The 129,088-nt window shown below is 38.9% G+C and overlaps 10 protein-coding genes and 1 long non-coding RNA gene across 19 annotated transcripts; 4 read left to right on the forward strand and 7 right to left on the reverse strand.

The window, feature by feature from the left end:
- The first annotated feature begins 846 nt into the window (after positions 1 to 846).
- Positions 847 to 19,153, forward strand: col23a1a (collagen type XXIII alpha 1 chain a). Its single transcript, XM_079479941.1, has 25 exons — positions 847 to 994; positions 2,595 to 2,621; positions 3,576 to 3,602; positions 6,346 to 6,417; positions 6,821 to 6,937; positions 10,420 to 10,446; positions 10,540 to 10,566; positions 10,953 to 11,006; positions 11,149 to 11,211; positions 12,197 to 12,241; positions 12,402 to 12,479; positions 13,444 to 13,488; positions 13,654 to 13,698; positions 14,216 to 14,296; positions 14,393 to 14,446; positions 14,538 to 14,603; positions 14,701 to 14,727; positions 14,866 to 14,925; positions 15,118 to 15,189; positions 15,299 to 15,325; positions 15,755 to 15,808; positions 15,987 to 16,073; positions 16,330 to 16,398; positions 17,165 to 17,203; positions 17,342 to 19,153. The coding sequence occupies exons 1-25, from the start codon at positions 893 to 895 to the stop codon at positions 17,342 to 17,344; spliced, it is 1,368 nt and encodes a 455-aa protein (XP_079336067.1). The 5' UTR covers positions 847 to 892; the 3' UTR covers positions 17,345 to 19,153.
- A 1,645-nt stretch (positions 19,154 to 20,798) lies between these two features.
- LOC306907661 lies at positions 20,799 to 21,829 on the reverse strand. The gene is made up of 3 exons (XR_013787923.1): positions 21,646 to 21,829; positions 21,001 to 21,096; positions 20,799 to 20,852 (listed from the first exon to the last, which is right to left on the reverse strand). It is a non-coding gene; the product is annotated as an uncharacterized lncRNA (long non-coding RNA).
- A 246-nt stretch (positions 21,830 to 22,075) lies between these two features.
- Positions 22,076 to 38,431, reverse strand: adam19b (ADAM metallopeptidase domain 19b). The gene is made up of 23 exons (XM_079479942.1): positions 38,176 to 38,431; positions 37,921 to 38,033; positions 37,476 to 37,546; positions 31,507 to 31,585; positions 31,196 to 31,272; positions 30,103 to 30,301; positions 29,371 to 29,436; positions 28,913 to 28,984; positions 28,659 to 28,825; positions 28,165 to 28,249; positions 27,934 to 28,073; positions 27,677 to 27,854; positions 27,504 to 27,593; positions 27,177 to 27,372; positions 26,678 to 26,786; positions 26,348 to 26,546; positions 25,696 to 25,773; positions 25,155 to 25,263; positions 24,906 to 25,047; positions 24,728 to 24,815; positions 23,994 to 24,203; positions 23,750 to 23,844; positions 22,076 to 23,533 (listed from the first exon to the last, which is right to left on the reverse strand). Exons 1-23 carry the CDS (start codon positions 38,291 to 38,293, stop codon positions 23,503 to 23,505), a joined length of 2,712 nt encoding a protein of 903 aa, XP_079336068.1. The 5' UTR covers positions 38,294 to 38,431; the 3' UTR covers positions 22,076 to 23,502.
- Positions 38,432 to 38,733: 302 nt separating this feature from the next.
- thg1l (tRNA-histidine guanylyltransferase 1-like) lies at positions 38,734 to 41,745 on the reverse strand. Its single transcript, XM_079479943.1, has 6 exons — positions 41,272 to 41,745; positions 40,997 to 41,173; positions 40,722 to 40,891; positions 40,510 to 40,598; positions 40,296 to 40,403; positions 38,734 to 40,202 (listed from the first exon to the last, which is right to left on the reverse strand). The coding sequence occupies exons 1-6, from the start codon at positions 41,454 to 41,456 to the stop codon at positions 40,047 to 40,049; spliced, it is 885 nt and encodes a 294-aa protein (XP_079336069.1). The 5' UTR covers positions 41,457 to 41,745; the 3' UTR covers positions 38,734 to 40,046.
- A 1,280-nt stretch (positions 41,746 to 43,025) lies between these two features.
- Positions 43,026 to 43,569, reverse strand: LOC306908055 (putative pancreatic secretory proteinase inhibitor; the record flags this gene model as incomplete). The annotated part of the gene is made up of 4 exons (XM_079480642.1): positions 43,026 to 43,071; positions 43,187 to 43,299; positions 43,399 to 43,430; positions 43,524 to 43,569. The coding sequence occupies 4 exons, from the start codon at positions 43,567 to 43,569 to the stop codon at positions 43,026 to 43,028; spliced, it is 237 nt and encodes a 78-aa protein (XP_079336768.1).
- Positions 43,570 to 44,269: 700 nt separating this feature from the next.
- On the forward strand, positions 44,270 to 47,599 carry nipsnap3a (nipsnap homolog 3A (C. elegans)). 2 transcript variants are annotated; one of them, XM_079480212.1, is made up of 6 exons: positions 44,270 to 44,496; positions 46,030 to 46,237; positions 46,328 to 46,489; positions 46,649 to 46,798; positions 46,877 to 46,963; positions 47,226 to 47,599. In XM_079480212.1, the coding sequence occupies exons 1-6, from the start codon at positions 44,401 to 44,403 to the stop codon at positions 47,300 to 47,302; spliced, it is 780 nt and encodes a 259-aa protein (XP_079336338.1). In that variant the 5' UTR covers positions 44,270 to 44,400; the 3' UTR covers positions 47,303 to 47,599. The 2 variants fall into 2 exon arrangements, with proteins under 2 accessions (XP_079336338.1, XP_079336337.1); XM_079480211.1 differs by having other exon boundaries at positions 44,372 to 44,496; positions 46,027 to 46,237.
- Positions 47,600 to 48,263: 664 nt separating this feature from the next.
- On the reverse strand, positions 48,264 to 76,241 carry abca1b (ATP-binding cassette, sub-family A (ABC1), member 1B). Its single transcript, XM_079480210.1, has 47 exons — positions 76,046 to 76,241; positions 74,588 to 74,688; positions 73,766 to 73,859; positions 71,406 to 71,547; positions 71,166 to 71,284; positions 67,309 to 67,430; positions 66,626 to 66,817; positions 64,777 to 64,866; positions 62,890 to 63,130; positions 62,599 to 62,738; positions 62,015 to 62,131; positions 61,720 to 61,914; positions 61,349 to 61,554; positions 61,062 to 61,238; positions 60,757 to 60,979; positions 59,712 to 59,933; positions 59,126 to 59,441; positions 58,077 to 58,251; positions 57,852 to 57,983; positions 57,611 to 57,750; positions 57,150 to 57,287; positions 56,851 to 57,071; positions 56,693 to 56,768; positions 56,359 to 56,597; positions 56,228 to 56,276; positions 56,011 to 56,130; positions 55,143 to 55,291; positions 54,919 to 55,043; positions 54,736 to 54,834; positions 54,360 to 54,644; positions 54,134 to 54,272; positions 53,971 to 54,051; positions 53,723 to 53,892; positions 53,461 to 53,638; positions 53,257 to 53,372; positions 53,017 to 53,161; positions 52,804 to 52,927; positions 52,595 to 52,724; positions 52,373 to 52,493; positions 51,739 to 51,801; positions 51,550 to 51,656; positions 51,292 to 51,433; positions 50,851 to 50,985; positions 50,368 to 50,471; positions 49,973 to 50,065; positions 49,552 to 49,795; positions 48,264 to 49,060 (listed from the first exon to the last, which is right to left on the reverse strand). The coding sequence occupies exons 2-47, from the start codon at positions 74,651 to 74,653 to the stop codon at positions 48,917 to 48,919; spliced, it is 6,846 nt and encodes a 2,281-aa protein (XP_079336336.1). The 5' UTR covers positions 74,654 to 74,688; positions 76,046 to 76,241; the 3' UTR covers positions 48,264 to 48,916.
- A 2,690-nt stretch (positions 76,242 to 78,931) lies between these two features.
- On the forward strand, positions 78,932 to 96,667 carry slc44a1b (solute carrier family 44 member 1b). 8 transcript variants are annotated; one of them, XM_079479324.1, is made up of 16 exons: positions 78,932 to 79,021; positions 80,669 to 80,758; positions 81,846 to 81,988; positions 85,095 to 85,231; positions 86,455 to 86,548; positions 86,647 to 86,816; positions 87,157 to 87,246; positions 88,709 to 88,875; positions 88,956 to 89,142; positions 89,680 to 89,848; positions 90,004 to 90,160; positions 90,897 to 90,980; positions 91,254 to 91,391; positions 91,475 to 91,711; positions 92,880 to 92,987; positions 93,724 to 96,660. In XM_079479324.1, the coding sequence occupies exons 1-16, from the start codon at positions 78,962 to 78,964 to the stop codon at positions 93,745 to 93,747; spliced, it is 2,055 nt and encodes a 684-aa protein (XP_079335450.1). In that variant the 5' UTR covers positions 78,932 to 78,961; the 3' UTR covers positions 93,748 to 96,660. The 8 variants fall into 8 exon arrangements, with proteins under 8 accessions (XP_079335450.1, XP_079335451.1, XP_079335448.1 ...); XM_079479325.1 differs by having other exon boundaries at positions 78,933 to 79,021; positions 92,880 to 92,957; positions 93,724 to 96,661; XM_079479327.1 differs by lacking the exon at positions 78,932 to 79,021 and adding an exon at positions 79,783 to 80,070 and having other exon boundaries at positions 92,880 to 92,957; positions 93,724 to 96,667.
- On the reverse strand, positions 96,659 to 107,918 carry tbc1d2 (TBC1 domain family, member 2). Its single transcript, XM_079479321.1, has 14 exons — positions 107,612 to 107,918; positions 106,143 to 106,580; positions 104,719 to 104,866; positions 102,362 to 102,485; positions 101,885 to 102,003; positions 101,563 to 101,798; positions 101,092 to 101,475; positions 100,528 to 100,638; positions 100,234 to 100,406; positions 99,102 to 99,602; positions 98,290 to 98,410; positions 97,989 to 98,174; positions 97,701 to 97,822; positions 96,659 to 97,558 (listed from the first exon to the last, which is right to left on the reverse strand). The coding sequence occupies exons 2-14, from the start codon at positions 106,578 to 106,580 to the stop codon at positions 97,363 to 97,365; spliced, it is 2,859 nt and encodes a 952-aa protein (XP_079335447.1). The 5' UTR covers positions 107,612 to 107,918; the 3' UTR covers positions 96,659 to 97,362.
- A 425-nt stretch (positions 107,919 to 108,343) lies between these two features.
- elp1 (elongator acetyltransferase complex subunit 1) lies at positions 108,344 to 117,743 on the forward strand. The gene is made up of 37 exons (XM_079480461.1): positions 108,344 to 108,498; positions 108,907 to 109,092; positions 109,288 to 109,440; positions 109,522 to 109,603; positions 109,690 to 109,770; positions 109,995 to 110,080; positions 110,165 to 110,264; positions 110,341 to 110,431; positions 110,542 to 110,665; positions 110,749 to 110,839; positions 111,031 to 111,261; positions 111,382 to 111,552; positions 111,644 to 111,725; positions 111,865 to 112,020; positions 112,127 to 112,233; positions 112,316 to 112,419; positions 112,517 to 112,570; positions 112,818 to 112,923; positions 113,009 to 113,124; positions 113,220 to 113,293; positions 113,425 to 113,503; positions 113,622 to 113,701; positions 113,774 to 113,911; positions 113,997 to 114,082; positions 114,227 to 114,375; positions 114,453 to 114,576; positions 114,670 to 114,767; positions 115,035 to 115,236; positions 115,603 to 115,664; positions 115,825 to 115,887; positions 115,995 to 116,055; positions 116,137 to 116,250; positions 116,409 to 116,520; positions 116,877 to 117,004; positions 117,089 to 117,240; positions 117,316 to 117,391; positions 117,473 to 117,743. The coding sequence occupies exons 2-37, from the start codon at positions 108,943 to 108,945 to the stop codon at positions 117,538 to 117,540; spliced, it is 3,951 nt and encodes a 1,316-aa protein (XP_079336587.1). The 5' UTR covers positions 108,344 to 108,498; positions 108,907 to 108,942; the 3' UTR covers positions 117,541 to 117,743.
- A 69-nt stretch (positions 117,744 to 117,812) lies between these two features.
- Positions 117,813 to 121,551, reverse strand: smu1a (SMU1 DNA replication regulator and spliceosomal factor a). The gene is made up of 12 exons (XM_079480004.1): positions 121,383 to 121,551; positions 120,820 to 121,030; positions 120,556 to 120,708; positions 120,316 to 120,426; positions 120,095 to 120,223; positions 119,883 to 120,002; positions 119,664 to 119,780; positions 119,463 to 119,590; positions 119,261 to 119,387; positions 118,919 to 119,086; positions 118,679 to 118,831; positions 117,813 to 118,540 (listed from the first exon to the last, which is right to left on the reverse strand). Exons 1-12 carry the CDS (start codon positions 121,406 to 121,408, stop codon positions 118,442 to 118,444), a joined length of 1,542 nt encoding a protein of 513 aa, XP_079336130.1. The 5' UTR covers positions 121,409 to 121,551; the 3' UTR covers positions 117,813 to 118,441.
- Positions 121,552 to 129,088: the final 7,537 nt, after the last annotated feature.

A 129,088-nucleotide genomic window follows, 5' to 3' on the forward strand; every position in this document is an offset into this window, starting at 1 on the left:
CATCATGCCCCGACAATCATTTTTCTTCATCATCTCTTGAATAATTCGCTAGCTTTCATTTTCACAGTCTATCTGCACTCAATTTATTCTAACAGGCTGTGTGCTGGACTCCTGGGGTTTAATCATCTGTTTTTGTCTTTTTCCACTGTGCAGGGTCCACTCGGCCTGGATGGCAAACCTGTGAGTAATTGCCAGCTTTTAAAGATTTGTGTAGTGAAGTATTTTGATAAAAAGTTTCTACTGATCTCTGCCACCCTAATTCTTTTAATAATGGCCTGCGATTGTGAGATGCTCTGGTAGGAAATGTCCTCCCCGGGGGAAAAAAGATCCTATCCCGTCTCAATATGTAACGTTCTGGAAATCTACCGTCGTGCAGAGTTTTAGCCCTTTAGTTAAACACACCTGAAGTAAGGTTTTCAAAATGACCTGACAATCGTGTGTTTAGGTAAAATTGGAACTAAACAGGTTGTATAACCCTGGTATAGACACTGAGGCATTATCATTGGGAATCAGTTTCATGTGGGTCTGTTTGGCCAGGCAAAAATATTAAGGAAATAATTTGCTAATGCTTTTCTGTTTGGCGAGGTCGGTGGTGTGGAAATGACTTGACCTTTACTATCTTACTTAAAATTGTGCCAAGGGAGGAGAGTTCTGAGTTTGTCTGCTTCTAGTGTGAGAGATCAAAGTATTCAAGTAGAACATTGCTAAAATAGAAAAAGGAAATAGATCAAAATACAAATTCAAAAATGTAGGCCTATTATCAGAAGCATAAATAGTCTGTTCTCCACTGTAAGCCATTTCAGCCATATCATATTTAATAGGCAATACTTGAGATATGTACGTTGAATCTGACTCCGAAGATACAAGTGACATTATTGTGGCAAAACATTTCATGACATCAGGGAAACATTCAAGACTATTGCTCTTATTTTTCGTACTGACTGATTTGTTTATTCTCTATTTACAGGGTCCTCCTGGACCTAAAGGAAGCCAGGTAAATACATCTCAAATCTGTTTTGCAAAAGGTTGTATATTTGGTGGCTGATCACATTACTTGTTTACCTTATATACAAGGCTGATTTCTTAGTAGTCAGAATTAATTTGGGTTTTATTCTTGCATGGAATTATGGGAAACTCCTGTACTTTTAGGATCTCTTGACTGAAATGTATTTTGTGATCTTAAAAATCATTTGACTATGAATGATAACTTTTCAACAGATATGCAAGTCTACTTTTGCAGGTCATTCATCACATTAGGTCACACCCCATAGAGCGCTATGAACCATTTATGTCAATTCATAAATGTGATGGAAATAATGGATTACACACTTAAAAAGCGAGTATTCATCATTGTTAACTTGTGTTCTTACAGACAGGCAAATGTTTTAGGGTCCTGTTATGCTCTTTAGCACTTTCAAGGGAAGCTCATTTGTCCAATGTAAAGTAAACCACTTCATCTTAAAGGACATCTGTAAGAAAGACCACCTCCAAGTCATTAATCTGTGGCTTCCTGTGAAATACGTTTGTCGTGTTGTTTTGACTGAAATCACTCAACCGAGTTCACTGATCTCATTCAGGTGTGATAACAGCCTGGTTTGGGGTTTTGCAAGCATATAACATTTTGTGAGTCTGCCTTGTTTAACAAAACTGATTCGGCCCGTCAGTTCATTTTTGCAGAGAGATCTGTGGCCTGTACGGGGTGTTCCCTGCTTAGGGACCAGGTTAAACAATACTTTTTCCAAGCTTTTAGTATCATTTTTTATATAGTGCAAAGCGTGTTGTATTATATTACAGTAATACTGAATGTTTAAATATAAATAATATTTTTAGTTGCTGCAATTTAAAAGTTTCTAAAAGTCATATTACAGCCACCTTCTTAAAGGTAAATGTACATTTTTGCTGCTCACTCTGTCATCCAAACAAATTGGGTCAAATAAAGCTCTTAAAAGGATAGTTCACCCCAAAATAAAAATTGTCATAATTTACTCTCCCTCTCGACAATTCAAACCTGTATGTCTTTCTTGCTTCTGCAGAACACAAAAGAAGATATTTTGAAAAATGTTGGTAAAAGAAAACCATTGACTTGCAATGGTGGAGTCCATACAATAGAAGTCAATGGGGAGCAATGGTTTTTGGTTAAAAATATCTTCTTTTTTGTTTTGCAGAAGAAAGAAAGTCCTACAGGTTTGGAATGACATAAGGGCGTTAATGTGACAGATTTTTCATTTTCTTTAATGCAATAGATCCCCCCAATTATGCAATTTACATCATTTTACCGTGTGTTTGGTCAGTGATAGTTCATCCCATTCACACACTTTTGATCATGTTATTTGCAAATGACAAAGATCACACACACGTAGAATGAGTTTAGTTGGAAGTTGGATGACTTTGGAACATCTCTGAAAAAAAGGTACATGTGAAAATAAGAAGGCTCGTGTGACCGGTCTAAGCGAATGAATCACTCGGTCACACGGTTTTCAGACCTGTTTCAATCTGCGCTCTGATCTTGTCGTTCTTTCCTGTAGACCTCTCTCATATACATTTTTCATTTTTGACAAACTGTCTAATCAACGCCCCCAACTCATTTGTTTCAGGGGCTGGCGGGACCGAAAGGAGATAAGGTACCTTAATGTCTTCAGTTAATATTTGACTCCACACGCACAGAGACCGCTTTCATTTCTTTGCTTCCCAGCAAGCAGATGTTTTCGGATTTTAAAAACAACTCGCAAACTTCGTTTGCATTGGCCTTCGTCTGTGAACACATGTTTTGGACGGGACGTAGAGCGTGTAAGGCTTTAAATTAGAGGAACTAGAAACCTGTGGTGAATGAAGCGCTGTTGGAGTTTCGGCTTGATTGCATTGAAACAAAAAACACGAAACGAAGCATCGAGCTTCAGGATCCTTCTCCCAGATGAACGTTATTCATTTAGTAGTTAGTAAACAGAATGACGTGCATTCTCCTTTTTGCATGTATTTATCTGCGTTCTATTTGTGTTAGGTACCATAATTGAGACCATTAGGAAATGTTGACCTGAGTTTAACAGGTTCAAGTTAAAACCGAGACTCTTTAAATGAGATTATTGATGTGATTAAAGGAAGGATTAAAGGAACATATCCAAAATGTTTTATTTTTTATTTTATTTACTTATTTATCCACATTTGCGTCACTCAAAACCCATGGCTTTTCTTTAATATTTAAAACCAAAATGCTGATTTTCTATTTGAATGAAGTGGTGTTTTAGTTTTTTGGTTACAACCTTAGTGAACAGTGACCACCCTTTGAAGCTTCAAAAGCATCAGAAAATAGCTCAGAAAAAGGCATTCGAATGGGTTTTGTTGCAGAAAATACACTATATTCCTTTATTTAATGAAGTTATTTGTTCTCGTGAGGCATGTCAGGATGCTTGTTTGTTGCCATTACAATTTTGGATGCACTACATATTACTCTGATAGAAAGAAAATACATATGTATATAGTGTGTTTACACAAACATTTAGTGAATGTGAAGGTCTAGTGTTTGTACTATAATTCTTATAGTGTTGTGGTCCTCATGTATTTTTTCTTTGTCTGTTTAGGGTGACCAGGGAGACACTGGGCCAAGGGTGAGTGATGTTTGCAGTAAGCCTAACACATTCTAACTAAAAAACATGTATCGGTTTATCATTTTTATGAACAAGAACACCCCAAATGTGCCCTTAAGAACATGTTTACATTTAGGGTAAAATAAGGGTGACAAATTGTTCCCCTGTGGATTGTTAACTAGCTACACACACACACACACACACACACTAACAGTTACACAGGTTCTTAAGCTTGTTCACAGTGATACCTAGAGGAGTGATGATGTTTCATAAATCATGAACGATGGACTGAGCTGTGTGTGACAGGAGGCTGGATTCTGGTTTAAGATGTTTGGAATATATCTTGCGTCTCTTTCTGAATTTGTCTCGCTCATATGAGCACATCCAAACAAAATTAGGATAAGATTAGAAATGATTTTGTATAAGGATGTGTTTTGTCAGATTGACAGTGATCGGGCTGTTTGCTGGGTCGCTTCTCTGTAATCTTTAACACGATGAATCATGGGGGATTTACTCGGATATCTGTGTGTGTTTAACTAAATCCGAAACATGTTTAGAGTGACAAATGTTACATGTAAAAAGTGTATTTATATAAATATCATTTGTTTAATTTAAGAACAATAGAAGTCAATGGGGTTTGCGTGCGTGCTATGTGTGTGTGTGTGTGATGCTGAGTAAAGCAGCAGTGTGGGAAACCTCAGTCATCCCTCAGTTCACCGCATCCCTGCTAACTAAAGCCTCATGCTCAAACTCCCATCCCTTTGTTGCATCTCACTCTCTCTTCTCGCTCAACCTTTTTGTCTTTCTCATAGCCCATCTCAGTCTTTTAAAGCTAACTTGATATTCTTAGCCATGAAATGTTTGAAATGTTACAGCATGGGCAAAGTTTTCCCACCACAGTTTATCTTACGCCAAAGTGATCGGGAGGTGTTTTACATTTCACATGGACATAAATGGGCAACAGCTTGGCACGTCCTGTCTGAAATGACAATCCTTCTACAGTCCTTACACCACCACATGTGTTTTCCATTTACCAGGATGCTGTATTTCAACTTGAGAAGTGATGTTCAGGGTTATACAAGTTATTGTAAAGTGTCTGTGACGTAACAAGGAGCATGTAACCAAATGTTTCAGAATTAACATGGCACAACTGTTGTTGATAGAGCTTCAGATGTAACAAACCTGAAGGTTTTCCTAAATCTCTTATGGCAGACGCTTCCCTCTCACAGACACTTGCCCTCTAAACACCTCTTAGTTGTCAGCACAGTTCAGCCCTCATGGTTTTTATGTTTTTAGAGACAAGCAAACATGAGTTTGTTTTCCTGACCAATGTGATTTCAAGACAGCAAAAATAAAACACTGTTTATGTCCAGAGTCATTTCAAGGTAGCATGACCAACAATTTTGGGAAATTTGGTCAGTTTGTATTTGGCACTCAGCTCAGGCCGGCCACATTGTCTTTTTTTGGGCTGCATTTAAAGCGTTAGCATTGTTTGTGGCGCAATCCTTGGACAGATCATAAAGCTGAGAAACGGTTTCAACTTTTTATCTTGACATTACTCATTTTGTTTTCCTTTTGGTCTTATTTACTAAATACAGACATGCTTTGTTTATAGTATTTATTTCATTTGATGCTAAAAATGATGGAATTGAATTACTTTTATTTATATTTGGATATGTGAATGTTGATGCCAGCATGACCATGTTAACACGTCACGTTTTCTAAATCCAACTCAAGCACATTCTGTCATTAAAGCGAAAGGGGACATACCAAATACATAGAAATATAAAACTCATATTAATTTATCACTTCAGCCATCTAAATTATTAAGAGACCATTCCCAATTTCTATTTAATCACCATTTCTAGATGAACTGTGGCCATTCCAGTCCAGTGCCTGTTGAATTTCAACAAGATCAAACCTCAGGAGTGACATAAAGTCATCCAAAAGCAATTTGAAAATTATGATAAAAATCCAGGTTATCCCATAAAACTTCTTTTTGTGTACAAATATTACTGTTGTATTATTTAAAAGTGAATATGAACTGGTTTTCTTTGCAGTATTTGAGGTCTGAAAAAATACAGAGCATTTTTTCTGTTATTTTCACATGTTTCTCCCATCTTCACTTTCTGCAAATAAATTCAAATAAACACAAATTTTACTGGGAGAAATGTTGTTAGTAGGTTAAAGAATAAAACAAAAAGACCAATTATAAATAGTAAATTTAGAAAAACTGAAAATAATCTCTTCATTTTTCACCAGTAAATAGTCTCTTAATTTTTTTCCGTGGCTGTTAAGTACACTAGCATCACTTTCTGCAGATCAGCGCCTAAAACAAAACATGACCAACATGACAGATCTTTTTAACAGGATCCTGTTTTCCTTTTTGTATTATAATCATTGCATATAGTAACGGCGGAGAAATGCAGTTTTAGTGCTCATGGATGACTCGTCTGTATCTCTGCTCCTCTCTTTAACCTGTCTTCTCACAGGGTCAAAGCAGTCACGCAGGCCTTCAAAGTAATCAGATTCTTATTAAGGTTTGTTAATGTCGTAGCCTTCATCTCAAAGCCGCTCCGTATGTCCGTGAAGGCCATCGTCCCTCTCGCTCCACTGAGATCTTTCTCCATCTTTCTTTGTCTAACACACAGTCCGAGGTGGTCAGTGCTCTTTTCAATGTTTCATCTCAACTTTCTCTTCTGCTCTTTCATCCCGCATCTGTTATGCTTGGTTCTTCCTGTCTTTGGGCGACTCGCGTGCGCAGATGGTCTTCCCCCGGTACGATCATGGTTACATCTCAGCCGATCAGCCCAGTTTCCAGCGCCGTATGCTGAAGGTAGCATGTGTGAGAGGCACGTGTCCCCCTTTACCTCTAACTAGACCTTCCTCTTCCTCGTTTTAACAGCCGTCATGTAGTGTGATTGATGGGGTGTTGTTTGTGTGACTCAATGTTTCCATTGTAACATGCTCATCCGTGTGTGAAGGATTTGAGCGTTGCATGCAAGTTGCATGGCATTTAAATGAATTCAGTTGATGAATAGTGTTTCTAAACATGTTTTTGGACAGAATTGTCTGGGTCCTTTTTTATGGACGGTATGATTTCTTTGCTTTGTAAAAGTAATCAACTTATACGACCCTATAACACATTATTTTACCTTCACAAAATGTTATTTGTGTGTCCTGACAGAATGTCTCTTTTTCCTAAGGCATTTCCTTCACATCACTTTATGTTTTATCAGGGTGATCAAGGACAGGCCGGGCCAGCTGGACCTCCGGGCCCTCCTGGAGCACCTGGACCAAGAGGCCCCCCAGGTAACACTGGGAAGGATGGCCCGCGTGGCCCACCAGGAGATCAAGTAAGACACTTTCTATCACTGCACTTGCTTCAGTCATGTGTCAAGTGTTTTCTCATCTATTAAGGTTGTATAAACGATGCAGAACTCGTTTATATTAAAGGTCCTGTGTATTAAATTTAGCGGCATTTAGCGGTGAGGTTGAGAATTGCAACCAACGACTCACTCCACCCCTCTCTTTTGAAGCACTACGGTGCCTGACACAGGGCTAAGATGTTGTCACGTTTTCTTTTCTTTGCCGAAGGAGATAACGTATTTATGAAAGGTGCTCTGTAGAGCAGTTTGTCCGTTTAGGGCTACTGTAGAAACAAAATGGTGAATTCCATGTAAGGGGACCCGCGTTGTATGTAGATAGAAATAGCTCATTCTAAGGCAATTAAAACATAACGCTTCACCATGTAAGGTCTGTAAAGTTATGTACATTATATTGCATTTCTGTCAATAGGTTCCCCAAAAATTACACACTGGACCTTAATATAATCACAATACTGCAAGGGGACTGTGTGACATCACAGTACCGTGAGAGTGATGTCACTTTCCGATCGGTCTTAGCGCTGCCACATAAATTCAAAAAAGCCTATTTTGGGAACGGTTGATGAGTTGAATCCGGTGTTTTATATAGGAATACATTCTGGGAGCATAGGGGACATGAGGACTGGAATTGAGAAACACTGCTTTAAATGAAAGTCAGATTGTTTTGCTACCTTGTCACAATATAATGCATACAATGCATAATGTTATGCACAAAGGCAGTTTTGAGATAAGGGACAATTGCAAAAACTATACTGATACCAAAAGCAAACCCACAACCTAGTGCTGTTACTCATTTTACAGTCACAAAAAAAGCCTTAAAAGTACGGCAACAGAAAACAGACATGTGTCAGAGAGGCGGCAGAGAATGACCATGTTAAACTGAATAAGGACATTTTTAGGAGAAACCTAAATTAATTCAGACACCTTCAACATTTCTGACAGTATATGTTTATTTGCCATTGTTTAGAAAAGGGTAATAAAATATAGAACTGTGTCAGAACAAATTCATCTTGATATTGTCAGATAACTTTGATAGAAAGAGATGCAATGGGGTTTGTTATTTTGTTATCCTCACTTACAAAAATGAAATACGGTAAAGAAATATCAAAAATTATATTTGGTGTCTGACAATTTTTTGGTTTGACTGTATAAACTCTTTGAGTTAAAGGAGATGCTTTTGATTTACTTTCCTCAAACTAGAAAACAGTTTTTTTTAAAGGGGTATACTTCACCCCAAAATAGAAATGCTGTCATCATTTATTCACCTTCCAGTTGTTCCAAATCTGTATAAATGTATTTTTTCTGATGAACACAAAAGAGAAATATATTTAGATAAATGCTTATAACTAAACTTGGACCCCATTGAAAAAAAATACTATATAATTAGTTTGTTCTGTTGAAGAATTTAGGAAAGCAAACGGTTGTGGGGCACTTTTGACTACTATTGTCATTTTCCCTACTATGGTTGTCAAAGGAGTCCAAGAATTGTTTGGTTTCAAGCATTCTTTCTCTTTCTCTGTGTTCAACCAAAGAAAGAAATGTATACAGATTTGTAACAACTGTTGAGTGAGTAATTCATGACAGAATTTTCATTTTTGGTGAACTATCCCTTTAAGAACCAACGATAGCAGATCCATTCAAGCAAATGAGAACCATTCCCATTTCTCCTGCTCTATATCACATTTAAGAAAATACCTGAGTCTAGTTTGACGTTTGGTTAACTTGCTCTTACGGATCTGCTGAGACCTGGGAGGTCTGCTCTTTGAAGTCATACAGGTGGAAATCAAGAACACGCAGTGGAATCATTTCTGAATCTGTTTTTTGTACCACAGCGGCCTGCGGTTTGCAACAGTTCCAGGTTGTATTTGAAAGGTTAAAGGCATTAATGGCGTTCTGCTCTCTGTCATCTGATGGTTGTGTTTTGTTCAGTCAGAGGTGATGGAGAGAGAGAGGTTAGAGGGGAAGGGGTAAATCCAGTTCATCAAGCCCCCAGCGGGGCGGTCGAAAACCACAGCCGATGCCAGCGCGCTGCGGCTTAACCAAATATAGATTTTAGGGCTCAACTCTCATCTGGTTTTAGTAAGGCACGGCCGCAGTGTTTTCTCGACGATCTCGGTTGTTCTTGAATGACCTATAAGAGATATGGAACCCGTCCAGATCTAGGAACAGTTTCCCCAAGTCCCCGAACGCACAACAATGTTTCTAACCCATGATGAGGTTAAACGTTTCTTATCACGAGGGCGGATAAATGTGGCGTAAATGTATGATCTGATGCCATGTTGGCATGAGCCTTGAGATCTGGAATGTACAGTAACCAATCTATAGTCATGCAAATCACATAGCACACACTGAGACGTTCACCAATGAAGCATGAGAAAGCATCCTGTGATGTGACATTCTCACATTTGAATACAAGTGAATTGTTTGTTACGTGTTCCCTAAACTGTATCTTGTTCATTTAAGAGATTTTAGAAACGTCAGAATCTATGAAATTCTGTGCCATGTTGCAGATGTGTCTGTGTTACCACCATTTTTGTGTTTATAGTTTGCAAAACCACCTTGTTAAGATGCACAGATCTGGGGGGAGTATGAAGTGACTGATGTCCCAATAGCACTACATCACAGGATTTTTGATTTTCCCAGTGATTCTTCTGGTTTCATTCATTTTTGACAGGGAACAGAATATTGTGTTTCTCTGTATTGTGGTTGAAACCCAGCCTTTATGTCTTCTTGATATACTGTACTGCATTTGACATGATGAGTGCATGCATCTGTGTGCATCCACATATGTATGATGTAAATGCAAAATGAGGACAAGCATATCTTTTTCATTAGAAACATTTCATATCGTATGGCATTTAGATAAGACTCTATTACCAGTTCAGGAAAGTGCAACTTAGCCAGATTTAACATCGTCTTACAAATGCTCTTTATGTCTATTAAGACACACCTTTAGTCAATGTACATTAATGTCAATGTACAAGCCCATGCTGTGCAATACTGACATCTGGTGGTGAAGTAATAAACAGCAGTTTCTGAACAGGGAATGTCAAAGTTCACCACAAATTTGAAAATACTCGAATAGTTTACTTTTTATCTATACATTTCATTTGTTTTATGTACCTTTAAGTTTCAGAAATATCATCCACGCATCATAAAAGTAATCCAAATGACTGCCGTGGGTTAGTAATAAATATCTTCTAAAGTGAAATGATAAGTTTGTGAGAGAATATTTTGAGCTTCTTTAGCCAAATTGAAATGAAAATGAGCACATCTGAGCACAAAAATACAGTGGCATGTATTAAACTTTCAAATCTTATTGGTTCTATCTGACAAACATATCAGCTAGTCATAAGACACACGAGAACCAATAATATTTCAAGTTATTGATAATGTGTATATGAAGTTGTTTTAACTTGTGCTTACACACAACATCTCTCTCTCTTCTTCAGGGTTCCCCTGGACGAGATGGAACGGAGGTGAATCTCCTGCACATTTCTTTATCTCATCTTTGTCTTGGAATATGTTGTTATTTGTTTTTGTCATTTAAATATGTTTTTCTATCTCTACAGGGGCCGAGAGGATTACCAGGAAAACCAGTAAGAAAACTCTTTGTGTGTGTTTTTGAGCCTGGAACTAACATGTTGTTTCCTTCATGGAGAAGAACATTGTCCAAAAAGTACAAAATGCTTTCCTCTTGGTATAAATGTGAACAGCATGTTGAGGTCTTTGGCCTTCATGATTGGTTAGCAATGTAAGTGCCTTCCGGCCTCAGTTGTCTTTAAACACAATGTGAATCATCCCGAAGGCCGTGCTGACATCTCAGCTGATGTCTTGATTCAGTCTGTCTGTGTTTCACTGACATCATTTTTAATGTGGGGTGAGGGGTGATTCAAGTGGGATGCTTGTGTAGTAAAACAGCAGAGTATGTTTCGGAGTATGTCTTTTGAACGCAAGGGTGTTCATTCACTTTTTTATTTTGCAGGGTGAAGTTGGTGAACAAGGTTACCTAGGACCACAGGGACCCTCGGGGTCAAAGGTCAGAGTTCTTTCTTTCATTCACGGAAATCATTTATTGAATTCGGACGTCACCTTTTACGTCTCACGATTCTGAATATCTGCATTTAAAGCATCGGTCTGTTCCATTCTTCAATCATTTTAAATCTCTTGTGTGTCTGCAGGGTGAGCAGGGAGAGACAGGTCCTCAGGGTGACAGAGGGACAGATGGTCTGCCAGGTTTGAAGGTGCTTGAAGCTTTTTTATTTCACACTTCATTTCAGACATACAGGCCCAGTTTCACAGACAAGGCTTAGCTTAAGCCAGGACTACGGCTTAGTTTAATTAGGATATTTAAGTCGCTTTTACTAAAATGCCTTCAATAAAAACATTTCTGGTATGCAGTTTGAGACTTAACAATGGCACTGATTTATTTCAATATATGGAAGGGCAATTTATTTTCAGTAAAGACAGCTCAAACTTTCATTTTTGTCTGGGATTAAAGTCCCCGTGAAGCGAAAGTTGCGTTACTTATTTACTTCCGTTTTTTGACGCATTTTCGAGTGAAATAGATTTTCGAATGAAAAAAGAGTGGGCGTTGCTTTCGTGTTTCCTTGTGATTTGATTGGATGTGAAATGGAACTGGCAGCAGACTGACAGTTGAAGGGGAGGAGTTAACGGATGCTGCGACCAAGCCGTCCAACATACACCATTTAAGATGGATATTCATTACAGAAAGAAACTGCATTTTCAGATTTTAAAGGTGCCAAAGAATTTATTGATACAATATGCTATATTGTTCTCTGATATCTACGTAGAAGGTATGTGGCTTTATTAAGCAAAAATAATTATCCAGAATCGGTTTTACATGTCCATTTACAGAATGTGAAGGTCTGTTATTACCTTATTTGAAGGGTCATGAATATTAAGACCTCTTATTATTCATCTATGCCTGGGTAAATACAGTTCCTATTCTATGGCACCTTTAACTAAAGAGTATGAGGGCACACACATTTTAAAAAGAGAATAACCCACATGGATAAACTATTTACAATAAACGCTGCAATATTACATGGAAAAATATGTATTGTCATTTTTTATTTCACTGGGACTTTAAGCCTTGTCTGTGAAACTGGGTAAAAGTTTATTTAAATGGTAAATGTAAATCTTTGGGGTTGGAACATCACAAGGGTGAGAGTTGTTTGGTTGTATTGATTTGTTTTGTGTTTGCAGGGAGACAAGGGAGATGTTGGAGAACAAGGACCCAAGGGCGAAATAGTAAGATAGACAATCATATACAGTACATTATACATTTAACATCTTAGAGAATGTGCACATTTGTGTAATTCTCGGACTGTATTAGAGAAATGTCTTATGTGTACGACAAGATTACGTGATCTTGTCGTATCTTTAAAATTGAGAATGCTGTTCTTTGTAGGGTCATCCTGGTGAGAAGGGCACATCAGCATCCAGTGACATCATAGACTTCAATGGCAAACTCTTAGATGCTTTTCAGGTGAGCTGTGAATGTATTGAATTACTAGTCGCTAGATTTGTGCAATTTGATTTTCTTTAAAAAAATGTATTTGATAAATTCATAGTTAAATTAAAAGCAAATGTCATTACATGTCTGGTTGATTTTCTCCGGCAGGCCATTAAAACCATCAGTGTCTCGGTAACAGTATTTGTAGCATGGGTTGCCATGTTTTTATTTACCTGCTGTAAACAAATACTCACTGTGTGTTTGTGTGTGCTTTGGATTCAAAACAGATGCGTTATTTGATAATTCAAGAATTTCCAAGTAATACATCAAACAAAGTTTCAATATACAAATATCTTGCATTTCTTCCGATGTAATTCTTCATCACGACATCATTATGCAAAATATGTTTTTTAACATTACTTTTAAAGCACACCACTTAAATCAGTGAAATATGCATGGCTGTCAAATGTGGTGTATGTTTTTAATACCTTACAAACGTTCTGTAAAGTCATTAGACTTGGTGCAGTGTTATGGGAATGTTTTCTGCAACACAGCAGGATGAAGTTACACATTTGGATGCGATTAGCATTCTGCATGTTTTTGATCTGAGAGTTTACATTTGCATAAATCCTGGTAGTTTAATGAATAGTTCTTGTGCATACATGTTAATGACTGTTTAAGTGTGCTGGAAGGCCTGGACATTGTCAAATGTGAGAGAATTATACAATATCAACAAGATAACTGCTCAGACATTCTTATTAAACCACAGGCCTTGGCAGCACATTTGACCAATGCATTGAAAAGTGTTATTGGCAAATAGAAAACGTTCAGTAGGTGTTTAAATCCCACTAGTCCCACAATAGGATTTATACAGGAACATGTTTTATAGCAGCTATTAAAAGGAATTTATCAGAGGTTTGTGGTTCCTAAAATCTAAATGTTTTTTTCAAAAATCAAAGACGTTTGATGTAAAATGAATTATTTCTTTTCCATACAGGGACCCCCTGGACCGCCAGGACCACCAGGAAAAGAAGGGCCAAAGGTTCATCTTATGCAACTTTTGATAAAAAATGTCCTCACTGTTTTGTTTATAATAAATGGGTTTGTTGTTTAAATAGTTAATGCATAGAGTTCTTATAAAAACCATGAAAGCCAATTGAACTGAATGAACAGGATCTAACTAACACAGTTTTCTTCATCCAAACAGGGTGAGCTTGGTTTGCCTGGGCCTGCTGGGATTGATGGTGAAAAGGTGAGAATCTCTTCATGACACAAATTCATTTTTAGTGGTGCTCGGTTGTAGGCTGTTTTCATTTGGAACTGTAATCAACCAACAAGAACATCCTAGCAACACCCTAGCAACCAACTAGTAACACCCTTAGTAACCACTAGTTTTGGGCATAGCACCCGACACACAGCTTCTCCAGGCTGTTGTCATCAAGGAGGAGACTGCTGAGTCTCCAGGCCAGGACAAGCTAAAGGACAGTTTCATTCACCAGGCCGTCGGGAAGCTAAACTCCCTCCCAGTTTGCCCTCCCTCCCCTCTTCTTGCCCCATGCACCACTGAACTTTGACCTCATCCGAAGGTCCTCCCCCCACAACATTCACTGACCTGCACTAGTTACTTTATGCTCACTACTCTATATACATGTGGCAGAATTGACAATAAAGCAGACTTTGACTTGACTTTTGCACTGATAAATCTAGTGTATAAATATGTTCTGAATAACCATTCAGAAGGTTCAATCTTTGCATTTATTTTTTATCAGGGAGATGAAGGAGATACCGGAGAGCCCGGTGCAATTGGAGAGAGGGGAGAGAAAGGAGAAATGGGTCTCTCTGGTCCTTCTGTAAGTATTAAAATATTTAAGTAGAATCAGTATCGCTTCACAGTCTCTTGTTCACACTGGATGTTTTATTTCTCACATATCTTTTCTTTGTTACAGGGAATGGACGGGCAGAAAGGAGAGAAAGGAGATTCTATACTAGAGGACAACCTGGTACATCTTTGAAGCATCTAATGAGACTAATAATATAATGTGATTTCATGAGCACAGTAAACTGTAATTGTTATGTCACAACCGATCACAGGTTCAGATGATTTCACAACCAGGACCACAAGGACCTCCTGGACCACCAGGACCTCCAGGATACATGGTGAGACACATTATAAAATCGTATAAAAACAAAAGTTGATTTATAAGATGAAAAGATGATGAATTGAAAGACTTTGACGGGATGAAATATTTTTCAGGGCCATCGTGGCATGCAAGGCCCCAAAGTAGGTGTTTTGTCCTTGGTGTATATTTGCAGTTTATATAGTCTGTTCAGTCATTGTCCTGACAGAAAAAACGTGTATGAATTAATGCTAATTTATGATGTATTGTATCTGTCTAAAGATGTGTTCAATATCTTATAGGGTGATCCGGGGGAAAATGTTAAAGGAGATAAGGGAGAAATGGGCACTCTAGGAATTCAAGTAAGAGCACGTCTTATCCCATAATGCATTCGATTATATTACAAAACAAAAGTCATATTCACATTATTATTTATTTACGGATATTATGTAAACTCTTGATCAATTTTATTATACTTATTATGGAGGATTATGTTGTCCTCAATTTATTAAAATATCTAATTATTTTTCTATTTTTTTAATTCTGTTTTATAGGGCCCCCCGGGGCCTCAGGGTCCTCCAGGGTCAACAGGATTAGTTGGCTTGCCTGGCACCAAAGGTGAAAAGGTAAATGTATATAAATACATAAATGTGCCAGACATGTAAAATGAATCCTTGTCATATGTATGATATCAGAAATATTTAAACAAATGATTTTGTTTAATTTCTTTGAAAGGGAAAACCGGGGGAACCTGGATTAGATGTAAGTAGTAATCCATGTTGTTTTAAAGGGATACTCCACCCAAAAAAATGTCTTCTGTCTTCATTTACTTACCCTCAAGATACATTTCTTAGTTTTGGTTGAACACAGAGAAAGATATTTGGACAAATGTTAGCAACATTTTTGGGCACCATTGACTGCAATAGTAGAAAAAGCAATTGTGGGCTTTTTTCAAGAGAAGATATTTTGAAGAATTAAGAAAAAAACCTTTTTGACTACTATGGCAAACATTCTTCCAAATATCTTTCTCTGTGTTTAACCAAACAAAGAAATGTATACAGATTTGGAACAACATGAGGTTGAGTAATTCATGACAGAATTGTCATTTTTGAGTGAACTGTCCCTTTAAGTCTGCTGGAGTATATTAATGAATTTAGCTTTACATTTTAGTTCTGTGTTTCTACACTGCAGGGTTTTCCTGGTATTAAAGGAGACAGGGGCGTGCGTGGGGAGAGAGGAGAAAAGGTATGGTATTATCTCTGTGAAGTTTGTGTAAAATTTAGATTTTAATTTAGATTCCTTTATTCATGGCACATCAAATGGCAATGACTCTCTCTGGAATACTGAATTCTGATTGGTCAATGGTGGCAGTTTGCGTGTGCAATTCCAATAAACAATGTGATTTTGTTGATCTGATTCACAGGGGGATCGTGGTCCCGTTGGAAAGAGGGGCCTGAAAGGAAAGAAGGGAGAACAGGGACCTCCAGGTCTGGACCAGCCCTGTCCTGTGGTGCGTGCTCTCCCATGTTTATATTTGTTGATGTCTTACAGATTCATTCTGCTGTAAACCAGGTGAATAAACATGGGGGTCATTCCAAACAAAGCGGATCCATTTGGGAACACAGACGTTTTCACAGACATTCTTCCTCTTTATTTCACATTTCTTCATCTTTTTCTCTATGTTTCCTAAAGCTGCTAGGTCTGGTTGATTGTGTGTTTTTAGTAATTATGAGTGAGCGTATTCTATATGTGTGCTTATCTGACAGGGATCTGAAGGATGTAAAAAAGAGCCAGTGGAAACAGGGCAGCTGGTCTCAGAGGACCCCTGTCCACTGGTACAGTATATCTGCCTGCTTCTATTTCCTCTATTATTCCACTAACGCCTGCACTTTTCTGACCCTTTCTGACCTTTCCCACTCTGTCACCTATACTGTATACTAATAACATACTATGAGGAGATTATTACAAATATAGACAAAAAAAGATTGTATTAATTTGTTTTAGTGGTGCTCGGCAATGGTAAGTACGACTATTGCGTTTGCTCTGGTAGATCTATGTGCTACCCGATGTAAAGGGATGATGATGTTAGAGATGATGATAGTTATTGGCTCCCTAGCCACTCCTAACAGTAACCCAAGCAACCACATCAGTACACCTTAGCAATCACTTTTGTACACCTTAGCAACCATATCAGTACACCTTAGCAACCACATCTGTACACCTTAGCAACCATATCAGTACACCTAAGCAACCACATCAGTACACCTTAGCAACCACATTAGTACACGTTAGCAACCACATCTGTACATATTAGCAACGACATCTGTACACCTTAACAACCACATCTGTACACCTTAGCAACTACATGGCAATGCCCTAGCATCAAAGTTTGTAAATTTTTGAAAACATAAAAAGTTTTTTGTATCTGTTCCTTTGCTGTGTTTGTGTTTGTAAATAACAATTTAATTTGTTAAAATGCACACTATAAACCTAAAAAAATATTACTATTTTGTCTGCAGACAGTAAATTGTAAATTACTTTTTTATATTCCTAAATTTCTTTATAATAATAGTATTACACCTATCGGTTTTGTGTTTTAAGGGTCCAGATGGACTTCCAATACAAGGCTGTTGGCACAAGGTCTGTAAAAGTTTTAATTTATTGGAGATGCTTTAATATACTTTAACCATGTCTGTTCTTTTTTGTGTGTGTGACCTTATAACTGCATATGACTTTGATTTTGCTTTTCCTAACATTGTTTGTTTGTTTTTCTTGCAGTGATGCGTGACCTGCAGCATGTCGTCTGTACATATTGATGTGATATATACTGCAATTTCATACAGCTTCCTTATTTTAATATTTTTAACATTTTTATAAAGACTGTGATGGACGTTCATCAGTATTACATTTGTATTAATATTTTTATACCCGACGTTTGACCCAAAGAATGGATGTTAGTTTTTGGCATCCATTGGAGTCAAACAATCCAAAGATGAAGATTTTTTCAAGGAGCTTTGCTTGTGTGAGTGTGCTGGAGGACTGTTGCATGCTGCACTGACTCCCTCAACCGGTGCTGCAATACTCTTCACATCACTCCGTTTGTTTTAAAGGAACAAGCGATGCTTCAGAAACTCAAGAGAAAGCATCTCTCCCAGACGAAAACCCAAAATCCAGAGGATTTAAGAATTACTTAAAAGTCCCTTAAGGGTCAGAATCTCAATAACATCAGTTAATATTGACTCTCCTCGGTGTGCAGGTCAAACAAGGGTTCAAACTCCCCTTAGTAAAGTCAGTATTTTTCTGGAGGAACATAAATGAGCTTTTAGAGATGATGGGAGATGAGGGATTGGCCTCATGGATGCGGCTGCTCTGTAGGACGGCTGCAGCGACACATGAGGTTGTGAGATGGAAAGGATAGAGAACAGCTCATTATTGTGAGAATATTATTGAACAGTAATTTATGATTGATTTCGTGTGTTACTGTTATGCTTGGTTTATTTCTTTGTTTTATTAATGTTTTGCAGTAATATAAGCAAGAACACAAAGAAAGCATCAGGTATCGAGTCTTCAAGACTAACTTTTGGATGGCAAGCATTTACACACTATTGCCAGGGAATATAATCATTGACAGTTAAAGGAAGTATTACAAATCATTACATCTATCGGTTTATTTTTTATTTCTTTAATACTACTGCATATAAATTTATATATTTTCTGTTTGCGGATAATATGTGTTGATATTTTTTATGAGATACATTATCTGTGACTACCTGAATTTTATTTGACGTCACATTTTTTAATACATATTCTATATTTTTGTTCATAGTAATTTATGGTTTGTACTCTTTCTTATTTGAAGATGGTCTGAACCGAAGGTGTTTTCGTGAACGCACGACTTTAAAAAGGGTCCGTTTTCAAAGCTGAGGAAGCTTAAGTGCTCTACGATCTTTCATAGCATGAAAGCAAAGAAAGATAACACTTTGTTTGACAATTTCATTTACTTTGATTACTTTGTTTGGTTTCAGAGATTTAACACAGACATTCAGATTAGATGTTACTTGCGATGTTTTAGCATGTTTAGCATACATTTCCAATTATTATGGCAAATCCTCTTTCAGGGTTTTTAACACCATTTTACATAAGCTCTTCTTAAATATTTATTGGTAATCATCAAATAGCCTGACATCAGTTTATATAACGGTTATTATATTCGTAACATATATGTTACTACACATAATACATTAGGATTTCTATGGCATTATTTGGAAGACAAATGTTTCACATTAAATTGAAATAAAAAGTCTTGATTGACCAATAGCATTGAGATGTTTTCAAAACAAAAAGAATGGGAGGAAATTCCAGAATGTGTTAATGTACAGTTTTTGTTTTTCTTTTAATTTCTTTACAGTGTTTATTCAACACAAAGAATGTTTTCCTTAAAAGATATTGAAAGATTTTATTTTGCTGCTGAGTTATTGTGTTTGATAGTTGATATGGGATATGGAATAAGGAACAATATCCTTACCCGACAGCCATCATTGCTCCCGAAGATGTGTTTTATAAAAAAGATATTAAAGTTTGTAACAAGTGCGTTGTTGTTGTTGTTTAAAAATATTGCAAATATCACAAACTTCCAAACAAACAATCAAATCAGTTTTCATTGTGCTTAAAAACAGCATTTTATTATAGATGAAATACTCAAATTGAGCAACACGAACAAGAACTATGTGACAGCAATACACCCTTCTGAAGTGTTTGGACTGTGATGCAAACGACATTTCTGTCTTACAAGAATGAATGGATAACTTCCAGCTCCACAGAAAACAAACTACAAGAGTTCAAGCTAAACAGGAAGTGGAAACTTTCAAAGGCAATGCAATTCCAATACAAACGTACAAAAAAAACAATAGAAAAAAATATTCAGCATACACAGAGAACCTTCTATATTTACAAAATAACACAAAGCTGAATGAAAAAACTCTTGTGTGTTTAAGTGTGAAACCCAGTGATAGAAATGAGGTGCTGCCAGCATGCCAAACAAACAATGCTGTAGCTTATCACAGGGAATACACCGGACACAAAATATGCAATCCAACTCATATCCATTAATAAAAGTAATAATTTAAAAATAAAAAGTTGCAAAAGTGGTACTTAAAGATGTTTCAACTATGTGAAATAATGAATACCGTGACCGTGTTTAGTCAAAACTCCCTGTTGGTTAAACATATTTTTGTGGATGGCAGAAATGTTTTTGTTTACCTAATTTGTAAGTCGCTTTGGATAAAAGCATCTGCTAAATGACTTAATGCTTTGCAATGTGATGGAATCGGTGAGTTTAATGGAAACAAAATACTGTTGAAACATGCTTATTATACACAATGAGCTTTTTAAAGTGGTCCACAAAAATCAGATTACTATCAGACAATGCACTCTTGAATGTTACAGCTATAAAAAAAAAACATTTCAGGAGAGTACTTGCATATTTTGATGACTGTATCTGCACTACGTTTTACATCTGCAAATTTTAGCTACAAGTAAATAAGATCAGTTTTCAGAGTACACAGCAATGAAAACACATTCGACATATTTAAATAGCAGTAAACGTGTGACAAGAGAGGGGGAAATAAAATAACTATCAATTTAGGGTGTTTGGCACTAATGTACGACTTTATTCCTTATAAGAAACCATACCGGTTCAAACTGCAAGTGACACAATTTGTGCAGTAATGTGCTTTTGTAGATTATATAAATGGCGAGGAAGCTAAAGAGAGTTAAAGACTTGTGGAGTTCAGAAGCCAGATGGTGTCAGAATGTTCATATCTCTGTGTCTGAGTCTGTGACATGTTTTCTTTCCCTCCTCGCTGCTCATCTCAATCTTGGGAGAGTTGAAATTGGCAGGATCTTCAACCATTAGGTTTACTTGGGTTTTCATGCCATCCATGGTATTAGACTTCTGAATTCCAAAGTACGACTGCAGCGAGAATTCCCCTGTTGTCATGGAATCGGCAAATAAATTTATCAGTTCTCCATAAATTCAATTTCGTATTTTCTCTTTTTATTCCGAAATATCAACATTTACATTAAGTTATTGTTAGCATAAAGCGGGTTCCTACCAGGTGTGTTCGTCTCTGATCCTGGGTCAGTGGGTGATTTCTGCACGATGGGCCGCACCCCGAAGAGGCTCCACCGTTCCCCTCCACGTCCGCCTCCTTCATTACCACCCATTGAAGCACCTGTGATGACAACGCTGGACTCAGACTAAAGGTGAGGACTCTGGATAAACCAGCTCCTATTGGAAACAACATCAGATAGACCTCAAATTACAAACTACAACAGAATAACATTTCACAACATCCACATTAGATTGCTCAATAACGTTTTGTATGGCGTTTCGTTATTAAAACATAGTTCACGTAAATAATGAGCTTTCTCTCCACCTGTGACTGATGTTCAGAGAGTGCGGGGATTCTGATGGATTCTGCTGCTGTTGAAATCTTGTCCTCTCTGAAGTCCTCACTTAACATTTTCAACTTCTATAAAATATATCCAAAACATGAAATAAAAACAAGAGAGGGGGGGGGAATCTTTCCCACTGCATTGCATCATAGCCTATAGTCTTATAAAACCAGAAAAACAACAACACATGCAAAACAATATGACGCATGTCTATGCGTTTAGTGTTAGTTAATATATAACTTAGTTATCCTATAATATATCATTCACAATAAGCGACTTGGATATCTAAAACATGTCTAAACGTATAGAGTTTGAAGTAAATTTGACACTCGACAAGCTAACATCACCATGCAACTTAAGTAGCACAAAAAACCTTCTTAACATGTAACGTTTTATAAACATAGAAAACAGAAACGTAAAAAGCAAAGACGAGATCCTGAAACAACACACTATCCATAAACAGCTGATAATAATGTCATATTTGTGTCATTCAGTGACGTTGATATTTACATCTTAAAGGTTATGGGTAAAATTCAACGTTCTTTAGTATTTAAATGGCTTCAGTCCAAAGACTACAAGCATCTGAGCTCTGATAAACAGGCCGTTGTTTACAACACCCAACTCACCTTTTACGCTCTATAGCTCGTTTAGTATCCGATCCAGCGGTATCTTCCATTAGCTCCATGTTTTTAAATTCAATATCTTTCGATGATATACTGATAAAGCGGTAAAACACCGATTAATCGTCGTTAATACACCGTTTAAAGCGAGCGCAGAGGTGTCAGCGGAAGAACAGGAACAACGCGTACTGGCTGAACGACGACGGACCGGTAGTAGATTAAGATAAAAGTCCCCGCAACCGACATAATAGTACTGTATGTGGGCGTTTACAGTAGACACACCTCCAGCGCAGCCCAATGAAAACACGGAGATTATTTCTGTTTATCTCTTTGGTGCCGTGTAGGGTTCAACAACCCTGTTTACATCAAGTCTATACAGACCCATCGTGAGATTAACAAAACTAGATTAAGCATAAATAAGCAACAAAAAAAACACACATTTGATAGCAGATTTATCAATTAAAAATGTATTGTGTCAAACACATATACTCTGCATTCTTTATTTTACAAATATGGGACGTGCCATGTGACACTCAACAACAAGCATGTTGAGAAACAGGGCATTTTATGACACACGAAGAACAAAATGTTTATCAGGTGACTATAAAAGTACATTCCATTCCAGTAAATAATGCAATGGGAAACATCAAGTTTTACTGATGGAAATGTATTTCCGATATGACATGGAAGGCACTATATAACAGCATATTTTGCATAGGAAGAAATTATTATTGTTAAGAGGTTTCAAACTGAAAAGATGTCTAAATAAAAACTATGCATTCTGCAGTATCGGCCAACTTCACACCCACATTAAGCCAACCTTTAATAATAAACATTATCACTAATAGCATTTATGTATAACATTGATGAGTTTCATTAAGGCATCTTTACACTATAAATAAATAACAGTTTGACTCTTTAAAAGGCAGAAATCCAGTATTGGTCACAGGCCCCTACAACAAACCATGAAGCTCGAGAGGTGCGATTATCATCATATGCTCCAAACAAACGCAAGTAAAAAATAAGTAAAAAACTTAGAAATTAACATAATTTGGTTTTTAAACCCAAAATACATTCCCTGGGTTAATGCCCTTGTTAAGAAGAACAATGGATCAAGCGATATTTCAAAAGGTCGTTCTCCCATAGGAGATTTTATAATCAAAGCACCAGGAGCAGCCTTATTAATTTATCTTCCACAATATCCAGCATCATTGCAAACACCGCATACAGGTGGTTTAACCTGTTACTGTACAGTAGCAATATATATTCACATTCACATTTACACAGAACTGAACATAAAAAGAACACACAGCCATACGTACATGTGTTGTTCATCTGAGAATTATTGCTATAAAAACCGCCTTTATGACTTTATCTTCATTATACTTTTAAGATAAGCTTCCTGAGTACAGATTAACACAGTACTCCACAAAAACGGCAGTGCGAAGTTAATGACAAACCTGTTACATACAAACCAGACAGACTGTAAATATCCTATTTTATGTTAATATAATATTCCATATTAGTTTGCTTCCATCTTACACTTTACTCTATTTATATGATACTTCGTGCAAAAAAACATTTATTCTTGCCGCAAGATATTCTTTCAAATGGCCCATGCTCTTATTAAATTAGAATGCCATACTTCATACCATTTTCTTCTGATGTCCAAGTAATAAATACACATAAAATAAGAAATTGAATATTGCACCGGAACAGAGGAGCTGTATTGGGGTACAGTCGGTTTGCAGGTTTCCACAATTCTGGACCGAGTCAATAAGGCGTTTGAGTGAGGCGTTCTGATTGGTCACTCTCAATGACATCTGAAAAGGTGCAGACCTGATTGGTGAGCATCGCTGAGACTCAACTCTTTCCAGAAATGTCCCTTTGGAACCTTCAACAGAACAAAAATGCCAAATAATTTTTTGTTATTAATTGTGACTCATACTTGAGTAAACCTTATACACTGAATGAAGTAAACAAAGAATTTCAGCTCATGTCTCCATGTCGTGGATTCCCAAGGAAAACAATAAAGTGTATATCTTGAATGCACTGTATGTTGCTTTGGATAGAAGCCTGTTCCAAAATGCATAAATCTAATCTTGATTACCTGACATTTTGCAAGTGTCCAGAAGGGGGCGTTAGATTGCATTTCCCTTTCTGTATTATGCCTGCTGATACAGGCAAGCCGTTCTTAGGAAGTGTCTAGAGGAGAGAAATATATTATTTATAATGTGGCACCACAATAACTTGAATGGCCCTAATGTTTTATTACAAGATTAAACTGCTTCCTCTTTTTGAGGTTTTGCTCTAGACAAAAGGAAAACATTGCACATTAATTAAAGGACACTCACCTCTGGGGTTCGGGAAGGCTTGGTCACAGGACAGGGCGGAGGGGGTCTGTTGGGAGGGGCTGGTCTTGTTTTGGGAGGAACCGATGGGGATGACCGGGTCTCTGAATGCAGATTTGGGATGTAGGCTGGGATTGGAGGAGGTTTCACAGCGGGACGGCCGACAACATTTCTGGGTCTGGATGAACTAGTAGGACTTGCCCGAGGACTGACCTTATGTGGGGACAAAAACAGTATCTTTGTTATCAATCTTTTATTGCAGTTTTTGAAAAGTTGGCAGCTACAAGGAATGATTGAAAGAATATACTATAGAGCTTTTCAATCGTCGTCACACCGTGTTGCATGCTGGGTGTCGCGGCCATATTTGTAGGTGGTAGCGCCCCTTTTCTGCAAGTGAGCTCAGGTCAAAGTTGTTCCGTTTGACTTGATTTATTCATATTTTCACCCCTGTAATTCTCTTCACACCACTGTACGCAAAAGCAAGGTGAGCGCCGTCGTAAAACAAAAGAATCGCCAGTAAACAACCTCAGAAGATGGCGGCGCGGCCCAAGCATGCAACACGCCGTGACGTCAATTGACAAGCTCCATTGCATTCAATACAGTGAATTCCGGGGAATCGAAGTTGATCATTCTTTTGATGTTCAAATTTGGGTAGTTTTCAAAAGACCACGATGCAAGAAACTGTGTTTTTGCAACGACATACTGCGAGCACATGCTGACACAAGACAACTTCACACCTGTTCCTCAGCGTGAGATTTCTTTGGCTGAAACACTGGGTTGGTGTGACCCGCCTTGCGACTTTTTGACTCGTGGGGATCTGAAAAACTTTCAAAAGAAATAACACATTTGCTCATGTCAGATATAAAGATAATTTCATTAATGTATTTACACTTTAAACATTTATGAATTGATTACTTGATGCATATTTGATTCTTTGGAGGGACGCTGCCTTTGTTGGGGTGGGACTTCTTTCTATAGCAGTACAAACCGACACCAAGAATAGCCAACCCCAAAATAGAAAACACAATGAGGAGGACCAGTCCAAGATAAAATCTGCCTGTACAACATAAGAGAAGAGCACATGAAAAACATCAATGGTAGGCTGAATGTGAAACAGAGAACAGTTTATGTTTAAAGGAATATTCTGGTTAGTGTTTGACATACTGTGTGTGATCACAGGTCCACTGTCCACGCTGCCTCCTGAACCCAATTTATCACAAAATGGTGGAGCCCATCCCAAGTAACAATGACAGTTATGGTTGTTATTGCAAAGCTGCGGGGACAGACGACAATTAACGTCAGACATTTTTTGCACATTTTTAGTAAATGAAAGGTACTAAGGTTTAGTAAAACAAAATTTCACTTTAAAGCCATTTATTCCTTTAGAACTTTGACACTATGTTAGAAGTTTCTTGGTAAAACGTGATGCATTTTAAGGTCAAACGTACGAGTGACCTGATTAAATTGTAATTGTTTACCATATATTGTACGTTTACTGAAAGTTTAGTGCCCTTCACCCACACAGATTAACACATTTGTTAGGAAGTGATATCATCCTGAGCTCATCGACATTGAGTGATCTAAAACAGACTACATCAAACCCACGCTGTGACAAAACATTTATAAATATTGTAGGTTTAAACCTGCAGGATTAGTTAGCTTTGCCAGATATGTGCATTGAAAAGCTTTAGGACTTCATGCTTACCCCATTACCATGACATTTGGCATTGCATTCGTCTGTTTGCAGGAAGGATGCATTGCGGCATTCACCTTCAAAACACATCTGTTCCGATCAAAGACATGAGAAACAAGCATTACATCAGATGATGTGCAACAATATTAGACTCTTTAGAGACGTTACTCAAGAAAAGTACACATCATGTAATTGTTTGATTTAAGCAATTTTACTTCCCAAGTCACATTTTCTATTGAAACAGGAAGTTGGGGCAGTACATATTGAAAGGCTTGTCCTTTAATTTTTGCTAATAGCTTCAAGCATACAGTAGTGGCCAAAACTGATGTACCGGGGGCATATACGTATGTAAAATATTGGCTTTTAATGTCCCCTCGGATAAGATTGAACCATTAAAATATGAGCTATATAGTACAAAATGGACAAAACACTGAGCTCTTCATGTATTTATTGGACAATTGTTTGTCAAAATGGCAAAATACAGCACGTCAATATACAGTATGACAATGAGTTTACTAGTGTTATTGATAGGAGAAATCAATCGAAAGGAGAATAACGAATTTAAGGGGATGGGATAGTTATTTGAAAAAAAAAATGTTGTTTTTTTTGGGGGGTCCTAACAAAAACAACAACAACAAATCATTGTTATGTGTTTAGTACCTACCGCATTGTCCCCACATTTAGTCCCGGTCAAAACCAAACCTGGGTCTAGAGTATCACCCTGCTGGTAAACATGTGTCCCTCTGCATAAGATCTTCTTTTCTTCTGCACCAGTGTGGATGCTGGTGTCAATGGCCACAGCGTTGGTTTCTAGAGGTTTGCTGGCAGAACTCAAGCACTGAATCTTCCCGCACTTATCATTTCTACACAGAGAACCAAAGCATGTGACTGATGCCGAATGTAAGTCGTGATTTATGCAGAACGGATAGTGCACATGTTTATACGAAATAAAAAGGTCTGACTTAATAACTCAACTTAAACTGAAGGTATTCACCTCTCTGTGCAGCTCCTGTATTTGCCCATCATATCTCTTCCACAGTTTCCAAACGAATCACCAGCTTCATTTACTTTAGTAAAGCAAAGATCAGGAGCAGGAAGGGCGTCTGAGATTAAGAGACAGACAATTTACTAAACAACCATCGTTAAATGATTCCTTGACTGAAAGTGTCAATGCACAAGCTATAGTAAATCTTAACCACAGAGAAAATACTGTACAGCATATCCCTTAAAAAAAAAAAAGCCAAAGCAATACAAATTATAATTGTTTCCATTCTAAATAACATTATTTTACACCAATAAGATTTGGTTTTCTTTATCCACCCTCCCACCAAAAGAGCCAACACTTTACACCTGAAGCAGCAGATGTCACGAAACCTCAGCAAACCCAGTTATTCATTTGATGTGATCTGGGGGATATAGTGCACGTGTTCCAAAAGATATGCCGCTGAGCATGTTAAAATATAAGACAGCATTGTTAGCCTGTGAAACGTTACCTTTGCCCCAGAGAGAGACGCACTGTTGCTTCAGGGTCAGACACATGCCCGTGTAACAGTAAGCCTTGCCTTCCGCACAACTGCTGCCATCCATCAGGTACAGGTTAGCCGGGCAGGACTCTGATTTCCCATCACAGTATTCAGGCAGGTCGCATGAACCTGATGGAGTTCGACACGTCACTCCTGGGCTTTTCAGCTGATTGGGTTGCAAGAGAACCAACCGTGACTATTACCATATGAGCACCTATGTTTAATACGTTTTCAGATGCTGACTTAATAAACCCCAGCACGAACTGGTTTATTCTTCATTGACAGAGACCTCAGTACCTTGCACTCATGACAGCAAACTCCATGCGCACACTCCGCTCCGATCTTCAGCGTGCAGTTGTTGGCATTACAACATGCACTCGCACACTCCTTCACGATAAAGGACAAGGCGAGTGTGAGAGATCAAAAGCGTGAGAAAAAGCAGACAGGATGCAATGAAACTCTTTCCTGACCTCCACTGCTCCACAGTCACACTCTTCTCCTTCCTCCAAGTATCCGTTTCCACAGCGCTGACCTCCGTACATCACTCTGGTGTTGGGAGGGTTGAACAAACACTTCCCTCCGCCCGAGTTCAGGTACCCGTTCAGCTCCCTTTGATTGCACGGGTTAAAGACACGAGGAAACGGATCCCTGAGGAAAACGATAATTTATTCATACGTTTCCTCAATAAAGAAGGCGTATCTGTAGAGCGGCTTGTTCTGGTCCTCACCCTGTGGCGGCAGCCATGATGCAGCCGCCGTCCACAGGCAGAGCGAGACAGCAGCCTGCAGGATCATGCCTCATGCCAAAGTTATGCCCCATCTCATGAGCCATGGTTGCAGCGATGCCAACTGCGCTGTCAGAGTGGTCCTGTATAGAGAGGTAGACGAAAAAGATTGACACCATGAGCGATGTGTTTGACACTGTAGGCACAATGGATATGTGTGGTAAGTTATTTTACCGAGTTGACTCCACCTGACTGGTATTCGGAACACATGGCATTAAGAGGTGCCAGACCAATGATGGTGCCTTGAAATGAAACACCCCTGCGAACACAAATTAAACAACTGCTTGTACCGCAATAAGATATGACAAAACCAAATCAAATCACCTACATTTTGTTCCAAAATGTTTGAAAGAAACATCGGCCTATTAATGTACTTTTTTTGTCACACCAAACTGGTTTAAGAACACATGGGAAATAACAACTCAAGTGCTTTTTGGGGGGAAATTTGGTTTAGGATCGGTGCATTGAGTAAATTTGGAACAATCTTCTGAGCATGAAGCCAATTAATGTGGACATTTGGTTGGAGACATTTCAGAAAATATCTTCTTTTGTGTCCCACTGAAGAAAAGAGATGAAATATGAACTATGGTTGAACTATCCCTATAAGACAGGCCCATTATCAATGATAACCGCTTCATAAATCAGATGTTAATGATGGTTAGACTGACGTTATAAGCTGAGCGTTGTCATTGGGCAGATTTGGGAGCTGTTTCCTCCTCCAGTTCAGAAATGCGCCCAGGGTGCTGTAGGGGTTATCAGTCACAATGATCTTGTCTTGATTGTTCCAGATCTCCAGCTGGATCAGTGCCACCCGGATGTTCAGTTTTTTGTAATACTGGAACATTAAATAACACACTGAAAAATGTTGAGGCTTTATTTGCTATTATATGTATGGAAAATGTGTTTATAATCACAATCTCACCTTATCCACAAAGTTAGCAGCTTCAAGCAGCTTCGTCTTGGTCCTTTCAAGGTCTCGACCAAGTTTGACAAACTGCAACAAGACTGAAATGATCTTTGTGCCTTACAGTAAGTTAAACTGAACATGATTATAACCATTTGATCGGAAGCTCCACATTCATCAAGTTATAACTGTTTCTTAGCTGATGCGTTTAACCAGAGGAACTTATTCCAGTGAAAAACAACCTAGTTCATATTCTTAACCACTACACCACCTCAAATGTAATGATATGGGCTAGTAAAAATATTTTGATGAGCTCATAGTGTCTTCCGTAGAAACACTGATATATCAGGATGCAATTTCTTGCAGTATACTATAATATACATTGATTTTATACTGCATTACATTCATCCGTTTGGCAGGCGTTCTTATTCACAGCAACTGACTGTAGAGTCAGGAAGAGAAAGCCTCCACTTTACCTCAGCGTGATCCGCCACCACCATCAGCTCTACGTATTTCATGTTGCTGCTGACATCTCTTCTGTCCTGCCGTGAGAAAACACAAGATAAAACAGATGAACTGATATACTTCAGAAGTTTTGTTGAGTCACTGCTTCTCTGACTTCATGGCTGAAAGGCTGTGAGACATGACCAACTTAGACTGCTGAACATCCTGTGTTTAGGACAGACTGTCCATTTATTGACACCAATGCAAAGAACAATGTATCTTAAGTTCAGTGGCATTTCTCAAGTGTTATCATATGGGACAAAAGGACCAGCAACTTTATAAAAAAAATCTAAAATGGAAGTGAATAAAACAACTAAGCTTCAAAACATATATATTCATTTCAGTAAGTCAACTTAAATATGATCTAAACGCAAAGTTATGCAAGTTTTAAACTCAACTCAACCATATTCAAAACATGTTTACATGTTGAACATAGGTTACTATAACATATACAAGGTCTAAAATCCAAGTGGAAAGTGTTGTAGTATTTAGGGTATACAATTAATATTATCTAGATTTTATAAGATTATTTTTACACTTAGTCTAGTCTAGTCTACTCTACTCTACTCACATGTGTTCCTTATAGTTATCACACCCATGATCCTTGGCATTGCTAATGTCATGCTCTACCATTTGAACATATAACCAAACCATTAAACCATCATACGGCAAATAAATTTTAGACAGTAGGCCCATGATCTCACCCTATGGCCATGATGCGCAATTCCATCCATCAGCTCTTGAAGGCTTTCTGTGTGATTCCCGTCTCCATGGTGATGTCCGCAGGTACCCACTGGTAGTTTCAGGGTCCGAGTGTTGTATACAGCATGTCCCTGAGAGCGTGTTTGGTTAGCCAGCGGTTCGATCATGTAGCTCACGCTATGGTTGACTGCTATCATGCCCCTGGAGAAAACATGTGAATCACAAGGACATGGGGTGTTAAAGTGGAAAAACAAGATCATGGACATTTAAACAGGATGGAACACTTTCAGCTGTGCACATTAATGATCTTTATCCCGGATGGGAGGTTGAAGAAAAGAGCGAACGAAACGGAATTGATGGCCAAAGTGTGTTTATACAGAACTGGGTTATTTAAGCTAAACTAGATTTTTGCTTCCTGGATATCCAAATATTCATTAAACACACGCACAAGACTTCACAGATGTGTGATGATAATGCCCAACGCCCATCAATGGAAATGCATGCATTGCAAAAATAAAATGAATTACAATGCAATACGCAAAAAAAAGCCAAATTTGTGGGGAATTGTGCAGTGCAGCTGTGAAAACCATCTGGTCTGATGTTTGTGTGTGTGTATGGACTGTGAAAACGCTCACATGGATAGATTTCAGATATTCCCTCTTCTCCAATGAAATTCCCACTCACTTAAGCTGTCTTAAAGACCTTTATTGCACTTTTTGGAGGACATCATAAATTCTTTGCTATCAGTAAATGCTCTCCTTCTCCTAACAGAATCTCCGACAGGAAACTGAGTCTCTCCAGGAGTGTGATCTCTGAACAGGACTCTATACATCTACACTCAGCCCACTCAGAGATCCAGCCAATACTGTTACAATGAACCCACTCAACTCCACTTCTAGGGTGCTGATGCAAGAACCACAAGCTGTTAAAGGCCTTTTTTGTCAGGATGTGATCATATCAGTAAAGATTGGGCTTTTAAGCGATTAGCCATAAATTACATGTCAAAATTATAATATGATCTGTTCATTTTTTTTAGAGCTGCATGGCTTTCAAAAAGAGATATGTTGAACATTCGTGAGATAAACCTGTCCTTACCTGAGTCCATCACAGGTACTGAGGACCACACTGGACCCCTGAAACCCTTTGACTGCCCCATGATAATAACAGTGGTCCTGTAACCAAGACAGCATAAGTTCAACAATTCACTTGATCAATATTACATTAAAATAATCTAATCTAGTGTTCTTGTCATAACATTAACATCACACATACTTTTAAACACAGATAAAAGTAAAAGCAAAACACTTTTCACTCTTTCTTAAGTTGTGGTTATTAGTTTACTGTGATAACTGTGAGATAACCATGACAGAATAATCTTTTCATCTGTTATCAAGAAGCACACTTACCCTGATGGATGGTCTGGAAAACTGACGGTTTCCATTTGGATCGTACCATATCTCTTGATACTCAGGTGAAAACAGCTCCCTTGAAGTAGAAAACAGACACGTTATAGCTATACATTTATTCTGTGTAAATCCACAGCTGGACAACTAGACAACGTCCATCAGGAACAATGTAAACAAATTCAACATGTTTTCATTCCTTCTCTGGAGTCACAAGTGAACCAGAATGTGACATGTGTTGGGTTTAGGTTATTTAGAGAACAGAAACCGGGAAATCTCTTTGATTTTCTCATGCGTTTCAAAGGATTTCTGCAAACATACAACCTGACATTAAAGTCTCTTTCCTGTAATGGCCTCATTAAACATTAATCTGAAAGTGTTTGAGTTTAAGCATCGGTGAGAGACACACAGCAACTGAAAACAGTCTATACCGTAAATTCTTTCAGTGTGCCTATATACTGCACTTCTTTCTCACAAAATCGTTGAAACAAGGTCACTTACTTTTAAACAAAATTCTATAGAGAACCGAGCTGTTTTAGGCCTTGCTTTGTCTCAAATTAAACAAATCATATCAATCAAAAGAGTTTAAAGGGGAAGTCCACCCAAAAATCTACATGACGTTAAAAATGTTTAGAGAACTTCCAATGTCTTCGGAGCGCAAATGAAGATATTTAGGTGACATCCGAAAGATTTCAAGGCCTCCTTATAGACATCATGAAAAGTACTACAGACAAGGTTAAATTGGTCCATAATTTGTCCGTGTATGGCGCATAGTGGCTCAGATGAATTTCTTTGAAGCGACGAGAATACTTCATGTGCGAAAAACAAACCGAAATACTGACTTTGATCAATATATTCTCCTCTGTCTTGTCCGTTTATGGCACTTCTTCGTCGTCTTCTTCTTGGACGAGAGCACTTTGACGCATACATATTAGGTTTGTGCGGCGGACGCCCCTATTGGACACCGGCGCTTTGACTCACAACGCGGAATCTGAGACGATGATGTCTATAAGGAGGCCTGGAAATATATTTTGAATGCCACCTAAATATCTTTATTTGTGCTCCGAAGACGATGGAAGTTCTCTAAGCATGTTTAACGTCATGTGGGTGAGTAAAAAATCACACCCTTTAACAACAACAAGTATTCGTTTTGCGGTAATAGACTCATTGTCAACTCCCGTCATCACTGTGGTCTCATTCTGTCTATCTCTTTCTTTCTCTCACAAAAATAAATCTTGAGCGTCTGTTCCTCTTTGTTTATATTTGTAGGCCTAATACCACTTGCTCTGGACGCCGTCCAGACCTACTGCGCTGTGACCTCCATCACCTCACACAGGAACACCCACTAGGCTACACAAGCCTGTACTGACCCTGCAGGGGCCGTCGATCTCTGCCAGAAGAAAACGTGTTATGGACGCTAGTGCAAAGAATCCCTCAGAGATTTATCTGTTCGTATTGTCCCTCGGATACATGCAATCTTTTAAAGGAGTTGTTCACCCTACAACAATAAAATTATTTTATTATTTATTCACCGTCATGTCATTCCAAACCTGTATGACTTTCTTTCCTCTGCAGAACACAAAAGAAGATATTTTGACAAACAACATTGACCCCCATTGACAGAATTTTTACTCTTTCTTTAAAGACATTAAAAACCAAACATTGCAAATGAATGCTACAAAGTAGTCACTACTAATCATTACTAGTTGAATCTTTCATTCATAATTATTTCATTTGGTAAAATAACATGTTTTTATATATAGGTGTACATTGTTTTTTATTATGGTTATGAAGTTATGAATATACTATATGTAAAAAATTAGCTATAACAATAAAGTATGCATTGTGTCAATGAATATGTGCATGAGTCAAGAGAGAGGGGATACACAGAAGCATATTTTGGGAACGAAAAGTAAACACTGTCCTATTAGATTCCATCTTAAAATACATGAATTTATGTGCTCCAACAAACAGCATGTCAAATCTATAACAAGACCCAGATAGTCTTGAACCCGAGCTGTGCCCTACAAACATGCTCCAACATTTATCGCACTATAATCAAATGTGTCCAAGTGCAAAATGCAAATGTCTAGAAAACAACATGAATAGGCTTCCTTTTTAAGAGAATGACTCATTTCCATCTTTATAGTGGAAGGGAATTAGAGACACAGCATCAACTGAGGGATTTCTTCTTGCCTGACTGAGTTTTATACAGGTAAATGAAGGAGGTGTATAATTTGGCATGTCAAAACACCAACACTGGCAAAATCATTTGAGAGCGTCTGGAAACGCTCAATGGACAGAAATGGGGGCAGCGGGCCAAGGGTAGTTCATGAGTACATTTGATACCCTACAGTAGCACCTCCTAAACAATGCACGCCTGTTGAGCCAACAGTCAGCTCCGCTCAGCCCACATGGCCCACGCCCGAGCTGTCACACCACACTGTGACCCAATATTACGATATTGAGCCGACCACAAACACCCAATGCCGTAAAGAGAAGATATTAATTAACAATAAATTCACACTCGGCCGGCATGATGTCATTGTCCCTTAGGCTCTGGAAAAATAAAGTTAGTGAGAAAGAGAGAGAGAGAGATGGGAAGTTTTTACTGATAAGGAGCCGCTGCTCCTACCAGGCGGACGATAAAGTGAATGTATAAGTGGGGCCTTGGCAGTTGTTTTAGCTAAACAATCTCCAGCACCTACAAAACGACAGCTATAAAACATACACGGTCAGAAATAGACAAACACGGTACTGGAGCCGACAGAAGATTTGACTGCCGTCCAACGAAAATAAGAATGGCATTCCCTTACTAACAATACCTGACTCTACTCACTGTCTTTCATATTTTCTTTTATACGGATTAATACATTCCCCCCGCTATGGAGAAGCAGAATTAATGGAATAATTTTCTCTCCCCCGAGCACTAAAAGGGTCGGCACGAGGCCAGACAGATGCAAGGATGAAGAGCTTTGTGTTCGAGACGCTGCCGTCTGGCAGCGACTGAAACAAAGAGCTCATTTGAGTACAGAGGAGCTCCGTCTCAAAGGGTCAGTGGGCCACATTTTCATATCAAATGACATCACTCTAGAAGGCGGGCGAGCGAGGGGGAGAGAGAGAGAGAAGGAAGAGGAGAGGATGACAGAGAGATCGAATATGGTGAGGATGAAATAGAGGGCGTTCGGTGTGGGGGGAGAATGATGTCATCGGGGAAATGTCAAAGTGGGACACATGATGGGTGGGCTTTTATTGCCCAGTGCAAGAGTGTCTCCATGTTTTACTAGTGTGTTTGAGCGGTCTGCACTCATTTTGACAGCCAGCGAGAACGTGAGAGGGGTCATTTGTAAGGCAAACATTAATATGTTAACATACTTTAAGCAATATGTGTACGTGTAAGTTTTTCTAGAAAAAGAAATAATATTTATGAATGTGTTCCAAATGGTATTTCACAGTGACTTCACGTGACTTATGAGCAACCTCCTGCTTATCACACAAGCCAACATCCTGACTGAAACCATTAGGTGTTGGACCGGAGACTAATGGCCCTTTTGAGATCTGTTGACACTCTGGAGAGAGAGCGTGAAGAAATAAAGGATATACAAAGTGAAATAAACTACACCAGAGGTCAGCAGACACTGAGACTATGATGGAACAATGCTAATGCATACGAGAGCAAATGAAAACAGGGAGTCACAAGGAGACACTGGTTTGTGTTGGGGTTCCCTCCCACACCAGAAAATCACAAGAGCCCTAAATAACTTCTCTGACCTCCCAGTCCCGCTACCCCGATCTCGCCACCTTCAGAAGACCCGAGTCAGCAGTGCCCCGCCTGGATATAAACCCAATTACCTCCTCCGGGTCCATGAGGCCAAACATTCATTAGAATAAAAGCTTGTGGGCTTTGCCAACACACATAAGTGCACACACACACAAGCTTTCTCCTCGAGACTGTGATGGATCTATCCTGGATGACAGCCACCGACTGGAGATTCACAGCTGCTTTTTAATATTCTACACATGAGGCTGTACTGCGACACGGAACAAGAAGTACAACAGAAAAGGCTTTATACCTTAAGTTAAAAAACTCTTAAAAAACAGATGATTATTTCCTTAGAAAATCAACCTTATTGTAACAACGTACTTGCTTACTAAAAGCTAAGAAATTTTTTTTGGGAGAATACAAATATGTATATATATTATTTTCTAGCAGTTTAATAAAATATTTTCCAAATGATTGCATCTCAAAAAGTGGACGGTTATATTTTAAAAACTCACAATTTTAAAGTGTTGTGAGACTGTTGCCCGGGCATTACGAGGTAGTTGCTTGCGTATTCTATTGCATTGGTTACTTGCTGTTCAGTTTAAAAGAGCCCGTACTCAAATCACTAGGATATTCTGGCTCCTCCCTCAATGTAAAATTGATGAAATGATTAATTGAGGACGGACAGAATTAGATGGAAAGTCAATCAGATATTTCAATTGGGAATGCAAAGGATTATGAATGAGAGGTTTCAGTGGACAGCAGCTGAAGTTTCTGGCACAGTTTCCATGTACTCACAATCATCTATGATGAAATGTTGTTAGCATGGATTGCTTTTCTCACTAAATGACCCTTGGGGATGAAAAGAGTGGTCAAAAGGTACAGAGAGGGAGAGAGAGCGTGTGTGGTCATTTTCAAAGAACATATTGATGAATAAAAACACTGCAGAGAAAAGGCAATAGAAAAAAGGGTTCAGAAATACTCAAAGCAGTGACTAAACCTGACTTTATTTAGTATTAAATCAAGCCATTGATAAACTAAACTGAAAGTATACATTTTTAAAGGTTTCAATATATTTATTGATGCTTCTCAAAAACAATGCTGTTAGTTATTATTAAAGGTTCACTAAAACAAAACAATTCTTTCTTCTGTGGAACAAAAAACGATATTATCAGAAATGTCCATACAATGAAAGTTAATGGGTGTCAGTGTTGTTTGGTTACCAACAATCTTCAAAATTTCTTAATTTGTGTTCTGTTAAAGAAAGACAATCATATATGTTTGCAATGAGAAGAGGGTGAGTAAATGATGAAAAAACTTTCATTTTTGGGTGAACTGTCCCTTTAAGCATAACATGATTGATGACTAGATTAGAATCCAACAACATGTCTTTCGATGTAAATCTTGCTTAACCTCATGTGTGCAATCGCATCCTTCCTAAAAACCAAACTGTCACAACATTGTGTTTAAGGAACATCTCCATAAATTGCAACAAGGATGCATAGATTGAATCATAGCTTTGCTGTATAGGGGCATCTCCCGGTGGCAAATGCCCACAGCAGGATGCATTCGCCTGGGGTTGTGTCACTCAGACACAACGGAGACGTGCTTTGGATAGATCCTTTGTTAGTTGCCTATGGCATTACCATCTGTTCTGATTTCCAGATAGGACCTTCACTAATGCAATACCACTTAGACCAGCAGAGACTATCCTGGCTTTCCTGTTGCAACCGAGACAGATTCCTTGAACAAAAGAAGCAGGGGGTCTTTGCCCCCCAAGGAACGTCTAGTAACTAGGCTTTTGATGTCGATGACAAACCTCAAAACCATCCCTTTCTTTTCTTCCCATCAACTTGTTACAAGAACATTAATTAACTTTTCTCTTTATAATGGTACGCACTCCGGGGGGGATACAAATATAAAACCACGTGACACACTTAGCTTCGGGAGCAGAGCGTTTCAGATGTCAGTCCCGTGTGGGTTAACACAAATGCAATGCAAGCGCTTTCCATCAGCACATGTACAGTTGCTTGCACCGGACTGAAAAGAGCAAGACATGTATTTTTGTTACAGTGCAATGAATGGCATTTCAATGCAAGTATATCATGATTCATGACACCTCCAGTTGGAAAGTGATACGTGGATACAGTGGAGCAAAGCTAGACGGCAGGGGCTTGAGCTGAATGGAGATGGTTATTTTAAGACTCACTCATTCCTCTGGAGTTGTAGAATCAGATCTTCTCCCGCTACGGTAATCTTGACCTCCGCCTCAGACGGATGCTGGGAATGTAAAACAAGCAGGTTATCTAAAATGACTCGAAAATTGTTGATAGCTTTACTGAAACGTAGCAGCTTTTTCAAAACATTATGATCTAATGACAAGTCGTTTAGGGGTGTTGGAAATCTGGGAATGTTTAAATTGAATGTTTAAATGGACGATGGATTTGTAGGTATTATTAAGGGAAAATAAGCATAATAAATGAAAACATGTAGGATTTAAACGTAAACAAATTAATAAATTAAGCTGTATGAAATACTTCCTTGCTTTCATTGAGGCACAACAGATCTTTCTCATCACATATTGCTGTAATAACACATAAGACCTCTCCACAATCAATGCACTGCCAAAAAAGGTCTCCATCCTCATATATTACCTTGTTTGCCACGTGAGATCTTTTGTGTCTGGCCGGACTGATCCACTGTGGATAAGTGATATAGTGCTCCAGGTTGTCATGGATGCGCGATGTGTCGCCATGCCAACGTCCATCTAATAGTACGATTAATCAATCAATCATTCACGATGCAATCAAATAATCGATCTAGTACAGTTCGAGCAATAAGTTTAAGCATATTTACGATTCAACGGATCGGTTCATCCGTATCACTTTCTTCAATAAAACGACACTCACCTAAATCTTCATGTGCAGTGCAAATTAAAGCCAAATGTAAACAACAGCCACAAACGAATAAAAACAAACGAAACTGCACTGCGCTTGTGCAGCAGTATAAACGTACGCCCGGCATCATAAATTAGACGTGTAAAAATCATACACAGCACGGAAAAAAACGAGCCGTGCACGAATAAAATGACAATAAGATGTAAAGAGCGTTCATGGTGAACAATAGCACTGGTGCGAGCTCGCGCTGTAGAGCTGTGTGCGAAGCGCATCTTTGCTTATTTATCTCCCATATATGACCATCACAAGCACCTCCCTACGGTGACCGCCCAGATCGGTTTGATCGCAAACATTCTTCCAAATATATTTTGTGTGTTCAGCAGAACAACGAAATGTTTCAAGTTTGAAACAACTTAAATAATGTTTTAATATTCATATATAAGAATAACCTGTATTTAATTGTATTCTGTGTAGTGTTATTTGTATGCACCATGGGTCTGAGAAGAATTTAATCCTCTATGTATGTACTGTAGGCATACATGTGGCAGAATTGACAATAAGGCAGACTTTGACTTGACCGAACTATCCCTAAGACTACTTCCTAGATTTTAGTTTATAGTTACACAAATTATGGTATTAAAATTGAAATGCAGGGTAATTGATAAATGTTTCTTTTAACAAAGGTGAGAGGATATACAAAAAATAAAAACTGGTAAAAAGTCTCACTTCATATTACATATGTTCAGGAGTATTTACAGTTACAGTTGTTACCGTTAAGGCACAGTTTTACAACAATCCCCGCTATAAATAAAGCACAGAATTAGGTCAGGGATACTCAAAATAACATTGGTAATAAAATACAACTTGGCACTACAAGAACATACGGTAGTGTAAATAGCTGATGTGACTCACATTTAGAGATTAACAAGATATTTAATGGTCAACAATTGTCATGCTGTGTGGACAAAAATACCGTCCTTTGTTATGAGTGAAATTTGCTAAAATGTTAGTCCATACTTGCGAACATGCTCAATATGACATATCTTTAAAAGCATGCACAGCTGTTGCAGTTACAGCGTACGGTCACAAATCTAAGCATAAAATTAGGTCAGTGATACCCAATACAATATTAGGTGTAATAAAAAAAACGCTTGCCACACATATAGCATACCCAGCACAATTGTGGAGGGAACATGTGTCCCTGTGGTGATTCATGGGACAAAGAGAGACATTCTATGATCATCTTTATGCAGTTATACTGTGGTGAAAAACATAACCAACAGAAAAGAAAGCCACACATTGGTCTTCATTTCAACACTTTGGTCTTCAAACCATAGTTTTCTAGTACAAATTTTAGTCACACTGGAATTGCAGTAACACTGAAATTAAGCCGAAACGTTGTCTACAGAGAAGAAAAAGTCTCTATACCGAGAGGAAGCAGTGGGGGTGGGTAACACAGATGCTCATCCCTGCAGGAAAGAAACAGATCCCTCCGTCATTCCTGGTTCCGTCTTATCTCCTACAGGAATCTGAAGAAAAATAGCATCAAGACAACAGCTTCCCCCCACTGAAATGTGTGAGATCAGACAAAACAGGGTCTATACTTATTCAGAAGCTAGGTTTTGGTATAACCTCCGCCATTTACTTTTTTTCTCAAATTTTAAAACATTTTCTTACCCTCAATCAAAACCTAATAGGGTTAACAAAATGTTCGTTTTTAAGTGAGCTATCAATTTATAAACTTTGACATGTTGCGCCTGTTTGTTTATTCATAATATGCCCTTGCAATAAATGCAACAAATATTAAACAATGAATTTTTTATTAAATATCAAAATTAAAAGCATATGGGTTTGATTCCGTCTTCATAACCATGTGTTCAACGCTAGTCTTTTTCCAGAACGTCTGCATGTTCTTCCCAGAACTGATCTGCAATAATGTCACAGTGATGAGCCGTAACTTTCTTTCTGGTCCGTGTCACAGCAACTTCTGTCTCTGCTTCATTTGGTCGCTTTATCTTTTTAGTTGAGGTTTCATTTACCTGCAAGAAAGAGTTTGCAAATAATAATTTTTGAGAATTTAGTTCAAGACATTAAAGACCATTTTTAAACAATATTTGGAAAAATATACTAACCATTTCCCATATTAACGTTGTGCCTTTTTTGTGCATTGGGGATTCATTATTGTAATTGATAATGAATTCAGAAAACAAGATCTCGTTTTTATCCGCAGCTTGGGTTCCCTAGAAAAGTGAAAGAACGAATGGAAATACTTTGGTTCTTGCATTACAGTTTGAACATTTTCGTTTGAGACAACAGAAGGTTAGCAAACACTTGTAGTAATCATACACTGAGTCTCTCTTCAGCCTGAGTTGTGGTCAGTCCCCCTTTCTGCACCAGGGTCCAAAATGTAGTGTTATACAAATTGTTGATATGACCTGAGAAATGAAAACATTGTCAAGATTTGTTATTATAGATTATACAACAGAAACAAATCCACGTTTCTTTCCTGTGAAGTTTCTTAAGTTTGTCTATCACCTACAACATATTCCTTCACTTACAATCCGCCTGTCTCCAGCTTAGGTAGTCTCTGAGGTTTTGATTGCTAGGATACAGCACCACCCTGCCATCAAAGCTTGGCGGGTACAGCAGTGGCTGCTCCTCAAAGTACTCCTTCCAGTAGAAAACAAAGCTAGAGGAAAACTGGGAAGTCACATGGGTCATCAGTTTACTGTAGAGAGAACGGACAACATTCATACGTGAGTATTCTAGACATCATCAAACTTCACAACATCTTCTAATTATGGATGCTATAGCAATGACATCAAAGTCATACCTGGCCCGTCTTTTGAACCAGTTGGACGATCTTTTGAACACAAAACTAAACTCATCGCTCTGTCCGTAGGCTATTGAGATGTCATCAAGCTCTTCCATGACTGAGAGTGCACTGCGACTCATCAGGCCCAGAGCTCTGTTGTCATTGGGTTTAATGAACTTGTGTTTATCTGAAAATCTAGAAGATAATATTACGTTGAATATTAAACTACTAAAGTGTGCATTCATATAATACAACATCATATGGCAAAGTAGTCATATACAGAAAAAACTTACTTGTGAAAGTTGCGTCCATCTAGACGAACCACAATGTAGCAGTTTTTCAAACACGTGTCGTCAATCTCAAAGTTTCTTACGTACTCAAACTTGCTTTTAGCCATGACAGAGGATGTGCTGAATTCAAGACGTGGGGACTTGTGTTGTGTAAATCCTCTTAAATTTACCGTTAATAGTCTCAGCATAGGGAAAACTATTTCTCAGATACTCAGAAACCCCTTCAGTTTATTTTTCTTGTGCAGAATACGATTGATGCATAACTGGATGGCAGGAATCTCGAATGCGAATCGTTGCGAATAAACATTTAATATTAACGTAACAAAACGATAGTCTTAATGACTTCAACATGCTTTATTTCGTTAAATGTTACATGGATTAAAAAAGTTGTTTATTGGTGAATCAGCAATGTGCTGTAAAAACTCACATGCGAAAGTTCTTTGTATTAGTACGTCACTTTAATCAGTCCCTCGAAACAGAGGTATAAATATTTAGTTCCGCCACAAACACAATCCACCTGACGTCAGCAGATAAAAATGATTGTAAATTACGTTCAAAGTGGAGCAATGTTGAAAGTACGTTTAACGATCACTCATGAAATAATTTATAAATAATAAAATAAATAAAAGAATAAACCCTGAATGCTTTCGCAACGTTTAGCCACAACTCACGTTAAAACACATAACTCAACAACACAGACAAAACATTAAATGAAGATTACCAGCCTGGGAGTTGTTTGTCTCAGTTAGTTAGTTAGTTAGTTAGTTAGTTAGTTAGTTAGTTTTATTTAAAGTTTGACAAGGCAGGATATTGAAGGACAAAACCCTGAAATGTGTCAAACAAAACACTCAAAAGCAACCTTATGTACCTAGTTAAAAATATAAAATAAATAAAACAGATGTACAGAAAACACTGAAATACACCAGGCATTGTTTTAAAAAAACCTGCAAGTTATTTATAAAACAATTTAAGAGCACGTGGAATAAAATAAAGTGAATGTCTTTTTTATTTATTCCTGGGCCCAACAAATACCCACGCTGCCGTGGTAGGTATGTGTTGGAGCTACATTGAGGAAACAATGCAGTGGTGATGAACTGTTCTTGAGTAGTTTGGAAAAGGTACAGTGGCCTCTCGCTCAGTGATGGGAGAGTAGAGGTTGAAACACCTATTATCCGACACCAATGTTTTTGGACACTCTCTAACTCATCAGAGAGACCTTTAGGTAATTCACCCCATACTGGGCTGGCCGTATAAATGTCAAGAATACTTTCATTAAAATATCACATGGGAGACCCGCGTTTTTAGCAACACAGAGATAGTGGATTCTAGGACGCACCTTCGAAATCATGTACTCAATGTTGGCATCCCACAACAGATCATAAGAAATTTGAACTCCAAGCAGTTTTAAGGTGGTTGGTTCATTTTAATAGAAAAATGTTGTAAAAATGATCCCTCGTTTGGGTTGAATATTAAGAATATTATAAATATATATAATATAAATTTAGTTGTAACTCACACTTCACTCTCAAAACGACTGCACACGATAATAATTGTAGTAAGATGAGTTTCAATAAATTCCAGCAAGACAGAACACTATTAATGTTAAACAAACTGACAACAAAACACACTTAATGTATATTAGATCTTTTAAATGGGAAAAAGCTCATGCATCCTGCAATTCAGGTCTAGATATGCATGGCAAACACACCAACATAGATAATAAAGCAGAAATTTATGATATCATGAGTTTGTCCATCTCAGCAGTGACCTTCTTTCACAATCAGAATGTCTGCATTGGTGTGCCTGCAAAACAAACATCCTTACAGTGATTAAACAGTCCAGCATCATGGCACATTACAGGACGAGTAAATAAATTCATAATAAGATCATTTAATTTATTTTGACAAATGGAACTTACATTCTCTGTACACACAGGGTGCATTCATTGACGTACGTGATGCCATCATTTCCGCAAACAGGAGAGTAGTTGAGGTGACATGCTTGATTGACACTCAAATCTCCACACGCAGGCTATCAGGAAGAAATCACACAATTATTTACACAAACTATAAACAACTGTAAATCAGTTCATGTTGGCTAGGTCTAGAATTTAGCCGAGAAATCTCTTACCCTGCTGTAGAGTCTTGATTCATCCTCTGCACCTGTAATATTAAGACAATACTCAGTTTTAGTATTCAGGGTAAACAAAATACCTGTTCAATCGAAGGCAGCATTCAATTGAAGACAAGACTCACCAACAGACAGGATGAAGATCAACATCACCACAGCTGTTCCGGTCATGATGATCAAACGTATGACAAAACTAAATGTGGATATGGATTGGAAGGTTCAGCAGGCAACCCTTACCGATAAACCTTGAGAGATGTTCTTGGGCTGGTGTTGGACTACCTGAAAACGTCCTAACACTTCTGTCTTTCTAGCGTGTATGTGTTTTTATGCCGATGGAAAGCAACAAGTAGTCTGAAAGTGAGGGGCAGGAGGAGAGGTTCTGGTATTTTGTTGCCTGTGCGCCCCACCTACCCAACGTCACCCGTCAACAACATTGAGAACAGAGCCCCACTATTGTCTTTCTCTTTATTAAGGGATAAACATTCCAGTCTGACCAAAAATTGCTGAGCACAATCCAAAACAGCCTGTATATCCTAAAACCAGGAGGTGTGTCCCTGCTTATTGGCCCCAATGTGAAATGAATGGAATTTTTTTATATGTATACCCTTAAGCGAAGAAAATATATTTTCCTATATATTAACACATTAAACAATTTAATACATATTTAAAACAGTAAGATACATTGGTAATAAACAATTCCACACATTGGTTTCAATGGAACTGTATTCTTTAATATATTGCATTGTTATTTCCAACTAGTACAATATTTTCATATATTTTTGCGTTCTTGCATTAACACATTTAAATAACACATATGCAAATAAATATATGCATAGAAATAAATGTAATACGATTTGCGCATTTAAAATGCGTTTTCAGCCACATCTCAGGTTCACACGCATGGCCATTTAAAAATACTATTCGGCTTCCGTAGCTAGTGAACTTCGTTCCGTGTTGCACGTTCGCGTTTGATGTTCGTCAAGCTTCAGTTGTTGATACATCATGACGCTCGCGATGAGCAGAATGATACATTTGCGTACCGCGTTGCAGAATGCGTCAATTTACGCAAAACACTGCCTCTTGAAAAGCCGGCCAGAGGTGAGTTATATTTCTTCATGACTTTTTAATTCCGTTTCAAATAACTACAACTAAACCTCCAATTGACAAAAACCTTCAAGTTTTATTGGTTTTGGAAAAAAAAGCAAGCGTCACTATTTCGGGGGGAGTGTGTCAGAGAACGCCCACCATTGTCAAACATATGATCACATAACACTGTCTGGACTTGGCAATGTTACAAAAGAATCACAAAAGCACGTAAGCATTACAAAACATCGAGTCTTAACGTTTATAAGTCAACATTTCGTTCAGTGTGTCGTGTTATGAATATGAACCTTCTAGAGTTAACGGTCACGTGTCCTGGATGACCTGTTATAACCTTCAAGTCTGAGACAACGACAGAAAATAGTTTTCTTGTTATGATCACAGTATGTATTGGGACGTATAGTTCACCCCAAATGAAAATGATTTCAACAATTACATCAATGTCATTACAAATCTTTATGAATGTCTTTCTTTTGGAATATATTTTAAAGAATGTTGGTAGCCAAACGACACGGACCCCCACTGACTTTAAATGCATGGGAACAAAGCCTCAATTTCTCCAAATATCTTGCTTTGTGTTCCACTTTGAACGGGATACTTCACCCGAGAATGAAAATTCTGTCATCATTTACTCGCCTTCGAGTTCTTCCAAATCTGTATAAATGTCTTCGTTCTGATGAACACAGAGAAAGATATTTGTAATAATGCTTATAACCAGACAGACTTTGCCCCCCATTGACTCCCATAGTAGGAGAAATACAATGGTCCAGAACTGTTTGCTGTCCTACATTCTTCAAAATGTCTTGTTTTGTGTTCAACAGAACGAAAAAAAATGATAAAGTAATTTTTCCTACTATGGGAGGCAAGATCTGTCTGGTTGCAAGCATTCTTCCAAATATCTTTCTCGGTGTACATCAGAACAAAGACATTTATACAGATTTGGAACAACTTGATGTTAAATAAATGATGACATGATTTTTAGAGTAGTTATTATTATTTGTTTTAGCCGAGAGTCGTTTGTAATGTTCTTTTTATCATTGTGTAATATAATGTTTAATTGAAACACCAAAAGATTTTAAAGTAAAGTGTATATCTCAAGAAGTGGGTTCTGATTCAGTTGGGGGGTTTGAAGACCCCTGGTATAAAGCTTAGAGCTATAATGTTTGAGCTTTGTACTCTCGGCAAGCCTTCTATCACAGAATGCAAACATATAAGGTTTATCTTTAACATGACGTTTCAAGGTTTTTTAGAATGTGGTGGCCAAACAACGATAATTTTGAATAGTGGGCTTTAATCCGACATTAAATGTGCACCATGAAATAGAAAATAAAAATCAACATTTAAACTTAATTTCGTGAAGCATAGCAGGCCAAACATTGATATCATTATGGTTAATTTCCAACAATGACCACATGGTGTCACTAGCGGATTACTTTCTTTGGCTCTTGCTGTGATATGGTATATGAGGCTTTTAGTTGACGTAAATGACCACAAGGTGTCACTAGCTGATTGTTTTATATTTTTAAGCAGCTCAGGGCATCAATCTCCACTGGGCCGAGGCAGCAGAATGGAACCTTCTATGAGTTCCGCACCTATTTCATCCAACCCCATCTCAATTCTGCTTTCCTCAAATTGACCAATGAGAAGATCACCCTTCGGACCGCCCATTCAGAACTCCTTGGCTACTGGGCTGTGGAATATGGGGGTCTCAATCAGGTTTTCCACATCTGGAAGTATGGTGAGAACAATACTTCTGGTGAATTGTTAAACTCTGCAACTCCCTTCAGAGCCTAATGAGGGCAACCCCTATTGCTATAATGTTGTTTAGACAGCTATGCCCAGCGGGCGTCTGTGCGGGCAGCCCTGGCTCAGGACTCCAGCTGGATAGATCAGTACATAAGTAAAGCTATGCCCATGTTGACCTCTCAGGATAATGAAGTGACATACCTCGTACCTTGGAGTCAAATTCAGAAGCCACCCAAAGAGGGAGGTGAGAACTTGTGTGTCTAAATGTTTGTGTTTGTCCTTATGTTCGTATTTGAAATAGTTGATTGTTTGTAAGAGACTGTGTTTCTTAGTTGGACTGTTTTTGAAACCTCATGAACCTGTTTGACTGAACTGATGTTTTTTAATGTTTCATTTACCGAAGGTGTTTATGAGCTAGCTACTTTTCAGTTGAAGCCAGGGGGCCCGGCGGTGTGGGGTCAGGCGTTTCAGAAAGCAGTAGGTACCCGCATAGGATCAGGGTACTCCCACTCAGTGGGTGTTTTTCACTCTGAATTTGGGGGACTTAATCAAGGTACGTATAGACGATTAGGAAAGCGAATATACTGTATTTAATATAATAAAAATACTCAGATCTGTCTTGTGTGCACAGTGCATGTTTTATGGTGGTACGAGAGCACTGACCAGCGAGCAGCGATACGACGGCACTCTCATGAAGACGCCAGAGTGGTGGCAGCAGGTACAGCTTTAGTTTGGCTTATTGCACCAAATGGTCCGTGATTATAAGTTAAATTGCCTTTAGGTTGGGTGTGGGGGGAAAAAATCTACAAAAATGGTCCAGAACAGCACACGTCTATTTAAAAGGTTCTAGTAATAAACACACTGTGCAAGGTCCAGCACATTGTTGATTCAACACATTTTTTTCTACGACACAATTGGTTTGTTTTCACGCTGTACATCCATATTATTCTTACAAATGTCACTCTTTTGTTTTTCTGCAGTAAGGGAGAGTTCTGCATATCTGGTGTCACAGAAGAATAAACTCATGTTCCCCTGTGCGTTCTCACCACTGAAATAGCCTGGACTCAGTTTGATGGGACTTTGAGACTCCAAATGAAAGACAAATAAATGAACTGATTCAGATGATGCAGTTAAGATGAGCCAGTCTCTTGACATTTCGTTTTCAAAATGTCCTGTTGTGTCCATCGTTGAACAAAACGATTTCCTCCCTAAAAGCCTCAAACGTAGTTGTAGGTGCATGTCATCTCATCCAAGAAGTCTTAATGTGTGAACTCTGGAGGGAATAGCGCACTTGTAACCTAATTTGTGAATAGAGCAATAAAAAAAACTTGTATTTTCTCTTTATCAGGACAGACGTTTTGTGTTGTGTCCTCTTCAAAGGTGTTGTTTGCCCTGTGTTTATGATGCTGTAAATTTGGAGAATAACGATGTTTTTTTGAGAGATGGCATATAAAGCAGGTTGACATAAAACTCATCAACGAAACACAAATTCGGTTTGTAGAAGTGGCATGTTTTTATTGTGTAAATACAGTGTACAAGGTGAGTAACAGACATCCCACGGCCATACATTTGAAATGTAAACAGGTATGAAATGATGAATATGAACTAAGACTTTTTAGGGTTTAATTTGTCGTTTAAGTCGAAAGAAAAACTTGAATACTTTGTCTGTGCAAAATACATTTTCCCATTAAATTAATTCCAATTAACACAGTAAGTAAAGTGCTTGGATAAATGGCATCACTGTTGCCTGCTCCAAAATACTGACAGACAGATCACTCTTACGGTACTGAACGGCTTCTTACAATACAACGGAAATAAAAAACCACGGCAGAATTCTACTGTCCTGTTGAAAAACATAAACGATTTTAATGTGGTTTGGCCACAGGAAGACCAGCTACGACTTTGTTTTTCATCTGTGTGAAGGACCTAACAGGCTTCTGGAGTGTCCAATAATATGTAATACAGTTTAAGTCGAGGTATTTGTTACATAGTGTGATAGTAAAGCTTTTACTCATACAAACTTTTTGTTATTTTATTAAAAAACCCTATAAAATCAATAATCACTCATAGATTTTGATTGCAGTGAGGCACTCTTTGACAGTATTAAATAATGCCCCTTTGGACTTTTAAAAACATCTAAACAATTCCTGACTTATAAATAAAGACACATAACAAGAAAAATCTATTTACCATAGTACAATTTGCAGTTTAGCCCTAGGCCACGCAAATGATTGTGATTCTTCAGCATGAGATTTTTCAGCTTTCTAATCTTAAGAAAATAAAATACAAAGACACATGAATTCTTGATCATTGGCTTTTCCCCATCGGACTGAATCATCATTGGTCACATCTCTGCCAACAACTGCGCAAAATACAGTCTTGTGTGCAGTTTGGATCAAAACAAATAATGGCAGGTTTTCAAGTTTAACACTCAAGGCTAACGTGTCTCGCACGCAGCCATGCTAAAACATTTTTTTGCATTGCCTTGCATTGAGTATCTTGGCTGCAGGATCCGCCTCTCAGCTGACCCATGGACTTTATCTTCAGACGGACTTTATCTTCAGATGGACATCAGACCGGCAGAGTGCAGCACAAAGGCCACAAAAACGTTGTGAAATGTGTGGAATCCATTGGCTCCAGTTTAGCTTGTAGTGTAAAGAGAAATTCCAGCTCACACAAAGCTTTCTTTTGGCTTCTCCATATTCTCTACCTCAGACAGTGGGCTCAGTAATGCCATGTTGACCCCCGTCTCTTTACGACGAACGGAGTTGTCGAAGTGATCGTCGCTTTGGTCTTTGGCAAAGTTAACAAACACCTGTGGATGGGGAAGAAAAATGTTTAGTCACACACCGAATCGAATCGAATGTTAAACATTTCTGCTATGGTATTAGTTTATGGCAGAGTTTCTCAACCTTTTTGACACCAAGGACGCCCTATTGTATTCCGCAATATACAGCCCCCCCTCCCACTTACAAAAACTCAATATTTCTACACAATAAAATATTTTACAACCTGGCAATCACTGGGAAAAGGTTTATTTATTCTAAAAATGGCCAAATAGTCAGAAATATTTTGTTTTTTTATAAATGTATTTCAATGCTTTTTTGTCTAATTTCAAACTATTTCTCATCTCGAGGACCCGCTTCTGGGCCATCGACCCCTTGTTGAGAACCACTGGTTTATGGTATTTCCATTCTGGAAATGGTTATGGGTATTGCCTGTTTTTCTCTCTTTTCTCCAGCAGGGTTCACTACACGCATGAGAACAGATGACAGGCAAAGCTTTAGTGTTGAAAACGACCCTCACCTGGTCAAGAGTGGTCTGTGACACAGAGTAATCTTCTATCCTGAGAAACTCTTTGTTCTTAGCGAGGATGCTGAAGATGTGGGCGAGGGACGTGAGGGAAGAGGAGAGCTGGTACTGGAGCATGTTTCGATGTTTCTCTTTCAAAGTGCTGCCCGGTAGCTCGCTCTCGATAAACTTCATCACAGGCTGAAGGTCAGGATCTGGACCGGCGACCCTCAGAATGATGGTGTATCCATCACCGAATCTGAAAAATAGATTTCGGGGATATGAAGAATGAGCAAATCGGTACAGTCACACATATTCTCTACATGGGTATTTTAGTTCATTAGAAGTTAAAAAGAAACAGAATTTCCATAGCTGCACGTTCGGGTTTATAGGACATTTGCAAGTCATGTTCTCACGAAATTATTTGAGAACCTACCTGTTCTTCAGGTGTTGGACGCTGCCCAGACAGCGGAACCGGCCATTCACCATGATGGCCATTCTGGTGCACAGAGCTTCACATTCCTCCATGCTGAGAGAAAACAGCACAGGTTAGCACGAGTGCCCGTAAAGAGAGGACACATAGCAAAAACACAAAGTGTTCACCAAGTTTTCTAATGCTGTCGGCACATTGAGTGTTAACAGGTTTCTAGTTGCCAGATCAAAATGCTTCATCAGGTTTTAAAAGTTTAATGTTGTTGAGGTTATCATGCTTCTTGCTAGCGTGCTAACAATACGCCTACAACACGAATACTCCGTAAGTCAAAGGTTTAAACACTGCTAGTATTTGCACATGATCTCATTCAGCATCTGGAAATATAGAGTGAGTTTTACCTATGTGAGGTGAGCACAACAGAGCGGCCCTCTTTGATGACACTGTGGATGCAGTCCCACAACGCCCGCCGGGCTTTGGGGTCCATGCCTGTGGTGGGTTCGTCCTGTAACCATGAGACAGCGGGTTAAACAAGAAACACTTAACAGTTACATCAGTGGGAATAAAGCCATCCTGCTCCCTAACACGTGTGTTCAAGTGAACCAAAACACACTTCTGACGTTCAACATGGAGATTAAGCGTTCACAGCGTGGCCTTTGTGTAATCGACACACTATGTGGACTTATAGGCAAAGCGTAAGGGGTAATTCAGCTCTGGGGGTGTTATGATGCTGAACGTCTTATACAAGCGGAAGAGGAAACCCAGCCGACAGCGATCTTATGATCCAGATTCATGTCGATTCATTCGCAGTCATTCACCCATGGAGGCACAACACTTGAGCCAGGTGTCCATTTATCTGTGTGTGTTTGTGGAAATACACGTACCAGGAAGATCACCGGAGGAGCTCCTATGAGAGACATGGCAGTGGAGAGTTTGCGCATGTTGCCACCGCTGTAGCTTCCGGCGTATTTGTCCACATACTTCACGAGACCCAGTTTACGGATTCCCCATTCGGCCACCTGTACGAGAGGTAAAACATCTACTAAAAGGGCACTTTTCACCGCAGAATCTACAGTATTCAAGTTGTCATTCATATTGTCATCCAACTTTTATTTAAACAATACCAAATGTTTCACGTTGTGGTCATAAGAATCTTTTGTTGTATTATAGCGTTAATATTGTCATAATGTTTATAACGGTTCCTAAAATAATCTAATATTTTTCATTTGGTCTTGTAGAAACGTGTCTTGGATTTGTACGATTTTCCATTAACAAGAATCTTTACAATATGTCAATATTTATTGTGCTTTCTGTATTATTCTCACCTCACAAACTTCCTCCTCAGGTACGCCACGCAGAATAGCATAGAATTCCAGGTGTTCTCGTCCGGTTAGGAGGTCATTAATGGCATCAAACTGAGGGCAGTAACCCATATTCTGATGAACTTCATCAATTTCTCTGAGTATACTGAAAAACAAACAGCATGCACCAATATCAATGACAGGTTACTCTAAATAAATGAAATATGTCAAGCTATATATATGTCACGACGTAGTATATGTTGTTTATGGAGATGAACTCACCTCTTCCCTGCCAAGAAAGCTTCACCTTTAGTCACCACAGAGTCACCAGTCAGCATTTTAAAAGTACTTGTTTTTCCAGCACCGTTGACACCGAGCAGACCAAAACACTGAAACAGAAACGACACAGCGGTCAGATTGTGCGTTTATAGAAGTCAGCAAGAAGATCCTTCAATGGCTGTCATGAATTACCTCTCCAGGAGGAATGCCTACACAGAGACGATCCACGGCAGGTTTCTGCTTCCTCTTATACACCTGTAAGACAAAACATGAAGGTTTGATGAAGGTCTCTTGTATTCTTTACAATGTACATTTCTTTTCCATTGCATACAGTCTCTATGCCAACATGAACCACATTTTACATTATTTTATATTTTGCATATATTTAAAGGGATATTTCACCCTGTCATCATTTACTCGCCTTCGAGTTCTTCCAAATCTGTATAAATGTATTTGTTCTGATGAACACAGAGAAAGATATGGAGGAATGCTTATAACCAGACAGATCTCGACCCCCATTGACTCCCAAATTACTTCATCATTTTTGTTGTTGTGTTGAACACAAAAGAAGACATTTTGAAGAATGTAGGACAGCAAACGGTTCTGAGGCACTTTTGACTGCCATTGTATTTTTTCCTACTATGGTGGTCAATGGGGGTCGAGATCTGTCTGGTTATAAGCATTATTACAAATATCTTTCTCTGTGTTCATCAGAACTAAGACATTTATACAGATTTGGAACAACTCGAAGGTGAGTAAATGATGACATCATTTTAGTATCCCTTTAAATTTATACAGGTGCCATGTGATCCTGTTGTCTTCTGACCTTAGTGAGTTGTCGAAGTTCCAGAATGTCTCCTTGACCTGCTCCACTGACAATCCTCTGCCTCTCTCTGGCAACATCCTCATCTTCTTCTCCAATCGGACTCAGCTTGGCACTAAAAGACCTGCAAAAATGGTTAACCAATTGTTTTAGATGTTTGAGATTAACTGGTGCACACAGTTCCTATAAACTGGATTTCATTGTGGCTATATTGATGATACATACTTGGGTTTAAAGAAGAAACGGTATTGGATGAGGACAGTGAAGACAAAGAAGACGACTCCTTCAACGGCCATGGCAAATAGATTCTTGCCCACCATGTCCCACTCCAGCGGAGAACGGAAACGGTTCTCACCTGACGCAAGACAAAAATGTTCATCGTGCCCAAATTCTCAGATCCGTCTCTTAACATTTAGCATTTTAGCTAGTCTTACCAAATCTCTCCATGGCGTCAGCCATGGCTTGATTCTTCACCATGTCAATGAGACCTCGCCCGAGGCAAAAATGGGGGAAGATCAATAAAACGTTCTTCAAGATGTCATTAATGCCACCAATCTCCTATAGAAGACGAGAACCAGTCAGAAATGTGCATGTGATGTCACTTTCACACTCCTACACTTTCACAGAACGAAGAATTGAATTCTTACGTTATTTCCAAACAGCTCCATTACAAAAGTAGAGATGCTGCCGTTGATCCCAATGAGAATGTTGACGCTTGTGAGAACCACGTAAGCTGTGCTGGGGATTTTGAATAAGAAGGATGCTGGGTACATGAGAGGAGTAATGGAAAATCTGAGAAGACAAACAAAAATCATGATTTTCAATTGATGTATGGAATATATTTTCATTATCGTCCAAATAGCTTTACAGAAATGTGCTTTACTTACCCATAGAGAAGCAGGAGAAGAGCGAGAACGGGCAGGTTGGTGGCAGACACATATGATTTTTGTTGGAAGCAAACAAAGATCAAGATGACCAGAGTAGCGGGAACGACGTAATTGCACTGTATCGATAAAAAGAACTTTAGATTATAAGCATTCTTATTTGGAGAGAGGTGCATTGTGGGATACGGATGAGGTGCAGCCACTGACCATATCCCAGAGAAAGTTGGCAAGCCAGTAAAGGTATGGCTGAACTCCACTGATAAACTGCATGTGCTTGGCCTTATTCACTCGCTCCTGAATGAGGAAGACGACGAAGCTGGCGGGAACGAAGGACATGGCGAAGATCACGCAGATGGACACCAACACGTCCACAGAGGTAGTCATTCTGAAAAGGCATAAATGATTAGTAAAACCTAGTAAAGCCCTATTTTTATCAAGTAAGAAAGTATAAATTACGTTTTTTGCTTACAGTGCCACTTGAGAGAGCTGCTCCTTGGTCAGATTGAGCGGATGGTTAAATGCAGTGATGCCAAACTGATGGGGGTCTTTACCAGGTGGTAAGTTGGCACGCAAGATACCGTTGTTCATAACATTAAGAAAAGCTCCAATACTGTGCCAGCCCTTGTTATTGAACCATATCTAAAAATAATAAAACCACCCATTAGAAGTTTACAATACAATGCAATATAAAAACTTTCAAATGTATTAGTCACTCACCTTGACATTATTTTTGGTGTCCAGCCCATTGATAAAGGCAGACAGACTGCTCAAGAAACGATCGGCTGCAGAGCCTGAGTTCTGAAGATTAAGAAACACATCATGCACTGTTCCCGAACCCTGTTTCGGGACTGTTATGAAAAGCTTTTGTGTTTTGACTTACCTTCTTCAGCTGAAAGATCTGCCTGACCCGAGAGATTGCATCATCGATCTCTTCAGCGGGCGGAAGGACCTGAGTGCTTCTAGCGCCCAGTGAAAATCCTCCGTACCTGAATTCGTTCACCCAGATTTTGTTCTTCAAGCTGTGCACATAGAAACGTTAATGAGCACATTAAGGTTGAACCGCGAGCGTCAAAACCTATGAATGCACAAATAGGGCCTCGACGTACCTTTTCCCAATGATCTGCGCGTAGGTTTTCACGAGGTAGTCTGAGATGTTTCGTCCTGTCAGATTTTGGAGGGTATCCATTTGGCTGATCTTAATCTGTGGAGGTGAAAGTCCGCCGGCCCCTGCGGGGCATTCTGGGAGCATCTTCTTCTTGCCATCACAGCTGCACTCACAAGCAGGAGACGGATTGTCCATGGTCCAGTTTGACGTCCGGAAAATGTCAGAAACACTCTCTGAAACTTCTGGAGTGGACCAGTCCTCATCGCCCATCATACAAGGTGCGTCACTGAAAAATCACGACAGACGATTCATTTTTTTAAAAGTTATGAGCAGAAATTTACTTCATTGCAATCTCATTTAATATAGAAGTTACTTACGGAACGGGTTCTCCTTCCATGCATCGTGTTCCAAAACCAGGGTCATCCAATAAAGCGCTGAGTAATTTTTGCGTGCTTATGTCATCAGGTGCATCATCACTGAAACCAGATGTGATACTGAATTAGTCTAAATTATTTTGTGACATTTCAATTTAAATGTGGACTAATGGTGTCTGTATGTACCTGATGAATGTGAATTGCTCCTCGTACATCCATGGGTTCAGAGCCAGGCTGGGATATTTTCCAAAAGGTGGAACAATAAGACTGAAAACAAGAGCGATGCACACGAACACAGCAGGAAGAACAATCTGCAAGAAAAATATTACGTTTATCAAAACCGGGCTGCGGTGGCTGCATGTGTATTTTTCATTGACTACATTTCCCATAGTTAAGAGACATTTATTAACCTGCGCAAAGAAGCCTTTCCTTGACCGACGAGCGTATAGGAATCTCTTCCATATTAAAGCCACAAACTGCTGCCTCTTTAGACTCCAGCCTTTCACTTGATATGATCCTTTACCGCCAGAAACACTCAAATAATCGGTCTCCTTGGATTCTGTGAGAAAATGAATAATGCAAGTTAAGAAACATCGCTTGAAAACCAATAAAAGTAAATCAACATGATAGTAATACTTTTAAAAAGAGAAGGATACTTTTTGTAAAACTTTTTTTGGAACCTTACTATAATAAAACTACACCGCCGCAACGAAATACTAAGAGACCATTTTAAAGACCCTTTTCAGTTTTCTCTGAATTTACTCTTTATAGGTATGTGTTTGGGTACAATGATTATTTTGTTTTATTCTGTAAACTACTAACAGTATTTCTCCCAAATTTCAAATAGAAATATTGTTTATATTTTCATTTTGTTGCAAATAATGTAAACAAATAATGTAAACTATTTTTCAGACCTCAAATACTGCAAAGAAAACAAGTTCATTTTCACATTAAAGCAATAGTAATATTTGTATTTTGTTATGTGATAACCGGGATTTTTATGACAGCTTTCATGTTGTCAATCTTTCACATTGCTGTTGGATGACTTTGTCACTCCTGAGGTTTGATTTAATTTAAATTTAACCAACAACTGGACGGGAATTGCCACAAAAACAATCTAGAAATGATGATTTCAAATGTAAATTACATTTTTATTTTACAGATGCATTTATCTAAAGTGCTACAGTGCATTCTAGGTAGGTTTTATATACATGTTCCCATGATCCGTGTCAGTACAGGAATACTGCAGAAACAAAAAATCTTTTTTCGCCGGTGTACCTGGGTCAGCATCAGAATCATTGCTGTCAGAATTGTCATCTTCAGTTAGGGGTTTGAGGCAGCTCTGATGGTCCGCACCAAATGCATGTTGTCTGCGTCTGCGTATGGGCAGGGTTCCATCTATAACGAAAACAAAAACACGATACAATCTTTGCTCTTTACACTGCCTTTGTACTTTGTACAGTTTATTCAGGCTATAAATGAGCTAGAAATATACCAGAGATTTCTGTGTCAACCCCGCTATCTTTTGCCACTTTAAGGAAAATCTATAAAGAGAGAGAGAGCATAAATAACTTTCATAATATTATTATTGATTGCAGATAAAAGGCGAGACGGAGTACACTGCACCTCTTCAAGTGTGGTATCTGAAACTCCATAGCTTGAAATGCCCAGGTCAGCAAGGCGGTCATCCAGGTCTTGGAAGAGTTTAACAAAAGCACCATCTTTGGCAGACTCGTAGGGCAACACGTATGTGATCTCGTGACCAAGATCCTCCACCATTCGGGCAGCAGTAACGTGCTTGAGGATCACACTGGTGATGAGGGACACATCTACAGGAACGACGGGAGATTCAGGCCATGCAGTTCCTGCATTGACATACAGACAGTAAAAAGTCAAGTTGGCGTCGGTGCATAGGACTAACTGAAGATTTACAAAATGCTGAGGTTTGGTGGTGTCTCACCAATGGCTGTGGCGGCTTCGCTCTCCTGGTCGCTTCCAAGACCAGCATCTGAACTGCTCTCTGATGCGTCGTCTTCCTGCCGAACCAACGAAACAATGGTTTGATTTAGCTTAACCATTTATCTATTCTTCGTTAAGTTTACTTCATTAAGTACTTACTTTCTTCACAAAAGACACAGTGCTGCTTGAGTTTCTGCAGGAACTGAGAGAAGGTTCTGTGTTCCTTTTCACCAGAGTAAGATAGTATCCCGTTCCCAAGTGCGTCTTCAGAAAGAGAGAGGAGCCCACGCAGCAAAGCTTTCCATGGGAGATGATGGCAATGCGATCGCCCAGAATGTCCGCCTCATCCATGTGATGGGTGGAAAGGATGATGGTACGACCTAAAATAGCCCAGAGTGGCCAGTTTGGTCAGTTCTGACTTTATAACGAAATATTATAAAAATGAAAGGGTGGATTACCTGCACGATATTTTAGAAGAAGGTCCCAGATGCCTCTGCGAGCATAAGGGTCCACACCGGCAGTCGGCTCGTCCAGAATGACAACCTTTGACCCACCAACGAACGCAAGGGCCACGGAGAGTTTCCTCTGCATACCACCTGTGACAGATCACAAAAAAGAGAATGTAAGTTTGCATCCAAACCAATACTTTAAAGTTGTACTCATATTTTGAATGTTAATATTTTTTGTTTTCATCATTTTATCATTTTTATTAATAATACTTTTGCAATTTTATTATAATTATTTTTTAATATTGCATTATATATTTAATTAGTTTTTATTTCAAGTTAAGTGAACTTTTCTTGTATTCCATCAATTAAAATTCATTTAGTTTTCAAATAATATTTTATTTGATGTCAAATGTTTGAATAGTTTTAGTTAACTATAAGAACCAAGCTCTAAAGATCACATGGTCACACACCTGATAACTGGCTTGTCCTCGTTTTGCATTTATGTGGAAGGCCGGTGTCGCTCAAGATCTGCTCCATCTCAGCCTTCACCTCCTCCTCTGACAGACCCTTCAGACGAGCGTAAAACCAGATGTGCTCCTCCACTGTCAACCTGACACATCCCAAGACAAGCCAAGACAATATTTCAACTATCATTCGCAAAAAGCATGCATCAGTCATCATTCAGTTTGTGTTTCTTAAGAAGGCACTTACATGCTGAAGAGGACGTTGTGTTGTGGACACACACCGAGGCTCTGTCTGATGGAGCTCAGCTCTGAACGGATGTCTTTGCCCATGATGTAAGCGGTGCCAGAGGTAGGAGGGAAGAGGCCTGTCAGAATAGACCTGAAAGCATTGCATGGAAGGATGTGAGCTTACAGTAGGGTCAGTTACTGTGAAATGATTAACATAATGCTCTTTATTGACATGTGAACTTACATTGTGGTGGTTTTTCCAGCGCCGTTGTGGCCGAGGAATGAGGTTATCTGTCCCTCATAGAAGCCGAGCGTCAAACCGTCCACCGCCAACTTCCTGCCGTGACGATACACCTTCACTAGATTCTTAATGTAAACTCCAAGCTCAAGGTGAGTAGGTTCCTCTTCCATGCAAACGGCTTTAAAAATAACATAAGTGTTAAATTCATGCTCTTGTTAATCCTGGTTTGAACACACTTGAAGCATGTTGTGGTTACTAGCCAGAAGGTGTCTGTTAAGGGCCGTTCAGATTATAACGATAACTATAAAGATAACTGTAACTATATTTGCTAAGAATAACGTTATGTTTATTTTAAGCCTGCGCGCTGCAGTGTTCTCAGTCACTAAAATGAATGTAGATGTTTCGTTTTCATTCCCGAACGTCTTTTCTCCAAAATATGACAGCAAAGGCTGGATGCTCTCTATGAAGGTTCAAGGTGCGTTCATGACGTAAAGCATAGATTTTGCCATCTTGCTGACTCATAAGCGTTACAAGTATAATATCCCGCCGTAACACACCGCTTTCCGACCGCTGCAGGCTTTAAATCTGACATGAGAGCCACGTTGCGCTCACCAATAGTCAAATTATCCGCCTGACAGTATATTTTATCGTTCATCCGCTGGAGAAAAGATTGTTCTGAATGTGATCCCAACGATATCGTTCTCTGTATCTATATTGTCATGGTGTGAACGCCGCTATTCTCCCAAATTAAGATTTTTTTTATATATATAAATAGTTATTGATATAGTTATCGTTATGATTTTAACGCCCCTTTATAGATGGAAAACCCTTCAACAATGTTGAGAATTGGCTAGAAAAATGTCCAGAGCTCAACATTTTTGCTTAGTTTTTTATTATATTATATTTGTATTCTATTATTTTGATGACTGTTATTCCAAAATGTGGAAAACAGTAAGAAATAAAAAATGATCATGTTCGGTGTATTTTGAAATGTGATATAAACTTTTAATCATTCAAACGCTTTTAATAAATGACAAAAGAGGAGCTCCTACCTCCAGAATTGCCCTTCTTTCCATGTATAGTGGTATTCTTTGTGTTCTTCTCTCCAAACCAGTAGGATTTAGTGAACGGGAAGAACCAGGGCCTGGGAATGCCGTACTGTCCCGGGAACACAGCCTCTATGTACCAGGTCATGACGCCGTACAAGAAGGCATCAAAGTACATGAGTAGGAGGCAGGTGGTGAGGTTGTAGTCATCTTCTTCCATGGGGCTGGAGAAGAGGTTGTTCCATTGAATGCCAATCCCCTGCTCCTCAAACAGAGCGAAATACTCACAACCAAAGCCAAACGCCACTGGAGACAGCAAGCTCTGCAGAGACACAAGATTTACAGTCAGGCGGAAGTAATGAGACGCTTTCGTCTTAAAGGGGCTTTTGCATCAAAGTGATTTCGAAAGTTTGTGCATTAGAAACATTCATTGCATCTGTGAATCATCCTAGATAAAGAAAAAAATGTCTTATGTAATACAAGATAACCTAATCTCCTGGTGTCTAGCACAGCAACAAACAGCAACTCCGCACACATACTGTACATGTGCACTTTGTAATCAGGTTCTTGATGTAAGAAGTTATAAACTCACAGCGATGACTTTGGCAGCGAAGCCCACGTAGTCTTGCCAGGCCACGCAGAGTACATAAGGCAGATAAAGGGTGAAGTATATAATGCCCCCGCAGGCGGCTGCCAGGTTTGCACGAGCGAACGCCGTACTGATGAGGAAGCACTGCATGATGGTTACAACGGCGAATGATGCAAGGAAGAGGAAGACAACACCGGGGTCGCTGTATGGCAGGAGATTACCCATCTGTGAAGAGGATTCAAATGAATAGCATTAGTACCATTTTGTAACCTATAAGAAAGAAAATTATAGTTTAATAGCTCAATTATTTTTCCTAGGATTATACGGAGATCGAAAAGAACCGTTTGCTTAAGTCTCATCTGCGTCTCAGATATTTCTACTGAGAAAAAAGTCCAGAAATGTCACAAATGTCTCCATTAGAGTTTAAGTAAAGAAGTCAACAATGGTACAAACTGAACTCAAGAGTTGTCAAGTCTGCAATCAGATGTCAATATTGAAGATCTCAATATGAACTCAAACATTTCTCATCAAATTGACTGAAGTCCAGATTATTTTATGTCTACAATAAATCTACATACATTTTACACCTCCATACTGTACTCTTCATGGATGTTTTTAACAATTGTCTCGTTTGTTTCTATTCCACTGAGTCGTTTTTGGAGAAACATCTGAGACGATACTAAGATAAAACACAACTGAGAACTCTATAAAATCTCCAGAGCTGAGAACCCCTGAGCAATAACGTTTTCCTCGGAGAAGAAAGGTTAATTTCATGATCTAATTTTAGTTTACGCTTAAAATACAAACCAAGATCTAAGAAAAATAACTGAATTCAAATTGAAATGAGTTGTATTTTTCTAAACCAAAAGAAACAAGTAAAAGTATATATATTTGTACATATAAGATTCATTAGATTATGTTACTTTTGTTGCTTTAGGAATTTTTTATCAATAACATGAATGAAGTTATAGAGGAATAGTTCAGTAAAGAACGTTTTCTGGTTGAAACAGATCTTAAGAGAAATATGTGTGATGTATTCCTTTAGTACCTTGAGTAGAAGAACCAGCAGTCCTGCACTGACCAGTAGAGGAATCAGACTACTTATGAACCAGCTGAACCACAAGATTCCATTGTCCAATCCCATAATCCTCATGGTCTCCTTGAGCCGGGCCTCCTTCTCATAGACGACACCTTTGATGATGATAGCCACCGAGTACATCCAGGCCAGAGTCATGAAGAGAGGCATGGATCGACTCATAATCCGGAGAAAACTACAACATAACAGCAAGGTCAGAAATCTGTATAGTTTGTTCCCCGTGTTTTGTGTGTGTGTGTGTGTTTGTGTGTACTTACATGTCATCTACATAGCATGGGTATGGCATTTGTTGGATATAGACACCTGTCTTCTCTCTTGTCCCAGTAAGTGCCCTGATAATACTGTGTTCAATAACATCCTGAAGGTATGAAAATCCTCCCCAAATGTACCGGAGGTCCTCAAAAGGGTCAGCCCTGGGACCAGGGTCCCAATACCTGCCATATAGACGGTCATCGTGAGCATTTGACTTTAGTCACACTATTAAGTCTTCAAAGTTGCAATTTTGTGCCATTAAGGAGCTTTGAGAAAGAAAACATTGACTCACCCATCTTTAATCTTGTTCGTGCGTTCCACATTGTCGATGTCCATGCGGATCTTGTAATTGACGTGTGGCGGGAGCTCTGAACTGTTGGGGGGTAGATCGAGAAACACAATTCCAGCCCAGAACTTTCTGTTATCCAGCAGACCCATGGATTCGTTCACCAGTTTCTCTTCTGTGCTCACTGGTTCCAGTTTATCCAAATTTACACACTGGAAGAAGGTCAATTATATATAAATATGTTTTTTTTATTTGTTTCATTTGGCATCATTTTATTCCTGCTCTCTTTGACCGTATCGGACAACTCCCCAGTTGAGAATCAACATTTGCTGGGTAAAGTGTAGGAGACAAGTACAGAAAAAAAGATATTCCCCTACCTCCATGAAACGGGATATGCTCATAATGGCCTGGTCTGTCTCGTTGAAGACATCCCTCCACGTAAATGCCGTCCCGTGGGGTCGTGTGTCTTCAGAATGCTTGGACAAGAAGCTTACAACATCCTCCACACTCCACTGTGTACCGGCCAACTGAGCACTGAAGAAATTCGCAGTGGCGTTGTTTCGTAGAAGAGTCTGTGTTTGGAAGAACAAAACATTGAAGATTAAATAAGCACATGGATCATGTCATCATATTGCCAGATGGTGGCAGTGTTGAGAGTAAAGTGTAACGTACCCGAATTAGATCCATTTCTTCACTGTTCTCCATAAAGTTCCAAACCTTTGGCCGGCTTTCTTCCCACATTCCTCCTAAATCTCTAAGAATTCCGAGCTCCTGAAATGTCTTATTAACCTGGAAAAGAAGACATGAGAAAGTTAAAAGTGTGTCAAGAGCAAAACAATATACACAAATACGAAAACTGAAGTGTCATGGGTTCAATGGGACTTGTTTAAATGACAGACTGACTTAGGTTTGATATGGTTCATTTAAAATACGATTCACTGATTTATTCATTCAAAAGATTCATTCATGCATCACATGATTTGTGTAAGATACAAATAATAGATCGGTTCATGTAGAATGTAGAATTTGATCCGTTCTTTAACGCATCATATGGTTCATGTAGGGCGCGATTCATTGGTTTATTTATGCATCTTAACATTCATTTAGGACATGATCCATTGATTCATTAATGATTCATATAAATCATGTAGGGAGTGATTCATTGATTCATTCATGTATCATATGTTTACATTTTGTATTATATGATACTTGGTTCATGTCATATGGTTCATTAAAGTATTTGTATGCATAGATACCTCATGAATGATCTTCTGTGTTGCAGGTGTATGTGGAGTGTAGAGAATCTTCCCCATCAAAAGGGGTTTTAAGGCTCTCCAGATCATACGAGAGATGGGGTTGGTTTCCATGCTCTTCATCATGTTGTTGCAATATGGAGCTAGAATTACAATTTGAGACAAATAAGCTTTTACTAGACAGCAATAACGTAAAACATATCATACATTTATTTGATTTGATTTTTTTATGCGCCGTGATCATATTGTGCACATTGAAAACCATGAGCATTTGCTGATGTAGGTTTGACGTACTGGAGGTGTTGTCATATATGGTCACCGGCTCATCATCGCTGTTGTTGTGACTGCCGAACAGTGCCTGGAAGTTGCTGTCCTCGTACCAGTTGAGGGATTTGATCTTAAGGCCGCCGCCCTCCGGGTGTCCACAGACGATGCGAGACACAGCCTGGTACATCAAACTGGGTGAACCTGTGGCGTTTTCCGTCAGAAATAGGATCTCGTTTCGCAGATCGCTCCAGCTTCTCATGCTGGCCAGCTGTGGGAATCACAGGGGTTTACCATCTTATCAGTGCCAGGTAAGAATGGCTGATATGCACTTGTATTGAATTTATTACCTAGGAGGCTTTATTAAATGGGTGTGTCTAATTCTGCATTGCGCTGGTGCATGTTTTTTTAAGAGATTTGCATATACTGCACGTCTCTTGGTCACGTCTCTCTGACAGACTTTATAAGGGAAAATGTCATTGTTGTGCGTTTTAATGCTAGCCTTGCTTTCCAAGTCTTCCAAGTCCTGCTGGCATTGCCTAACTCATGTTTGGAGGCGGAACATTACAATCACCAATCCAGAGAGTAAATGCCCAGAAGGTCTGTCAAACTGAACCGCTCGCAACAACTTAATAAACACACCCTTGAAAAGCTGGTTGGGCTTTTTGACCAACACAAAAGGTTCTAAACAAGTCCTTTTTAATACTGGGAGGTGTGTTTCAGGTGGCCAAGAGGAAGCGTTTATTACGTGCTAATCCTTAAATTTTCCTTTTCTCAATTATTTTTCCTAGACATCTGTGAAATGTATAAGGAGAGCAAACGGAAACTTTTGCTTCAATCTGTACAGTTGTCCTCTGCGGATCTTTTTGGCCTTGGAAATGTTTGATACAAAATGTTCAAGGTCATCTTGACATATCTGTATTACAACACTAAAACAAGTAAATACAACACTGCTTTTTCACTCACGGTCTTTTTTATTCACATGTGAACTACATTATTTATTATAATAGTGTTCCATTATGAAAAGAGATTTTTTTCCTGGGTATTTATTTGAAATGAGGTGTGGCGCATGGCAACTGCAGGCCTGCTCAAGTCCAGAATGAACCATGTGCGCCTTACGGATCTGACTCGGCAGCCGCGTCACGTGCTTCTTGTTTCGTGTGTAATAGTGCAGAAGGGACTGGGGAGGTTGCCAAATAGTTTGCCAGTTGGGTACCTCACACTTATTCGTGTTATAATCCCTGAAGTCTTAAACATTTAAATGTAAAATGAGAAGAGTTTTTTCGGTGTAATCTTAACAGAGCTCTAGGTAACATGAGCGTTGTATTGTCATGCCAACACAGTAAAAGCTTACAGGAATTCAGCGTACGCCTCAAAGAAAGGAGTTGAGTTTAATGTTCTCTTCCGTATAGACCTGGAGCCAAAGGTTTCCCTCTTTGTAGAGCAGAAAACAGAGAAGCTTTTGTATGGGGAGACAAATCACGAACGGCTATCTAACTGTAAACCAGACAACTTTACTGTGGCTTTTAGAAGCTGACCTCTCTCTCTCTCTCTCTCTCTGTATGCTTGTTCAGCTGTGCCTGGTTGTATATCTCTCCAGCTGTGAGCTGAAACAACTTTCTCTTCCTCCCACTGTGCATGGCTACAGCTGGCAACCAAGACAGTACCAAACTCAGTGACATTTCCCACGTGACACCTTTACTGCTAAGTCACAGGCTCAACTGTTGTCCTCATCATTAAATGTCACTGTCTCTCAAATGGGATGATTTAAGCAAATAGTTTGGGTGAGGTATGAGTGACATTTATTTACAGTTTAAGGGGTGCTTTTGTAATACGTTTGACTGTCACGAGTCGTGACATGGGCTGACATTGGTTCATCAATGTTTGTTAAAAGTTAGTAGATAATGTTATATTTACCTCCGCAGCCAGTGATCCCAAACTTTCCAGAAGGTTGTCTGTGGCTTCAGAAACTTGACGGACATCGCTGGCGTTAGTCCTCACATCTGCCTGTAAGAAAAATTCGTTTAAATCAGTTTTAACAGCCCGCAGTGTGTCATCGCACGCAAGTTACATTAGATGACCGTGTGCACACGCAGAACTTTCATTTGGACAGTAAGATTTGGCAAGAATATACAAAAACGTGAAAAAGGTCAACGGTCATACTTAACAGCCATGTTAATCTAATCAAATAATTGCTCAGCGGGTCATTTTTGCACTGCAGGTCACATTGTCCTAAGGTTATTTACAGTATTGTGTAGCACTTGGTTTATATGGCTGTGAATTTAATTATTTTGTTGTTATTAGTGCTGACTCGTTCTCTAAGTATCTCATTTGCATAGCTTTACACATAGTATGAAACATAACCATAATGTCACAACCACACATTCTCTGCACCATCATCCAGAGCCTTTTATTTATCCACAATATATTCATTTATGTATATGGCAGACATTTTTAATCAGCAAACTATATTACAGCGCATTTAAATATATATGAAGAGAAAAAATCTAGTTATTTATTATGTTATCGTATTTGTTTGTGTTTTATTTTGTTAGTTAGCTGTATCTTTTGAGTTATTAAATGAAAAAAAAGCTGCACTTTGATTGATATTAATTGAAATGCACTGTGTTATCTCATTTTGGAACCAAACTCTTCACCTATTTTATCCGTTTTTTGGGGGGGAACTAATGATATGGCTTTACCCACTGGGCTACAGGATCATTGCACTATTGCCGTTTACTTTCCAAGAACAGCATTGCCGAATCACAATCTGCCCTGTGAACAACGTGATCTACGGGTAAACATGACATCTTCGCATTTCTTTCAAATGTTCAGGAAAGCAGAACAGAGGTCCTGAAGCTGTCATTACATGTTGGGAGTTCCAGCCGTGTCTCCGGGCTATACGTTAAGGTGGGTAGGGCGACAGGCGAAAACTTGCATCCTCCCACGCTCCCTCTAACCTTATTTTTTCTTTATCTACTGTGATCCGCTGATGGATTTGTGTTTTTTCATAGCACAGTGCGCGCCAATGATTAAGTCACCTGGTCTTGTTTTTCTGCAGTAAAGGAGCGGTGGATGCTATTGACCTGCTACATGAGATAACATGATGATCTCTGTCCCCTCTAGACACGAGTTGAATGGACTTTATCAAGCAGTTTAATGAATACTGTTCCTGACAACGAAGTCGCAGTGTCTGGTGGTATCCAGTATTCTTGAACCCTTATAACCAGATGTTTTCTTGAAGGGCCCATTTTGTTTAATAGCATCTAATAGTTTTCATTGACTAAATGACAGTTGTCATCCGGAGCATAAAAGGTGTCCGATCTGACACCCTTACAAAACATTATCTGGCAGTACCACGGTACACTGATAAAATGGAATGGCACTGCCAAGAAAATGTTTATTGTATTTGTTTCTATTTTATCTATTTAAGAACCATGAAAGTATTGTGCCGTGATCATTTATGTTATGTTATTTATGCATCTCATTGTATCCAGGGTTGTTTTTGGTTAAGTTTGACATCCCTTAAAACATTTATTATTAGTAGTTTTTTTGCATTGCCGTAATAAGAGGTATATATGTTCAAAAACACAATAATGATTATTTTGGGGATAAGTTATCATAAAATAGTGTCACAATGCAATCTCAAAATATGTTGTATTTATGCATAATATATTTTGTATAGTTATTCAAGATACTGTGTTGAAAAGGCCTGAATCCATTTATCAAAGATTTATTGTTGAATTATTATTGTACCGTTTCTTACCCTTAGAGGTTTAAGGAAATCCAGGTTGGACTTAAAGTGACTCTCAGCCTGGTCCAACCAGGCGCTGGAAGATGAGCAGATGATGTCCTGTGTGAGTCTAGCCACCTCCTCATCCGAGATGGTCACAAAATCTTTAAGCTTGGCGGAGCTGCACATTTCTTTCAGATGTACACCAAAACCTTTGATCAGGACCTAAAACACAAGCAGAACTGATTACTTAGGGCGTTGTGATGAGGGCGAGAGCCGAGGGATAAAGATGCCCTAGTGACCCATGTGTTTCTTTTTAGCAGAAGGACATTATAATGGCTTTAAGCCTAGACGTCTTGAAAGCATTTTTTGGGGCATTTCTGGGGACTGTACATTGTGTAGATAAAAGTTTATGGCCTGAGGGCACATCATACGGCTAACAGCTGTTGATTTACAGACAACAATTGAGATGCATGCTGGTTTCTTCACTTTAACTGATTCCTAAGGGCAATTTAACAGCATGTGGCGCATTATCAAGACTGACCTAGAAAAATAATGACTATGACCTATGTACTGTATGCACTGTAAATATAATACAGCAAGTGTGAGGCTCGGGTCACTGGATTAGCATGAGTACTTTTGAATGCATAGAAGTTGAATGTGAAGGGAAGACGTGCGTAGTATGATTTTACACAAACGTAAGCTTTCTTGCTCACCTTTTCCAGATGCACTTGCGCTTCCAGAATGTTCTTTACAGAATGCTGGGTAAAGGAGGCGTTTTCCCGGAGGAACACGGACAGGGTCTCATTTTCCCGTAGGAAGTCCTTCAGCTTGAAACCTGAGGACAGATATGCCACTTTAGTGTGTGCGTGTTAAGCAGACCTTTTCAAAACCGTTTTACAAAAGCTGCAGTTATTCGTTTTCAGCAACTTGAGTGCCTTTCAGCAGAACCACCTCCACATTTTGGGATTTATTTCCGGAACGCACCCCTTTATCCGTCAGTATGCTTTTATGTGGCGAACCTATACGAGACCTCTGACTTTTGTTTGAGTACATGCGCTCACTTGCTGAGATTTAGCGCAATAGACACAGACACTCTCGTGAGCTGCTTACATTTCATTCCTCTTGGAAAGTTCAAGCGTGTCTGTGCAGGCTGGGTGATGTGCTGAACCTGGGCGTGGAGAGAAACGTCGGTTGATTCATAATGGTGATTCCGTAGATGGGAAGCCTTGATTCCTAAATGCCAAACAGCCCTCCACAAATTCAAGGAAAGGGGAAGTTGCATAAACTTGCTTCTTAAATATGTGCCGTTTCTTCTTTTGTCATATTAATATTATATAAGAAATTAGGTTTTTCATTTTCTAATGGAAGCGTAAGCCAACAGAATTCTGGGTGGTTTCTTAGCTGGTTATTATATCGCTATACAGGTTGTTGTGGGTGTTTTTTACATGGCGAAATAACACTTTATAATATTATTGTCCTTAGATATGTCATGGATCCTTCATGCTTTCCAAGTCTATAGAATGTTTTATCATCCGCCGTAATAAAAGTCCCCCGTTGGGGTTTACTTGAGACCCATGTAGCTCAACACCCCCTCCTCCATACTCTTCAGCAGTATATGCGAAGTCATACCTGTGGATGTGTATGGCCGTGGAAAGTGTGGCCATTCACACCTGCCTAACAAATACCTGTTATAAGCTTCACTCACATCAGCCCAACAGTCTCCAGGTCTTCCCTTCGTGTTTTTTTGGGAAACAAAGGCTGGAAACATGTTCTCTCATCTCGTCTAAGGAGGGGGTGAAACCCCCAGGAGGTGGCAAATTCCTGAACTTTTCATGCTTTTTACAGGGATAATCTGTAAATTTGTGGACCCTGATTTGTAAAACTTTCCTGAAGCAGGTACATGCACGTCTAAACAGAGTCACACGATACATGTTCCGTAGTTTAATGAGTTGCCAGATAGAAACGCGCACTACACAGTGGTGTTACGAAATTCAGGGGATTCCAAAGCTATGGCTGCACATAGTTCAATTGGACAGATATAACTTAAATACAAGCCATGTGATATTTATATATTTCACTTTTATGCCAAAGGACGTACAAATGAGAAAGTGTTTACAAAAACAGACAAATGCGCAATAATATAACTGTTCAGTCATGATTGTTGATTCTTTTCATTATTAACAAACAACTTGAACGTGACAAATTCGCAATTACTAAATAACAATTCTGACTTCAGAAGTGCATGAAAGGGCAACATGAAACCGGGAGGTGCAGAACATCTCGTGATCCTTCAAACCTAATATCCAACTCTCTTTTTGTCTTTTGGCTTTAAAATCTGACCTCGTAATTGTTTTAACGAAACTGTAACTAATGTTAGGAAGCTTTCGAAGTTTTTATCAGCAGTACGTTTATCATAGCATATAATCTAGTGTGAATGGGTTTGGGCACTAAATATGGCCGTAAACCCAATCAACTTGGCTTTTTCATGTTAGTTGTACTCAGAAAAGAATAAAGACAAAATTCAATGAGATCACAGCATGCGGAAGCCACGATAAGCACCAACAATAACCGTATAGTGAGTTCAAAGCATTCCTATTGTCGCACAGATCAAGACACACACAGGTGCGCTGCAAATATATTTTCTCTTCTGATATTCTTCCTCTCATATTTAGCTCAGCATCTACAGCATCGTATCATTACCTTAAAACTGTTGGTAATTCATGTAACTTGGTTATAATGATTCTTGTTTACTTAAAGGAATAGTTCACCCAAAAATGAAAATGTTGTTATCATTTTCTTCACCTTCCAGTTGTTACAAGCCTGTATACATTTCTTTGTTGTGCTGAACGCAAATGAAGACATTTGATTTCATTTGTGACCACGCCATATTGGGTCACCATTGACCCTCATAGTCTTTTCTAATTTTATAACAACTGGAGGGTGAGCAAATTAAGACAATCTACAATTAATTTACCTAGTCAGTTTGTATTTTCTAAGTTTCATCTTGGAATTCTGTTGTTGCAAACTGAATGTACCAATCAAAATCTCTCAAGCTGAATCATAAACCGTAGTTTTCAACATTACACTTGTTTTCATATTATTAAATGTATGGTATAATGCAACGTAAGTCGCTTTGGATAAAAGCGTCTGCCAAATGGACAAATGTAAATCACACTGAAATGTTATCTAAACAACGCACTTATTATCAATAAGCTAAATAATGTCATGTTAAACGGTCTGATCCGTACTTCAGTCCTCAGCTCAATACGGGCAATGTTGAAATTGTAAGTCGAGACATTGTGTGATGGCTTTAAAGCCGATATGCCATTAGACAGGATGATGTGATTAAACCTCACTTAGCGTGAGAAGAGCAGTCTGGATTCGGGACGAGTTGTTTTGCCTACTCAGAAACAGGCAGGTAATGTTAGAAGATTGGATTCTGGGATGTGTGTGTGTGTCCTATTTGCACCAACACAAGCCCTGATACTGACGTGTTATGGCTTGTAAGAGAGATTTGATTCTTTCAGCCACCCACCTTCTTCTATCCAGCTGGAATAGTTCTCCCGAACAATCTGAGACATCAAAGACCGATGCGTTTCGACTTTTATTTTTTTATATTTGTGACCCTGGCTGTGAAAACCCAGCTAAGGTTATTTTTTGGTGATTGCATGTTTTCAACAAAAAAATCATTCTGTTAAGAAATAAACTTGATAGCTTAAATATTGACTGAATAAGGCCATGTCAAAGATTGAAATCATAGTTACATGAATGTTGAAAATCAAACCTCGATGCTTGTTATCTCATAATTAGATTGAGACTTTAGCCTGAATTTCACAAACAGGGTCACGTTTACTTACGAGTTTAGCTGAGTCACTATTGGGTATCATGCAACACATTTGCATGTGGAAGAGGAATTGTTTGCTATAAAGTGAGAAGTACTGTATGATTTCTTTCAGACATAAAGACTATAATTAAACTGGATAGATCTGTTCCTTGATCCTGATTGGTTCATTCTGGATAAAACACAGCATCCATAACTGATCATTATTTTTACGTTACACAGCATCGCTGTTTACTCTTTACATTTTAGGGACTGTTTTCTTGTGACAAAAGCCTAGATTCAATTTATTTGATTTAAAGGTCCAGTGAATGAAATGTTTTAATGGCATCTAGCGGTGAGGTTGTGTGGATTTCAACCAGCGGCTCACTCCACGCCTCCCTTTTGAAGCACTACAGTGGTTGACACAGGACTAAGATGTCGTCTTGTTTTTGGAGATACGTATTTGTCGGTTAAAGGCTACTGTAGAAACAACATGGAGTAGTCCATGCACCTGCGGTGTGTGTAGTTCAATCTATGGTATTAAAAACGTAACGCTTCATAATGTATGGTCTTTATAGTTATGTATATAATATAACATTTCTGTCAATAGATCCTCCCAAAATTACACATTTGACATTTAAAGCAATAAGGGTGTTGTTTTAACATTGCACAGCCTCAACAGTCTAACCGCTTAAAGAAACCGTGATAAGGTTTTGATTCGTGGCCCATGTCCTACTCTACTGTACTCACCGCCCGTGTTCAGTTGCATGTCCTTTACAGCACTGATAAGCTCATTGAATCCATCTAAGCTCCTGTCATTCTGACTATACAGCAAAATCTTCTTGGCATCAGAAAACAGGCGGGAGATTCTGAAAAAAAGGCTGAATTAAAAACTACTACCTGCAGTTTTTAATTTTGCGCTCGCTGACATAAATGACTGTAATTGGCCTTATTAAAGCTGAAAATCTTCAGCTCGGGGCATCAACTTACATGGAGTCATTGAAGTTCCCAACAACTCCTGGAGATTCCCCAGGGGTCGGGTGTCGGAAGCAGGGATTGTTGGCATTGCAGACAATGCCCTGGAGCCAGGGCAGGGTACCCGCGGAGGGCATAGCTTTGTTGGGAAAGTGACCTGTAACATATTTAGAAGTACGACATTAACTTCACATTAAGTCCAGAGATGAGAAGACATTGTACGACCAAGATGTTGACATTGAACATCTGAAAGAGATTTCTGGTAATATCATAGCCCCTTATTTTTTCAGAATAGCGCGCGTGTTATTCGACAAATCCATTTACTTCGTGTATGACGTTGGTCCATATAATGGGGGTTTTAGATGGAACTGATATGCTATCAGATGAACATCCAGCGGTTTAACTCTGGACATGATGTGCCGCATGAGATTTTTGTTATTTGTACATGTTACAGAATTGCAGCCCATCCCTATACACAGATAATGGACATGTACCCAAAAACATCAGTGAAAATCCAACTCTCCATTCCTTAAAGAAGCTATTCTTTAAAAGTGATTACTTAAGTGTAAATCTGACCTATGTCCCCCACCATCCTCACACACAGCAGATGATCATTGTTACTTCTATAATGAGTCAAATATGTTGGCCTGCTATCAGTCAACCTTAAGACTGCCAGCTGCCCGACTGCTGAGCACAGCACAGATAAGATAATACTAAGAGCATGAGCTAATCAATTCATAGTATGTGTAACATACAAAAATATATTTATTCTGAAACTTGTGAATGTCACAAAAATGTCAAGATTATGTTGACTGTACCACATTTAACTGCAAAATCAGAAGAAAGAATGAATACATATTTTTTATTGACACATTTAATGCAAAATTCGATGTGGTTAGACTTTAATAATATTTCTGGGTTTGGAATCTTAAAAATGATTGTTAACTAATTGTTCAAAGTTATTTATATCGTGTAAAGGTTTACAATTTAGCGGCATCTAGCAGTAAGGTTGCGAACTGCAACCTTCCCTCCCGGTGGCTGACACAGAACTAAGTTGTCGTCACGTTTTCGCTTATTTCTTGAAGGACACAACGTATTCACAAAACGCACTCTGTAGAACAGTTTGTCCATTTAGGGTACTGCAGAAAGAACATGGCGAAGGGGACCACCGGTGTATGTAGATAGAGTTAGCTCATTCCTAGGTAATAAAAAATGTATGTAAGGTCTTATTAAGACCTTAGTTATGTATTTTATATTGCATTTCTGTCAATAGATCCTCTAAAGAAATGTGACCTTTAAATCACTTGAGCAATAGATGTTACTACTTGCCCGCAGTCACATTCTATAAGTTTCAAAGCAAAACTATTCGTCCATTACCGAACAAATCCAGAATTTAAAGGAGAAGTGAAATTATACACACTTCCTCCCACAAATGTGACTATTCGGCCGTTCAAATGTCTCATGATCATGACTTACAGTTCCCCCAAAACAGAAGAACCACAATCTGACTTATATCCAAGGTCACGTTATTGTATTATATTATATATTGTAGTATATAACCTGCTTGTATTTTTCTCTTTTGTAAGCAACTTTTGATAAACAAAAATTCTAAATGAATTAATCAATAAATGTAAATGGAACAGAAGTTTAGGGAAGATGCCAACAGTCACGTACCACTGCTATGAATAATACAAGCCACAATGATTTCTATTGTTTAAAACTTGATTATGAGGTTAGAGAGGCAATCGGGCAGAATAAAAGCGAAAGGTAATAAATACGGATTAAAAATATAAACCAGATGCAAAACATCAGGGTTATTAGGGTTACTCTTTTATGTAATCACATCGAGGTCTATTTAATACACACTATTGAACTTGTTTTTATGTAGATTTATTGATGTAGGATCATAAATACTGCTTGAGTTTTCCATTTCAAAAATGTTTAAATGCTTTACCTATTTGGCACTATTTAAATCTCAGCATGCCCTATAATAACATCAGTTTATGTTACACATCATCTCTGACCAACAGAACACTGATTATACAGATATCAGTGCTCATATTCCACGACGATGTGTTAATGATACACCATAAAGTGAGTTCAGTGCCGGGACAATTAGCAGATTTGCACATTGTTTCCTTTCTGTACAGTCATCACTTGAAGCAACTGGGTGATATTCTAAAATCTCACTGTGAATACAATATTGGAGCAATTTACGAATAACAAACAAGAAATTTGGGGAAAAACTATTATTACATTCTTGTGTTCAAAACTGTTATGTAACTACGTTTATAAAACACGCGCACTAACCAACCCCATTACATTATATATCAACAATATCAAATATAAATACATGAAACAAACGATGTTCTTACATTCATGTTGTTCATAAGCTGGGTAGTTCAACCTCACAGTAATCAAGATGAAGAAAATAAATAGAGGCCACACAATCTCCGTCAGCAGTTGTAGCTGTGCAAGGAAAAAATGAAGACAAAAAGAAAACAATCAATATTTTCATTAAACTTCAGACAGTGGCAGTCTGGTCATGATAAAAGCTCTACCTTCACGTCTAAGGTAAAGTTTACTGGTGTGTCATGACATCAAGGGCCATTTTTATTACCAACATTAATTATTTATAGTTGACAGGAGATCGATAAGATCCTCCAGATTTAGTACAAGTGTAGAAACAAGCATCTATTGGGAGTAGTGGTCCGGTTATTTGACGGGTCTGTCTTTAGTAAACTCCTTTCTAGGTAATGCATACTTAAGGTCTGTAAAGAAAATCCTTCATGTAGTGGCATATTTAAATGAAACATGTTAAATATAGTTTATTATCATGGCATGAACCTGATTATGTTGTATTACACTATTAGAAGACATTTTAAACGGTCAACTAGATCATTAAACAAACAACACATTTCTACTTTTCAGTATCGATGCAGTAAGATTCTGTGGAGATGGACAGATGTCTCATGCTGTTCAGAGAGCCACAAGTCCTTGACGGAACAAGCAGCATAATGACCCATTCCAATGTAATATTAAAAAATGTATTAGAAACTTTTCTAACTTAAAATAATCAACATCTTCTTGATATGTCTTTCTAATAATCCTCAAATGAGACCAAACAAACTTTTCATTTCAGATCATAAAAATGCCCCAAAGCCATGAATGAAAAGTATACACGGAGAAAGTCTTACTGTTTGTCTTCTTCTGTAGGTAAAGTTCTTCCACAGCAGCAGACCCAGCTGAGTGGAAACGGACATCTCTACCCAGGTCCCGCTTCACTCTCAGCTCTCAACTGTAATGACACACGGAGAGAAACAGGTCGATGAAGGCATCAAGCAGCCACCAACAGAGCAGCTCAAAAGTCCAGGACAAAGTTCAGCCTCCTATCTGCCTCCCTGCTTGTCGCTCACGTCTCCACTTTCCATCTCTCCTGCCGTGTTTTAGGGAAGGCCTATCTGTGCCTTCCCAGAATCCCTTGAAGCGGTGGACCTTGTGGTGTCAGTGAATCGTCCAGCAAGAAATTTCGCAGGCCATTAGGGTCTCTGGGGAAGGTAGATTCACTCTAAATGCTACGTCTGATCAAAGAGGTTCATTTAAAATGCTAGAAGTCCTTGCTCTATGCTAATGACGCCATTCAAATGCGAATAGGTCAGACATCCACGAGTCATCTACATCTGTCACTTCTATTGTTCTCAGTGTTTATTTCAGAAAGAGTTGTGATTTAATCAGCTAAGAAAGATCACAGATCTCTTTCAGATAAGCTTTTTAGATGTTTTTGTGAGACACATTTTAAAGATCTGCAATCTAAACAAATCAAATAAGTAATTTTTCATCAAATTATCAGAATATGCTTTCCACACTGAAAGTATGGACATACTGTACATACACGCCGTACCACACGGTTTCTGAGAGACCAGTCGCTATTTTTGTGGGTAAAACTGAGATGTTTGTAGGCATCAAAAAAGACATTTAACTTACAAATGAATAGAACTGTGTATTGTCTTTCTTGGATTTCAAACATAGTTCATGAAAGAATGCACACGTCCCCGTGACAAAAAAACGGCTTCCCATATGCTTTCATGTAAATTCTTGTCTTAAGAAAGTCAGAGGTGTTTCCCATGAAGTTTGATCAAATCCATGTGAAATGCTCGAGGCTACTTGTTGGAAAACGTGGACTTTCTCAGGCAGTTGCACAGTTGATTTCTTTTAATGTTACAGACACAGGTGGTAAAAGCTTTCTGACTTGTTTACTGGGTCGGTGCACTGAAGCTTTGTCTGACTGTGTCATTGTTCTTATCCAGACAGAAGGCAACTTAAAAGAACGTTTGTGATCTTTCTCCTCTGATAACGAACGTGTTTATTTTGGCTCTAATTCACAGTTTCCGTTCAAAAAAAGAGGGTTTGTTTTCGTAGCTTTACAGTATATACAGCAGTTGTTATTTTTCGTCGAAGTCGTACTTTGAACGCTGTTATGCGTGCCGCACAATGGACTGCGCTTTCATGCAAACATTCAATCTGACACCTTTTCATTTGTCTTTATAAATACTCAAAGAATCTATTTATGTGCATTATTAGCAATAACATATTGAACTGCGTGTGCTTTTTGCTGTATATAAAAAATCAAGTTAAGGAATCGAAAAGTATCTTACCCAGACAGCGCTAATGTCTTTCTGATGGACATTCGTCTTAATCCTGATAAAAAAAGCTCTATAATCCTCTACAGTCCCGGGACAGTAACACGGCGCCGGTGGCTCTGGTTCGAAGGAGCATCTGAAGGTTTTTTATAGTGGTTTTTATAGCGCAGTCAGTCTGCATCCGCTCTGAGCGCAGGGGTTACTGTCGGTCACGAAGATGTGTGCTCAAGGTTTTACTGGATGAACACGTGTTAGCCCAAAACAACTGCGTAATAACAATTCTGCGGACAAATGAATGCAAGGAAAACCACGATGGGGTGAATGTTTTTTTTACTGTAGGCCTACACCATTGAGGGTGGGGAGGGGTGGGATGTGCACTTCAGGTACTATCTGGTTTCTGTGACACTATCTACCCAATCAGTATCTTTGCGCATCCCCGTGCCTTTTTGGGTACTTGTTGGGAACAGTCGGCATAGCATACACGTAGAAGCATTAACATCTTTCGATTTAAAACGAACACAATGCTGCTTAGAATAAATGAAATAATGTCAGAATAACATGCCCTGTAAAAAGGACAAAAGATGAGTCTATTTCAGATAAAGGTTAACGTTTGCCTTTTATGTGTTAGTTGGGTGTTGTTGAATATTCCATTTATTCCCTCTGAGAATGTAATGTTCATTGTTACTGATTCATTCACAAGCAATCAAATACCACCTGGCAATATCTCTAAATTCAGTACGTAATGTCAGGAACGTTTTTTAGTTAAGTCCAGCAAGTGGAATTTCACTTAACACTACCGGTTAAGGAGAATAAATCGAGTAATGTTATAGTTTTGAGCACAGGTGTCATTTGGCTCTTTTAAATAATCATATTAATATAAGAACTGGTAACCAGGTAGGCTTTTTTTGCAGTATACATGGTCCCGGCTAATCTGTAGTCAGCTATTATAATTTATTGTTTAATTAACATATTTTATCCGTTAAATGTGTGTTTATAATATTAAGAAATGATTTAGTTAATCATACACTTTCAATAAGCCTTTAAAGCCAACTAAGATGATCAGATACAATTACAACCCTATGCCATGACACATGCCAAGATTTGCTTTCTTTTACTGTTCTTTGTGTGCCAGTAATGTTGCCATTTTGAGAGCAAGTGAATTCGTGGACAATCCCAGTCCAGGTCCCAGGACAGATTTGATGTTCTGGCTCTGCGTGGAACACAAACAATTGATTTCAAGAACTCAAATATAAACATTTATCTGCATTGTAAGTTCCAAAACTACCACGAGATCTAGCAGCTTTTCTGTTGTAGAATACGATATGAAATAAGACCGTATTTTGTCATTCTAGCAGTACGTATATTAAATTCAATCAATACTAAAGTTGATAACTATTGTGAGACAGACACGCTTTCCAATCTACTCTCAGTTATTATGATTTCTCATACAGATTAATCTTGAAGAATGAGACAATGGGAGGTGGCAAGGACCTCAAGTAACCTGCCCAGGAGATCACGATCTGGAGGAAAGGTCAAGTGATTGTGATGCTTTAGACGTCAAGTCCAGCTGTTGCTAACCACTGTCATTCATTTAGCACAGCAAAATTACGTAATTCTTCGCTGAAATGACAAGCACCTGGACTCGACGGCAGTCCTTACGGCTTCCCCATGACTCACAAAGGAATCAAGTGTTCCTGGACACTGAAATGTCTTTAAATAAGACAATAGACAGCAGTTGATGTACATATTTCTGTAATTCATTGTTTATCATCTTAAGCGTAGAATCGTAATCTTAAAATCTATTTTGTTTGGTTTTGAATCTTAAGAAAGTTTTGGACATGCTTAGAAAGATTTGGATCATGCAGAAGCCACTGTGGGACCCGAAAGGTATAAAGACTATAAAATCAGTCTATATAAAACACAGGTATAAAAACACAGATTTATTTCACAATTAAGTTCATAATTATGATTTAAACATGTGATGAACAAGTTATGCAAGTGTCCTGTAAGATGGCAGAGAGGTTGGCACCAGCGTTTTCCAATAAAATTCCGTAGCTGTCACTTTCATTGTCCCCTTGACTCACCCGTGAAAGAGAAGCAGAACGTATGCTTTCCATTTTCTCAAAAAAAAACTCATACGCAATAATAATAAAACTTAAACCAAGGATGGGTGAGAAAACAGAGCAGAAGAAATGCTGAGTAAAGCGAAGTGTGACAGACACGTCAACGCTGTTTCATCAGATTCAGGGGGAAAGGTCAGGTCTGTTGAAGAAGTAATGCATTTTGTTTATAAGCACAGATCCTGTTTGGATCACAAAATATGCCAACTTTAACAAGATTCTTTATAAAGTGACAGCTCACTGCACAATGCACATAAACACATCAATTGGTAGACCACGTGGTACAGTATGTTCCACTTAACTCAGAGGTCAAGTAAATCAGCGTTGACCCTTGCATTTACAGCAGGGACGTAATGAGAAATAACTTCATTCGAATTAAAGTTTCTGGATGTCAATACTTTATATATTTTTTATATACTTCTATATCAACTTCTAACTTAAAGTTACCTTATTTATATTTGTATATACAAGTGTGTTTCCTATTATGAAATCACCGTTATGGTCTGCTGGGATATGGTCATACTTGCATCTGCTGTATGCCAGCTCCCTCTAGTGCACAAATGCATCAATGCGTAGTCATTTTCTTCAAATTCGCTGATGTTGTTTACAGTAAACTGGCTGGAATTTCTGTATTTCTCTCTCTCTCTCCCTTTTTCATCACGTCTCTCTCACTCTGACACACACAATAACTCACTCTCTCCCTGGTACTACAGAGAACAATGGAACAATGGCTCTCTTCTGTGGTCCAGCCTGGCATCTCAGCTGAGGCTCTACCCCTCACAGAGCGCTGTAATGCTGCACACCGCGTAAGATGAGCGAGTTGAGACGGTCAACAGCAAGCTCTTATCGGGCGAGGCCACGGTGGATAAAGGTAGGACAATGATCTTATTGGGTTGTTAAAGAATTATGTGTTTTTGATCCAAAATAGCCTGTGAGAAACTTTAAACGCGACGACCTGAGTGAATAGAGTAAACTAATTACTTTTTCTTAGCAAATGTTGTTCTTTTGTATAATTGTATTAAACACGGGATCTAAAATATAATGCAAAAGTTTTAAACCCGTATCTATTGTTATTCATACATCATACTTGTATTATTATTATGGGGTTGTGTAATGGTGTTCCCACACAAAATATTGTCAAACTCATCAAATTCAATTTTCGTTTCAATAGAGCAATTGTTTTATGTAGGAATAATATGCAGGCTATGTGTTTTAATAGTCTAGTAATAGCACTGTTAATAGTGTATTGACAGCTGTTGCGCTCCTCGGAATGACGCAGAATCAGGGCGGTGACGATGACCATACAGACTAATGTTGGCTTATCGTAAAACAAACGGCGACCGATGTCAATATCAATTATACGAATTATTTCCTTTTTAAACAATATATTTATTAAAGTCTTAATGAAGTAACGGGATCAAACTGTAGGAATCATACAAATCACGTGGCTTTTATATATTCCTAAACGATGTTTCTCAATACACCATAGTGTACTAAAGTTATTCTTGTAGTTTGACGAAATAACAACACTTTCGAGTTTAAAGCTCCCGGGGTCCTCCACTTTCCCAACATTCAGCGCTTGTCCCGCCTCCTTCCAGCTCGCCCTGTGATTGGACGGTCGCGGTTCTTTTCCGGCTACACCTGCTCAGCCCACCAGGAAGTGCAGGGCGATAAATCCCAAAGTAATAATCCCTTTTACCTGGAACCGTACAAACATTATTATGCAGTTCTTTCGGGGAAAGCCCTTTGTTTAGATGAACGCGATCGATGCATCGTTTCAGTGCGTGACACGCAATTAATGCAGGGTGAAAAATATACCGTCAACTCCCTGCAGGTTGGGGTTATTGTTTTCCTCCTGTGTAGCGTTTAGTTTGTTTGCGATCCTAACCTCCGGCAATGGGATGCTGTGGAAGCGCAGAGGTAAGCGACGACGCTTGCGATCTTTCGTTGGCGCGAATCTATCGAATCTCCCGCGGAGGGGTTGATACATTGTTTCGAATGTTTGTGACATTATTTCGCGCGATGTGATACATTGTTTCACGGCTGACGGGCCAGTGAAGTGCTGGGCTGTCTCTCGCTCTACATGTAATCCTATTATTCTGTCTCTCGCGCGTTGCATTGTGTGTGTGTGTGTGTGTGTGTGGGTGTGATCGCAACAAACATACGAGGGTTTCGTTTTTGCGTCAAATACAAATAAGGTCTTTGATTTTTGTAGCACAATGATGCACGAAACACTTATGTGCTGTGTTGGTAAACAAGCTCGGCGTGTTTAGACAGGGACTGCTTAGCGTTACTGTCAACACGAGCTGTTTTACTGCGGTTGTCAGACACCCGGGCAACTAACATATTCTGTTATAAGGGTTTTTGTTGGAATTTATGTATTGTTTAGGATTGTTGCTTTTTTTGTACACAGTCATGGTTTACAAAACACTTAAGAGGCCTCAACTTCAGTTTACTGTTTATTTGCTGTATATTTGCCTTGTGTGACAGGTAGTTCAGCTTTATTTTTCTATTTCAGAGGGCAAAAAGAGAATGGAAACCATTAGAGGACCGAAGCTGTACAGATCTGCCATGGTTCCTGCTGTTTGCATTGTTCTGTGGAGGAATGGTAGGGCTTCAATTTACTTGGTGCATAAATGATATCAAGTGAATATTTGTGTTTCTCTGGATTGCTGTCTTTGTTACTGTGCTGAATAACTGTGATATGCTTAATTTGTGATTACATTCTAGAGTTGCTTACTGTCATTTCGACTGTGATTAATGCATAACATGTAAAATGTACGTGTCACTTTATGTAATGTATTACAGACACAGTGTCTTGATCTATTATAATTCATTCAGCACTGTTTTTATGATAATGCCTAAAGCATCAGCATTTTGAAGGAATCACCTAATAGGTTTTGGCAATTTGGTATTCCTTGAGGAAATTGGTAATAAACTGAAAGGACGATTATTTGCCTCTTCTTACATAAAGACGGTAACAGGCTTTCCATGGGTTTAAAAACACAAATTGTGTTTTTCAAGCCTAGAAAATCATTCGTCAAAGGTTTTCGACCACATTGTTTTGGTGTGCTGTGTGTACCATTTCTTCACAAATCATAGTTATGTCTGATTTGGGAGAAACATGTATCCTTAATAGGATCACCCCAAGTTCTCCCAAAAATAAATCTTCTGTCACCACCCTTATGATGACATGGGGGTCAATGTTGTTTGGTTACTAAAGTTCTTTAAAATTTCATTTGTCTACAGAAGAAAGTTGTACATGGTTGGAATGACATCAGGGTCAAGAAATGATTGATGATTTTTGGGTGAACTATCCTTTTAAACATTTGGAAAAGTCACCAGAACTAATGTGGGAACCATGAGTTTAGTTTTACACATCTCACACCGTGTCTACAACGACGCCACATGACAACCCTCTTGTTCTCAATTGGTGTGTCACGGCGCTGTGTGGACAAAATGAATTGAAATTGTTGTGGGTTCGAATGCTTTTTTTTAAAATCTTTTCTTTGTAAAATAGTGAAGGCATGTTTTATGCAGAGACACTGAAGTTAAATAGTAAATAAAGAGTTTGACAGAAGCGTCTAGATTGATGAATCCTATTTAGGCCTTTGTTGAAGATACATTTTTTTTCTATATCTTTACCTGTAGTGGTGTTTTGTACAAACTCTTCTCCTGATTCACTCTGATTCCAGTGTGCCATCTGCGGGTTCACTATCGCGACGGGCGGCGCATCACGGCTGGTATTTGGATATGACAGCTACGGCAACACATGCGGCCAACGCAACGAGCCAATAGAAGGTGTCCGCCTGAGCGGCCTGGACCACATTGACAGAAAGTAAGTGAACACATTTTTTTAGCCAGCACCCCTACCCTTATATTTCCTCAACATCTCCTTTTCAAACGGTCGCTGTTAGAATCAGAGAACGTTGGCTCGTTGCCCTTCGATTATTACATCAATGCAAATGTCAAACCTCTGTCGCTTCAGACAGAGATGGCAGAGGACTATTTCAGCTGCATGCGCAGAGCCTTGAATAATTCAGCACGGGCCCCGAGGACGAGTGCCGTCACAGTGTGCGGCCCTTAATGGCTGCTAGCTTGCAGGAACGAACGGTATTTGGGCCATTTCATTTTCGTCGCTGTCAAATTACTTCTTTCCGTTGTGGCCGAGCTGAATTATGCGAGGCTTTTTAGAGTTGGTCCTGAGATCTGACTCATCATTCTGAAGCAAAGCTTTTCATTTAGTCCAGCATTCAATGGCTTGTCAGAGCACAAGCGAACTTAATAATGGCTTGAAAATGGCTTGCTTGAGCTGTCAGAGGGATGACAGCGCTGGTGTAGAGCTTATGATGTACAGCTGTATTAATGATGTTTAAAGGGTCTGTGAGAGCACTTTCACGTTCGAGGATTTGGAGAAGATTTGAGTGTAGTTGGTTTGTTTGATGGAGTAGCGGTCATCATTATTTATTATTTTGTCCTCTGTTAATATGAAATAACTGCATGATAAAGTTTGATACTTTATTGTATTTATACCTGTCTGTCTCGTTTGATATGACGTTTAGATCCACAAGTAAAATTTCTCTTTTTCCATATTACTATTTGTTGCATGTATTAAAATAAGTAAAGCTTTGTTTTGTAAGTAAATGGTAGTATTAATGTAAATATGGCACAGAGTTAATAATTTGATGTTGTTCCACATACATACTAGACATTTTAATATTAGTAATAGTTATTTAAAAAATGTCTTGACTCAATGGGGACTTATGGGGGGTCAACATTTTTATATGACCCCCCCGAACAATTCACGTGACCATTTTTAGAATCATCCCACCATTATCACATTTTAAGATGCAACATGGAATCTTTACACATATTTCTGTATTTTAATGTCTGATTAGGACTCACCGAATTCAAGGTTTATCGAACAAATACAATGATAAAATTGGTTTAAAAATAAAATAAAAACACTTTTGTCTTTAAGGTGCTACAATCCCATCGTATTTGTAATCAGGGGTTGTGTTAGCATGTGGGTGGTGTCAAATCGAGGTGTTTGTTTTCAGTTTTTTTCCTCTGTTATAGCCATACAGCTGTGAATGATTGCTTCATATACTCATGTCATAAAAGCTTAAGAGGCGGATGTGATCAAAATCACCTCAAGTGAGGATTTCCTACAGGAGTGAATGACATCATTTGTCATTTTAGTTTAACACAAAGAAGCTGGAGATTTGCAATGATGAGCTCTACACAAACTCTCTCTCTCACACACACACACACACACACACACACACACACAAACACGCACACACTGCTGGTGGGCCCATTGCCTGCTTTTAAAATGAGCGTGTGTGAAGAACGTTACGATTTGGCTGTGGACAGATTTACAATGTTAAATAGCAATTATGAGGTTCATTAAGAAGATTTGACATCTGACGTTTGCCTGCTATATTGATGAAGCTTTTATTGACTAAATTAGCACTGTTTAGTCTTGAATTATAACACATATAATCCAGTATTTATGTATATATTTTATCTAGTATATTTTAGTGGTAAGCAATTTTCCAACTGTACGTTTTGTTCATATCAAAAATGTCTTGTGTAGTTAAATCAGGGATGGGTTAGACTAGCTGTCTGGGGCTGAGACTCATTCATGATGACCATATTAGCACCCACACCAACAGAAAGCGTTACGTTTATTCAAAGCATGTGTGCTAAAGTTACACATTTAAAATGAGATATTTCAATTTGAATGGATTTTGATTGGCTGTAAATGTTTTATTGTTTATTAGCTGAAACATCTTTACATTGTATCATTTTGGTGTTTTCCTGCTATTCTGATAAATATGTAATACATTTTCATATTAAAACTTTATAGTTATCGTCTTTTGCTTGAACAGAGCTTTATTTTCCCAAAGTCATTTCCACATTTTTTGTTAAGGTTGATTTTCTGTGTTAGCTGCTTTTCTTTTGAAGGAGAGGCGATGCAGGTTTTCAGAGAGTGCGAGTTGGCTTTAAAGCACCACGGTGTTGAATAGAGAGGTCTGGCTTTGACAGCTCCCCATATCAAACACCTGATTTAAAGATCCGAGATCTCACGTTCAGCGTGATGTTGTATTGGTAGAAGAGTGCATGCTGGGGTGTCAAAAGATAGACAGGGTTAGCCAGCTAATGTTGTTAGCCAAGCAAAGTTCATCAAGCTAATGCAATTAGTTGAGTTTTACTTTCTCAGCACCCACTCCGCATAATCCCTCATTTGTATCCATCTCTGTTTAATGGGGTTATATGCTATCTTTACCTTTCATTTGCATTCATTGTATTTATAACATACTGTAAAGCTTGGCTTTTTTATTGCCCTTGTGGGCAGCATGGAAATAAGGCCAACATTGTGGCTCTTAAAGAGATAATTCACCTCTTGTAATTTCAAACCTTTATGACTTTCTGTCTTCTGCAAAACACACATGGAGCTATTTGGAAGAAAGTAAGCACTGGACTCCATTCGCAAAAAACTGGATGCCGGTTAACAGAAAGATCTGGGCTTGACCACAAACAGCCTTGTCTTAAACCAGGCTGTTTTGTGAGGCTCTTTGCTGATGCTTAAGGGTTTTTTCCTCGAACGTTTACGTCACCTGCTCTTGACAGTCTGTTTTTGTGCTGAACACACAAGACAATAGGCCCCTCTTCCCGGCGTGGGCGCGGTGCCCGATTCACACCGCATGAAAGCTGAAATAAAGCCACAGAGGAGGCTCGGCTCGTACGCAAGCTCGCAGTTCCTCCCTGCCAAAAGACTGGGCTGATCGGTCCTGTGACAAAAAATATCTGCAGATTTTTATCACACAATCCCACGGCATTCGATAAAACAGATAACCGCTACTCTGGTCGTCATCAGATCTGATGTTAAATGCCGTTGCTGTCAAATGGGGTTCAATTTGTTGTTGTGTTGTCCGCAGATACGTCTTTTTCCTGGATCCGTGCAATATAGACATCATCCAGAGGAAGATCAAGTCCATGGCGCTGTGCGTGTCACAATGTCCCACAGAAGAACTGGCAAATTACAACGACCTCAAGAGGTTTGCTATGATGAATGGTGAGTCCGTCACTTAGTTTTGTGAAAAATAATAATCTTTACTGGACAAAGACTTCCCGTGACATCATGGCACCAGCATCTCGATCCAAAGGCTCTCCAAAAGCACATATAGATTATATTGTTGTCCGGTGGTGTCGAAGCTAAAGACGCCGCGTTCAGTGCTGAGATAACTGAACAAAAGTTTTATTGAAAGGTTGATCTGTTTACAGTCTGTAGGGTTTGACACATTCCATCTGACACTAATGGACTGTACAAACAACGTCTTTGTTTCTCTTGAGTTCACTGTTTTTTTTCATTTGTTTATATGAATTGTTCATTATTCATTCATGTGTAATGGTTAGTCATGTTTGTGTAGAACAGCATTAATACTGTATTTTGTGTGTTGGCTATGTTAAGAGATGATAAAGGGATAGTTCATCCATAAATAAACGTGATCGTTTATTTACTCTTATTTCTCTCAACCTGTATATGACTCTTTCTTCAGTGGAACACAAAAATGAAATGTCACAGTGGTTTTGTGTCCGTACAATGAAGGTCAGTGTTGTTTTGTTAACAACGTTCTTCAAAATGCAATCTTTTTGTCTACGGAAGAAAGAAGCCATAGTTTTGGAATGAAGTTTCAAGGTCGTTTCAAGTTTATTTGTCATATGTACAGATGTCAGTTTCAGTATGTACATTGACATGCTTTAGTGAGGGCATTGGCTGTCTACAGCAATAAGGTATGGTAAAAAAATTGTAAAAAATATATATATATATAAATAGGGAAAAAAGTGAACACAGTTAAAGAAAGGAGACAAGGGAAAAATATATATACATTTACATTTATTCATTTGGCAGACGCTTTTATCCAAAGCGACTTACATTGCATTATCCTATACATTTGTTTCTAAGTATGTGCAATCCCCTGGGTTCAATCCCACGACCTTGTCGTTGTTATCGCCATGCTGTAACCACTGTGCTACAGGAAAGATATACAGTATTTATATATACTGTATATGTGTATATGTATATATTATTTACAGCATTACAATTTAGAGTGTATTCTCATAAAAATGTACAGTAGTTAAGGGTGTATTGAAAGTGCTGAATGAGAGCAAACAAATGATTTATTTGTATTATTGTTTGAACTATCCCTTTATACAAGCATGAGCGGTTTGTTTTGGCAGGGATATATTATGTCATATGTAAAATGCATCGGTTTCATAATCTTTTCTTTTTATCAGGGTCTGAGCTTTGTTCCTATGAGTTACCTGGTCACAAGTACCCGCAACTTCCCGAGCGCTTCGAAAAGTGTCCCAAGCTTCCAGTGCCAGAGAGGTATTTCAAAACCCTTAGCAAACAAACTGTCCTGTCAATCAAATTTCCTTTTCCTCCTTCATCTCTCCTCTGTCCCCTGGCCTTTTCTATCTCTGCAGCAAAGCTCTTCCGGTGTTTAACCGCTGCACGCCGGTGGACATCTCCTGCTATGCTAAGTTTGCTGAAGCGGTGGTCACGTTTGTTAGTGATAACAGCATGTTAAACAGGCTGATCGCCGGGGTGACGGCCAGCAAAGAGATTATTGTTGGGCTCTGTCTGCTGGCGCTAGGTAACCGTCTCCTCTCTGGCTGTTGCACGAGTGTGTGCATTTTCTGATAATAAAAATGCAATGTAAATAACCTTTTTTCTAAAATGATTCTTCTATTAATGTGGATAATTGCATTGCCTTGATATCCATATGTATTATATCTCTGTATTATATTTATTTATTGCGCTGTGAGGGTTAGTGTCCTGTCAACTCTTAAAGACAACATGAAACTGCATTCACGATGGCATTCTGAAACTTTAGATTAGTTTGTTTTTATGTTGTCTTTAAGTCTGCGGACACATGCATTGACATGTTTGTGTGTTGCTTTAACTCCTGGTCCTGTTTTGTGTGCATGTCACAGTTCTGTCCATGATCCTCATGGTGATAATCCGTTACATCTCCGCTGTCCTGGTTTGGATTCTGACCGGTCTGGTGATTCTGGGTTCTCTGGGCAAGTCTGCTTTCTTCTGCAATTGTTTATCTTCTCTTAAGTTGTGAACGGCATTCTTTCCTTCTGCTGCACATACTTTATATACGGATAAGAGTTGATGGCTGAATCTGATACATTTTGTCAAAATTGTGAATATGTAGTCGGATTGTGAATATGTATACGTTTTCTAAATGTTATTCATGACAGAATTTTCGTTTTTTTTGGGTGTCTCTTTTAAAGACGAGCACATTTTTGTCAGAGCCTGTAGAATCGACACACCTGAAGTAAGATCTGGGCTTGACTACAAACAGCACAATATCACGCTGTGGTTGAAAATGGTCAGAATGTGTATTATCATATTTGGCTGATATTTACAAAATATCGTATTCACATTTTTTAGATAAAGCAGCCTATGTCCCTTTATCCAAGTTTTGAAAATATGAAATATAATCAAAATGTAATATTTATACATCATTTATTCAGCTGTGTGATGCGATTTACGTGTCCTATTAGGTTTGTTGTGCCGAACGTTTTTGTGGTGGTTCCACCACGGGGTATTTTGGACATACGGATATTACAAATTGCGAGCTTTGTGTCGTCTACTCTCGCAGCGAAGAACTTCCAGACCAGCGACATGTTTTCAAGTAACGGTCTACGGCGCCGGCAAAAAAAGTATCGGCCCCTAATCGGAATAAAAAGACGCGAGACTGACCGACCGGTCACCGGTCAGGCCGATCATTTTTACAATACAATACAATAAACCATTGGTTCTCAAACCCGTGTGCAAAGCGCCCCCTGTTGGTATGTTACAGAAAACTTGAAAACAGAAATATTCAGCATTTAGTACAATACACTCTGTTTTTTATTATAGTTTAAATGTTTAATAAGTAGAGAATTTCTGATATGTACAGTTTTAGTATAGTTTCATACACGCTTGTTCATTTATTTACAAGATGAGCAGAATCGGCTGAAAACACATCTCTCCCATCCAAACCTGACCGATTAGTACGGACTTCTATTTCTTTACTACTCTTTCAATCAAAAAGAAAGACTTTAGTTTACTGTGCTGGACTATATGAGACCAGTTTTTACTGCACCTTGTTGTCCTCATGCTGTTTGCTCCTATTGTTAACCTCATTTGTAGGTCGCGTCTCCTAAATGACTAAATGTAAATTTATCAATGGACAGTCGTAACTCATGCGTAGCATAAGAAACCGCAGAATCCACCCTTATCTTATCAAAACTCGACATCAGTAATAAAAATAGAACAATAACAGCAAATAATTACTCTACAAGGCATTTAACATTTTGATGTGGTATGCATATGATATTCTACGGCAATGAGCAGGTGGTTTTGTAATGTCTACTTTTGTCTACGATGGTTCTTGTTAAACTACCCGTCTGTATTATCATAAACAGTATGTCCAGGACTAGTCTTGCACACTTGTGTCTGCATTGTTTTAATGTAAACGTTGTTTCTCAGGAGGAACCAGCGTTCTCTGGTGGTTATATATAGACTATAGAATGACGATGAATGAGACCATGTCTAAGGATTTAAAGGAAACAGAAGATACTAATGGTGGCATGAAGACCCCTAAACACCACGCTCAAGGCCTGCTCATCTATGCCGTTTCAGCCACAGTGTTTACCGTAAGCCCTCAGTGAAAGCAGGAACTATAATGGACACTTGTTTGTTAGGCTTCTGATCTCTGTGCTTTCTGCTACCGCAGGGGATTTTGTTGCTTCTGATGTTGTTCATGAGGAAGAGGGTGGCTCTGACCATCGCCCTGTTTCATGTTGCGGGGAAAGTTTTTATCCACCTTCCGCTGTTGGCACTGCAGCCATTCTGTACCTTTCTCGCTCTCTCTCTCTTCTGGGTCTACTGGATCATGGTCCTCCTCTTCCTCGGCACCACTGGTAAGATGAAGACCCCAGTCGGATTTAAAGCTATAGCTCTTCCGTCATCGTTTACTAGTTCTTTAGAGACATTTTTTAGCACTTCCTTTTCGTATACGTTTTTTTACAATTATTCAGACTGTCACAAAGGACCACAACTATGCAACGTCAAAGTCATCCTTACAACTTCTACGCTATATTCCAAATCTTCAAAAAGCATATGTGTGACTAGCAGACACAATGACATTTTGGTTGTTTCATTCCCTTTTCCAAAGTACTCAAATCTCATTCACACTTCTGTATATTTGAGGTTAAATGCAAAATGCAGACTTTAAATAGGAAGTGTAGAGAAGATTTAAGGAATTGCCTAACTTCTTATTTTCAAACGGAGGCCTAATGTGTAGTAGATTCATAAATAGCGTTCTGCTCAAGTCGTTTTCACAGATAATGTGAAAACACTTTCTGTAAACCTCTGCAAAAGTTGTCCAGGGATAGTTATTATGCTTATTTAAAATACGTTTACTTTAAGCACTTCACCTTGAGTGCTCTCATACACAGGGAACCCAGAGAAGAATGAGGACACAGGCCTGGTTGAGTTTAGGCTCACGGGCGGACTGCAGTACATGACCTGGTACCATGCTGTGGGTCTGATATGGATCAGTGAATTTATTCTGGCTTGTCAACAGATGACCGTAGCCGGCGCTGTGGTGACCTACTATTTCACAAGGTCGGTATTGTTTCACAAGGTGCCACTGATCCACGTAAACATTTAGACAACAAAGGCTGATTTGAAATATTCTGCATTAAACCTGTATGCTGTAGCCTCTTCAGTTGGTGCCGATGTGGCTTCCTTACTCAAAGTATGTTCTCATTACTCTCCAGGGACAAAACCAAACTTCCGGTGACGCCCATCCTGTCATCGGTGCTGCGGCTGGTTCGCTATCACCTGGGCACTGTGGCCAAGGGCTCTTTCATCATCACTTTGGTCAAGATCCCACGACTCATTCTAATGTACATCCACAACCAGCTCAAAGGAAAGGTAGAAACACTTCGTCCATATGCTGTGGATCTGGATCCAGAAATCTCAGTGAATGACATGTGCATTGATAATGTTATAAGAAAAAGAAGATACATTTTGGCTTAATGATTCTAAACACGGGGTACATTTTCTTTAAGTATTTTGTATTAGTCATGCAAACAGCGGCCATTTTAAATACTGTGAAGTGAAAAAGAACACAGAATATTTAAATGTAGTATGTTTGCTTCATGCTATTTTGTTGTTGCACTACCTTAATTTATTAAAAAAGTATTACAGTATTCGTCATAATGAAAACATCCAGATGACCTCTTAAAGGTCCAATATGTCATTTTTTTAAAGGATATTTTTGAGTAAAATACTATATAATATACAAAGTCTGTCTTTAGAGGTGTATAAAGACCTTACATAATGAAGCGTTATGTTTTATTACCTTTGAATGATCTTTTGTTATTTACATACACCGCGGGTCCCTTTGTAGGAATTTGTCGTGTTATTTTTATATTCTTGTTTCAACAAAGCAAAAACATGCCGACATACAGTATTAGTTCTGTGTCAGCTGCTGTAGTGCTTCGGAAGGGAGGGATGGAGTGAGCAATTTGCAACCTCACCACTAGATGTCGCTGAATTTAATACACTGGACCTTAAAAACGAAGAAATGCTCACTGATTTAAAAAGATCTTGAACTGCAATGCTTTGTGGGTAACGTTTCCTTGCGTTCCATGTACTCTGCGGACAGGAAAACGCTTGTGCACGCTGCATGCTGAAGGCTTGTATCTGCTGTCTGTGGTGTTTGGAGAAGTGCCTCAATTATTTGAATCAGGTGGGTCAGTTAATGCATATTTGTGCTATCACATCAGTATGAGAAATTTCAATGGCTTAGGCAACAAAAAACTCACTCAGTTGACTGATAATAGTTGTTTAGCTTTGATGAAGCGCTGGAAAGTTCTTTTTCAGCGAACACACATACAGACCAAATATATGCAAGTAAAGAGAGCAGATAAACTAAATGTCATCTATTCATAACTCCTGCGATATAAGCAACCTCTGCGTTTTCGATGGCATCTGAATCTCTCTTTGTTCTCTCTGTTTCAAGAATGCATATGCGGCAACGGCCATTAACAGCACCAGTTTTTGCACCTCGGCCCGTGATGCCTTCATGATCCTGGTGGAGAACGCTCTTAGGGTGGCGACCATCAACACCATGGGAGATTTTGTGCTCTTCCTAGGCAAGGTAAAGAAGAGACGACGGTAAAGATCTTTGTTAACATTTCCAAACACTCGACAACACACGTGAATGTATTTATACCCACCCAGCTCCTAATTGTGACGTGCACGGCGTTCACTGGCGTGTTAGCGCTGAACTATCAGAGAGATTACACAGAGTGGGTCCTGCCCCTCATCATCGTGTGTCTGTTCGCGTTCCTGGTGGCACACTGCTTCCTGTCCATCTTCGAGATCGTGGTGGACGTGCTCTTTCTCTGTTTCGCCATTGACACCAAATACAACAACGGCACACCCGGCAGAGAGTTCTACATGGATAAGACACTGATGGTGAGTCACCACACCGGAGAGAACAAGGCGCTGTCTGTGCAATGATCTCTCCTGCTGTCATTGGTGTTGGATGAGAGGACCAAAAATAGTCGCATTGTTGAGAACAAACTATCTGGGTTACGGTACCGGATTGGTGTAGATTCATTTTGTTGGTTTCAAAATGCAGCATCTGCTGTATTATATGTGTTCATATTTAAAAATTCACATGGTGCACTGGATATTCTCTGTGGATGATGTCCAACATGTTTTGAAAAAGCTGTTAAACTTAGCTGTTCAGCCAAGACAAAAAAAACTTCAATCACGTACAAAGCCGGTTTGGTTTTTTTCACGATAGTCACCCAAAGCGTGGAAAAGCTTTGAAATTGAGAGGAGGACTAGAGGCCTGCGGCGCTGCAGAGAAACAGAGAAGCGCTTTAGTACAGCCAGTTTTTGAAATATAGAAAAAAGGTTTTCCAATGAGGGATTAATCAGTAGAAATAGGTTCAAAATAGGATATTTCTTTGGATAAGAGGTTTGCAAAATGTTATAGGTGTCAAAAAATCGCGTAATATAAGGATAAGATATGATTTAATATCTGAAAGGGACAGTTCCTTCATCGTTGACTCATCCTCATGTCATTTCAAATCTTCAGATGTGGGAAAACAACCATTTTAAAATCACATTTCTAACTTCTACATCAAAACTTATAATTTATAATGTTAAGATTTACTATTTCTAGGTATGCTTTAAGTGAAATGATCTTTTTATATCAACTAACAATATTTCCATCAAATGTCAAATCTAAATATTGTTTCTATTTGCATTTATTTGTAGAAAATGAAAGCCGGAGAAATGGGTCAAAATAACGAAGATGCTTTTTATTTATCAGACCTCAAATACTAAAAAAAGTTCATATTCACTTAAGCAACACAACAGTAATATTTCTGTATTTAGAAAAAGTACAAAAAAAATGTTAGGATAACCTCCTCTTTCATGTGTCTTGTCATGCTGTCAGGGTTTTAAATTCGGTGTTGAATGACTTTGTGTTCAGTCAAACAAACAGAAAGCATGCGATTTTTAAACGGCATAAGGGTGAATGAATGACTTTTGTTTTTGGATGAACTATCCCTTTAACAATTAAATCTAGCACGAGCTCACAATTGTGAAAATCTGAACATCTTTCCTGCAGGAGTTTGTGGAGAACAGCAGGAGGTCGATGGCCACGGAGGAGAAGGCCCGCAGCAAGCGCACCCGTCCCAAGGAAGAGGTAGAGTTGACGGAGGAGGTTACGACCATGGTGAGTGGTGACGTGGGTGTGGCAGAGTCAGACTGGCAGGCCTTACAGGAGTTTCACCTGTACTACCTGCTCCTCTGCGTGCTGGTGGACTGGATCCTATCAGAGCACATGCTGGTGGTCTGCCTCACTCAAGACATGATCATCTTCCTGTCTGTGTGCCTGCCCACCTCCACCCTCTGTTTCCTGGTCACAATGCTTCAGAACACGGCCATCTCGGCTGCTGCATGCTGACTAATGCTTTCTCACATTCTCTTTCCATCATCTGTGTCTCATCCGTCCTTATATTTATTGCACTAACAAAGCATGAGCATCTATTTTTCTATCTGTGGATTTACTTTTTCGTTGCGTTTTTGACTGTCTTGAACTCATATGGCGGCTATACAATGTATTTTTATATCTGGGGCCTTAAAATCACCACGTTGCTGTTTCTTTGCATGTTGTGCCTGACGTGAAGTGACACATAATATAATATATGTACGGGACACACAGATACAAACCTTATAAAATTGTGATTATTCAAGACGGTCTTTTCTATTCTAGATACAGTCATTCTTCTCTCGACACGCATGGCGTCTCGCACCTGCTTCAGTTTTTGCAATGCGATGCTTTTTTTGGCATGTCATACTAACCCTTGAAGAAGACTAATGGACGAATTCCTCCAGATGTGCTGTAAATGATTTTTGGTTTGTCCGTCTTGTAGTTACATGACGTTTAATAACGCGTTTCTTTCCCGCAGGCTCCCGGGACAAGCTCTGCTTGACCAAAATCAGCCCATGGGACTTTTTAAAGACATTCCAAAATGTTTATTTTTACCAATGTGTAACATGTTTACTATGGTTTCACTCCAGGGAATACAGTATTTTAATAAGAAACTGTAAAAAAAAAATGAAATAACAATGTAATGAAGCACTTTATATTGGAGCGCTGCGTATTTTAAAAGCCTGATGCATTTTTCGTAATGATGTCCTTTTTATAAGACTAAACAAACCAGTTGCCATCTAGTGAAACACTTGTGTAGAGTCAACATTTTTATTATGTACATTTTCATAACAGCCCTTTTTTTGAATGGTTTTCTTCGCGTGTATGAGAAACGCGTCGCATTTGTTTTCTTTGTCTTCATACTGAAGCATCCACACTTTGTATTTCTTTCTTTTTCACTGAAATACAGAGTCGTGTTGTTTTTTCCAAATTCTCAATTCCAAGTCAACAGGCCTCATCCTTGTTTTACTTCTGTGCGAAAGGGTTCGCTGGTTTCCCTCCTATAGTGATGTGTTTTGTTTGTTTCCGACTGCTACTTTTTCCTAACTGTTAGTTCTGCACGAAACTGGTCAGGTTATCTTATACCTGGAGGAAGACGTAAATGGTCTCACACTACAATCCGACATTGACAGTCACTGACTTGTTTTTTGGCTTCAGAACATATTCTTCCTTTAAAGAAACGTAAGGCTGTTTGTAAATCCACAGTGGGACAGTCGTGGTGCTGCGACGTGGCTCTCTGACCTTTTGTGAATTGACTGAACTTTATTTGATGTTCCATAGCGTAAAGCCATGATCTCTCCTTGGGTGCAGTTCTCTATCCCACCTGTAGGGGTTATAGCTACATTTTATCACGGCAAAATACTGTCTTTGCTTTTTTGCGAAATGTGCGGTAATGTTAAAGCGGAATTATTTCTCCCTCTGTTACCCATGGAGAGTTCAGTTGCATTACGATAAAGAAATTTCAGGAAGCACTGACTTTCATTTCTGCATCTAACTGAAGTCTTCCTACTTGTGCAACACATTTCGAAAGAAACTTGTATTGTTTTCTGCGAGACGGTGATGTGTTATTGACGTTTTTGGAAGAGGACCGTCACACAAAACTTGCATTTTGCCTTAACCAATCGAGTGAATGTCGCCTCTGCTGGATTACGGACACTATTCTAATGCATTTTACGAGCCTTAAACGGATCGATTCCTTCACACTAAAATAACAAACCAATCGAACGCCAGAACATGAAGACTTTATTATTTACGCACAGGGGAATCGTTCATTTATTTCTATTCTTTTGCTAACAAATTTAGACTTAGCAAAAATGTTGTGAATTAATGTAATGTATGTTTTTGTATCGATGTTTTGAACATCTTAATATGGGCTGTTTTGCCTACATATATATTATTCCATGTTGTAGTGTCTTACATTGGAGGGAAATGTAATGAATTGTGTTAAAAAGAGATCACGAAGACCTTGCTTTTTTTGGGAGGGATTAGAACACAGTATCCAAGAGATATTAAGAGCATGAATCGAGAAAAGAGATTTAACATTTGCCACACAAAACTTATGCTCAAAGCATGTTAAATATTGCACTAAGATGGCATACATTTAAACACAGAGGTGAATTAAAAATATCTGTAAAAACATTTGTAGTTAAGATTGTCTCATAGCGCATTCAATATAGAGATGTTTCATAAATGTTGAAAGAAATCTTCTCTGTTGAAGAAAAAATGTGTCTTTTAAATGCTTATGACTACAGTTTGTAGATACACAACCAGTAGTTTTATCCGTTAACAAACTGATGATGACTGAACTGGTTTTGTGTAAGATGCTCAGCAAAACTGTGACAGAACATTGGTCCAGGTCATATTTGACCAGAAAATTAACAAGAAAAGTTTTGTTCGCTATAAATACATTATAACCCTATTTTAGGACCATTAAGATTCTATTAAGAGATTTGTTGTTATTTTAAAAAGCACATTCCTCATGTTTGCTTTACTAATACTAAAATGTTTAGAAATATTTTCTTTTCACACCAGAGAAGAATACTTTACAGGTTAAATTTTGCATTTTTTATATGACCTGAACGTGTTCCTGACACGTTTTGTTAGATGCATCCTGTAATGCTGAACTATGCTCAGTTTTTATTCTAAATTTGTAAAGCAGTGGTCAAGAAAATTGACCTTAGATCAGTACAAACGGCTAACTGTTATTTGTGAAACTTTGAATACCAGTGTCAAGTAAACATCAGAACCGGATCTTGTTTGCCTCGGACATCGGCTTTGGCTCAAAACACCACATTTTATTGCCAAATGTGCACAAGAACGGAGTCTTGACTTTGCACAAACTCTTTATTGTTACCATTTTTCTTTCCTTTCTCAAAATCACTGAACCGGCTTAAGTAAGAGCCGAGATGTTGTCTGCGTGTATTAGAAAGAAACAGAAACTGTGTTTAGCGACAGAATCAAGCTAGAAAGACTCATAACAACTACACACAAACACACACACAATGACTTGCATGCTCCTGACCTGGGACCTTTCTAACTCTTTAAAACAATGAGCCATTTTTGTAGGAACGTGAACTGTTTGGCATTAGAATACATGTGATTTAACACTAATAGAGGAATAGCTTTATTATGCGACAAGCCACTGTTTTTTATTTCTTCAAGATGAGATTGAGAGTCTCCTTCAATTTGAGAAACTTCTGTTCTGTCACACGAGGGAACGGGAGCGTTTCTATTATGGGATACAGTCATGGATAGGCAATATATCAGTTCACTCTGGTGTGATATTAGCTCTTAGCTCTTACCTGCAGTAAAGTGGTTTGTAACATTGAACTAAGTTTTTGTTGGTTTGATTGATTTTTATATCTATGATTTCATATGTATCCTGTTTTTTGAAGTAATAAAATGGGGGGGAAAGGATGATGTTTCTTCGGATTGAAATATTTCGTTTTATGTTTATTACACACATACAGTCCAACAACTTTGGGCTTACGTGCATGTTTTTTGACAACAGCAATGAAGAATAACATTTTTAAATCTTAGAAAAGACATCAAGGCTTGAAATCTGAATAAAGTTATATACAATTACATGCTGAAGGATGTAAATATTTACAGACTCAATACTTTGCCCAAAACTGAGAACAATTCAGCTTTCTGCTGCCCCCTACTGGTAATGCACAAATGTCTTTGTGACTCAAGTTTGTTTACCCTGAGAAATCAACATTCTGTCATCATTTACTCAGCCGCATATTGTTGCATTAAAATTAAAATCTATAAGTTATCTAATGCCATGCGCTTTGAGTATAACTCCTATACAAAATGATTTTGGTCTGCATATTCAAATGTGCTGAGCTTGAGCGAAGTGCAAGACTAGATTTTTTTGTCATTTTCTTACATAAAGCTTTTGTATTTTTTTTAATGAAACTGAAAACGTACTATTAGAGCATTACTGGATCTACTGCATCCCTTGCATGATGAATAAAGAACATTCTTACTTTTGTTTTAGCAGTTTCCAAGAAAGTAAGTCGTACAGGATAACAGAGTTATCATTTCCTTGTGGACTAACCTTTAGTGTTTCATTCAAAGCTTATGCATTTGCGCGAAAGCTGTTAAAGCTGTTTTACTCTTCATCTTCACTGGCAAGAGAGTCCAGCTCTGTGTCTTTACACTGTACGTGCTCAGCTTTGTAAGCTCTCTGTAAATTCTCCAGCTCTTTAATCTCAGCGTGGAGGCGTTCCAAATGAACAGAGCGCCGGTTGTGCAGCAGCCTCATGGGAAGCGGGTTCATGTCGTTGAAGCCGATGGATGTGAGCTTCCTGTGAACAAAAGATGTGAGGTACAGTAAGTGAGATATATCGGAGCAGAAAACAGCTCTCATCTTTTAATGGACAGACTCTTAAACAAAAAAAGGATGAATGGTTTTAGAATAAACTGAATTAGAATAAACCTTTATCTCACCTTCCATCTGCAATGGTGTTGGGAAAGAGGCGGAGATACTGGTACAACTCAGCACTGTCATGAATCTTCAAGATGCTCTCTTCTCTGTATTTGAAAAGAGCCAGTGCATAGCGGAATATCACCTATGAGATAAAGAGAAAGAACGGGGTTAGTCTTTTTCTACATTATATTTGTCTTTTAGACTTTTGTATTGTTGGTTGGAATGATGGAAATGTCACCATGTACACATGTTCCATCGGTCATTATCTATATAACAGTTCTCCTAATGCTTTGTGAAATGCAGGGTACCTTGATGCCCTCATACAGGAAGGTGTCCCACACTTTAAAGAGTATTCTGCTGGGCAGACTGTCAACAAAGAGCACAAGGAACCATTCGACTGTGATGAGCGTCACATCAACTTTCTGTGCTTCAAGATGGGCCGTGAGTCGAGGCAGTTTCTCCAACATGAGGTCCTTCAATACACGCTGGTCCGCCTGGAGAATTAGGAAAGAGAGAAAAAGTGTGTACGAAAGAAGTTAAAGACACAGACGATTATACTATAGGTGACATGCGTGTTTATAACCCTTCAAAGATTTTATGAAACAGTACCTGACAGCCCACAAGGTCTTTGGTGTAGTAATCTTGTGGCATGATGCACTCCACAATCATAACCAGACACCAGAAGGCATCTTCCTCATTCTGCAGTACTAGCAGAGCAATGGCCGCTAGTCTGTAGATAACACAGATTGGGATTTATTTTTCACTTTGGATACTTAACTGCCAAGTCACAGGATCAGTAAGCTTACAATGAGCTGAAACTTTAAACATTAACTAAAACAATTGAAACATTTCTGATAATCTATATCGAATACAAATCAAATTCAAATTTTAATCAACCTAAAATTAATAAATAAATAAATAGTATGAATAAAAGCTAAGGCGGAAATAATAAAAAATTCAACCTATATAGTATAACAAAATAAAATTTAAAAAGCAAATTAAATATAATTCAACAATGACAATAAACCCTCAAATAGATAAATACAAATTAAGAGTAAAGTTGAAATATAAAATTTATATATTCAACCTAAACGGTAATAAAAATATTAATACAAAAATGCAAAGAGCACACAACGAAATTGCAAAAAATATATAAACATAAAAAACGCGAATTAAGCTTCAAAGAGCTTCAAAGAGCCATAAATAACCACTAGATGTCAATATATCCCATGAATTTTGCATATAATGACTGTATAAGCTCAGCATAATTCTTGGTACTAAATATATTAGTGATAGTTCTCACCATGAGCAATAATCAAAATTTCTTTTAACATTTAGATTGTGTCCTCAAGATTTTGAAGAACTAAAATGAACGGTTAAATCTGTTAGATGTTTGTGTTTAGAATTGGTATTATAAACACCTGTTGAGTCCCTGGACGTAGCCGATGGTGGGGTTCTGCCATGAGAACGCCTGCAGAACCCTCTCCAGCTGTGGTATCAGAGGGCTTGAAGGGGCTGAAAAGTGTTGGTTGGATGTCAGCGTTCGATCCAGGTCCAGCTGAATCTGTCTGGGCACCAGGTGAGGTGAAGTTCTGCTCTTTTCACACAGTTCCTGATATCGATTAGGGTAGCGTTCTCGAAGCACTTTAGTTCTTGTGTGAATCAGGTAACGCCACACTCTTGCTCTGTACTCGCACGGTAGGCCTGTCCGCAGGACATTCTTCAGTTCTGGTGATGAGATAAGCTCTAGTTCAACCCGTCCAGACAGGAGCTGAGCACAGCGAGCCAGCAGGGACCCATCACGTTCATCATTGTTCAGCAGGTTGTGGGATCGGACTTCCAGAGCCTGGATCTTGGCAAGAAGCTTCAGGTCTTCGACTTTGTAGTCGACGGCGGTCCTAAAGCCATACTCATCGTAATCGCTGCAGAAGGTTGTGAAATGTAAGTCTGGTTTGTTTGACAAATTTTCATGGTCACCTATTGTAAAACAGTTACTGTGTATTTTTTAGAAACATGAGGCGTTCTCAAATAAACATATTGCGATTAAATTCCCTCTTTGGGGTTCCACAGAAGAATGAGTCATATAGAGGTTTTCAATGACAAGAGAATGAATAAATGATGACAGAATTTTTATTTTTGGCATCATTTTCTAACCATCGAGTTCCAAATCCGTTTACACTTCTTTGCTCTGACAAACACAGAGAAAGATATTTGGAAACATGCTTGTAACCAAACAGTTCTTGGCCGCCACTGACTACCATAGTAGGAAAAATGAATATGATAGTCAAAAGTACAACAGAACTGTTTGCTGTCCTACGTTCTTCAAAATATCTGCTTTTGTGTTCAACACAACAAAGACATTTTTCCTACTATGGTAGTCAATGTTGGCCAAGAACGGTTCGGTTACAAGCATTCTTCTAAACATATTTCTTCGAGTTCATTACAGCAAAGAAATGTATACAGATTTGGAACAACCTGAGGGAGAGTAAATGTAGACAGAATTGTCATTTTTGGGTGAACTGTTCCTTGGTTGGCCCATAGGACTGGATTTACCTGATGGGGTTTAGTTTGGTGGCTTTGTCCAGGTCCACTTGAACCAGATCCTTAATCACCGTCCTGATGGATTCTCTCTGTTCTGGACTCAGATCCTCGCTCACCTGGATCTTCTGAAAGACTCCTAGATACCTGCTCTCCATCTGACAGTTATTGGCCTCCAGGAAAGCACACTGACACATACGCGGTTATTATTATTACAAGCTTATTTTCAACCACTTTCTGAACTTCTAATTCAATTTATAAGGTTTTATTAGACAAATTTTGGGGAAATAAGTAAAAGAATCAATTCACCTTAACTATCAGACTTTTTTCCTGCTCTGAACTTTTTCTCCAGAGCGTCGTCAGCTGGTAGATCTCGGAGTTTAAAAACTTAATTTGAATTTTATATGCTTTCAAATCATCCTGAAACAAAGAAAACCAAAATAAATACAAATAAAAACTCAAATGAGACAGCTGTGAGCCTGCGTTACTTATGCACATTTACTCAAGTGATGTTCACATTTTCTTTTTGCAAAAGATAATCTTTTTAAACATTTAAAGGGATAGTTCATCCCAAAATGTAAATTCTGTCATCATTTATTTACCCTCACATTGTTTAAAACCCGTATATGGCTTTTTCTTCTGGGAAACACAAAAGAAGATATGTGGAGAAATGTGTCAGTGGTTTTGTGTCCATACAATGGAAGTCAATGTGGGTTTCAAAATATCTTCTTTTTTGTTCTGCAAAACAAAGTCATACAGGTTTGGAATGACATGAGGGCGAATAAATGGTGAATTCGTTTTTTCTTGCGTTAACTATCCCTTATAATAACATTATAACTGTGACGAAAACTAGAAAAAGTTCTCTTCTCTCACTTTCAAATTCTCATTCTCGTGTGATAATTGTCTGAAGGTTTCTGATGTGACACCACTGGTGGATTGCTGGTCGGCCCCGCAGGCTGTCAGCTTATCAGAAAGCTTTAATATCACTTCCTGTTTGGCCTGATTCTTCTGCATGAGGAGCTGGATGCTCTCCTGGAGCTCGGCGACGTGGGCGTCCCTCTCGCTCAGATCCCTGTGGAGAGTCTCGTTCTCCGCCTGTTGCGACTCCAGACTTTCTCGCAGTTCCGCAGCACGCTGCTCGCAATGTTTCAGAAGCTCCAGGCGTTCCTGCTCCCCCTTGGCTGCTAGAAACTGAACGCAAGTGTGTTTCTCTAGCCGAGCAGCTTCCAGAACTTTATGTAAGAGCGACACCAACTCCTGACAACATATACACAATACTGTATTATTAAAGGGTTTATTCAAAGCAGTAACCTCAGGTACAATAGTGATGTTTGACTTTAGAACCTTCTGTGATTTGACCTCCTCGTTGAGTGAGAATTTTTCCTGTTGAAGGTGATATGTGTTGTCAGGAGCATGTGGATCTTTATGGTCTAGAGGTTTGGATTTGTCTTTGTTGCTCTTTCGGTTTTGCGACATGGCGGATAAACGGTGAATGAGGCCGTTTTCCTGCAGTTTTTCAAACTTGGGGATATCGGTGGATTCTGGGGCTTGAGAGGAACCGTGTGTAGGTCCTACAGAAGCTAAACAGAAGGAGATGAAGACAATGTATTATAGTCAATACGTTCTAGTGTTCCAGTCATTTAAAGGGGAGAATTCTTGTGCTTACAAGGCATGTTAGAAGACTGTGATTTTTGGGAGACATTTGGGTCACATTGGGCATCGATATGGAAAACACTTTGTCGTATTTCCTGTGACTGCCGGTGAAGCAGACTATGCATTGTGTTCCTGTAATGCAAAAAAAGGAGGGCATGTTTTGAGCAGGATACTACTATACTAGTACGGTTACAATTGCATACTATTTCTCGTGCCGGTTTTAAATAGTAGGTATTCAATGTGTATTATGGGATTCTTTCTTAAAGGGATAGTTCACCTAAAAATGAAAAATATTTTATCATTTACTCAGCCTCTTGTCATTCCAAATCTGTATGAGTTTCTTCATTTTTTGAAGGATTTGGGCAACAGAACAACATTTATACATGCGTGTGTGTGTAGTGAGGTCAGCTTTATTTCATTACACACAGGAAATAACGCCGGCTTCCATCAGTAAAGCTATCAGAGCTGACACAAGAAGCGTTCTACTCACTGGAGTTCAATAAGAGGATGTTTGATTGACATATTAAGAGGGTTGTTTGTTCCTGGAGCGGGCAGACTGGCAGCTTCTTCACCCACCAGGCCTGGAGGTGTTTTAACTACTGGCAAGAAATCAGCTAAAAACAGACAGAAATTAAATGAGCATTGAAAAAAGTACAGACATCTATGTGAAATAATGTATGAAATATCTCAATATATGTGTAAACTACTCGATGGTTCGAGCATGGCGCTAGCAACGCCAAGGCCATGCGTTCGATCCCAGGGGATTGCACAAAGTCAATAACAAATGTATTGTACAATGCAATGTAAATCGATTTGGATAAAAAGCGTCTATAGTTTAAATAGTCTATAGTTTTAAAAGCAATAATGTAATGGAGGAGCAAGATCACAGCACATTGGATATGGAGAAAAGTAATTCATCGTCCACCCACATGCCTCCTGTCACTAACAGGGTTTATAAACCAATGCGCACTGTTCACATTAGACAAGATCTTTTCTAAAACATGTTACTGTACGTGTAATTCGGTTCAGTTTTGTTATATTTTGTTGCTGGTGCTGTGTACCACCCTGCTTTCTGATAGCCAGACAATGTGTGTTTACACCAGGGTGAGGCAACCTCATGTCCCAGCATGCCTCAGATTCCTGATCATAACTGCCTACAAGTTCCATTTACTCACCGTGAAGATTCGTTTAAAGCAGGGGTTTTCAAACCTTGTCACGCCAAGGACCTCAAATATGATATGATCATTTTAAGAGAGACCCCTTTCTAAAATACATATGCTTTTTTTTATAGAGAATCATTTAAACTGTTAGACAAACAGTCAGTGTGATATTATAAAGACAACATATTATTTGTAGAAATGAAACTGTAATCATTTTCAGAAGAATTTGACTTTTTTGCTGTCTTCCCTGGACAAGTAAAGGTTAACATGAACTACACATTTCTTAATCTCTGTATACATGTAGGTTACATTAGGATGGTGATGCAATAGTAAAGATTTTTTTGAAGAGTTCCTCTATCTGTTTCAGCTTCCTGCGATTTCATTTCCTGCATTAGTCAGTGTAATTCTCCAGCTGGTTTCCCAATGTCTGGATGCAAGGGCTTGGGCCTGAAGAAAATCTTTTAACTTTCTGTCTAAAAGGCAAGAAGAGGCTTTTAGCACTTTTGATTTTAACAACAAGGCCGGCCTGACTTGGATTCCCGGAAAAGATGCTTTCATGCATTGTTAATTGTTATTGAATCAATAAGCAATTTTCAATATTAATGTGTGATGGCAATTTCCTTAATGTAAAGCTTCGACATTTTGTTACAGATTGTTATCAGTAATGTAGGTTATTTGACAGAATGGAGCAAAAATATCCAAAGGGTTTCCCTCACAACTGCTGGGCTATAAAGCAAAATGAATCATTACTTTTAAAACCTTTTAAAACATCCCCATCCTGCCCAGGGGACCTACTAATATCTTTGTGGCTAAGCACAAGATTCTATTAGCGTTCACTTCAAACCCCAGATGTTTGTTACGTGCAGGATGTTTGATATGGATTATTATTGAGACTTGTTTTCAGTAGGGCGGCAGTTGTACAACCTTTCCATATCTTTCAACACAAGCATCCCAAATGGGCTTTCCTGCATTTGTAAACCCTTACTGGAATGACTCTGAGTCCTTGACATTTCCAGGCTACACACCCTCTTGTTGAGATAGATAACAGAACGAGTGGAACACACACATAGATGGAGACTGTATGACTGTAATGTTCTGGTCAAACATCTGTAATAAAATATCAGACTGTTGTGCAACCTCTTCTCTGAGACTATACATTATGTTTCATGGATGACTCGTGGTCAGCGGAGCAACCATTTGTTCATTGTCAGCTAATTTTGTGTTTCTCAATATTTCCCATAATCCTGTGCTTTCCACCTTGTATTCTTGGCTAGTTCATGCTTCTGTATCTACACTGTGTCTGTGTGCCATGGGTGTATTTCCTGGTTTAGCCATGGGTGGAAGTCAAATGCTGTACAAACAATGACTTTTCCATTTTGGGAAACTTCTTGTTTTCTGAACATTTGGTTTGCAACTTTCTTCTAATTTTGGGGCGTAACTCCACTGGCTATAAAAAGAGTCGAGTGCGACGAATGCACCTGCAATACTTTCATTTTCTGTTAACTAGCTAAACGGCTGAAACCTCCATGAACTGCATTTGCCTTTATATCATATTTCATAAACAGTGCAACTTTTATTATGCAAACGACAAGCATTCAAATATTTCCATTCAAATATATTATGTTTCCTCCCTCAAGATCTTACTTTAAATTATTATGTTGCAGATATAAAATCTGTGTTGTCTTACCAGCGCATGTTTGTGCCGATGGTGTGCTATTTAATGGTTGGTTATCTGATTTCGGCAGGGAGAAATGTCCAGAATGTTGCTCTCTGTATGATGCACGTTTCATCTGCAGCTGCTGCAGCCAGTACATCTGCGCATCACGGTTAGGAGCCTGCAAACAGAATGGTAAGTTGGTCAAGCACGAGCAACAAATGAATATTTATATTATGATTATTATAATTAATTATAAGTATAGCATTATTAACCCACGTGCTGGTTAGTATTTATATGTGTAACAATAGAGTGACATACTGAGAAGAGGAAACTAAATACACATAACATGACCCTTTGAGGATGTAACCAAATATTCAGTTTTATTGTACACTAAAATGCTAAATATTTACAACTGACCACTGCAAAAAGTAGTACAAATGTTGTATTTCACATATGCAATTACAAGCAATAGTCTTTTAGTTGGATGATAGTCCATTGTTTTCTGCCCTACCAACGTCTTCATGAACACATTATCTACTTGATTGTCTTTTTCTCGCTATCTGATCAGTGTGTGTAATACCAGTAGCCCTTTCTCACTGACCTAATTTCTGATACTAAAATATCTGGTGCATCTCACACCAAGAGCAGTCACGTGATCAATGTGCCCCTTCAAAAAACAAGGACCACACTGTCTGACTTCACTGATAGCACATACTTTTGAAGCCAAGAGCAAAAAGAGAGACTGTCGAGCCAGGTTTTAAAGGGAATCGTTATTTACATTTTTAAATACTGTCATCATTTATTCACCCTTATTTTGTTCAAAACCTGTATGACTTTCTTTCTTCTGTGGAACACAAAAGGAGATATTTTGAGAAATGTCTCAGCGGTTTGTGTTCATACAATGGAAGTCGGTGGGGGCCAACGTTCTTCAGAATATATTTTTTGGTGAATATATTCATGTAGGATTGGAATGACATGAGGGTGAATAAATAATAAATCTTCAGCTAATAAATTGCTCAGGTCGGCCACTCTCTATAAGAATTGAATAAACTTTATAAAGATCATACATTACAGAGGGAACATGGAAGACAGACAGGGCATTTCCAACTTCCTATAGCTATTTTTATGTGTTGTTTCTGAATTTCAACACAACATGCAAACTTATAAAGTGAATCTGAACACATGCCAACTAGTCAACATAAATAAAAAGCCGCAAAAGCTGCATTTTCTCTCCTGTAACATGGTAGTGTAACAGAACTTGTATTGCCCAAAATCTTTGATATGGAATTAACGAAGGTTGATTTTTTTGACCTGGACACTTTTCAGAAAAATGTATTTCCTGTATTCACCACGTTGTTCTCATTCATCAATCTGCATGTCGTTCTGCCCATTTGTTCCTTAAAATGTTACAATAGTGGTTTTCTCTCATGTGTACTTTCTTAAATTACGGTTACCTTGAGTATGAACGTGCGCTCTGGGGTCTGAATGTGAAAAGTTCCCTCATCTCCTTTCAGCGGGTAGCTGAACGTGGCACGAGACAGATCCACCTTACCCAGAGGATTGATGTCCTGTGCCGTGCGATAGTAAAACAGTTGACAGCTCTTCTCCTCGAAGGTGAACCATCGGGACTTCCAGGATTTCAAGGGTCCACCTTGCTTGCTGAGATAGCCACACAGTTTAGGGCTGGGAGAAGAAGAACCTCCAGAATCGATGGTGGTGACGTCTGGTTGAGCCGCATGGATCTGGGTGTCTTCCTTCTCCCGAGCCTGTTCTGACATGCTCCGAATCTCCTGTTGGGTCGTTTCCTCTGAACAGATACTCTGATCTGCAAGAGATACACGTATGTCTGGTGGAGGGGATGAACAAGCGCTGCGGAGTTCCTCGTTCTCCATCTGCTTAAAGGAATATCAGTCTATTGGTCACACTGATTCAAAGGATAAGAATCAGAATTCAGGTCAATCAAGTTACTATTACAAGAAACTCGATTTGGTAGGATGTTCAACTGTTCACAATAAAACAAAGCACAGTGTCTTCATAAATAATGAAACGTTGTTTTAAAACTGTAGTCCACATTAATACTCTATAGATTGTGCCATACAAAAAATGTAATGCGCATAAAATAAATGACAATTCTTTTACATAATTTACTACAGTTTACACAAATCATGTAGCACATTAACAAGTGTAGTGATTTCTATAAAATACAAAAAAGGTGTTAAAGTGACACTTCACCAAAAAATTATAATTCTGTCAACAATCACAGTTTTTTCAAATCTGTATACATTTCTTCGTTCTCATAAACACAGATATTTGGAATAATGCTTATAACCCAACAGATTTTGCCCCCCATTGACTCCCATAGGAAAAGTACAATGGTGGTCAAAAGTGTCCTACATTCTTCAAAATATCTTCTTTTGTGTTCAACAGAACAATCCAAAAAATTATTACGTGCTTTTTCCCATTACGGGAGTCAATGGGGGAAATCTGTCTGGTTACAAGCATTCTTCCAAATATCTTGTTCATCAAAACAAAGAAGTGTTTTGATTTTGAACAACTCGAAGGTGTATAGACGATGACAGGATTTGTCTGTCAGTGTCAGTTTAAGTACATACAAACGTATACATACAAAAGTTATTTTATTAAGATAATAAAACAAGTTTGGTAAACTAAACATTATCTAACGCTTAACAAACCAGTGGTCAATTTACATTCCAATGTGGTAATATAAAAAACAATGTATTTATATTTATAAAAACAATAAGTATTTAATGCATTTCTGTTTATTACAGTCCGTGTTATTTTCGACATGAAATGTTAAAAAACGTAACCCAACACCCAAGACATTATCAGTCAACATCACGCGTGCACTCTTCACACTGTCATAATGAAATAAACTGTTTACATAACAAATGTGACATATTACCTTCTGTTAGAGAATAAAGGCACATTTGTTTAGCCCATTCCAGCTCGCACCTCCAACAAGAGTCTGTACGTGAACACTTCCTCGATCAATGACTCATATTTCTTAAAGTGAGTCCTATATTTGACGATCATAAGTTGGGGTAGGGCAGCAATAAGTCTTCAGTGGGTGTGACGGAGATTGTAGATGAAGCCTCTCTTTTCATGACATCAAAACATGACAACTATCTAAGCTATGCGTGTCAGATTGTACGATTTTGTACAGCTGTGTGACTGAATGAACACGTTAGATGACTTGTCATGTGCTTTGTGCGTTAAATGTGTGCCACAGTCCCTTTAAGGAAAGTCTCTACTCTCCGGGCAGATATATTCAGTCGTACAGTCGTGAGCGAGGGGAGGCAGATATCTCTAAAATTGCTTACTTATATAGACAACACACAACATAACACGTTTCTAACCAAGAGTTAAACGCGACATACATTTGTGTTGTTTATATTGCGGCCGTAAAAACAGAATTAGCATGTTTCTCCAGCGACCGCGCATGCGCTTTTGCAACACCCGCTCCCCGCATAACTTCGCAATAGCGTCTGTCTATAACGAATTTACAATTTGTATTTTGATTAGAAGTCTTATTCAGAGCGAACGTGTGTCGGGTTGAACTTTTTTTTTACGATTTTTATAGTAACACCACTGCAGCGACTTGTTAATATCTAAGGTCTTTGGTGTAATTCCCTCCGCGACGACAGGGGGCGCTGGTTTTGATGACGGTGTACAGCGCAACTTGATCTACGGCGTAGAGTTCTGCGCTGTCAACAACGTGTGTATGTTGGAAATGTCTGTACATCAAATGATCCTTTTCTTTATTTAGCTGCGAATAAAGCACACGACGTGGTAAGTTTCACTGATCGTTGTGTCTTCAAGAAAGAAAGAAAATTGTCTTATACGAGCACGTTTTAGGCATAGACGTTGTGCCCTGCAGAATAGTACATTGTAAAATTAGTTGGAATTTGTTTTTTGTTCCTGTTATCTTGATAAAGATGGTTGATTGGACTCAATATCGTTGTACACTAGACACAAAAACCTGCTTTTATGTGTCCTTCCTGTTTTAATGTCAAAATAGTATTGTAAACTACTTGTAGTATTATTGTATTTAAAAAGTGTGTTCTTTGAATACCATGGTAAGTAACTATTCAGTACGATTGAATATCCGATCAGCACATTATGACCATCTAATACCATCACAGTGCTACCCATGTACTTATGTTTGTGCAAACCAGTCATACTCAAAATGTAAAATAGTTGCAGATCTCGTCTGGTTGACAACATCTTCCCAAAATGAGGAACCTCAGTCTGCTGCAGCGCTGGAGATGTTTGGATGTTCAGATTCCGGGATCTCCGCAGTGTTTCACCATCAGGAGTGATGCTGGGACAGTTCTGGTGGCTTCTGAGCGCTCCATCGCTGAGTATGACCCTCGGACCGGAGAGGTAATGTGATATATAAATTCCACGAGTCTCAAAGTAAACAGTGTAGGTTTCACAAATGAGCTTGGTGGCTAAGTGACATACTGTAGGTTGGAATTGTAAGGGTTGTAGGTTGGAATCCCAGGCAAGCCAACCGAGGTGGCTTCAGCAGAATTACCTCTGTATTTACATTGTGTATTTACATCTGTGTTTTTGTAGGTTTCTAATGAGGTGTCTCTGACAGCAGACGGCTATCTCTCAGAAGATGGTAGTGGTGTTGTTGTGGGGATCCAAGACCTGCCAGATCAGGAGTCAGTGTGTGTGGCGACAGCGACTGGTGATGTCATTCTCTACAACCTCAGCACCAATCAGGTAATCCGAATTCAGTTTTCTTGTAAAGTGCATTTACCCTTGGATGTATTCTATTTAACAATATGAATTTCTCTCTCACAGTTAGAGTGTGTTGGTAGTGTAGACAGTGGACTAACCGGTATGACATGGAGTCCGGACCAAGAGTTAGTGACACTTCCCACAGGTCTGTATTATTCAGATTCATTACGAGTCAATTCTGATCAGTAGTTCTTTTCATTGAGTGTGTTTTTGTCTTGTTCGGTATGACAGGTCAGCAAACTATTATCATGATGACCAAAGACTTTGAACCTATAACTGAGGTTGCAATCCATCAGGATGACTTTGGGGAAGGTACATGCCACAAAAAGCTTTTTTAGAGCTTTTATTTAATAATAATCTCAAATAGCATTAATGTTCCCATTATGTTTACCAAACAGAGCAGATGTCAAGTTTGATTTCCATATATATTTATTGTATTGAAAGACTTAATTCTAATATAATTCTTCTAATATTTGGAACACAGCCATTGTATGTCAGACTCTCTAAATAGAAATGTTTCCGTTCCTTTTCATCAGATAAGTTTATCACTGTTGGTTGGGGGAAGAAAGAGACTCAGTTTCATGGTTCTGAGGGCAAGCAGGCAGCCCAGAGGAAAGCCGCTGTATGTACTGTTTGCTTTACTCTATCAAACCAATCAGTCTACACGCAGCATCGTTTTCTCTTAGCACTAACCTAACTTTCACAGGAAGTGCTGCCTGCCCTGCCATGGGACGACAGGAAGCCCAGGATCACATGGCGTGGTGATGGTCAGGTCTTTGCTGTTAGTGCTGTTTGTCCACTGACCGGTGAGAATCTCCTCTGTTATTGATACAACTTAAATTTTGTGACAGTTATACAGTATAGCAGCATTCTGTGATTCAGGTGCTCGAAAAGTTCGAGTGTGGAACCGAGAATGTGTCCTGCAGACCACCAGTGAGGTTGTCAATGGTCTGGAGCAGCCTCTTTGCTGGAAGTACGGTTTCGTTTCTCGATTTAGAAATATTATTTAACAATTTATTTTGTCGAAACACAGAAAAAGGTTTTGAATCTGGCTTGCGCGATTTCATGCGTTATTTCTTGAAGACCTTCAGGCAGCCTGATCGCTTCCACACAGCGACACCCTAACAAACACAGCGTGGTGTTTATGGAAAAGAATGGACTGCTGCATGGAGATTTTACGCTGCCCTTTGACAAAGATCAGGTCAAGGTAAGAATTCTCCTCGTCACTACAAAGAAAATCTACAGAAGATCTGTACGTGGTTATAAATGAAGAGTTTGTATTTTGGTCAGGTGAGTGAGCTGTTGTGGAACAGCGACTCTACTGTGTTGGCTGTCTGGATGGAGGATTTAAAAGCAGAGAATGGTCATCCGAACACATACAGTAAGATGAAAATCAAAAACCAAATCATTGGGTTTTGTACTTTTCAGATTTTACTTGACAGTTTGAGCCTCACCCGAAAAACTTCCCTTGGCTTACATCACACAATGGGTTGGAGGAAAATCTAGGAACCAGAATATTAAAGAGACCTGCAGATGATCTTTTTGTAAACTTTATGACCTGTTTTTTTTCAGTTCAGCTGTGGACTGTGGGGAATTATCACTGGTATCTAAAGCAGAGTTTACATTTTGGCAATGAGCCTCTGAAAGCCCCGGCATGTGTGTGCTGGGATCCAGAGAAGCCCTTGCGTCTTCATCTCCTGACGCGAGGGTGGGCCAGCTACACTTACGAGTGGGGTTGGAGCACTCAGCGTAGTCATGGCAACGATTCATATGACAATGCAAATGTGGCTGTGATTGATGGAGGTAGGCGTGACCACTCTGCAGATCAGTTTTAGTTTTTAATGTTTTGTTTCAGAAAGCGCTTTGGTTTGTTTTGTAAACGTCCTCCGGATCCTTTCAGAGTGGCATACGTGTGTTTTTCAGATAAAGTCCTCGTGACAACATTTCGCCAGTGTGTGATCCCACCACCTATGTGTGCATTTGAGCTTCAACTTCCTGTACCTGTCAACTTGATCACCTTTCACTCTCAAGTCCAGAGGACCAATGAGCTCGCAGCTCTCACGGCCGACGGGTGCATTCATGTATATAGGCAGGGTGAGCTGATGGGAAACTATATGCTCATTTTGTTGTCTGCACTGAATGAATTCGACCTAGAAGTTTCTCATTTTTTATTTGATATATTTAGGGAGTGGCGCTGGAAGAGAAGATGTTCCTGGTTCCGGCTTTAAAGTCGTTTCAGCACCATTAGAACTACAAAAGACATACAGGTATGTCAGATCGACAGGTTTTATCGAGTTTAAATTTTTTCTTCATAAAATTTCTTTCAGAACTTTCGTACTTTTTGAGCGTTCAACCAATAAAGTTCACCAGTTACGATGTTCTGTACTTTGGTGTCTGTGTTTGCAGGGTCGACATGGATCAGGATGAACCTCTGACGCTGCGCTTGCTGCTGTGGTTAAATGAAGACTCGTTTTTGGCTGTAGCTTATGGGAAAAGCTTGAGCCGGATAGTAAAGCTCACTCCATCTGACAGCCATGATCTCAAGGATACACTGGAGATCAGGTACTACCAAAATATCGTGCACCTGCTGTCTCCTCCACCTTTTTTACATAGTGTTTTAATGTTTTTAAACATCTCAGCGTGCAACCTCAACGTCTCTGTTTCTCAGGTCAGAGTTTCCTGTGGATGGTCATGTGATCAGCTTGTGTCACAGCCTCAGAAGCGGCACCGTTGCTCTGCAGCTTGAAGATGGACAGATAATGAAACTTTACATGGGTTAGTTACATGTATATCTAGTTTTGGCTACAACATAATTGGATCATTTATAGTTTTTTTAACACGTGAACGTTTCATACAGACTCTTCAGATCTCAAAGTAACAGAATGGACGGATTCTTCTCGCAATACAATCAACTTTCCCCGATCTTGTGTTCAGACAGCACTGTGCACCCTAAACGGAGAGGTAAACTTGATTCTCTAGCATTATGCGTTATCTGATTTGTTTCACATCAGGCGTTGTTTCAGTCCCAAGTGAATTGAATGAATTTGTCTGTTAACAGGAGTGTTTAATAGGCCTCACCGAAAGATCTCAGCTCTACATCGGTGACTCGCAGGTTTGTGTCAGGAAAACAATGCATTTGTTTTACATACGTACATCTTTTTTGTATGGTCTAATGGTCTTATTCAACCTTAATAAAGAGCTGTTTGAGAAGTTGTACAAATGAAATCATGTTTTCTATGTGTTCAGTAAAAAGAAATAGCACGTTATGTATATGAAACCTTGCCATACCCTAGCAGAGAGCTCAAAGTTCTTCAATCCTGGCAATACAACTCACCTACGTCTCTTCTGCTCTTTTCAAGGTGGCCTCCAACATCTCCTCATTTTTAGTTTATGATGAGTTTCTTTTGCTCACCACACACTCTCACACGTGCCACTGTCTAAACCTCAGTACGCTCTCTATTAAAGGTACGTGTGAACTTCAAGTTCTAAATCTTCATCTTTGGAAGACTCAAAGTTATAATATGAACAGATGTTATTGGTGTTTGCTCAGGTTTGCAGTCAGCTCTGAGCTCAGACGGCGGTCAGAATGATGAGACCGTACGTAAGGTGGAACGAGGTTCTCGAATCGTCGCTGTGGTTCCTCAGGACACCAGACTGATCCTGCAGGTGAACAGAGAGTGACTTACACACGCGATTGTGTTTCTCTGTCATTGATTTCAGACACGTACATTTGGTAAAACACATTCTTGGTTGTTTTTAAGATGCCACGAGGGAACCTAGAAACAGTCCATCATCGGGCTCTAGTGCTCGCTCAACTCAGGAAGTGGCTTGACGGGTATTTTCCTTTTACACAAAAGAGTTTAACAACCAGTGAACAAAAATGACTGTATAACAAAACCAATTCTTATTTTATATTACACATAATATATCGAAATGTAATTTTTCATTAAATGTTTCTTGTTTCAGCCTCAGATTTAAAGATGCTTTCGAGTGCATGAGGAAGCTGAGGATCAACCTCAACCTCATCTATGACCACAACCCTTCTGTGAGTGACCTCACTCTGATGTCATTTCCTCTTTAAGGGCTGGAAATCCTTTCAGTGATTAGCAGTTGCTAAATGAATAGCAGCACTTCCACCCACTCGCTCTTTTCTTCACCCTCAGGTGTTTCTCGAAAACGTGGAGATGTTCCTAAAACAAATCGATTCCATCAATCACATCAACCTGTTTCTCACTGAACTCAAGTAAGGCTTTTTCAAATTGAGACTTTGAATGTCTCGTGTCATCGCTTTGTTAAAATAGTTTGTCATTCCCAGAGAGGAAGACACCACCACAACAATGTACCCATGTCCCGCGAGCACCACCTCCAGTTCAGCTCCAGTTAAAGCAGGGAAGAAGGTCGACATCGTCTGCGATGCTTTACGCTCCACAATGGAAACTCTTAACATGCACAAGTAAGCGTCGTCAGATATATTTCTATCTAATATATTTGTATAATTTTCTAAGTCACCTTTACGCTTTTGACAAATCTTTACACAGATATTGTTTATGTATTCTAACGTCTCACGTGAGAAAATCTACGCCAGAACTAGAAATCTGTCTTCAGAAGGTTCATGAATTACGAGGTGAGCTAACCCATTTCTTTATTTTCTTCTAAACATGCTTTGAAACAATCCAGCATTGTAAGAAATATATGCGCTATTTAAATACATTTGAATTAAACGTGTTAAAGTGTGACTGACTGCGTTGTGTCATCTGTGTGATCTTAGTGAACCCACCCAGCTCTGGCGATGCCGTGAGCGCAGAGGAAGCCCTGAAGTATCTCTTGTTCCTTGTAAATGTAAATGAACTTTACGAGCACTCTCTTGGCACCTACGATTTTGACCTCGTGCTCATGGTGGCTGAGAAATCTCAGAAGGTCAGTCTGCAAATTGAAACTTTGTGCATCTTCTCGTTCATTTGTTGAGGTTAATAACAAGTGTATGCCACATATAGGACCCCAAAGAGTATCTGCCCTTCCTGAACATGCTGAAAACTCTGGAGCCAAACTATCAGCGCTACACCATCGACAAACACCTGAAGAGATACAGAAAAGCTTTACATCATCTCAGCAAGTGTGGTGGGTTTCTATCTGCTAACGTCTTTTTTCTGACATCATTCCTTCAGTTTCTACCATTTGTTAAATTCTCTTGTTCTGGCTGGGGGTTTCAAGGTGAAGAACATTTCACAGAGTTGTTAAACCTAGTCAAGGATCAGAGACTGTACAGCGATGCTCTCGGGCTCTTCCCCTCAGACTGTCAGCAATACAAGGTCACTCAGTTCTTTCATCTTTCCATGTTGTAACATTTACAATGCGTCTGGTACCAAACGTGCATTATGAATGGGAGAGTATGTTTAAGATCACACTCTTGTATTTACAAAGAGAAAGAACATCCCCCATCTTTTCCTTTGTTGCAAAATTTGGTGTTACCTAAAGAAACTTAAATTGAACTTAAATAGTGTGGATATGTTACACAATAATACTACCAAACCTATATGTTGGCGCTAACTGACGCCAAACTCCTGTGATGTCATCAGTCTCTGAGCGTGGTCTACGCGGAGCATCTGGTCGAGCAGCATCAGGCAGAGCAGGCGGGGCTGTTGCTATGGCGATGTGGTGAGACCGCCCGTGCTCTCCAGGCTTTCGTCAGCTGTATGAGCTGGAGACACGCCCTCGCCGTGGCAACACACATCCCCTTGGCATCCGAACAGCTGACGCAGCTCGCAAGAAACCTAGCAGGTGAACAGTTTGTGTTTTTGTGTGTGTGAATCCCTCATGAGAAATCCAGTGCAAATATTTGGATCATTAAAAGGTTCAATATTATTCAGAATGCTTATGTTTAGGAGGCCTAACCTATAATATTGTAGGTTATTTAATGTGTTTTACGTGGGTTTAATAAGTCAAATGAAAACTGACATTTCCCCAAAAATCCCAAGACACCAGCTCAACGTACAAGTTATTATTATAAACGTAGACAGTCCTATGCATGTTTTATGTAATGCTTAGTATAGCTTTTTAAACCACAAAGTTATGGATTGCACATTGAAATAAAAAACACAGATGTTATGAGTGTCTGTAACGTGTAGTGTTCGTTTAATGTTTCAGAGAAACTTCTGGAGGCCAGAAGGCACACAGAAGCCGCTCTGTGTTTGGAACAGTATGCTAAGGTACAGGAACGTTTTTGTATATACAGCATATATTTCGTAATGGTCATTATCTCTGCTTACTGCCCACTGACCTGTCCTTGGATGTGTCTTAGGCTAATAAGTGAAGATCTTTCGGCTCTCTTATTCTCTGTTGTAATGTTTGTACTTGGTGTGCTGACAGGATTGTGAGGAGGCGATCTCTGCTCTCATAGAGGGAGCCGCATGGGAAGAGGCGCTGAGACTGGTGAGACATTTGTGTGAAACGCCTCTGAAACGTGTTTCTTTTTCTGCTGACATCAACGCGTCCTCTTGTTTTTCAGCCTTGTCATAAGCAAACATTTTTCATTTCAGATTTATTTCTACAACAGAGAGGACTTCATTGAGACTAATCTGAAATCCGCTATTTTAGATGGTAAATAGTTCAATATTTATTTGATAATTTGCCCGTTTCAGTTTTTTGCAATATCTTAACTCTTTACTCGATTGCTTTTAGCTCACAGCAGTCAGATGTCCTTTATCGAGTCCCAGAAGGCTTTGTTTATACGTCACAAAAATCGCCTCGCTGTGGTACGAGAGCTCAAAGCAAAGGCCAGGCTGGAGTTATTTGGTAAACAAGAAGTTTGATTTGTATCCATTGATTTTCTTTGCGTTAATAGGATTTTTATTGATCGTACAGAATAATGTGTCAGATTTGATTTCTACATTAAAGGAGACATGCGAATAGTTAGAGAACTGTGTTATAAATATGTTTCTGTCTTGTTACAGATGAAGAGGGTCCTGACTGCGCAGATGCTGAACTGTACTCCGAGGCCAGTAGCGTCCTGACCGGCAGCCATCTTGGTTCAAAGCATTCCCAAAGCAACTCGCGCATTTCATCGTGAGTGATATCACAGCAGACGTGCACACAAAGCGCACCAGTTGACTTAAAGGGATAGTTCACCTTCAAAATAAGAATTCTGTCTTTATTTACATGCATTCTTGTCATTTCAAATCTTTGAAAACCGTTGGTCCCCTATGCATTGGTTTTGTGTCCATATAATAGAAGTCAATGGGGACCAAAGGTTTTGGTTACGAACATTTTACAAGCACTTTTGTGGTTTGCAGAAGAAATAAAAATGACAACAGGGTGAGTAGATGATGACAGAATTTTAATGGCGAAATATTCCTTTAAATATCGCCATACTGCCTCAGATGGCCGTGAACATAAAGGTCCTGAATGAATGTCCTCTACAGGAGGTCGTCCAAGAACCGGAGGAAAGCAGAAGGGAAAAAATACAGTCTGAAGGAGGGAAGCCCGTTAGAGGACATCGCCCTTCTGCGTGCACTTATTCAGATCATCACTGTTGTTGACAAGATGAAAGGTCAGCTGAGGTCACCCATACAGTATAATGTGGAATTACACATCATTTGTATACACTAATGATGACTCTGGTCTGACCCTGCAGAGGAGGTTCACAACCTGCTGAAGGTTCTCGTGCTCTTCCTGTTTGATGCTCAGGCCAGCAGTCTGCAGAGTGTCTACAGTGAGCTTCTTCAGCTCATGGAGACCAACATCCCAGATATTTGGAGTGAGAACGTACAACGCGGCCAAACTCCAGTGAGTCACATAACCATGCACGCATACACACGTGTTTATATAATAATAATATTTTATTTTTAATTCTCCATACAGCTCACAGGTCCTAACTCAACAGCCAATAGCATCATGACATCGTTCCAGCAGCAGAGACCCACAGCGTCTCCACAAGGTGAGCGATTCATAAACTCGGCACTCAGTAAAGAAGCTTCATTCATGTGATCTTTGCTTTAAATCGCTCTTCCGTCCTCAGATCCTGAAGTCCTGATGGCACCCAAGACGAGAAACAATGTCAAATGGAAACTAACCATTCTGAAATAGTCTGCATGTAAAACATTTAGCTGCTTTGTATTTTATGAAATCCTGCATTGTTTTATGGTACATTGTGGAAGAATTAAAGAAAGTGAAAGATGTATTTGTGTCTTACATTTTTACCTTTGTGATTTACTACAATATATGGCTTGTTGGCTTACACATTCAAATAAAATTATTGTATTAAACATTTAGCAGAATATTGCGTCACTATTTGTTTCCGCCGAACACGTGGTAAAGAAAATAACTTATGCTTATACAAATATCAATTCAATATTTCTATAGCGGTTTCACATGTTTAATAGTGATTTGTACTGTAACATTTGCATAAAAAATTCTTTAAACTTTAATCCTCAATATTGCTGTTTATTTTTAATGAACAATACAAATGTATTGAGAGCCACCGATAGTTCACCAAATGAAAATGGTTTCATTTATTCAGCCTTCATATCATTTCAAACCAGTCGTTTGACCAAACTGTTGACCCCTATCGACCACCACCGCATGAACAAAACTTGTCAAACGTTTTTTCTCGACTTCAAAAATGAAAGTTCAAAACAACCATTTGAGGTTGAATAACAGTTTTATTTCTGGGTGAACTATCCCGTTAAACACACACAATACACAAGAAAGACAAAGTATAGTCAACTTTTAATTGCAAAGGTGAGACAATAAATTCAAAGCAATGACAAAAAAAGTTTTGATACCAGACTGACAAAACAAAAGTTTGTTACCATAAGTTACAGATGCTTCACAAAGCAAATTTTCTTTAAATTTGGACCATTTGTAAAAAAAAATCACTGCACTTAAAAAACAGGTATGTACAAAAAGGGGTTAAAAAGACAAGGAATCCTACTCTCACTTTTCTATCATCTCCAACGAATCATGGAGTAGTCACATGACTGTGACATTACGGCTTCCAGAGTTTAAGCAGTCCATCCTCACCGTATGTGGCAATTAAATTCTGATGTGGGTGGTGGGCGATACCGATGACATCCTTCTCATGAACCTGTGAGAGGACACAGATCCAAAATCATAAACATCAACAACCACTTTTTGTAAATGTTTCATGTGAATAACGACCAATTTCAGGTCACACCCTTAATGCTTTACATTGTAATGGAAAAGAAAAATGAAGAGGGCTTACGGTCAAGGTTCTCTCTAGTTTTCCTGTGACTGTGCTGAAACAATATAACACAAAGTCCTCTCCTACACAGTAGATCCACTCGCCACGCGGGGACAGAGTACAGCACACAAAATCACCTCCTTCTCTTTTACCAGAGCTGAAACTTCTCACAATCTGCAGCAGAAGAACCAAACGAAAACTTAAGAGAATGACAATATACAAGAGGACACAAAACATTTCAATGTTGTTGGACTTCCTGACCTGGCCCTGCATGTTCATGATGACCATAGTGTTAGAGCGGTTACAAACTACGAAATGCTCGGGGTTTTTAGGGAGCAGGATGACGTTGTTGACCGTGATGTCTGTTCCAGCAGAAGTACCCAGAGACTTGAACGTGCTGGTGCATTCTGTGGTCTTTACGTTCCAGACCTGAAAAAGAAAATAAAGGATCAGACTTGTGGGCTAGCAATGAGAGTTCGCTTCCAGCATGCAAGATTTTGCCATCGCAGCACTTCCTGTTTACTGCCATACAATCATAATAATAGACAAAAAAGTATTAAAAGCTATTCGTTTTGAGAAAATAATGAAAGAAGTGAACTGCACCTTCACAGTTCCGTCAGAGGAGGCGCTGATGACATGATGTCCGTCAGGAGTTAACGTGGCTTCATTCACAAATGAAGAATGACCTCTGAACTCTTTCAAACACTTGCCTGATTTCAGCCCATGAATCCTGTTGAGAATTGGATAAATCCAGTTATTTACTGTGGGTGTTGGTGACAGACACGGGCAGCGGTCAGACACTCACCTGATGGTCTGGTCAAAGGAGGCAGAGAGTATCTGTGTGCTGTCTTTACTGAAGCTGAGACAGGTGACACCTTTACTGTGAGCACGCTCATAGCGCCGCAGACACTGGCCGCTTTGGATCTTCCACACCTAAACAAATTACAAGCCATTACAACACAATCCTGTTGTACTATAAGTTCAGTGTCTGTATCGAGTTTGATACCTTCATTTTTCCATCTTGAGCTCCTGTGGCCAACATCTCAGTATCTCGACTGAAGGACATGCAGAGCACAGCGTCATCCATCATCATGAAGTTATCTTGTGCCTGGTACTTCAGATCCTGCCCGACACACACACACGGAAAAATCATAAACAAACGCCTCCATGAGTATAAAACTGTGAATATTAAAGCAGATGACTGAGCATGAGAGGACGTACAAACCTTTCGGATTTTTCCAGTGGTGAAGTTCCACACCTCAATGAATCCATCCACAGATCCAGTGACAAGGTACTGACCGTCAGGAGAAAAGCGTGAGCACTCCACGTGAGACTTCTGACCAAACTGCAAACAAATGCAAAAGCACACTGGGGTAAAACACGTCACCACGTGTCAAATTGAAGTGGCGGAGATTCTTGTTCTCGCTGGGGTTTTACCTTGATGTGTCTGCACAGCTGTGTGGGGAAACGCTCGTCCTCGACATCTTTCACGGCTGCTTTACCTCGGAACAAATCGATGGTCATACCGGGAGGCAGGAGACCCTGGTGCTGCTGCCACTTCAGAGACTTCAGAGAGAAACACACAAACCGTCAGACAAACCAAATTGCAGAAGCACTCGAGGTGGCTCATAACACGTGGCAAGGGATATTTGGCTCACCTGTCCGAGCAGAGCCATCAGACGCGAGGGTGGTACCACACTGACCTCACCGGCCAGAGCCTGAGCAATGGCAGCTCTACGCTTCTCTTTACTGCTGCCGTCAGGATAAGCCTGTTTTTTAAAAAGTCATACGGTTCACAGATATAATCTTTTGCATTTCTACGGGTTGTTCGTGGCATTCATCATGCATTACGACAACATGCCATTCCACACATTTCTTGCTATTTAATCAAGCCTCACCTCTCTGGGGTCAAAGTACGAGCGAGCCAGAAGATTCTCCAGATGGATGTATCGCTCAGGCTGGGTTTGTTTCAACATGATCATGGGGTCTGTCTGTCTCAACAAAGACCTGGCAGCTCCCAACTCTCGGAGTTCAATCAGCTCAAGAACAACCTGCAAGGACACCACGACATCTGTTACGCACCAACCGTTCACAGATCAGCCAATGTCAAAACGAACTGAATCCGATTCGTTTAAAGACGGGCCTGAGAAACGTTATCCTACCTGTTCATAAAGGTCGATCAGGGTCTTGTCGGGGAGTTTGAGAGACTGTATAGCCTGGAGGACGGTATCCCAATGACCGCTATTGATATCAGCTACAAAACTCTCAATACTGTCCACAGTGTTCAGGGACACCGTTGTCTCCTCCTGCAGCGTCGCCAAAGTCTTCTGCAAGTTGTTTTCCTTCAGGTACTGCATGATCAGACGGATCACGCTGGAGAAAGAGATTAATACACACCGACATTTTAGTAAGTCTACTTTGTTCAACTATGCGGACAAAACTACGCATAGACAGCAGAAAAAAATGGACTTTTATTTAGTTCACATAAGTCACGATGCTTGCAAGCAGCATTTTAACAGCAAATTAACAAACGATGCACATGTTGTATGGACAAGATAAAACGTCGCTCAAAAATGTGATCAATAGCGAAGATTCGCCTGCAATGCTAACACTGTTAGCCTGACAAACTACCCGCGAGTCTTAACACCGCACTGTCTGCAAAAATAACGCGACTGCTTCAATTTCACGCATGCGGCTGTTTGAAAACGCAATTTGATGCACTTACTCCGCTGACTCTATTTCGATAGACATTATTGAAATGTGTTAAAACAGCAGAAGAGAAGAGAAGCTGACGACACACCGCAACAGGAACAACACGCCAGTCTTCTCTTCTTCTACTGCGCTCGCTTCAACTGGAAAGCGACAGCGACACCGAGCGGACGTTACTGTGCGTCACATGTTACTTTAAAACGTGACTTTAAACGATCGGTTGTGTGATAACGTTTAAATATGTGCGTTGATAGCAGTTAACCTGTGTACGAACGGTATGCACCGCTGATTGATTCATTGTTTAAATTGGACCTTTTTGATCCCTTTGGATATATTTGTAATATCAATGTTTGCAATAAAGAAAGTAGCCAATATAATAAAGAAGTGTTTTTTCAGTGGGTGTGGCCACGATACCACACATTATAGCCAATATATATAATATTTGTATGGTGCAATACGTCTATCTTATCCATCCAACGTCACTCCAAGCATAAATGAGTCTGGAGTAAGTGTCCTCTGTCTCAATACGGGCTCTAATGATCATAAACACTTGAGAAATCCCGCTGTGATTGCATGTTTTGTATTGCAGTCTCTGTACTATTATCATCCTCTCGAACACATTTTCCCGAAATCCCGCATCACATCTGATTGACGCGCTTGTAATTAGACGCACTTCCTGTTTTGTCCCATAGGGGTCGCCCTGCGAGCGCTGGTTTCAAGGTTAACGCGTTTATTGCTGCATCAGTCTCACAGGCTGGTCTGTTATATGGGCACATGGGCGTTTGACTGCCCTGAAACACAGCTCAGTACTGCAAATCTAAATGGCCACTTTGAAATGGCACTTGGTTTTCTATTCCTAATTTGTAGAATGAAAAGGGCCTATCACGAAACAGGCCTGTGCTGTTTGAGTGCGTATCCATTTTTCTTACAGCTTAGCATTTCAATGCCCGTAAATGCAGACGCTGAAAGAAACAAGCCTGTGACATTTTGCCAACAGCAACAATACCTCAACACCAGTCCATAATGAAGTGGTTGATGTGTGTTGCGGTGTCAAATAGATTAAGTGCCACAAAAGGCCATTTTTCACGATGAGTCGGAGAGCACTATGTGCAAATGAATATTTGAAGAGTTATGAACGTGTCCACGGTTGATAAAAGCCTTACGTTACTGAGAGCCTATTGGCAGGTGTGTTATATCCAGAGTTACAATGAAGAGGATGCAGTAAATCTTCATTTGTTTCCTTGGAAAGGTTTGAAAGACTTAGCATAAACATTGTATATTGCCTGTGTAGAATTATTCAGTGGTAGGTCATTTTTCTTTTCACGATTTAGGGTTATGCATTCAGCATTACACCCTGGCATGTAACTAGTGCTAATCTGTTTGAACATAAATGTCTTTAATATCTTAAACCATGTGCATTTCTGTTACATTTAAGCAAATCTATGATTTTAGCTTGTGAGATGACTAAAGTGAACAGACAATATAACTTAAATCGAATAAGTGACTGGGGTCATTTAGGAACTAGATTATTATAGAGGTCTCTTAGGGGGAAAAGTCCGTAACAACCGCCTAGCATCCATAAAAAGACCATAGCAACCGCAAAATGCTATAGCGGAGCAAAGCCATGTCACCATTCGAACAACTTTTGCACAAAAAAAATCATAATCTTAATGTTAGAAACGTATTTCAGAATTGGATTTGGTTTGTAAGTATGTGATAAATTGCTCTGTTAACATTTAGCTACACACAAGCCCACAAGAAGAATAAACAAATGCTTCCCTTTTATCATCATGAATGTTTTTGAAAGATGTTTAAGTGCGAGATTTAAGTGTGTATGTTTGATCATTTTGTTCTCGGCTTAAATTGGCACTTACAATGTATGGCAGTACAGTTGTTCGCTTGAAGACATTGTTGTAAGGTGCTTTGTAGACGGTCTCCTGAATGTAAACAGTCATTCATTTAAATGTACGAAGGCTTCAACCACCACTAGTGGCTATGAGTGGGTTAGTGGCAGTAACAACCAAAAGCATTTCATTACAGGTAATTGAATCTGTCCACCAATTACATCCGAGGCCCTTTACACCTCTGTCATGGATATTGTGTTAGTTCTTTTCAAAGACCATATTTTTCAGAGCCCTGAGGACTTGGACGCTGTCTGTTCCATTTGATTTATTATGGGACATTTAATATTCAACGTGGACCCTGAAGTCTTGAATTTGAAAACTAACAGGATAAAGCTTTGTAATGTGCTGCTTACATTTAGTCATTTTATTTTACATTTAGTCATTTAGCAGACGCTTTTATCCAAAGAGACTAACAAACAATTCAGGCAATAAGCGATATGTCATAAAAGAGCAATAGTACGATAGGTGTTAATACAAAGTATAGTTTCAACAAAAGCTAGACCACTACCTGTTGAGAGAAGAGAGAGGGTTAGTGTACTTTTTTTCCTTTTCATTTGTCTGTCAAGTATTCGCAGAAAAGGTGGGTTTTAAGAACCTAACCGGACCGAGTTAGGAAGAATGAAGGGGGCAGCGAGTATGCTGTTTTAAAGGGGCCATGAATTGGCCAATGTCTTGTTTTATTATACATCATAGGCATTTCCTTTTCCAAATAGCTTATTGATCTCCATTCTTCTCACTTCTCCAGCAGAAAGGCGACAATAACTAAATACATCTTCCTGGTTGGAAAATGACCCACATAGCTCTAAACAAAGAAAAGCAATCCGAAGAGGAAGGACTGACACAGCACAACCCAACAGACAATGAATCTAGATTATGAACTTTGAGACTGATCAGAAGCCAGCTGTTATCATTCTTAACCTGTATAAACCAATGCACTGATCTCAAAACTGTTTCATGATATTTGTGCAAGAATGGAAGATGGTGAGGATGGGCGTTTCCAATAAAACGCCACATTCGAGCACACTGGAATTGATCAACAAGAATGATTTTCGTCCCATCAGACCCCAAAATGGCTTCTGGAGAGAATATTAGAAATCCTTCTGTTATCAAGTCCCTTGACAAATCTTTTGTGATTGCTTGAGAAATGTTATATTGCTTTAATCTGTGTCATTTAATGCCACACTTCAAACTGCTAGTTGTAATAATGCGAAATGTTTTCTCACCACTGAAATGACCAAACAACAGCATATATCATTTGGACATGTCATAAAATCCATCTATAGTGACTCATGCTGCGACAAACCGCAGACTAACTTTATTTGATCTAATCTTATTGATGCTTAGAAATATAAATCTCTTGCTGTCTTTAAATATAAATTCAATTAATAAAATGTTTATTTTATATAGCGCTTTCACAGGCTCAAGAACGCTTCAATTGAACTCTCTCCTGTGGTTTTGGGAAATTATTTAAGTAATTATGTTAATTATACACAGTCTGGATGTTATGTAACACAATCTGCATTAAAATAAAAAAGAAATTAAAATCACTCCTTTTATTGTCTTAATGTTATACAGTGCCAAATCCTAGACGTCTGGGGGCCCTAAGCAAACCTTGTGGGGGTCATTGTCATAGTTAAATAAACATAACTTTAAATTATAAGACATAAAAATCCTAAATCAATTCACAAAGTTAAACGGATAAAAACTGAAAGAAAAAAAACATTAAACTGACAGTTACAACAATTAAGTTTAAAATTAAATTAAAATTTTGATTCCAAAGTAACGTGTAGCTCTTGAACCATCTAACTGTCCAAAAAAACTTTAACTTAGTCATTCCTTTAAATGATATTGAAGTTAGAAATGTGTATATTATTGTGTAGCCTTTGTAACTTTGGAGACGGTACCTAAATTCAGACTATCGAACATCCATCGTCAAACCAATTTTATGCTAGTGGATAAATACTGGATTTGTAAATCTTGCATACTTGCATAAAAACTCCATACTAAGTAATTGATTCCTGTTAAGTTGAATGCGCAAGTTATAAAAAGAGGTATAGTGTTTTTGATCCGGTACTCAAGGGGGCCCTATGCAGCCTGCGTTTAGGGAGGATCGGCTCTGATGTTAAACATCTCACTTAAACTTTACCCAAAACTTGTCTATACAATTTTCCTCACCAGCTGAGCAACATCTTTCCCCGCTCCAACTCAAAATCAAGTCATTCATCAAATCATCAAAACTGCACATACTTGAAACATAATGTAAAACAAGCATCCATTCATCAATAATGTGTCGATTCTTGTGTATTAACAAAACATGCTGTCAATCTGTGACAACCGTATCGACCAGTCTAGCTTTCTGGTGCCTTACATGTATCTACAATAGATAATGTTTCCATGTTCCAGACACAACATTTGTGATTTACAGCATTGCTCCAGCACAGTGTAAAACCATTGATGTGGTGGTTGGAAACGAATATCCTTTTCTGCATCGGCGTTCAGGTTTACTTACACTATACTATAACATCTGATATCTTTTTGTGGTTTCCAGAAGCGTGATGTCAATAAGGCTGGAATAAGCCATGATTTTAGAGCTCTTAAAAACACATAAAAAATGTCATCATTTTAATTTCTTGGTTTATAAAGGGATTTGAGATCAGCCATGGGCTGGATGGATCCATTATTATTTAATTTAAGAATAGAGAGAATTATTATTTTTATGAATCCCATAACCATGATGCAATGTAATAGCTAAAAGAGTTTAGCTAAAGAGATTCTAAAAATTGTGGGCAATGTCTGTGTATATACACAGAACTTTAATTTCTAGAACAAAAAATATAATTCAGGCACCATGATTCTCTCTCTCTCTCTCTCTCTCTCCAGTCAAAGTCTGCTTTATTGTCAATTCTGCCACATGTACAGTACATACATGTGGAGACCCATGGTGCAAACAAATAACACTAACACAGTAAGAAAATACAGATGTATTTTATATATACATGTATACAATATATATACAGTTTATACATAATCTATATATACAAATCTGAACACATCCTTCATCCTTCCTAAAAAGCATCTCACAAACCTTTTGTCTGCAAATCAAAATAAAGCCTCTGTCATACTACGATGTGACCCTATATATACAGGTATATATATATATATATATATATATATATATAGCAAAATTATGATTCAGTATACATAACGCAATCTGGTCTCTCTCTCCGCTTTCTACTTATGCCATTAGCATCTTTGTTCCACTTCTTTGAAGTGTCAGACCACCAAAGACAAATCATGGGCTTTCATGTTCATTAATTTAGTATTCTAAGTTTGGTCGTGCTGCGCTAAGCACTGGCTCAACTAAACCCAGCCATGCTTTAATTGGCATGTTCAGAAAATCACAGCGTGGAGATAATTTGTTGTTCCTCTTTTGAACCCTCCTATACGAGAGCTTATAGCGTCTGCTGTGCTCTTCAATGTAAAACAAAGTCATCCCTGCTCCTCAGAATAGATCCCACCTGACAGGGAAAATAACACATTCCTCTACTCAAAGAGATAAGTTCATTCTGTATGGGACATGAAGAACATTCCCGCCTGTGATGGAAATACTCCGTACTTAGCACCTCAGCGTCACTTTTGTGAAGTTAAAGATCTACTCGCTCTTTCGTTTATTGTCGCACCGCACATCCACGAAAATATTAACATCCGCTGCAAATCCAAAAACAAATGACATTTAAATGGGTCACATCACAGTGTGACAGAGGCTTTATTTTGGTTTACATACAAAGAGTTTGAGAGATGCTTTTTAGGAAGGATAAAAGTTTAAACAAATTTCAAACAATTGCAACTGCAACAGTGCTGTGAATACTGAAAAAAACGTATACACAAGTCAAACTTATAACATATTAGTCATCACAATTAAAAAATATTAAGGCATATTGATGGCTGTGTCCAAATTGACGTCCAATAAAATAGCAGTAGCAGTAGCAAACAGCAAATTATGATTCATAGTTTCCTAAATACCATTCTAGCTGTTGTATTTTATAAAATCACTTGTGAAATCTTTCCTATCTTCCTGTGTTGTAGGAAATACATTAACAGAAGAAATCTGTGCGAATGTTCTTTAATAAAAAAAGATATGCACCGAAATATCGGTTAATAATAGGTATCTACAAAATATCTTCTCAATCAAAAGAGGACAGGAAAATGCAACACATTAGTGCTCTGTATATATAGAAAATGTTGAGAAACATTGCCAGTTTTATGTTCAATGTCATTATATTACATTAAGAAATACTAATTTCATCTTCAGAATCAATGTCGGGATCGGCAGATATCACTCTGAATAATCGGATATCGGTATTGGTGGAAAAATGTAGTATCGGTATATCTCTAACATAAATCTGTATAAAGCAACACTAAGATTAAATCTCACATCTCCTTCCACTGTATTTCTACAGTGTGTAACACTCCTTGAGAGTGTTTCTATATCTCTTGGCTAAAACGTACACCCCATTTCCGGAAATGATGAGTACAGTCTCTGATAGACATTTATTGTTCTTTGCTTTGCTCTGAGGAGTCACCCTATCTCCCATAAGCCCGTAGAACGATGACAAACAGAATTAAAGTGACAGGAGAGAATTTCGGGACACATTGCTGCTGATATTAAAGACCACCCAATCTCTTCCTCAGTTAATCTCTCATCTTCTCCACAGCGAGAGCAATTAAAGCTGAATTCCAGAGATACTACTGCCAAAGAACAGACAGAGTTCAGCTGTTTTAGTACCTGCAGACTTCCTCCTCCTTCCTAGTCTTGATCTTGATGTGTATTCAATTCTCATGTTGTTCTTTGAAGTTTTCTTCAAGCGATCTTTGAGGGTACCGAGACTGATTGCTAGCCACTATTTTTGGATGTAATTGAAACGGAATGAGTTTTCTGTAAGATCTTCACTGGGTCCTCCCTAAAGCCCTCATCACACTCCATTCCACTCCACATGATAAAACCATCCCACCTACGACGTGTTCCAGACTGAGTTTTACATGTGGAGTGGAATTAACCAAAACATTTATTTCTCAGACAGAGATGACCGCACATGTATATTTATTTAGCTTTTACGTTAACGTCCAATGTTCTTGTCGCCTCACAGGAAACAATCAATAACAATTTCAAGAGATCACTGTAGAGAGATGTATGATACCGGATAGACACGTTTTTTCAGCTTCAAATTGTTGGTTTATCTCTTTCAGGAGAGCATGTATGCTTTAGAACTAAGACGATGCAATAGACATTTAGACTTTTATTTGACGAGCTTTACGAATCCTTGTAAACACGGCTTGGTAAACTAAAGTTATTGTTCTGATATATAAATCGATTTATAAGTAATTTCATTATAATCTTTTATTATCAATCATTAAAATTGTATTGCATAAAGATTGTACTTTTATACACTTGATAAAGTTCTCAGTTGTGTTTCTTTAAATAATCTCGGTTTCCTAAAATTGCTAAAAATAGAAACAAACGAAACTACGGTTTCTTTTTTTGTTTCTAAAATAAAAAAAAGAGTTTGGATGTGTAGAATGAATGTAGATTGTAGATCAAAGACTTTTACATTTGCAGACGTTTTTATCCAAAGCAACTGACATTGCATTGTACTAAACATTTGTTTCCCTGGGATCGAACCCATGGCCTTGGCGTTGCTAGCGCTATGCTCTAACCACTGAACCACAGGAAAACGGCATTGTTGAAATGAATGGTATTACAGGTTTAACAAGTGCACAACAGAATTGACTCAAAAAGCCAAAATGGGCTTCAGGGCTT

The sequence above is a fragment of the Barbatula barbatula genome (assembly GCF_947034865.1).
Source record: "Barbatula barbatula genome assembly, chromosome: 18".
Taxonomy (NCBI): domain Eukaryota; kingdom Metazoa; phylum Chordata; class Actinopteri; order Cypriniformes; family Nemacheilidae; genus Barbatula; species Barbatula barbatula.

Coding starts and splice junctions, on each gene's coding strand:
- adam19b (XM_079479942.1), bottom strand. CDS start 38,293: ATGATGCCGGGCGTACGTTTATACTGCTGCACAAGCGCAGTGCAGTTT. Junction 37,547..37,920: donor GATCTCACGTGGCAAACAAG/GTAATATATGAG, acceptor TTACATTCCCAG/CATCCGTCTGAGGCGGAGGT. Junction 31,273..31,506: donor TTTCCAGACCATCCATCAGG/GTAAGTGTGCTT, acceptor TCTTGGTTACAG/GACCACTGTTATTATCATGG.
- slc44a1b (XM_079479322.1), top strand. CDS start 78,962: ATGAGCGAGTTGAGACGGTCAACAGCAAGCTCTTATCGGGCGAGGCCA. Junction 86,817..87,156: donor GCTCTGTCTGCTGGCGCTAG/GTAACCGTCTCC, acceptor TGCATGTCACAG/TTCTGTCCATGATCCTCATG. Junction 90,161..90,896: donor ACAACCAGCTCAAAGGAAAG/GTAGAAACACTT, acceptor CTCTGCGGACAG/GAAAACGCTTGTGCACGCTG.
- thg1l (XM_079479943.1), bottom strand. CDS start 41,456: ATGCTGAGACTATTAACGGTAAATTTAAGAGGATTTACACAACACAAG. Junction 41,174..41,271: donor GATGGACGCAACTTTCACAA/GTAAGTTTTTTC, acceptor ATTATCTTCTAG/ATTTTCAGATAAACACAAGT. Junction 40,203..40,295: donor CAACGTTAATATGGGAAATG/GTTAGTATATTT, acceptor TCTTTCTTGCAG/GTAAATGAAACCTCAACTAA.
- elp1 (XM_079480461.1), top strand. CDS start 108,943: ATGAGGAACCTCAGTCTGCTGCAGCGCTGGAGATGTTTGGATGTTCAG. Junction 116,251..116,408: donor GGCCAGGCTGGAGTTATTTG/GTAAACAAGAAG, acceptor GTCTTGTTACAG/ATGAAGAGGGTCCTGACTGC. Junction 117,241..117,315: donor TACAACGCGGCCAAACTCCA/GTGAGTCACATA, acceptor TTCTCCATACAG/CTCACAGGTCCTAACTCAAC.
- col23a1a (XM_079479941.1), top strand. CDS start 893: ATGACATCAGGGAAACATTCAAGACTATTGCTCTTATTTTTCGTACTG. Junction 14,297..14,392: donor TGGGTCTCTCTGGTCCTTCT/GTAAGTATTAAA, acceptor TCTTTGTTACAG/GGAATGGACGGGCAGAAAGG. Junction 15,809..15,986: donor GTGGGGAGAGAGGAGAAAAG/GTATGGTATTAT, acceptor TCTGATTCACAG/GGGGATCGTGGTCCCGTTGG.
- smu1a (XM_079480004.1), bottom strand. CDS start 121,408: ATGTCTATCGAAATAGAGTCAGCGGA. Junction 120,224..120,315: donor TGATGGCTCTGCTCGGACAG/GTGAGCCAAATA, acceptor TTCTCTCTGAAG/TCTCTGAAGTGGCAGCAGCA. Junction 118,541..118,678: donor AACTAGAGAGAACCTTGACC/GTAAGCCCTCTT, acceptor GTCCTCTCACAG/GTTCATGAGAAGGATGTCAT.
- nipsnap3a (XM_079480211.1), top strand. CDS start 44,401: ATGACGCTCGCGATGAGCAGAATGATACATTTGCGTACCGCGTTGCAG. Junction 46,238..46,327: donor TTTCCACATCTGGAAGTATG/GTGAGAACAATA, acceptor AATGTTGTTTAG/ACAGCTATGCCCAGCGGGCG. Junction 46,964..47,225: donor CGCCAGAGTGGTGGCAGCAG/GTACAGCTTTAG, acceptor GTTTTTCTGCAG/TAAGGGAGAGTTCTGCATAT.
- abca1b (XM_079480210.1), bottom strand. CDS start 74,653: ATGTCCGTTTCCACTCAGCTGGGTCTGCTGCTGTGGAAGAACTTTACC. Junction 55,292..56,010: donor TGATTCTGATGCTGACCCAG/GTACACCGGCGA, acceptor ATTTTCTCACAG/AATCCAAGGAGACCGATTAT. Junction 51,802..52,372: donor AACTTCGACAACTCACTAAG/GTCAGAAGACAA, acceptor TTTGTCTTACAG/GTGTATAAGAGGAAGCAGAA.
- tbc1d2 (XM_079479321.1), bottom strand. CDS start 106,580: ATGGAGAACGAGGAACTCCGCAGCGCTTGTTCATCCCCTCCACCAGAC. Junction 100,639..101,091: donor ACGAGAATGAGAATTTGAAA/GTGAGAGAAGAG, acceptor TCTTTGTTTCAG/GATGATTTGAAAGCATATAA. Junction 97,823..97,988: donor TCCTGTATGAGGGCATCAAG/GTACCCTGCATT, acceptor TTTATCTCATAG/GTGATATTCCGCTATGCACT.